At 37.4% G+C, this 144,179-nt stretch overlaps 2 protein-coding genes, 1 long non-coding RNA gene and 2 pseudogenes across 18 annotated transcripts in view; 4 read left to right on the forward strand and 1 right to left on the reverse strand.

Moving 5' to 3' along the window:
* LOC141373871 (uncharacterized) overlaps positions 1-9,831 on the forward strand; it is a 21,174-nt gene extending 11,343 nt beyond the window's left edge. The window contains exons 2-3 of the long non-coding RNA XR_012380248.1: positions 7,342-7,407; positions 9,671-9,831. This is a non-coding gene — a long non-coding RNA (uncharacterized lncRNA). The remainder of the gene's footprint in view (positions 1-7,341; positions 7,408-9,670) is intronic.
* Positions 9,832-9,882: 51 nt separating this feature from the next.
* On the forward strand, positions 9,883-31,261 carry FAM221A (family with sequence similarity 221 member A). 2 transcript variants are annotated; one of them, XM_025873030.2, is made up of 7 exons: positions 9,883-10,014; positions 12,484-12,657; positions 15,759-15,949; positions 17,484-17,690; positions 22,239-22,346; positions 26,994-27,076; positions 31,156-31,261. In XM_025873030.2, the coding sequence occupies exons 1-7, from the start codon at positions 9,950-9,952 to the stop codon at positions 31,222-31,224; spliced, it is 897 nt and encodes a 298-aa protein (XP_025728815.1). In that variant the 5' UTR covers positions 9,883-9,949; the 3' UTR covers positions 31,225-31,261. The 2 variants fall into 2 exon arrangements, with proteins under 2 accessions (XP_025728815.1, XP_073755053.1); XM_073898952.1 differs by lacking the exon at positions 9,883-10,014 and adding an exon at positions 10,105-10,640.
* A 6,302-nt stretch (positions 31,262-37,563) lies between these two features.
* On the forward strand, positions 37,564-120,779 carry STK31 (serine/threonine kinase 31). Of its 15 annotated transcripts, none has more exons than XM_073898959.1 (25): positions 37,564-39,502; positions 41,129-41,175; positions 41,262-41,314; positions 48,858-48,956; positions 53,218-53,292; positions 54,964-55,122; positions 59,558-59,916; positions 60,791-60,965; positions 67,569-67,684; positions 70,082-70,241; positions 73,833-73,955; positions 78,392-78,571; positions 80,203-80,319; positions 81,944-82,063; positions 83,589-83,720; positions 84,914-85,015; positions 87,038-87,118; positions 88,724-88,849; positions 89,825-89,950; positions 90,133-90,219; positions 91,119-91,268; positions 92,824-92,946; positions 94,457-94,579; positions 111,934-112,088; positions 120,465-120,636. In XM_073898959.1, the coding sequence occupies exons 1-25, from the start codon at positions 39,444-39,446 to the stop codon at positions 120,496-120,498; spliced, it is 3,081 nt and encodes a 1,026-aa protein (XP_073755060.1). In that variant the 5' UTR covers positions 37,564-39,443; the 3' UTR covers positions 120,499-120,636. The 15 variants fall into 15 exon arrangements, with proteins under 15 accessions (XP_073755060.1, XP_073755067.1, XP_073755059.1 ...); XM_073898953.1 differs by having other exon boundaries at positions 37,573-39,502; positions 112,020-112,088; positions 120,465-120,779; XM_073898954.1 differs by having other exon boundaries at positions 39,495-39,625; positions 112,020-112,088; positions 120,465-120,779.
* Positions 99,494-100,047, forward strand: LOC141373933 (acireductone dioxygenase pseudogene; annotated as a pseudogene).
* Positions 120,780-143,987: 23,208 nt separating the features above from the next.
* The window catches only part of LOC112825127 (large ribosomal subunit protein uL4 pseudogene), a 1,891-nt pseudogene continuing 1,699 nt past the window's right edge, over positions 143,988-144,179 (reverse strand).

Below are 144,179 nucleotides of genomic sequence, written 5' to 3' on the forward strand. Positions count from 1 at the left end.
TCTCAAAGACATGTTTCTCCACATTTGGTTTGGAAGTGATGCTGCCATGGGCCATCAGAGACTCATGACGTGTCAGGTTAAAAAGAGTGTAGTGTTGGGCGCCTGGGTGGCTCAGTCGTTAAGCGTTTCCCTTTGGCTCAGGTCATGATCCCAGGGTCCTGGGATTGAGTCCCACATTGGGCTCCCTGCTCCGCGGGAAGCCTGCTTCTCCCTCTCCCATTCCCCCTGCTTGTGTTCCCTCTCTCCCTGTCTCTCTTTCTGTCAAATAAATAAATAAAATCTTAAAAAAAAAAAAAAGACTGTAGTGTTCAGGTACCCAATAACCATGTCATTATGAAGTTCTCCAAATTGCAGGCCATAAAATGCTTAAAGTAAAGGTACTCTACAACCCAAATAACATTCCAATACGTTCATATTGATTGAAGCTTGTCTGGAAGCTGTTTTCCACTTGCCTCCTTCCAGAAAGAAGGTGAAGTTATGGGCACCCTGGAGGTATTTTTTTGTTTTGTTTTGTTTTTTTGAGTAGGCTCCACACCCAGTGTAGAGTCCAATGTGGGGCTTGAACTCACAACCCTGATATCAAGACCTGAGCTGATATCAAGAGTTGGACACTTAACCAACTAAGCCACCCAGGCACCCCCTGGAGGAGTCTTTTTTTAAGATTTTATTTATTTGAGAGAGAAAGAGAATGTCTGTGAGTGGCGGGGAGGGGCAGACAAAGAATCTCAAGCAGGTTCCATGCCAAGTGCAGAGCCCAATTGTGGGCTTGATTCCACAACCCTGAGATCATGACCTGAGCCCAAACCAAGAGTTGGACGCTCAGCCTACTGAGCCACCCAGGTGCCCCTGCAGTTCTTAATTAGTAAAGACTCCTTGCTCCAGGGAGCTGGCTCAGAAGATCAGAGGTCAGTGAGATCCAGTAACTCATGTGGACCAGTCTGAGACTTTTACTGTGGCCATAGATACAAAGCTCACCTTCTTTTGTTCTCATGAAGAACACTGGGGCTACCTGTGAGATTTTGAAGGACTTTATCCGTCATCTAGAGGGAAGAGACAAGTCACGCATACTGTTTAAGTGCTAAATTCTATAATAGAAGGTTCAGGGAAAGGACAGTCTTTGGGAGTGGGGAAATCAAAGAAAATCTCATAGAAGACTAGATGCTTGTCCTGAATTTTAAAGGTGCATAGCAGACAAGGGAGGATATTGGTGGGTGTTCCAGAAATATTGCCATCATAAGCAATAAGACCCAGAAATCTGAAATTATCTGAATATTCATGAAAAGTCTTCATAGTATTAGCTATTTCAATGTTTTTAAAGGGTCTAATACTGTATGGCTGGGAAACAGAGTTCCCTCCTTTCCAGAGCTGGGGAAATTGGAGCTGAGTTTTGGGGACAGGAGTTTGATAACTAGAAATGTCCAGGAGGAGGGCTGATGCTGTGTAAGCCATTTTGTGATAATGAAGGCCACGGATGCTGCAGAGATGTTAGCCATGACGTCATTTAGCTGCTGAACCAGCTAGATCTTAAGCCACTTAGGTTTTCTATTATTTTTAGTAAAATGTATTCCTGTCTCCAGAGAATTCAATTCCATAAGTGGGGTGCTTAAAGTAAGAGACTCTAAAACACGGACTTGGCTGAGTAGAGGGGTTAGGACGGCAGGTATTGAGGACCTAGGCTGGTGATAACAGTGGGAGGTTGGTCCAATTATTATCAGCTATGTCTCGGGACCAAGAATATGTAACAATAACAAGGAGGAGAAATGTTTGGACAAATCTCAGGTTTTTGATGTGTGTTGGCTGCTTGTTACTGTTGAAAATAAAAGGACTGAAAAGATACACCATCAACATAAAGTTGGTATAGTTTTATTAATATCAAGTAAAATACTTTAAACCAAAAACACTATAAATGGATTTGCTTCACATTGATATGTAGTTCAAAGCACCAAGAATATGTAACAGTTATAACAATTCCAATTCTAAACTTATATTGCCTAATACAGGCTTAGTATTCAAAATGTATAAAACAAAAAGTGAAGGAAGTGATTTGATGAAAGGGGAAGGGGCACATTACAGATCAGGCTGCCAACAACTGAAGCCAGTGATCAATCTTAGCCTTATGAAAAGAAACAAGCAAGCCTCATGTATATTCCAGATAGAATATCAACAACACCCAGGAGGTATTCTTGCCAAAAATTTGGACCTCAATCTGATCAAAGCTCTAGATAGCTCATAGGAAATATAGAGTACAGAGGAACAAAGCATAACCAAAGGATTATAATCAGTGAAACTTTTAAAAAAGATTTTACTTATTTGACAGAGAGCACGAGAGAACACAAGCAGGGGGAGCAGGAGAGGGAGAAGCAGGCTTCCTGCTGAGCGGGGAGCCCCGTGGGGGACTCGATCCGGGGATCCGGGGATCCTGGGATCATGATCTGAGCCGAAAGCAGCTGCTTAACCCACTGAGCCACCCAGGCGCCCCTCAGTGAAACTTAAGAAAGTGGAAACCTCTATAGGAAAATGGGCCTAGTGTCCTTATTTAAAGTGGGGGGTCGGGGGGGGGAAGGATAAACCTATACATTAAAATAGATGGAGGACACTGTCTAGCCTGGGTTCAAAGTGCAAATATTTTATGTGAGCGTGTGAATCCAGAGATACAGGAAGTAAAACAGCGAAGGAAAGAGTCCGTGTAAGGAAAGATTATGGATCAGGAAACTGCTCGCTCCTGTGGGATCCTCTGAGGAGCCATGTGAAATGCATTTCAGAAACATCCGTAGGGGAGGAGGGATATAGTTATTGGCTCACATTCCCCACTGGTCAAAGTTTGCCCCCGGGGCATTTACAAGCACTTCTGGGTTTTTGCGCATGTGTGAAGAGCAAGCAGTTTCCTGCACTGTGAACAGAGAACCCCGGGGACAGGCAGGGACAGGCATGTGAGGGCTGGCAGGTTATACTTGTGTGGACCAGGCTGAAGGTCCCACACAAATGGCCAGGGCAGCAGTGTCTAAAATAACAAGATCTGAAATGGTACACAAGAGGTATCAAAGTGTGATGTGTGGACCTTGTTTGGATTCTGATTTTAACCGATTATGAAACAATGTATTTGAGACAATTGGGGAAATTTAACACTGGATATTTGAGGGCATTAAGCATTATTATTTTTTAAAGATATTATAATGGTATAGTGGTATTTAAAAGAAGTATCGTTATTTTTTAGAGGTACATACTGGAGTATTATAAAAAACACAAATATTAAATATTAATGGGAAAAGATGGATATAACTACAAGGAGAAATTGCCAAAATCATCAGAATGAAAGATTTTAACATTCCTCTTTCAACAACTGCTGAATCAGACAATCAGTTACACAGAAGATCTGAACAAATAATAAGCTTATTTTAATGGACATATAAAAATACTTCCCAAACAACTGAAGAATATGTATTCTTTTCAAGCACATATTGAACATATCCAAAAACTGACCACGTACTAAGCTATCACGCATATCTCAACACATTTCAAACGGTAGAAATCATTCAGACCACATTCTCTGACCACAGTTCAATTAAGTCAGTAACAAAAGGTAAGTTTAAAAATATATATATTTGGAAAATTTCAAAACATCCACATAAGTCATACATCAGAACATCATAATGGAAATTACAAGTCAGAAATATATGAAAATGGAAGTAATAGATAAAAAAACTGTGAGATACAGATGAAACAATAATTATTTTTTAAACAAGCAGATGTGAGAATCCATTTGTCTTTTTTTTTTTTTAAGATTTATTTTAGCGGGGAGGGGCAGGGGGAGAGGAAGACAGAGTCTTAAGCCGACTCTGCACTGAGCACGGAGCCCAACGTAGCGCTTGGTCTCATAACACTGAGATCACAACCTGAACAGAAACCAAGAGTCAGACACTTAACTGACTGCCGCACCCAGGCACCCCCAGATGAAACAATAATTAGATGGAAACTTGTATCCTTTAGTGTATATATTGGACAAGAATCAATGCTGAAAACTATTGAGCTAAATATTCAATATAAGAGGTAAGAGAACAACAGAAAATCTCAAAGACAATAGAAGAGAAGTTCCATTTCTGGTAACATGGAATGTTATTTGGGCCAATCTTCCTACTGAAAACAACAAAGTGTTGGCTAAAATATTTTTAACAAATGAAACCGTCTTCTAACAAGCATAAAACCGCTGTCATATTGTGGGGTATTACCCTCCTAACATTATTTTCCTGCATCATATTGTGAAAAATTTCAAACATACACAAACTGTATAGTATGATGAATACTGTATACTCACAAGTTAGATTCAATGGCAGTTGAGCCATTTGAAAGTAAATTGCTTGACATTATGACAACTGACCCTAAATACTCTTCAGTATGCATCTCCTGAGAATTAGAACATTCTTCTGTATAACCACAGTACCATTATAAGACCTCAGACAATTAATAGTAATTCCTAATATTATGTGATATCAAATTCAAAGCTTTGTGGTACTTAGACTACTGTATATTAGTACTTATTTTGAAGCTGCAATAATATAGGGAGATTTTGGTAAAGTGTAGACAAGTAGACCATGGTACATGATAAGGAGTCTATAATGATATCCATACGTATTTGGACACTTGATATATCAGTAGAAAAAGGAAAGTTTTCAATCAATGGTGCTAGGACAGTTGGATATTAAAATTGAAAACACATACATTAGGTCCCTAACTTTATACCATATCCAAAAGTCAGTTCTACTAGATTAACATTCTGAACGTAAACCTTTTAGAAAATAATATACAGATTACAGAAACAAATTGCAGAAAACAAAATATATGGTATATATATTTATGACTGTTGGTAGGAAATGATTTCTGAAAGAAGACACAAAGTGCACAAACCATAAACAAAAAGATGGATACATTTGACACTAAATAATTTTTGTTAATTTATGCTGCCATCTGGAGAAGATATTTATAGCATATACAACCAAAAAAAAACCTGTTATACAAAACATGTAAAGAACTATAAATCAATGAAAGAAGCACTCAAAATGGGAGAAATTTGTGACCAGACATTTTGCAGGAGAGGGAATAGACATGCTTAATAAAAATGAAGAAGTGTTCAGTGTCATTAATTGTTAGGGAGATACAATTAAAACAACAATGTTGGGGTGCCTGGGTGGCTCAGTTGGTTGGATGTCTGCCTTTGGCTTGAGTCATGATCCCAGGGTCCTGGGATGAAGCCCCACATTGGGCTTGGTTAGGCATCTGCCGTCAGCTCAGGTCATGACCCCGGGGTCCTGGGATTGAGTCCCAAATTGGGCTCCTTGCTCAACAGGAAGCCCGCATCTCCCTCTGCCTGCCACTTCCCCTACTTGTGCTCTCTCTCTCTCTCCCCGACAAATAAAATCTTAAAAAAAAAAAATCTTAAAAATAAAACAACAATGTTGGCAAGCATGAAAAGTGGAAAATTTGAAATGTTGGTAACAATATGTTTTATACTGCTGCTGGGAGCACACTTTGGAAAATAATTTGACATATAGAAAGGAGAACACTCACATATCATATGACTGAGCAATTCTACACATCTATCCATACCATAGAAGAGTTTCCAGCCCACCAGAAGAAGAGGTATAAATCCTCTGTAGCACCCCAGACCTTCTAAATCAGAAGCTCTGAGGATGGGGCCAACAATCTGTTTTACAAGCTTTCCAGGTGACTTTAACATACATTAAATTTCAAGAACAAGTGTCCTAGAGAAACTTGTTTAAGGTCACATATATTTTTTTAAAGCTTTATTGATGTATAATTACATATCATAAAATTGTTTTAAGCATGCCCTAGAAAAACACTTGCACCAAGAGAGATGTACATTAGACATTCATAATAGCAATGTTTATAATAACAAAAAACTGGAAACCTAATGTCCATTACAGTAGAACAGATAAGTAAATTTTACATAATTGCTTGATTACCATTCAGAAATGAACAGGATATCTAATACAAACATCAACATCCATGAAGCTCAACAACAATTTTCAAAACAAATCCTATAAAGTTAAAAAGCATGTAAAATTAAACATGAGATTTAGGAACAAATTTTCTATAAGAAATAAAGGAAATATTAGCAAAAAAATTACTGGTATTGGCTCTTTTTTAAAAGATTTTATTTATTTATTAGAGAGAGAGAACACAAGCAGGTACAGGGGCAGAAGGAGAGGGAGAAACAGACACTCTGCTGAGCAGGGAGCTCAACATGGGGGGGGGTGTTGATCCCGGGACTCCGGGATCATGACCTGAGCTGAGGGCAGACAATTGACTGACTGAGCCACTCAGGCGTGCCATGGCATTGGTTATTTCTTAAGCTGAATGATGACTACGTGGATGTTCATAAAAATATTGAAAACCTAAACTGCGCATATATGTTGTATATGTGCTTTTGTATGTATAATAGAGTTCAAATAAAAAGGAGAGAAATTGATTTTGTCTAAGCAGGTGTTTGGCTCTGGTCACTCATACATACGGTTGATCAAAAGAAAGAAAAACAGGGTGCCTGCGTGGCAAGTTGGTTGAGTGTCTGATTTGGTTTCTGCTCAGGTCGTGATCTCCTGGTCATGGGATCGAGACCTCCTCTGGGCTCTGTGCGCTCAGTATAGAGTCTGAGTCTCTCTCTCCCTCTCCCTTTGCCCCTGCCCACCTGCTCTCTCTCTCTCTCTCTAAAATAAATCTTAAAAAGAAGAAAGAAAAAGAAAGAAAGAAAGAAAGAAAGAAAGAAAGAAAGAAAGAAAGAAAGAAAGAAAGAAAGAAAAGAAAGAAATTTGAAGCCTGCTAAATTTTCGAGGAAACTATATAGCCCTCAAAATCTCAAGCTTGCTTGGGAAACTCATGATTCTTCCACCTTTACCATCCCCTGGATCCTGCATTTGCACCAATGGGGAGTGGACTGTGAAAGTTGTGTATTTCCCCCAGGAAAGTCACTTTCCCCAATGCCCACGTCAGATGCTGCCATAGATGGCTTTAGAATAAGAACATCTTCCAAAGAGGTACACCGGGGGTTGGGAGGGGATTGATAAGGGAAATCCTTCCAGAGAGCAGAATGAGTCTGCCCGATCTGATGGGTCATGCAAAGAACTTTCTTCATTGTTGGAACTTGGAGTCATTACTATTCCTGCCTGGCAGGATTTGGTATTTGTGATGGACTAGTGTTTTCTGTGTATTTCCCATTCTCCCCCTTTCTGAATGAGAGTTTTTATTGTAATTATTCTATTCTACCCTTATTACTGTAATATTGGGTATTTTGGGGAAGGTGAGGGGGCAAACAGCTGTCTTGTCTTTCAGCTATCCAACTGACAAACCATTTAAGAGTGAATGGCCGAGCAGACTGCAGAGACTCCAAACTTCAAGGTGGGTGCAATAGGTGGCTGAAACTTTGGGTTGCTTTCCTTCGGGGTCTGATGAATGCATTCAGTGCAAAATACCTGCATGGGAAGAAAGGTGTGCTTGGGTATTAAGCAATTCAAGGGGTGAGTTATGACATCTTATGGTCTGACTAACCACATGTTTTTAACCTTCTCCTTGACTTCCTCTCTCATAAAGCCTGGGAAATCGAAGTACTGTACTTATTTTCCCAGACTCCTTTATATAACTAGGAGTGGCCATGTGACATAGTTCTGGACAATGACACACACGTGAAAAGGCTTTGGAAGGGCTTCTAAGAAAACTCTTTCTTACCTGATAAAAAGGAACAGCTGATGTTGGTTGCCCCCGTTTTCTTTCTTGAATTTGGATATGATTTCACAATCTCTTGCAACCATGGGGAAAACACCCTGAACCAATGCCTGCAACCGCCTACTTCATTATGTCTTTAGATTAACAACAACAACAATGACAAAAACCCCTCTGTTTACTTAAGCACTGTTAGTTGGTTTACTTTATTATTTGCAGAAAAAACATCCCTAACTTAGACATCACTGCGAAATTCCTATCTTATTTTATGAGGACTATATCTGTAAAATATCTAATACTCACCAAGGCAAGTGTCCCTATTTCACGTCCCTCTGTTCATCCTATTTCCTAGATCAATTAAGGCAACGTTTGGGAGGAAATTATAGTTCCATGATATATTTTTTTTAAAGCAGAGTCCATGAAAAACCACATATAGTATTTTAATTAGCAAAGGCGCCAATTTCATAAAAGCTTAGAATAACATTTTCTATTTTGTTCCATAGTCTTATTTGTCATGTTTCATATTTTCATTGACTTCTTTGGTCAGAGTTTACTGCTCCAGCATCTTCCTGGAAGAGTCCACAATTGCACTGAGTCTATTTTAACTATTTCCCTCTAGACTCAAGGCATTAACTTGTACTTGTCTACATAGATACTCCCCTGCCACTTTTCTATAAGCTCACATAGCCTGGCACTTTCTGCTATTTATATTTGTTAGCTTAGCTGCTGCTTAAAAGCAGGGGCAGTTGGGGTGCCTGGCTGCCTCATTTGGGAGAGCATGTGACTCTTGATTTCCAGGTTGTGAGTTCGAGCCCCACGTGGGGTAGAAAGATTACTTAAGTAAAACTTGGAAAAAAAAAAAAAAAGCAGGGGTAGGTGCTCATAAAGAGATAAAACTGGCAGCAGCAGCCCACAAGGTGTGATGGGAGAGTAGGGCTCCTTCCCCTAAAATAACCCCATTTTAGGATCACTCCTTTATCTGGCTGTTGAAAGCTCTTTGTCTCTATAAAATGCTAAAGTGTTTGGGAGACTTCAAATTTTATTGGTTAAGCTGAGTTATGAGATAACATTCTCGTGGAGAGTAATTAACAAAAAGTAGTGAGGATGTCAAAGTGGGACTGGGACCTCCCTGAGTAGGAGGACCGACTTAGAAAGGGAAAAAAAGAGCACTAAAAAGGAAGGAGTGGGGGGGCACGTAAACGATTTGCCTACATAATATCTTGTTTTTGGGACCTGAAACACAGTGTTCAGGAAAGTACTTTGAAATTAAGTATTGTAGTTCAATGAATTATTTTTCTTACTGTTTGCCCATTATTCCTCACAGACAGTTTGTAGGTGATCTGTAGGGAGCCTCAGAGTTTAGGGACTCCTTGGGTAGTGATGGATTTCCTACTCCTTTTTCGGGTTGGTAAGCCAATCCCATAGTAATTCAGCTTTAAAAAAGATTTTAGGTTGGGGCACCTGGGTGGTACAGTCGGTTAAGCCTCCATTCTTGGTTTTGGCTCAAGTCCTGATCTCAGGGTCCTGAGATCCACGCTTCAGCATGGACTCTGCTTGAGACTCTCTCTCCCTCCCTCTGCCCCTCCCCCGTACTCTCTCTCTCTCTAAAATAAATAAATCTTTAAAAAAGATTTTTGTGGAGAATATTTTCAAAGGTGTAAAAAATCTTAACTAAATTGTTTCTACTTGCTTCCTCTTAAACCCGCTGTTCACTTCCTTGGAAGAACATGGTGCTTCAGTGCCACCCAAACTGGACGCGGACACTCAGGGCTACTGATTTTACACGCAGTCTTTTAAACGCCAGTACTGAAAACACTTCTGGGGGATCTGGGGAGTCGGGCCACAAAGTCAGCGAAAAGCTCTGTACAAAGAAATAAGCCATGTTCTCTCCGTCCATGATATGCAAGGCGTTGTACTCACTTGTCACTTGTCACCTTTCAAGGAGACCTGCGAGGCCCGGGAAAGGCAAGACGCACCAAGTCTGTGCCTGCGGAAAACAGCAATCTGAGCGGCGTGAGCTGCGCTAGGAGACGCCAAGTTTTGCCGGCTCAGAGCAGGCGGCCAGGTGGAAGCGCGCGCCCTGCGCCTCCGCCGCCGTCCCCGGGCCGGCCAATCAGGAGGCGGGCGGGAGGGGGCACGGCCGGCCGGGGCGGGGCCGGTCTCGCTGCTCCGGGGTCGGGTCGCTGCCGCGCGGGGCGGGCACCTCTCGCTTCCCGCGGCCATGGAGCGGCTGACTTTGCCTTCCGGCGGCGCCGCGGCCGTGGGCGAGTACCTGGAGTATCGGAGGTGAGGCTGCGGCTCGGCTGGGCCAGGAGAAGCCAGGCGGGCCGCGCCCCCCTTGCGGGAGGAGTGCGGGGGCAGGGGGGCGGGGGGCCCGGACGGGGGCCCGGCGCCCACCCCCTGGGGGTCCCGGAATCTGTTCCCAGGCGGCTGGGAGAGGCTTACTTATCTTGATTTAAGTTTTGTCTTTTTGTAATTAAATATTGTAATGACATGTAGTTCTGATAAGTTTCTTCCGAGGCTAAGAGGTCTCCCGCTTCGACCCTTTCCAAGACGGATTATTCACTCTTAAATTTATGTAGAGGCCCAGCTGTTTTTTCTAAATGGCCATTGGAGAGTTACACTGTGAGTACTCGGGCCTTATAAGAAATAGCAGACGTCGTTTGCATGTTAGTTTAGTCGTAGGGTATGTCGTGAATTTCCAACCGTGCTCCCAACCCCGAGGTGCTGGTTTTAGGAGACAGACTGGTGTAGTTTCGGTGGTTCCGGAGAAACTCCTCTCACGTAGCTGCCCCTTTGGCTTGAGGACGCGACTCGCTGCCCTGGGCCCTGACAAAGGCTGATGCACCTGCGGAAACGTGTTATTTTTTTCCCCGTCTCCCAAGAAAGGTTTTTGGCAGTTGGGAGATTGGGTGAGTAGGAATTCCTGAGGAGGTTGTAGTAGGAGGATGTGGGGTTGAGGGCGCCAGGGGTGGCGGGGTCCGGGGGGGGGGGGGTTTGGCCGGGGGGGGGGGGGGGGGAGAGGATAATGTATGTATATACACGGGAAATGAGGCAAATCACTGCTGCCTGGGAAATCCCAGCGGCCTTGAAAACCTGAGCGAGAGTGGTTGTTCTGCTTAAAGGTGGTCGCCCCAAATCACCCAGGGTTGTTAGGGCAAACGTTTTCCTTAGCTGACCTTCACTCCTTCTGACTGTCTCGGTGGTATAGTTTTGGGGAGCACCTAGAAATGGTTGGTAATTCTGAGCCAGACAAGTAAGAATGAGGAGCTTCATGGGTCAGGCCTCATCCCCGGGTCCGGTGGGTCCAGGTAAGGCCATGAGTCCCGTGCCCAGAACAGTTTCCACCAAGCGCTCACCAGGGCTGGGCCGGCTTCTTTAGGCTCCAGGTCTCCAAGGCTTTTCCCTGGGAGCAAGTTGCTAGGCCTTGGTGTTGATTGATAACTTAGATCTTTAGATGTTTAGATATGTGGATTGTGGGCCTCCAGCTATGGTCTCTTGCCTGGTCCAGAAAATGTTAAGACTGGTGGAAAATTATTTTTGCAAATATAAATAACCAGGAATAGTTCACTGTAAAGTTAGAGCCTTGCTATTCAAAGTGTAGCAATCATGGACCAGCTGTGTAGGCATCACCTGGGAGCTTGTTAGAAATGCACACTCTCAGGCCCACTCCAGACCTATTAACCTAAATCTGCATTTGAACTAGATCCCTTGGGGATTCTGTAACTACTGTAAAGTTTGAGCTGTGCTGGTTTACCAGTCAAATATAAATGATCTCTATCTTTAAAGACCTGCATTGATCTTTTTTCCCCCAGTACCTATTGATACGCTACATGGTAGCTATTATAATGTGAAATGATCCAAAACGTTTCTCAGAATAAAATGTCCCCCCTTTTTTTAACTATTGTGTATCTAAATTATTTAATTAAGGAAGAAGGTTGTGATGGTTTCATAGCTTCTGAATTGGTTTTATTTATCTACCTCAGCTAAAGGCTTGAAAGTATGGAAAAAGGTATGGATTGCACAAAAAATTAAGTAGCATTCTACAAACAACATCTTTCATGGCTTTTAAGGGATGATGTTTTCAAGGAAAAATTTCTTCAATTTTGAACAAATTCTTTTACTTGTGCTTCCTTTTTCTCCAGGGATGCCAACTCTTAATTTCTCCAGAAATTAAGCAATAGTGGTGGCTTAATTTTTCCCATAAAACTTTGAAGTCAAAGTTTTGGAATTAAAGGATGATTACTCAATATAGATGTGGGTTTGAGCTTGTGCAGATCCAAGGGTATTTGTGGGTTTAAACTCCTCGCCAGGGTTTGGGTTCGCATTACCCATGTTGTCTTCGGCACTGATGTTTTTTTTGTACTATTGTTTTTTGGGAGGAGTACTGTTTTTAAAGGAGGAAAATATTAGTTTAGACTCTAGCTTTTAATGAAAAGAATGAGCGTGTTTGCTTCAGAATCAAAGGAGAAACTGAGATTGAATTTGTGGTAATTGTCCAGTGGTAAACCTGGATCAGTAAAGTCAGATGTCATGAGTTCATTGACTTTTATTTAATTTAGAATCCTCTTTTACTTGGGAAAGAAAAGCTTTATTCCTATTGTGTGTAATTTTGCTATTAACATAAGTCTAAAGTAAAAAATCAAATCTGAAGAAGCATTTCTTTTGACTATTCAAGTATAGTTTATTTTTAGAGTATAGTATTTTTGACCTGGAAAATAAATATTCAAGGCTTAAGAGAAGTTTTTGTTGTAGAATTGTCGGTGAGGACGATGGAGGGAAACTTTTTACTCCTGAAGAATATGAAGAATACAAAAAAAAAGTATTACCTATGCGCTTACAGAACAGATTATTTGTGAGCTGGCGATCACCAACTGGAATGGATTGTAAGCTTGTGGGTCCAGAGACACTGTGTTTTTGTGCACATAGGTAAGATATTGCTAAGTTTTCTGGTGATTAGAAAATATAAAACTGTATCAGAGTGTATCTTCCTTCTATAAATAACATTACTTGTGATAATTGAGAAATATTTAAAAGTAGGCTTTTATATAATACCCTAGAAATTGTCTAAAGTGGTTTTATTTTTTTGCTATAATTAAAAATTTCTCTTCTATCCTATTAGAACTCATTGTGGAGTCCATAACCCTAAGCATCTCTTCTCTTGCATTTGGTGCCTGCCCCTGCAGCTTTGCCAGGGGTCTACTTCTCCCACGACTGGATAAGTTAGTAAAGGGTGGGTCATCAGAATGCAAAATTGCTTTAAGAGTTGCTTGAGTTGACCCACACTGAACAGGTTACCAGTCTACAAATAGAAGCATTTCTCCTTACATTTACTCATCTCCCTTTGTTTTAAGAAACGTGTTGTGTTGATACCTTTCTTTAAACAAACAAAAATACAAGCACACAGCTTTTTATTACAAATGGTCCTTTTCCAAGTAAGGCATGTGGAGGAAAGAAAATGCAGGAGGCTCCAGTCACCGATGTGTATTGCCTGTACCTGAGGTTTGCATTTGGCTGTGTTTGTTGTGTTCTACTTTATATTTTACTGCTGTCACAGGTCACAGTTGTAAAGCTCAAAAGGACAAAGCTGCTTCTTGGAAAAATCACAGAACCTATTATGTGTTTTCAGGTAACAACTTTTTAACTTTCTGTTCCAAACAAAGCATGCAAGGAGAACCACCCTGTTCTCATAGTTTCTGGGGCTCTCTCATGAGAGACTCTTTGTATGGTTGCTATTTACATACAGACTTGCCATCTGCCAAAGGTTGTTAAGCAGTTGCTAGGATGAGTAATGTTGTATATAGATTGACTTGAAACTTATTTAGCAACCCCAACTAAAAACACTTTGGAGGAATGGAGGATGAGGATTATGTTGAGCTCTTTCAGAGTTCAAGAGGAGTTTGGTAAATTTGTGTTGGTTTTATCATTTATTCTTGTACAAATTTAGTGCCAGTCTCATATATGCATAATTATGTAGCATGGAATTAACTTTCAAAATGAACCCAAGCCAACTTCCATGGAAAAGTTCTTCAGTACTGGTCACTCAGTGAGATCTCTGTCTAAACTATTATTTTTTCCCTATTATAAATATTATAATTATTATTAAGGTAAATGAAGAATATATAGAAAAATAGAAAACTCACCACCCAAAGCTAGCTGCTGTCAATACATTTTACTATATTCATGTATTTTTTTTTAAAGATTTTATTTATTTATTTGACAGAGAGAGACAGCCAGAGAGAGAACACGGCAGGGTAAGTGGGAGAGAGAGAGGCAAGCTTCCCACAGAGCAGGGAGCCCGATGCAGGGCTCGATCCCAGGACCCTGGGATCATGACCTGAGCTGAAGGCAGATGCTTAATGACTGAGCCACCCAGGCGCCCCAATGTATTTTTTCTTTACATAGTTCATTTGGTTGTAAATGATGTGTGCGTATAAATATTGAACAAGTTTTTAATGACAGAGTCACAGAAATGTGTTTCCACATTGTTATGTGGTAATCACAAATAAGATTTTTTTTTTAGGATTTTATTTATTTATTTATTTGAGAGAGAGAGACAGAGATAGTGAGAGAGAGCACAAGCTGGGAGGAGAGGGAGAAGCAGGCTCCCAGCAGGGAGCCTGACTACACAGGGCTCATCTTAGGACCCTGAGATCATGACCTGAGCCAAAGGCAGACACTCAACTGACTGAGCCACACAGGCACCCCCACAAATAAGATTTTTAATACCTGCTCAATATTCTAGCTCGTCCAGTGGTGTTCATTGTGTGTTCCCCAGAGCTGTGAGGGAGTCTCAGTGGTACCACATGAAAGGGCAGGTTCGAGGAAGGACAGACTCTAATTCTGGCTCTTTCCCTCGCTTTAACCAATTTTGCTTTTATCTGTTTTATATATTATGGTTCTGTAAGAGATTTTATTTGCAGGAGGGGTTTCACTGCTAGGAATTTTAAAAACTGTTGTTTATTGATTTACTGATTCATTCCCTTATTAATATGTTGTGTATTGCTGTTGTAAGTACTGTTGCTTATACTGTCTTTATGCACACAACTCTTTATACACAGAATTATTTTCTTGAGGTATATTTTTGAAAAATGAACTCTGGGTTAAAGGATTTTTTTTTACTATTAAATTTGATTTTATTTTTATTGAAGTATAGTTGATATATAACATTAATTTAAGATGTGTAACAGTGATTTGACAATTATATACATTAGGAAATGCTGTATGTGAAATTATATAAACCATGGAAGGTATGGATGGATCTTTTTAAGTTTCTTAAAACATTAAATGAGAGAGGTTCTTCTATAACACGGCACTGAGGTTCTTCTTGACAGCATTGTGAATTATGTATAGTTTTAAAAAAATGTTGGTTCTCTTTGCTAAGTGAAAAATGGTATCTCATTGCTATTTTAACTTGTACTACCTAAATATTAAGAATAATAAATTTAATATTATTTTATTGTGTATCACCTTAAAAGCAGGAAGCGAGTGGCCTATTTAAGAAAATTACAGTGTTTTAACAAAGCTTTGGCTTTTAAAAATGTTGACAATTTATTTTGAAGTTAAAAGTTAAAAACTAAATCATATTAAAATAAATTACATTCATGTATGTTTATTGAATTTATTTCAGTTTTAAATAGCAAACCTATGAAAATAAATTTCAGTAATGTACTTTGATAAAAAGAATTTTTTTAAAGAACTTTTTCCACACTCTTAGGTTGTGCTTCCATATTAAAGAATCTTTAGTGGTAAGTACTTAAAGGGAATTATATTTCTTTGTATATTGCTGTGAAAATTCTTCTTAAATAACTAAATATAAAAATCTAAAAGAGTAAAGGTTTTTTCTGACCAAAGCAATTTGTGACGGAGCTGACAGAAAGAGTGTAAGGGAGTTTATTTTCGCCTTACTAACAAGAACAGCAAAATAAAAATAAAAAAGAATAATCTGCGTTTAACAGAATAGAGATTGTAATTTCCAGCAATCCCTGCATTGTTTTTGTTTCTTCCCTTTTATCTTATTCATTTTTTAGGTATAAACAACATAAAACTGACTTTGAAACGATTCCACAGCAGCGCCCCATCAGTCTCCCTTGCCGAGTGAGCGGCTGCGGGTGCAGGGCGTACCTTTACGTCCCTCTGAACGGCACCCAGCCCATTCGCTGCAGGTGCAAGCACCTTGCGGATCAGCACAGCGCTGCGCCCGGCTTTCTCTGCAATGCCTGTGAGTTACATTGTTATAAACACACCGACAGAATGTTGTCTTTCTTTAGTGGATATTTAATGCGTCTTTGTGCCAGTTTTATTCAGCTGCGTAGTCAATATTAAACAACTCAGAAAAGTTTGATGGACAACCACTCTAAAATGTTATTTTCGCGGAAAAACTCTGAGTTATTTGTATGTTTTGCACTCATAAACCCTAATCTCATGTAACTCAAATAGGTTAAATAATAGTAATAGATTTTAAAGAATACCTAGACGTGATTTGATTTAAATTTTAGTTTATTTATTTTTAAATAGGCTCCATGCCCAACAGGGGGCTTGAACTCACAACCTTGAGATTTACAGTTGTATGCTCTACTAAGTGAGCCAGCCAGGTGACCCAGATTTAAATTTTTGAATGGGAATTTTATCAACTAAATTCTTTTGACAGGTTTTTAAAAAGGATCTGATAAGTTGAAAAAAATTTTTATAATTTGCTGGCAGATTAGAATGTTATTGCCTAAAACATAGGCTGATGGGAAAAGCAAAAGGGATTGAAATATGTTATAAAACATTTTTAATGACAGTGGCAGGAATAAATGTATTTCACTGGCTAAGTATGGAAGTAGTTGGATAAAACTTTTTGTGTGCCTTTGTTCCCATACACATTTTTTAAGAAGTGTGAGTGTGTAAAATTTTGTTAGTGGTGTATTCTGGCCTCCACTTCAGTATTGTTTTTTTAAAAAGAATATATAACACTTTTATTAAGATGTAATTCCCATACCAAATAACTCATCCATTTCATGGGTACATTTTAGTGGTTTTCTAATATACTCATAGAATTGTGCAACCATCACCACAGTCAATTTTAGAACATTTTCATCACCCCCAAAAGAAACTCCATATCTATTAGTAGTCATTCCTGATTCCTTCCTCTCTCCAGCCCTAGGCAACCAATAATTACTCCCTGTCTATATGGACTTGCCCTATTCTAGACATTTCATATAAATAGAATCATAGAATATGTAGCCTTTTGTAACTGGCTGCTTTCACTTGCATAAAGTTTGTATGAGTCATTCGTGTTGTAGCATATGTGTCAGTACTTCTTTGCTCTTTATTGTTAAACAATATTCCATTGTGTCCTGGGTTGGCTTTCCTATAAGGCTTTTATGGGGCCTTTATCCACAGGGAGGCCTCCACATGATCTCTTCACCTGGTCCTACCACTGGGCCGTCCACACCTGCTTTTAACTCTGTATTTGAGGAGAGGGCCTACATTTCCTGGCTTTCCAGTGTTGGCGCAATTTCTTTCAGTGCTGGTTGGTTTTTCCGATGCTTTTTCCCCACGCTACATACCTTATCTTTCTCACTTCAGCATCTTACAGAAGAGCGGGGCTGGGAGGGAGTTTGGGGGCTGGAGGCTAGAGTTTTAGAGGCCATAGGACAGCCTATAAGGGATCCAGATCCAGGTGATTGTGGCCAAGCTGAGCATTTTTAGGGCAGACGCTTTAGTACCTATATTTAAAGACCTTTAACTCCCTTTACATCTTGATTCAGGTTCCAAGTGTTCAGGATTCCATAGTTGCTTCACTTGTGCTTGTGGTCAGCCTGCGTATGCTCATGACACAGTGGTGGAAACTAAGCAAGAAAGACTGGCTCAGGGCAAGCCAGTGGGACAGGATGTTCCTTATGCGGCAATGGGAGGCTTAACAGGTTTCAGCTCACTGGCGGAAGGCCACATGCGGTTAGATGACAGTGGGATTGGTAAGTGATGACCGATGAAACATGAGTTTGTCGTGTTGTTTTTATGTGTACTGACGATAGCGAAGCCCTGTTTGTTTCACACTTTATATTCTTTAATTTTTTTCCAGAAAACATTCTCTCATTGGATTTTTATTTTTTTATAAAGGTTTTATTGCCACGATACAATATATGGTCCTTATAGAAAACAAGAAGAAAGATCACTCCTACCCCAATACTTGTACCCAAATCCCAACGCACAACCCTGTTGTTTGTGATAGCTGAGTATTTCTTTTATTTGATACGTTGCACTTTTCCTGTTTCCCTATTGTACATAATTTTTTGCTATTATAGCCATCTCATTTTGGAAACAGGCTTATGTCCATGTGTGCATATGCCCATGCACATGTATACATGTTATCACATTTATAAGAATGTATGCACACACTGCTTGCACACATGAAAGTTTTAAGTAATATAGGGAAAAGTTCAGTTGGATATATCTTGAACTATTGAAGGTAGCTGGATTCTTCTTTTTTTTTTTTGATTCTTCTGAAGTTGAATAGGATTGGGGAGAAGAATACAGTTCCTATCTACTTTAAATACGTCTGTGTATATGCATTTTTTTGTATTCAATTTTTTTCAGTACAAAAATTACATAAATATAAATGAATATTTTCTTGTAAAAGATTCAAACAATAGAAACGAAGTATTGTAAGGCCCCCTTGAACACATTTCTCTTTACCCCAGATTCTTTCCAGAGGGTAATTTGCTGTCATCAATTAATCATTAATTTTTCTTTTTAGCTTATATTTTTATAGTTTTTAACTTGGAAAAGAGTTGAAGGCCTGTCATATGAGAACATGCAAATCTATTTAATTCTTTTAAACCCCTGCGTAATATTCCACGCTGTCAGTTTATCAGGTTTTCTAAGCTCTACTGTCAGTTTTTCTAAACCTTGTTCACGGCATTTAGATTGTTTCCATTTTTTTCTTTTTTGCCTTTACAACTAGCCCTGCCAAAAACATCCTTGAACTTGCTTCCTTTAATGCTGCATAAATCGGACCCTAAGGTAGATACAGAGAAGTAGAATTGTTGGGTTGAAGTGTGTGAAATTTTGTTAATACATCTGTCAAATTGCCTTCCAAAAATGCTATACTTGTTTATACTTCCTCTAGATTTTTTAGCTTCCCTATTTCTCCCATTTATGCTGATCATTGATATCATCAAACCCAATTTTTTGTCATTCTGATGTGTGAAAATGTTACTGTTTCAGTCTGATTTTGATTTCCCTGGTTATTAGTGAGATGAAAGTCTTCTGGTATTTATTGGCCCTTTTACTTTCTGTGACTTGTCTGTTACATACTTAGCTCACTTTTGTGTTTTTATCTTTTTTCATTTATAGGCGGTCTTATATATTCTGTATACTAATCTTTTGTTATTTCTTTTTCTTTTAATATTTTATTTACTTATTTAACAGAGATAGAGAGCACAAGTAGGCAGAGCGGCAGGCAGAGCGAGAGGGAGGAGCAGGCTTCCCACTGAGCAGGGAGCCCGAAGTGGGGCTTGATCCCGGAATCCCGGGATCATGACCTGAGCCGAAGGCAGACACTCAACCGACTGAGCCACCCAGGCGCCCCTCTTTTGTCATTTCTTTTGCAGATATTTTCTTCCAATCTGTCCTTGTTTTTTATTTTTTATACAGTTTTTAAATTTTGGAGGCAATTTTATAATTATGTTCACCTTCATTTCACCTTAATACTTAATTTTTTTTGTTTTTATGTTTAGCTTTTTCATGAATTTGGAATACATTTTTGTGAAAGTGTGGGGTATATATAACTTCAGTTTTTGCCCAAATTGGTAGCTAATTATCCAAACACCATTCTTTCCCTAATAATTTGAAACTTTACCTTTCTCATATTCTGTCATACTCACTATTTTGTGGCATTGGCCTCTTTGTCTATCTTGTACAATATTACTTATTTTTAATTATTATTTTTCGTAGTGTGTTTTGATAAACACAGGTAAATGCCTCCTGTTTGTGTTTTTTTTCCCCCCCAAGATTCCCTTGGTATATCTGTGTATTTCCTCTTCTAGGTAATTTTATGACTAGCTTGTTAAATTCCATAAATAAATCATTTTTCAATTTTCATGGGTGCATGATTGTATTAAGCTCATGGAACAGTTACAGAAAATCCAGTTCCCAATGGCAAAAAATAATAATAATGATGTTGTTGATGACAATTGCAGCTTTGACTTCCGCCGTCTTTCCAGCCTCTTTACATCTATTAACTCATTTAGTCCTCACAATAACTGAGTTAGATGCTATTATTACTCTTATTTTACAGATAAGGAAACTCAGCACAGAGAAGTACAACATCTTGTTCTTTGTTATTCAGCTAGTAAATGGTAGGGTTGGGTTCAAACCAGAAATCGTTCTGGGCTAATCGGTCGGCCTCATTGTTGTCTATTTCTGTGCACCTACCATGCTGTTTTCAATACTAAACTTTATAATAAGTTAATATTTATAAGTTCATTGCATTACTTAAGAATTTTCCTGACTTATTCTTACTAATTTTTTTCAGAACTTTGGCATTATTTTTTGACAACATTCTATTATTACAAAACATTCTATTTTTACAAGAACATTCTATTATTTAGTTGATATCATGTTGAATGTATAGGTTAATGTAGGAAGAATTGATATTTTTAAAATGTTGAGTTTCTGCATTTGTCTTCTGTGTAGCTGAGTGGAATTCTGAAGTTATCTTCATGGAAGTCCTCAGTCTATTTCTTAGTTTTCTTAATTTTATTTGTGGGTATTTCATTTTTTTATAGCTATCATATGTCGGGTTTACTCCTTCCTTTATATTTTCTAGCTGATTGTTATTTGTTTATAAAAAAACCTGATGTTTTATGCTGTTTTTGTTACTAGTCCTTTATTTCTTAATCTTAGAGTTTAAAATAAATGTTTGGTTGATGTTGTAAATTACGGTATTTTTTCCTTTTCCAGTATTTCTGGCTCTTACGCTTGACTAATTACAAAGGCTCGTTCTTGCAGAGCAGTGCTAAGTAATCGTGGGAATAGCTCGCATCTTTGCCTTTTTGTGCCTTCTAGTATTTTATCACTTAGGCATCTTTATAACAAAGAGAGAAAACCTCCCGCTTTTGGCCCCTGAAGGAAGGTGGGTGAGGAAGGTGAGAGAGAGGAGAGGAAACAAGATGTCTTTGTCTTGATTTCTGCTCGAGGGGAGCCTGGGGCGGAGGGACGTCTGTTCTATCAGCCCTGTAGAGTCCTGGACAGAGGTGACAACTTGCTGATTTGGTTCCTTTATGATGCAGAAGGGGTCCCTAATGCTCAGCTCCTAGTGGGTGGGTGGTTGGAAGGCAGCTGAGCCGTTAGGCAGCGGACCTGCCGTGACTTTTGTCCTAGCAAGGGGCTCCCGAGCAGAGCTAGAGGTGGGTCCTCGGAACTCTGGGGGATTCAGTAGAGGAAGTGGCAGGCATCAGGGGGTCCATACTTGCAGTGAGAACAAGTGTGAGGCCCTACCGAGCTGCGAGACTAAATCACCACTTACCAGCCTTGAGTATTTGAGATCAGCAGTGCATGCAGCAACCAGAGCACCCCACAAGGACCTCAGTGGCCCTGAGTGCCTTCTCTTACACCCCGTCCAGCCACACCAGAGAGGAGCTGGGGAAGGAGGGGCAGGAAACTGAAAGAATGAGCAATTGTCCCACACTGTTTAGGTTATAAGAAAGGACTCATTTTAAAAACCAAATATGATTAATTTTTTTAAAGATTTTTTATTCATGAGAGAGAGAGAGAGAGAGAGAGAGAGGCAGAGGGAAAAGCAGGCTCCCAAGGAGCAGGGAGCCCGATGCAGGACTCAATCCCAGGACTCTGGGATCATGACCTGAGCTGAAGGCAGACGCTTAACCATCTGAGCCACCCAGGCGCTCCCCAAATAGGATTAAAAGTTTATTTCCTTCCCTCTATTTGCTCTATGCGAGAGGGATGTAGGGGAGGTGGTGGTTTGTGAAGAAGATAGAGCACTTACTAATTTTCTCCATAGCTTCCTTCCTTTTGATCTAAAAGTCTATGTATTTAGCAATTGGTCTTTGTCATTTTGTGGTGTGGGGTTGTGGATATTTCCTCATTTCATTGAGTTTTTCTTTATTTTTCATACTTTGTTTTGAGATGATTTCCCAGTGAGGAACAGAGTAAAAAATACAGTTATTCTGCTCTCTTCAACTGTAGGTTCTTTGTCATGAATGTCTTGCTTTTGATAATATTTTGGTGACTATATTAAGGTTTTGTACCTCTTTGTCATAGTTACATTCATGCATAACTTTTTTTTCTGTGAAAAATATCTCTGAGAAATACAAACATACTTTTACCTAATTCCCTTTACTTTATATGGCAGATAAAAATCTAAATAAAAATTTCTTTTTTATAGAAAGGTTTTTTCTAATTATTCTGTTGAGATTCTAATTTATATTGCATTGAAATAACTTTTTTGTATCCCAACAAATGGAGGTTTAATTTTCATTCTTCATATATTTTGTTCTTAGGTGCACCTTCAATTGAATTTTTAGACTCTCCAGTTACAGCTATGGACCACCCATTTCTGAAAGCATTTCAAGCATCATCTAGTTCTTCTCCAGAAACACTGACAGATGGTAATGAAATTAAAGTGACAAATATTTTTGGATGTAGTAAATAAGAATGTAGATTGATTTATTTTCTAGGTCATTTTTTCCTCAGTATTACTACAATTTGGTTATCATTTTATTTTTATATTGGCCTTGGACTGAGAAAAAGCAGGAAGCTTTTTTTTTTTTGAAAATTGCTAAATCTGAGAATTATGAGGTTCTAATAATACAGTAATTTGAAGTTTTAAAACCTTACACGTTATTGCTTTGATGTCTGAAAAAGAGTCCTCTAGTGGCTCTCCCAAAAGCAGGATGTAACCCGGTGGTAAGTTTAGGTTAGAAAGGTTGTGTCATTTATAAATTATACATATACATATAAATTGTACATATGCATTATACACATATATGAATTTTATTCCTTTATAAGCACAAGTATTCTATTTTCTTTATTAAAACAAGAAAAAAAATTGAAGAAGTAATTTTTATGATGCATTAGGTATTTAATATTTACAAATATTTTTAAATGAGAATTTTCTTTTTATTAGCGTTTTCATGCAACCTTTTCATGTACCCTGACTTTCTCCACAAGGGACTTTAGGGCTGCTTACACAAACACCCAGCAAAGTAATGTTAAAATATAGATAGGAGAAATCAAAACCAAGAAAAAGGACACAGTTGTGTCAACTTTCAAGGTTGATGTAATTGCTGCTGTTGAGGTCCGAGGCAGACATGGTCCTTCAGAACTTTTTTTCAGAAGAAGACAGGCACACTTGTCTGCCGTGTGGTCCTGAGAATCCGTTTACCCAGGCCTCTCGTTGTGGGGTGGGGGCGGGATAGAGACAGTTCCCCATCCCAAAGGCTCAGTGTGTAGATCTTTCAAGATGGTGGAGATGAAGTCCGAGGCTTCTTCTGCCTATTTCTGTCTGGCCAGACGTTTGCTCTCTCTGGTCACTGTCCTGGCGCTGGGCTATTTCATGTAGGTTGTCTTCTGGCCTCAGAGTGTCCCTTGTCAGAGCCTTGGGCCCCTGGGCCTCTTCACTCAGGACTTGGTGGACCATATCACACCCTCCTACACAGTGGCCACTGGCTTGCCTGGCTGATTCATTTGGGAGAGTCCTCGTAGCCATGGTTTTGTGTAAGTCTAAAGGCATCATGGATGGTCAGGCTCAACTACTCTGGTTCCTACAAACTTTCCCCTTTGGGATGGCACTCTCTCCATCTTGATTGCTTGTAGACCAAAATGCCAAAGACACACTTAAAGAAGATATCCAAAAGCTTTCTCTATGTTTTTGACATTCAACTTCACTGTTTTGGGGGTGGGGGAGGGGGCTGCTGGGGGCTGCTGAGTTTACTTGATCTTTCTACTTTCGGAAACTGAAGACCCTCTAGTTATTCATTATTCTTTCATATGCTCTGGTTGAGCTTGACTAGATAATAGGGAAGGATTTAAGCTTCCCAATTCTGCAGACTCACCTGTTTGGCCGAGGGCTTCCAGCTACCTTCTTGAGGCCCTTGGCAGTGTTGGTGCTCTTTCTATCGTGTGGATTAAACTGTGTCCTAAAACTGCTTGTTGGTGTAACTTTGCTCCCACCTTCTGACTAAAACACCATACCCTTACCACCCCATCTTAGCTCTCCTTTCCCCAAATTTTTTGCACCTTTCTGAACCAAGACAGAATGACACTCCCAGGACACATCAATTCCACACACATAGGCACCAGTGAGGCAGGATCTTCTCCTCTCAGACTTCCATTTCTCACACACCAAGAAAGATAAGGAAGATAAGCAAGTGCCTGGAATGGGCCAGGCCGAGCAGTAACCTAGAGACACAGAGGACACACTGAGTACCAAGAGGAGAGGATCTGGAATGGCCTTCCCTGATCATGTCAGCCAGAAGCCGTCTTTCCCTCCACACAGCCCCGAGGACACAGTACTCCGTGGTGTGCAGGGGTCTGATGGCCACTGCTAGATGGCTCCTTCCGGTCAAGATCGCATCTTAGCTTGATTTTTTTTCAGCACTGTCCCCCTTGCCTTGTACACAGGTGTTCTATCAGTGTTTTCTGAACCATGGACAGAAACTCTGAATTAACTTTCCACTGTTCAGTATCATTCCACTTGTTCTATGAAAACTGCAGAACCCACTCAGTGTATTCTCTTCTCAAAGAAAAGCACAGGGCCACCCTTGACTGGTGGTGCCCCCTTTCTGTGGGTCCCCCAGGAAGAAACCTGTATCTTTTTCACACTTGCCTATTCTTAGTCACTTTCTCCAGACTCTGTAACGTCTCCCTTTAGCTCCATCTTACTCAAACACAGACATTCCTGAGCTAGAGATTCTAACTGAAAGCTAGTTACTACCTGTCCCATTCACCTGGTTAGACCTTTTTACTGCTGACTGGTCAGGGCCGGAGGGTCACTGACTCTGTTCCCTGACCTTGGCAGAATGACTGTTTCACCTAGGAACCATTAGAGTTCCTTTGGAAGATCATGTGCCTGTTCTCTAGGAACTAGACCTTATTTTTCTTCTTTGATGCAGTAGGGCATGTTTTCTGTTTTACGCAAACATTTATGAGCGATAACTCCTCCCCGCAGAAAGAGGCCCTAAGTAAAAGTACAACCCTGAAAGATTATGGACTATGAATTCTTTCTGGTGGAGATCACTTTCTGCAACTAAATCTCAGTTTTTCCTGTTTCTCTTGTGATGAAGGGGTTGCCTTTTAGTAAGGGAAAAGATTTTTAGTTATAGAGTTAAACATCATGGAAATCCAATCCAAATATTTTAAAAGCATGGTCCTCTCGAAGAGAAATAGTAATGACAGTACTGTTAACAGTGACTGTAACAATATGGCAGATTATTGAATGAAATGAATTAACTTGAATAAAGGCTGTGATTTTCTATTTAAAATCTTCTCTTTTTAAAAAAAACCTTTTTTTCAGCAAATGTAGCCTGTGGTTGCTTATTTCTGATAGTCACTTTGATAAAAATGGTAAAAAACCACTTTACCAGATAAATGGTAACATACCATTAAAATGCAACTCAATGAAGGTGATTCTACAAGCAGCTTAGCTCAAATGATCCAACATGATTCAGGGAAAAGACCCAGAGTTTTGAGATGAACAGATAGCACATATACTAAGCATTTTTTCGTATTTTTCTCAACAAGGTTTTTGTTAGATAGTTGACAGAGTGTGGTTATACTATGTGGTGATTGTCTGGAGTGATATAATTTTTGTGTTGCTGGTTGAGGGTGAATTTATATGCTTTAAAAACAAGAACATGTGTTCAAGTTGATATTCTGTTTTGGATATGAAGGGACCCAACCAACACATTCACCTGAAATGAAGGTGAACTTTTCCATGGAACTGGGCCCTTAGTGTACCTACAAAGAAAACTTGATTTTCTTTCCTGAAGCAATTTTAAATTCCTTTCACAACTTAAATTAGTGCTTGTTTTAGTTTTAAAAAAAGTGAATACCGTGGAAAATGACTAAAGTTAGTTTTGAAAAATTTCAAAGCAGGTAGTATCTTGGTTGCTTATACAAACTGCCATCGTCCAGTCAGGTGCTATAACAAAATACCATAGACTGAGTAGCTTATACATGACTGAAATTTATTTCTCACAGTTCTGGAGGCTGGAAGTCCAAGATCAGGGTGCCACCATGGTTGTATTCTGGTGAAGGACCTCTTCCTGATCCACAGCTGGCCCCTTCTCATTATGTCCTCATATAGTGGAAGAGTTGAGGGATCTCTGTGGCGTCCCTTTTATAAGAGCCCTAATCCCATTCATGAGGACTCCACCCTTATAACTTAAGCACCTCCCAAAGACCTCACCTCCTAATACCATCACATTGGGCATTGGGATTTCAACATATGAATTTGAGGGCAACACATTCAAGACCATGGCACAAATCTTCTGTAATTACTTTTGTGCATTATCTGTTATGGTGTTATGTGAATTTCTAGTTTTGTTATAAAATTTAAAATATAGTTGAACAAAGCTAAGTGGGCTCTTGTGTGAAATAGCTATATGTTGTTGTTTAATATGCACCAGTTGCACATTAGGAGAATGTTTGCCAATAAAAGTTACTCTGTCTTGCAATGCTCTGCTTTCTTTCTTTTTTTTTTTTTTTTAAAGATTTTATTTATTTATTTGACAAAGAGAGACACAGTGAGAGAGGGAACACAAGCAGAGGGAGTGGGAGAGGGAGAAGCAGGCTTCACGCTGAGCAGGGAGCCCGATGTGGGGCTCGATCCCAGGACCCTGGGACCATGACCTGAGCCAAAGTCAGAGGCTTAATGACTGAGCCACCCAGGCGCCCCGCAATGCTCTGCTTTCTAAAGAATTAGGTAGGGGTGCCTGGGTGGCTCAGCCGGTTAAGCGTCCGCCTCTTGATTTTGGCTCAGGTCATGATCTCAGGGTCTTGGGATCAAGGCCCGTGTCAGGCTCCGTGCTCAGAGCAGAGTCTGCTTGAGATTCTCTCTCTCCCTGTCCCTCCCCCCCTGCCCCCCGCAAAAGGAATTAGGTAGTAGGATCAATTACCATTTAGACCATTCTGGTTTGAAAAATAAAAAAAACCACTGGTAAGAGGAAAGTTATCTTTCTGTTTTTTTTTTTCAATTTCAGCAGAATTTATAATTCCATAAGTATATTACTTAGAATTTTTTTTTTCCTTATTAGTAGGTACAAGCAGTCAAGTTTCTTCCTTAAAGAGACCTGAAGAGGATGATATGGCTTTCTTTGAAAGACAATACCAAGAGAGGGTAAGTCTGTGGTGAAATCTGCTTATATTAAGCATTTAACATGTGACAAAGACACAGTAGAATTACATATTCATTGTGGATCATCATTAAAAATAATTTATAGGGGCTCCTGGGTAGCTCAGGTGTTAAGCATCTGCCTTTGGCTCAGGTCATGGTCCCAGGGTCCTGGGATCGAGCCCGAGTCGGGCTCCCTGCTCTGCGGGAAGCCTGCTTCTCCCTCTCCCACTCCCCCTGCTTGTGTTCCTTCTCTCTCTGTGTCTCTTTCTGTCAAATAAATAAATAAAATCTTTAAAAAATTATTTTATAAAGCCTTTACTTATAGCTGGTGTTAGGCCTTGAGACTTACTTACAATGATTCAGAGAGAAATAGGATGAATGAATAATATGATATATAATATAATAGTTAATTTATGAAGATCATAAAGATTGACTAAATATATAGATAAAATTATCAATAATAAACATCAACTATCAGCAGATTTGTAAATTATATGTATGTTGAATTCTTTTTTTTTAAAGATTTATTTATTTTAGAGATAGAGTGTGCGTGCACAAGTGGGGGGAGGGGCAGAGGGACAGGGAGAGAATCTCAAGCAGAGGCCCTGCTGAGCAAGGGGTCTGACGTGGGGCTAGATCTTACACCTTGAGATCATGACCACAGCCGAAATCAACTCTTGCTGGACACTCAATTGACTGAGCCACCCAGATGCCCCTGTATCTTGAATTCTTAATATGTAATATTTCTTCTTCTCAGTGCATTCAAGGTATATCTAGACTCAAGTTAAATTACCCATTAGCCTTTAAGAAACTGAACACTAAATAAAAGTGTATTTAGGCAATTCCCAGGGCTCAACAACTATGGTATTGATGTGTTCCCAGCTTCCAGTAGTGATAATTTGCATCATTCTCTACCATACTATAAACTCCTTAGGGATAAACAGTATTTTATTCTTCTTTATATTTTCCCCAGAACAACTACAGTGCCTTGTATGTAATAAGTTTTCAATAAATATTTATGGAGAATTGAAAAAGGAAACACATATTAATTGATATTCACTTTCATAACATGTCATATGGTTAGACATTTGATGTGTTTCATGGCAGTGTTCATATTGAGAGTTTTGTTTTTGTTTGTTGCCTGATGAAAGTATGTTGGTTTGATGAGGTATGGGGGATGGTATCCAGCCATATGGTACGTTCGTCAAAGTGCTTTCCTTAGGATTATTTTATAGTTGCTCTGTGGGTGTTTATTATCTCTCCAACTGGGTAATAAGTGCCAGGAAAGTAAAGACACTCTTGTTACTTTTTACTGTAGCTTGTTGAGTAGCCAAAGGTGTGGCGACCATTAAATAAATTCACCTTCCAAGAGGAAGAGAAGGGAGTAGGGGACAGAGAGCTCAGCTTGGTTTCCCTGATGAGGAATTTTGAAGTAGAGGGGGAAAGTCCTGAATATGATTTAAGGCAGAGGTAGAAATAGAACTTTTTGCAGTGATGAAAATGTTCTATACCTGTGTTGCAGCTATTCATCATGTGTGGCTAGATAAGTCTAAATTTAAATAAATTAAAACTTAAAATTATTTTCCTCAGTCACACCAGCCACATTTCAGGTGCTCAGTAGGCCACATGTGGCTAGTGGCTACTATACTGGAGAGCTCTCATCTAAGAGAAAGAGGAGATAGTAGGATCTCAGGGAGGGAGATGAAATGGCCAGGGTGAGGAAAGAGAATGCTCTTTTTATAGCATCATTAAGGCTAGACTTTTAATCACATCAGTCTCCATTCTTGGAATACACGAGTTCACAGCTGAATTAGTTTCTCCTTCTTAGGCTTATGAGGGACAGGGTTCTAGAACTCCTTCTTTCCCTCCTCCAGAAGCCTGGGTCGTGCTGACTGCCTTGAAAACATGCCAGTGGTATTTGCCTGTGGGAAGATAATGGGGGGAGGGATTGTTTTAGAGGATATACCTGGCCAATCCAGACTGCTTATTATAAATAGACCTAGAATTTGTGGGTTTACAAGAGGTTGTTTATAACTCTCCAGCTTGTGTGATTTATGGATTTATGAGACACAGCTTATAAACTTTCCAGCCTGTGTGATTAATGGCATACAAAAACTAAGAAGCTCAAACCTAAACAACTTCCTCTAAGCTGACATGTATTATATGTGTTGTTAGTGCGTGAATTTTACTCCAGAAAAAACAAGATATGCACCGTTGAGGGAAAAGGGATGATTAGGAAGCTGAATCTGATGATGGGTCACAGCCCCTTTAGAAAGCAGGGCGATGTCTGTGTCTGGTTTTGCTTGCATCCTGGTACAATGGTAACATTTAGTGTGGGGAAAAATCTACCATAAGTGTGAGTTGGCTTTGATGATTGAAGCCTTTGTGGTAACATAGTTTACTTATTACTTTTAGGTATTATTAAAGAGTTGTTTCATTGCTTCTTTTATATATTAGGTCAAGTTATTTTCTTCCATTGTGAATGACCCTTGTTCTCTTATCTCTAAGAAAGGAGAATTTTATTAAGGAAACAATTATCAAAGGTGAAGTAGGTGCAAGGTGCTATTGCTGTTAGTGCCAGGAAATTGAAAAAGAAACAAAGGAGCAGGAGGGGGTATCTTTGCTCTTCAGACACTAGATTAGATGGATGTATTGCTAAGTACTATTTCAAGTGAGGAAGCCCTGCTTTGGCTTTGTTTGGTTTGCTTTGGCTTTGTTAGCATCTTCTCTCTCTCTCTCTCTCTTTTAGATTTTATTTATTTGACAGAGAGAGGGAACACAAGCATTGGGGTGTGCGAGAGGGAGAAGCAGGCTTCCCACTGAGCAGGGAGCCCGATGCGGGGCTCGATCCCAGGACTCTGGGATCATGACCTGAGCCAAAGGCAGACGCTTAACGACTGAGCCACCCAGGTGCCCCTAGCATCTTGTCTCTTTTTTGATGTTACTATAAATCTAACACTTGGCCCTAAATGAGAGAGGAAAAGGGACTAGCGTTTGTTGATTGCTTATTAAGTACCTGGATTTTATATATATGATCTCATTTATACCTTTAAAACAACCCTGAGAAGTACTTATTACTCTGGCCTTTTTTTTTTTTTCCCCCAAATGAGAAAACTGTTGGTGAGTCCAAAGCCTATAATCTTTGCCTTGGTATAGGGTATTCCTTTGGGGGTCCTTCAGATGACCTGTTGACTAATACAGTGTAAAAGAGTGATATGAATGTAGGGTTTTTGAATGAGAGTCCCAACCAACTCAGGAGAGAGAGGGGAAAAAATGGGGATGAGACAGAGGTGAGATATATACATTTTATTATTGGGAAGTTATTATTTATAATTTAAGGAGATTGGATAGACTGGTTTTACTGGGTCCCCTCTGGTTTCTTGATATTATTCCTATCACCTTAGAAGGTAGGAGGCCCTCCACCTACCATGCCCCATACTTTCTGTCCCTTTCTCTTACAGGGATAAGGCAGTGGGTACTGCCTCTGGGAATTGTAAGAGGCAAGTGGGCTTTGTGTTCTCTAGGGTCTTTTTTCCCATAGAAAGGATTTCAGTGTTTCTAAAGGTCAGAAGACCACTACTTAGGGTATGTAAGCTGCTTCTTTGCTTCAGTTACACTGGAGGGCAACCTTCAGGGAGGTAACTGTGGAAATGTGAAAACCAGAATTATAGGAAACTATCCTTAAAGCAGTCCATGTTCCAGAGATTATCTAGCTGCATTAGGTGTGTTCTTTAGGGAATGTGCATAGACCGAATGTAAGGTTAGGTATTTAGGCTTTCATAAAACAATTTTTTTAGTGGCATTTAAGTTAACTTATCAATTTGCTCCAAAACAATATTCACTCTATGTTATTTTTATTAAAATGCTTCTGCAAAGTTGAAATCATACCATATTTTAAAAAATGCAGTTAGGTCCCTTCGACTATTAGATTTTGCTTTAGAATTTAGCAGCTTAATCACTGCTAAATAAGTGTATGAAATGGCTGTGATGAATGAGACATGAATCAAATAAGGTGTGTACAACCTTTTTTTCTTTAGAATGTTTTACAAATTATTTTATCAACAAATATTTTAACTTTACAGATAAAAATGGAAAAGGTTGCTAAGCAGAAAGGAAAAGCATCATTGCCATCAAGTACAAAAGCTTCATGAAGACTATTGGGAAAATTAAAACCATCATCCAAATAGATCTTGTTTGTGTTTATTTAAATATAATAATACAGTTTATTTTCTCTCAAATTATTTACTTCTTTTACTATGTAAAAATGTCATTTTGGTTTTTTCCTTAATTTATTTAAACAAGTGAAAATACTTTGTTACTTTTATCAAAATTCATGATTTAATATTTTGTATATACTTTTTATCTCTCCTACCAAATGAGGTTATTTTCATATTAGTCAAAACCTGAAAATACAGTAACTGTTTTTAATCTGTCATAATTTAACTTTTTGAGGGTATTTAAAAAAGTATGTTATTTTGGGGTTTGAACAAATATATAAGGAGCCCTGTTTAAAAATAGTAAGTTCAAATCCCTATTTTTTATTTTTTAAACATTGTAATCTTGATTTATGTTTTTAAATGAAAAGCTGTATTTAAAAATTATATAATCATTTTCTAGTGGTGTCTACTGATTTTTAAGTTGTTTGGTTGATTATGCACTGTATGTAACTGTATTGAACTTCTTGTGTGCCACCTCAAATCCTCTTGGCCCACATCTTACTCCAGGACTCCTGTGAAACACTTCTAGGCAGGCTTCTTCTTTTTTTTTGCAGTTTTATACCTTTATTTGACAATCCGTGATTAGTTCTCATCCACATTAACTGTCTGTAGATTTTTGAAAGTGGCGACAGGTACATAGGTAACCAGTGTGTAGAGCTTGTTTAGTGAATCTTGATCCTCGTTACATTATCTGCACAACCACACACGGATACGGTATGGAACATTCCTTATTCCTTTGGCCCAGACAGCTTTGTTGAGCCTGGTGTCAATGCATACATCTGGAGTTCCCATCTCCTTCATGGCAAATTTCCGATCTCTTTGAGTGCCCGAGGGGCACGCTTTCTTGAAACCCACTCCATGGTTGCACTTGTGAATGTTGATGGTGTATTCTCTGGTCACTACCTCGTTGATGGCAGAACAGCCCTTCTTCTTCTCGCCACCCTTCTTTGCGGGAGCCATTCTGCCAGGCCGTGGTTGGGAAGGAAGAGCACGAGGTATTGTGGGAGAGGGAAAGCCCCAGGCAGGCTTCTGACAGCTTCTTATGGAAGCCATTTGATGGCATTTCATCTTGAGAACACTTCATGATTTCCTTGCTTTTTTTCTCCAGGAATCCTCTGACAGTGTGGCTTGGGATGCCTACTGCAGCCTTTCTGCATCACAGATGTATGAAAGATGTGGGGGAGTTAATGACCTTGGGACCACCCTTGACTTATGGGTGAACGCTCTCTTTCCCATCTGCTGGGAGGACAATTCTGAGATGCCTTTCATAAGTTTCCTCAGAAAATCCCATGGGATTGAGTACCAGTCACCCATAGCAGTGGCCAACTCTGTAATACATTCTTACCATGTTAGCTTTCACTAATTTCTCCCTTTCTGATCCCTCAGGTTCTCTCAGATTACTTCTCAAATAAATACCTGTATGTGAGTATTTGTCTTAGGCTTTGCTTTTGGGTGGTGGGTAAACCCAGGCCAAGATGGGTACCAGGAATGGCCTTAGAAAGCAAACCCTCTGGATGCGATTCTGTGACTGGATCATTCACTGGACAGATGACAATAAAGACCATAGCTAGTGGTAAATGGCATAGTGATAAGTCCTGTCATGTGGATGGGTCATGGCTACTGTACTGGATTTGGGTAGAGTGCGGGAGGAAGGTGAAGTATTAGGTTATATCGTAGTTGTGGCATTGTGGTGGAATGGGACTAATGGAAATTATAAAGGTGAAAGTGTTGGTTAGTTATTGTTAACTACTTTAACAATATTTTAATTAACCTTGAAAAAAGAAAATGACATAGGTTCCTGTTAGCTATTTAAGTCAAGGCATGCTGTGAGAGCCAGAATGCCTCTATAGCACCCTTTAAGGAAAATCTCATCGTTGATGCTGGCAATATGTGCTGACAATCCAGCCCAAATAGTAAAGGTGGCAAGGGTGCAAAGGAAGTTGAAGACTCAGCCTCGATTATCTCCTCCAGCAAAGTCAGCATGCTGACAGGAAAAGATTGTAATGTTGAATCATAGAATGGGAACATTTGTGTTGGTGAGCCTCAGAATCTTGAACCCTCATGTCTCCTTGATTCTCTGAGCCACAGAAGTGGTCTCCCCTCCTCCACTTTGCTGATGGAGAGCAGCCTTCGCTTGCTTGGAGATCCTGCAAAGAATTTATCTGGGGCACTTGCTTTGTAAGATGATACTTGTCCTCCTCAAGACTCACCCCTGCTACCTCTCCTTAACTCCATACTGAAAAGTAGGATCGGGTCTCAGCATACCCTAAGTGGGGATATACAGTCCTTTCAATAGGAGGATAGGTTACAATCTGAATGAACTGTAGGTTCTGGTTAAAATATATTGGCAGGAACCCAGGAAACATGCATGGGAGTAGGTCTCAAGGGCGTTGGAGGGGGATGGAATATAAGGCCTGATAGGAGAGAGTAACATGGTAGCACTTAAACTCCTGACTTGGGTTTTAATACCTTAGATATCTAGATATTTTTCCTAACATACTGCTAGGACGGCATCTAGAAGATATGGTGGAAATGCTAGAATTTATTTGGCATGGTATTAAAGAAGGGGTCATAAAGCTCAGGGAAGTTGCAGTGTTAGAATGGATTTGTTGTTTGAAACTTGAGAAGCTACCACTTGAGTGTTTTTCCTGGAAAGGCTCAGATGACACTCATAAGTAAGGCGATCAAAAATGTAGTGGTGAGGAGTGTACTGGCAACTTTGAGAAGTGTGGCTGTGGCTGAGCTCTACAGGCAGGAATCGATGGCAGCAGATGCTGCCATGATCCTGGGCTCTTTGATATCAGTGTAGATGATGGGATACAGAAAGGTGGAAGGCCAAGTTGTGGAACCTAACTGTCACATGCCCAATGGACATAATTAATGGGTACCAAGGCATGGATCTGTGAAGGAGTTTAAGATCATGATGTGCCAAAGGGCAAGATAGAAGGACAGCTGATTAGGATGCTACTTGACTTGTATATCCACTTGTATAACTACTAGCAGCTAGTTTTCAGATCTCAGGCACTGATGGAAGGGAAAGCCCAGATTTCCTTGAGGAAGGGTCCTCAAGTATATATGATAAACATCACCTTGATCCTTCCCCAAAGGAGCAGTCATTTACCAGGGTAACTATGCAGTGGAGAAAGAAGAATACTCAGATTTTTCAACCAAGGACTTTCGGATATAAGGTCTGAGCTAATATGGATCCCAAAGGACCCAAAACACAATTGTGGTCCTCTGGTTTTATGCAAGCCCAGTGATGAATGGAGTCCTGACCAAAGTCCGTCCCAGTGGGTATAATGGGTGTGGCTCCACTCTTTATTTCTGAAGTACCTAAATATACATAATTGGGATAGATATACTTAGAAGCTGATAGAATCCTTGGACCTACATTGATAGCTCTTGCTTCATGTCCCAGATACTTCTCAGATGTTGCAGGCTTGGGTCAGAGTTAATGACCCAGGGGCCTCCCTTGACCAAAGTGTTACGTAGGCCCAAAGTCAGTGAGGCTCTAGAAGACTTGAACAACTATTAACCAACTTTATGTAATTGACATTTATAGGACACTCAATCCAATAATCGAATACCCATTCTTTTTTTTTAAATGCACAGGTAATATTTACCAAGACTGACCATATTCTAGGTCACAAAACAAGTCTCAGTACTTTTAAGATGATTCAGATCATGATGTCCTCTGACCACAATGGAATTAAATTAGGGATCAGTAACAGGTATCTGGGAAATCTTCAAAAATTGCAAAGTTATATAATACATATCTAAATAATCCATGGGTCAAAGAAAAAAAATAAAGGAATCAAAGTACTTTTAATTGAATGAAAAGACAACATAAAAATATTTGTGGGATTCAGCTAAAACAGTACATAGAGGGAAACTTACAGCACCAAATGCCTATATCAGAAAAGAAGATCATAAATAAGTGACCTCAGTTTTCACCTTAAGGAACCAGAGAAAGAAGGGCAAATAAAATAAATAGGAAAAAGGAAATAGTAAAGACCAGAGCAGAAATAGAAAACAGAAATGCAATAGAGAAAATGAATAAAACAAAACACTGGTTTTTTGAGGAGACCCGTAAATTGATAACAGCTAGACTGATCAGCAAAGGATAGAAAGAGAACACACAAATCATCAATGTTAGGAATGAGAGTGATGACATCACTACATATTCTACAGATACTAGATGGATAATAAGGGAATGTTATAAATAACTTCATGCCAATGAATTTTACAACTTAGACGGAAATAGATAAATTTTCTTGAAATACAAAAACTTAAGCTCATTCAATAATAAATAGATAACCTGATTAGCCCTTATATTGTATACTGTTATCCCATATATCAATTAAAGAAACTAATTTGTACATAACTTTCCCACAAAGAAAATTCCAGGCCCAGGGTGCCTGGGTGGCTCAGTTGGTTAAGCGACTGCCTTCGGCTCAGGTCATGATCCCGGATTTCCGGGATCAAGTCTCGCATCAGGCTTCCTGCTCAGCAGGGAGTCTGCTTCTCCCTCTGACCCTCCCCCCCATGCTCTCTCTCTCTCTCTCTCTCTCATTCTCTCTCTCAAATAAATAAATAAATAAATAAAAATCTTAAAAAAAAAATTCCAGGCCCAGATGGCTGCACTGTAAATTTTACCAAATATTTAAGGATTAAAGATTACTAATTCTAAACAACCTTTTCCAGAAAATTGAAGTTGGGAATTCTTTACAACTTACTCTATGTGGGCAGCATTACTCAGATATGAAAACCAGACGAAGACATAACAAGAAAAGAAAGTTTCAGATTAATTCCTCTCAAACATAGATGCAAACATTCTTAACAATTTTAGCAAATATAATATAAGAATATGTAAAGAGGAAATACATCATGATCGAGTGGGTGTTATCCAAGGAATAGAAGGTTGGCTTAACATTTGAAAATTAATGTAATTCATATTATTAACCAACTAAAAAGAACTACATGATCCCTTCAATAGGTGTATGAGTATTTGACAAAATTTAACACACATTCAAGATAAAAACTCTCAGCAAACTAAGAATTAAGGTAATTTCTTCAATCTGATAAAGGGTATTTACTAAAAACCCACAGTTAACATCATACCTAACGCTGAAAGCCAAATGCTTTCCTCCTAAGATTAGGAACTTGGCAAGGATGACTGCTCTCAGCACTTCTATTCAACCTACTGGAGGTTCTTGCCACTTTAATAAAGAAAGATAAAAGAGATAAAAGATACCCAGATTGGAAAGGAAAAAAGTAAAAGTCTTTATTTGCATATGACATCATATATGTAGATAATTCTATTAAATATATTAAAAAAGAAACTCACTAGAAATAATAAGTGAATTGAGCAAGGATGCAGAAAATAAGATCAATATACAAAAATTATATTTCTATATACTCGCAACAAAACAACTAGAAATTGAAATTAAGAAAATAATACCATTTACAATAGTGTAAAAATTCCTTAGGGGTAAATTAGACAAAAGATGTACAAAACTTATATTGAAAAATACAAAACATGCTCAGAGAAATAAAGGAATATCTAAGTAAATGGGGATATATGCAATGTTCATAAATCATAAGACTCAATATTGTTAAGATGTCAATTTTCAAACAGATGTATAGATTCAATGTAATTCCAATAAAAATGTCAGCAGACTTCATGTGGGTATGTAGACATTGATAAGTTAATTCCAAAATTCAAACAGAATTGCAAAGCTAAAACAACTTTGAAACAGAATAAGATTGGAAGTCTTTCAGTACCTATCTTTAAGACTTATTATAAAACTACAGAAATCAAGATGATGTGGTTAAAGAAAGATTAAAGAAAGCAAATAGATCAGTGTAATAGAATAGAGAATCCAGAAATAGTCCTACACAAATACAGTCAATTGATATTTGACACTGATGTCAAGGCAATTCAATGGAAAAATAATGGCATTTTCAACAAATGGTGCTGGAAAAACTAGCCGTCCAAATGCAAAAATATAAACTTTGATTCATGCTTTGCATCTTATACAAAAGTGAACTCAAAAAGGATTATAGATCTAAACAAAGCCTAAATTAAACATATAAAACTTCTAGAAGGAAATATAGAAAACGTTTGTGAATTGGGTTAGCTGATGATTTCTTCTTTTTTTTTTAAAGATTCTATTCACTTATTTGAGAGAGAGAGAGTGAGAAACAGCATGGGGGGGGAGAGGGTCCGAGAGAGAAGCAGGCTCCCCACTGAGCCGGGAGCCTGATGTGGGACTCAAATCCCAGGACTCCAGGATCATGACCTGAGCTCAAGGCAGTCACTTAACCAACTGAACCACCCAGGCACCCTGCTGGTGATTTCTTAAATACAACACATAAGCATGATCCATAAAAGACAAAACTTATAAATTGGACTTCATAAAAATTAAGAACTTCTCTTTGAAATATCATTTTCAGAGAATGAAAAGATAAGCTACAAACTGGGAGAAAATATATGCAAATTTGAAGGAGTTAAATCCACAGTATAACGAACTGCAAAACTCAGTAAGAAAATAGTTCATTTAAAAAATGGGAACAAGTTTGAACAGGCAATTTAAGAAGATGTACAGGTGGAAAATAAACACTAAAAGATGGTCAACATTTTTAGTTAACAGAGAAATACAAATTAAAACTACAAGGAGATTCCATTGTACATAAATGTCTGAGCTTAAAAACATTGAACATAAAAAATGATGGTGGGGATATGGAGCCACTAGAACTCTTAAACACTGCTGGTGCATATATAAAATAGTAAATCTACTTTGTAAAAACAGCCTAGCAGTGTCTTTTCTTTCTCTCTCTCTTTTTTTAAGCAGGCTCCACACCCAGCGTGGAACCCAATGTGGGATTTGAACTCACAACCCTGTCTAGCAGTTTCTTAAAAATTTAAACATAACAATATCACTCCACCATTCTACTCCTAGGTATTAACCCAGGAGAAATCAAAGCATATGCCCATACAAAGATTTGCAAATGATCGTTCACAGCAGCTTTATTTGAAACAATCCCAAACTGGAAACAATCTAAGTGTCTATCAAGGGGCACCTGGATGGCTCAGTCCCTTAATTGTCTAACGCTTGATCCCAGCTCTTGACTTCAGGGTCGTGAGTTCAAGTCTGGTTTTGGGTTCCACGATGGGCATGAAGCCTACCTAAAAAAAAAAAAAAAAAAAGTTAAAAAATGTCTCATCAAAAGGTAGATAAATTGTGTTATATTCATGTAATGGAATAGTACTCAGCAATAATGAGCAATAAACTGTTGATACACAGGACAAAATGGATGAATCTTAACGCTGATGAAAGAAATCAGAATGTACTTGCACCATGGTATCATTAACATCAAATTCTAGAAAATTCAAACTTTAGGGTGACAGAAAGCAGAACCTGTCATATGGGGTAGGTGGGGAAGCCAAGTATTTTACAGGGGCATGAAGAAACTTTGGGGGGGGTGAAGGAAATGATTGTTACCTTGTGAGGATGTGTATATATATGTTCACTTATCAAATTGTGCAATTTATTGCAGTTTATTGCATGTCAATCGTACCTTAAGCTACTAAAAAATTTTTTTTCAAGCTGCCAAAAATTAACGGAGATAATTTTCAACTGTTGTGCAAGGTTTGCCACAAAGTATAAGATCTGCATATAACTGCACAGCTAAGCTATATTACTTTTTGTCCCTTAGTGTCGTGAAAAAACTGCAACATGAGAAGGCTCTGATGCCAAGGTTAGGCTGAGAAATGCTTGTAAAGCTACTAATCTAAAAATCACATTTTTATTTACTGAACTCACTTTCCGTCTTGTAAAACGAATGTTGGGGATACTTCTAATTCGGCTCTTTTAAAATCGAAATAAGCGTGAGCAAATTAATAAAGACTATGAAATCCAAACCACTATCTTCCGTCATAATTTGAAGCCTTGTAAATTAAAGCTATCATCAAGCCAGCTAGTGTGACGCCCAGAGGCCCAGAAATCCCTGGCCTGCGCAGACTCTGTGCAAAGCTCTCCACGTGCGGGGCCCCGCCCAGCGCGCCCCACCCCTCCCCGCCGCGCCCGCGCCCCGGGCCCCAGGCTTTGTGGCCACGTGAACGAAGCAGCGGCTCCCAGCAAGCCCGGGTGATGGCGCAGCGCCGTGCGCGCAAGCGCAGCGCGGACCCTGAGCGGTCTCTGCGCGCGCGGTAAGTCTCTGCATGTGCGCGACTGGGGGCTGACGGCTAGCTGCGGTGGCAGGCGGAGGGCTGAGGGCCCAGTATGTGGGAACGAGGGCACTTTTCTAGAACTTCTGTGGCGGAAAGTGTGAGGTCAGTAGTAGTCATTTTGGTAGGTTCGATGGCGGCCGCTTCAAGTACCGTCTTTTGCCCGTGGTTGCCGTTTAGGCCTCCCAAGTATGGGGCGAGGCCCATTTCCTGGCCTTCCTCAGCCTTGGGAGCCCGCCTATTTCTGAGGGTGACTGGCACCCCAGCTTTTGAGTTGTGGTGCTGGGAGGCGAAACCGGCGTGCAGATAACTCCGGCCTGAGTGTTCTTAGTGGAGATGGGGTCTCAGGTCTGTAGTGGGGTGGAATTCTCCCCGCAAATTCTGTGCCATTTAAACTTCAAAATCCCTCATAAAATGGGTCGGGGAGCGACCTGGACTCACTCATTCCAAATTCTTGTCATGAATTGGAGTTTTGGAAGTGCCATCTGGTAATCCCGTTTTGCGGGAAGCAGGTGCAGCATTAGTTTGTTCATAATTATCGTGGGTAAAGTCTTTTTGGCCACTTTTAAAATAAGGTTTTAAGATGAAACTATAGTTTCTTGGGATTTCCAGACATTTTCAGTTTTACTAAATTTAAGGCAATGGCGTCCAGAGAAATTTAGTCTCTCCAAGCAGATTCTAACTTGGTATTACAACTTTTTGCTCAATTAAAAAAAAATTTTTTTTTTTTTTTACCATTAGTGGAGGAACGATACTTGTTTTGAAGATATTCTCATGGTGCTTAATGTATGTGAAAAAAACTTTAAGGTGTAACAAAAATCAATAAAAAAATTTTTATTTGGCTTTTGTTTTTTTCTGTGACAGTTTTTCTCTTTCCATAGTTGAAAGAGCATTTGAGACTTTGGTGTAGCACTGTTCTTAGCTTTTAAAGCTCTTAAGTATATTTTCAGTTTCCTTCAAAGAACTAACATGTAGGCATGTAAAGTGCAGTATTTTAGTGTATTAATGATAAAATCATAAACCAGTCAACATTTATTTTGAAACATTTTGGAGTTGGAAAGTATATTTATTATGTAATGAAAATTAGTTTTGATGTAATGGGCAAAAATTGATTCATGTTGCAGTCTTTGATTGCAGGGTATTTTCAAAAGTAGACACCACTGTACCTTTTAAATAAAATTGATTACCAGTCTGAAGCATTTGTTCTCTATATTTGCAGTGTTTCTTTTTGTTTGAATTGTAGAAGTCCTGCTCTCCTTTTGGGAGGGCATCAATTATTTTTAAAAATATGCACATTGTTCTGAAGTATTGATTTATGTAACTGATCACAATATGCCTGGATATCCACCACAGTGTAAATTTGTAAAAGCTTGGCTGAAGAGATACTTATAAAGATGGGTTTTATATGATGAAATTGCAGAATGTAGTATATTCAGATTTTATTTGAATTAATTATTGAAGAAGATCTCTGAGGTCATTTTTGATAGGGTTTGAAATTTGATTATTTAGGAACAAAACATACTTGTAGGAATTTGAACATTATATAGTCTTTTTTCACCGTGAATGGACAGATTATTGAACTTAATTCAAGGTATTGAATTGTTTTAGTTTTTCAGGAATTGTCCAGATGGATGAAGATATGCATTACAATAAAGGTACTGACACAAAATTATTTTTGGATGTAAGAGCTACATGATCTTGATTAATTTCTAATTTTTATTGCATTTTCATTTGGTTTTAGTTGAAGATGTGGTTGGAAGTCATGTGGAAGATGCAGTAACATTTTGGGCCCAGGTAAATAGCCTGGTTGATTTTCTCCTCCCTCCACTTCCTCCCCTTCCTCCACTAACCCAGGTCCTGCCCAACAAAAATAAAAACCCCAGAATATAGATACCTTTGTCATTCTCAGTGCCTAATTATTCTTTTTTTAAAGTTTTTAAATTAACGTGTCAATGTATTATGTTTCAGGGGTACAGGTCTGTGATTCATCAGTCTTACACAACACCCAGTGTTCACCACAACACATACCCTCCCCAATGTCCATCACCTAGCCACCCCATCCTTCCACTCCCTCCCCTCCAGCAACCCTCAGTTTGTTTCCTAAGATTAAGAGTCTCTTACGGTTTGTCTCCCTCTTTGGTTTTGTCTTGTTTTGTTTTTTCCTCTCTTCCCCTATGATCCTCTGCCTTGTTTCTTAAATTTGGCATATCAGTGAGATCATATGATAATTGTCTTTTTCTGACTGACGTATTTCACTTAGCATAGTACCCTTTAGTTCCATACATGTTGCAAATGGCAAGATTTAATTTTTTTGATGGCTGTGTAGTATTCCATTGTGTATGTGTGTGTATATATATATATATATATATATATATATATATACATACATACATACGCACCACATCTTCTTTATCCATTCATCTGTCGATGGACATCTGTGCTTTTTCCATAGTTTGGCTATTGTGGACATTGCTGCTATAAACACTGGGGTACAGGTGCCCCTTTGGATCACTACATTTGTATCTTTGGGATAAATACCCAGTTGTACAATTGCTGGGTCATAGGGTAGCTCTATTTTCAACTGTTTGAGGAACCTCCATTCTGTTTTCCAGAGTGGCTGCACCAGCTTGCATTCCCACCAACAGTGTAGGAGGGTTCCCCTTTCTCCACATCATCGCCAACATCTGTCATTTCCTGACTTGTTAATTTTAGCCATTCTGACTCATGTGAGGTGGTATCTCATTGTGGTTTTGGTTTGTATTTCCCTGATGCTGAGTGATGTTGAGCACTTTTTCATGTGTCTGTTGGCCATTTGGATGTCTTCTTTGGAGAAATGTCTGTTCATGTCTTCTGCCCATTTCTTGATTGGATTATTTGTTCTTTGGGTTGTGAGTTTGATAAGTTCTTATAGATTTTGGATACTAGCCTTTTGATAATGTCATTTGCAAATATCTTCTCCCATTCTGTCAGTTGTCTTTTGGTTTTGTTGGCTGTTTCCTTTGCTGTGCAAAAGCTTTTTATCTTGATGAAGTCCGAATAGTTCATTTTTGCCTTTGTTTCCCTCGCCTTTGGTGATGTTTCTAGGAAGACGTTGCTGTGGCCGAGGTCGAAGAGGTTGCTGCCGGTGTTCTCCTTAAGGATTTTGATGGATTCCTGTCTCACATTTAGGTCTTTCATCCGTTTTCAGTCTATTTTTGTGTATGGTGTAAGGAAATGGTCCAGTTTCATTCTTCCGCATGCGACTGTCCAATTTTCCCAACACCATTTGTTGAAGAGACTGTCTTTTTCTGTTGGATATTCTTCCCTGCTTTGTTGAAGATTAGTTGACCATAAAGTTGAGGGTCCATTTCTGGGTTCTCTATTCTGTTCCATTGATCTGTGTGTCTGTTTTTGTGCTAGTACCATACTGTCTTGATGATTACAGCTTTGTAATAGAGTTTAAAGTCCAGAATTGTGATGCCACCAGCTTTGGTTTTCTTTTTCAACATTCCTTTGGCTATTTGGGATCTTTTCTGGTTCCATATAAGAGTGCCTAATTATTCTTAGTATTATTTAACACAGGACATTATTAGAAGACAAATGGCCACAGCTGAGACTTACTACCTGAGTTACGAGTAGTGTACTCATAATACACTGACTTAAAAAAGAAAGCAAGATTATAATTGTGGATTCAGAATTACACTCAATTTAATACCAATAATCTAGGCTGCATAAATTACTGAATATGCCAAGGTACTTGTATTTATGAAGTTACAGCCCCATCTAGGGGTCTTTTATAAGATTGTTTCTTAAAAGATACTATGTTTTTAAATGTCATTTTTTTTTAATGGCTTAATTTTGAGTTTGAGATACCAAAGCTTTTTCATCATAAAATTGGAAGCACTAGTGGAACATTTACAATTTTCTACTGTCAGACTTCAAGTCAGATAACTTTGCTTAGTTTTAAATATAAAGCAAAGCACCAAAATGCCCCTGTTCTAGAATTTAAGAAGGTGAATCCCTCTAATGCATACAATTACTAATTTTTAATTTTGTGAACTACATATTATGTGGGAGGGAAGGGAATGACATTTGTCTATACTTCCTGTGGTATAAGAACTCTTTTGTGGGGGTGGAATGATTTGGCAATATGGGAAATAGAATTTGTGAGAAGAAAACTTGTAGAAGAATATGATTAACCCAGAGTTTTTACTTCTATATAGAAAACATTGTAGAAGGCTGATACTCATAGAAAACTTGTGGTAAATATGTGTCTCTGCTTATGCAGATATTTTCTAAAGGGTGCCCACATATTCTCTGCCTGTTGTCACTGTATTAATAGCATCTGTGTCCCAGGTTAGATAATCAATATATTTAAGCTCATAGCTTAAATAAGATTTTCTAGGGGCACCTGGGTGGCTCAGTCAGTTTAGCGTGAACTCTTGATTTCGGCGTTGTGAAATCTAGCCCTGCACTGGGTTCCATGCTGGGTGTGGAGCCTGCTTAAGATTCTCGAGGGGCGCCCGGGTGGCTCAGGTCATGATCCCGGAGTCCTGGGATCAAGCCCCACATCAGCCTCTCTGCTCAGTGAGGAGCCTGCTTCTCCCTCTCCCTCTGCTGCTCCCCTTGCTTGTGCGCGTGCTCGCTCTCTCTCAGATAAATAAATAAAATCTTAAAAAAAAAATTCTCTCTCTAAGGGTACCTGGGTGGCTCAGTCGGTTAAACGACTGCCTTTGGCTCACGTCAGGATCCCAGAGTCGCAGGATCGAGTCCCACATCAGGCTCCCTGCTCAGTGGGGCATCTGCTTCTCCCTCTGACCCTTCTCTCTCTCTCTCTCTCAAATAAGTAAATAAAATCTTAAAAAAAAAAATACCAAAGTTAAAAAAAAAAAAGAATCTCTAACCCTCCCCCATCTCTTACAAAAAAAATTTTTCTGGATCCTCACTGTTGAGTAGAAATACGTGAGCCACATAAGTAATTTGAAATTTAGCAGACACATAAGAAAGTAAAAAGAAATAAGTGGAATCAATTTTATTAAATATATTTTATTTAACTCAGTATATCTAAAATATTTCAAAATGCAGTCAGCACAGATATATTTACAGGTGTTTAATTTTCCTTTTTCATATTATGTTTTGAAGTCTGGTATGTATTTTAGACTTACATATCTCAAATCACATCAGCTATATTTAAAGTGGGTATTGGCTGTTGTAATTGGTCAGTGCAGCTATAAACTTTGATTTCAGTTGACTGCTATGTGAAGCTGTTGATTGAATTTGGAGCTGTTATTTAAACCAGAAGTCAGCAAACTTTTCCTGTAAAAGATTAGATAGTAAATATTTTAAGGATAGTGGGCCATATAGTCTATAGCAACTATTCAACTCTGTCAACTTTGCTGTTGTAGTGCAAAGGCATCCATGGATAGTACATAAACAAATAGATGCAGCTGTGATCCATTAAAACTTTATTTACCAAATCAAGTGACAGAGGCCAAAATTTGCCAACCTCTTATTTCAGCCATGAAGTTGAGGCCTTGTAGAAATTTAAACATTTTAAGAAATTAGGAAACATGTTATAAATGGATGAGATTAAGGGTTAAAACTACTAGTGGCATTCACATGAATTGAATGATTATTTCAAGAAGCAAATTGTAAAATTTTTTTATTTACTTGAAAGAGAGGGAGGGAGAGAGCACAGCTGGGGGAGAGCAGAGGGAGAAGCAGGCTCCCCACTGAGCAGGGAGCCCGACGGAATGGGTCTCCTTCGCAGGACCCTGGGATCATGACCTGAGCCAAAGGCAGATGCACAAATTGTAAAATTTGATTGGAGTTGTAATAGATATAAATAAAGAGTAAATAGAAATTTACTAATATGTGGAGGCAGATCAGACAAAGATCTGCTCATGTATATTCTCTGCTTTTCTGCCACTGTGGATTTCTGCCCTATAAGCCACTTATATGCGTACACTGCAGAATTTTTGGTAGGCCCAGTGGGATGAGTAGCAGCTGAAGGAATCGTGTTTGACCTTCACCTTTATTTGAAAGAAAGAGCTTCCATTTATTTTAGTCCAGATAGCTATAAGATCTGATTATGCAGAATCTTTTGGTGTATTCTGAACTTTAGAGAGTGAATTCTGGGGTTTTATTCACAAAGGCTGCTTGCAATGTGTTTTGGCTCAGGTTAAATTCAGTTCCCTTTTTTACTCTATGGTGATACTGATACTCATCACGATGTCTTTGGAATGGCTCTTTCAGAGTTTCTTTTCAGTTATCAGAGATGATCATGTTCTTTCTAGCCTTACTGACTATTTTGCTGATATATTTTTTAAGAACATATATATATTTAATTATTTTGGAATAACTTTAGACTTACAGGATGTTCGTAAAATTAGTAGTCTTTTTAAAAATTTTTTTATTTAAATTCAATTTAGTTAACTTATAGTGTATTATTAGTTTCAAAGGTAGAGTTCAGTGATTCATCAGTCTTCTATAATACCCAGTGCGTATTACTTTATGTGCCCTCCTTAATGCCCATCATCCAATTACCCCATCCCACTTCCCCCCAGCAACCCTCAGTTTGTTTCCTGTGATTAAGAACCTCTTATGGTTTGCCTCCCTCTCTGTTTTTATCTTATTTTATTTTTCCTTCTCTTCCCCTATGTTCATGTTTTTTTCTTAAATTGCACATATGAGTGAAATCATATGGTATTTATCTTTCTCTGACTGACTTCGCTTAGCATAATACCTTCTAGTTCCATTCATGTCATTGCAAATGGCAAGATTTCATTTTTTGATGCCTGAGTAATATTCCTGTGTGTGTGTGTGTGTGTGTGTGTGTGTGTGTGTGTGTGTGTGTATGTGTATGTACATACATATCTGTGGGTGTATATATATATATATATATACACACACACACACACACACACATATATATATCACTTTTATCCATTCATCTGTTGATGGACATCTGGGCTCTTTCCATACTTTGGCTTTTGTGACATTGCTGCTATAAACATTGGGGTGCATGTGCCCCTTTAAATCTGTATTTTTGTATCCTTTGGGTAAATACCTCATAGTGCAATTGCTGGATCACAGGGTAGTTCTATTTTTAACTTTTTGAGGAACCTCCATACTGTTTTCCAGAGTGGCTATACCAGTTTGCATTCCCACCAACAGTGTAAGAGGGTTCCCATTTGTCTGCATCCTTGCCAACATTTGTTGTTTCCTGAGTTGTTAATTTTTGCCACTCTGGTGTGAGGTGGTATCTCATTGTGGTTTTGATTTGTATTTCCCTGATGCCAAGTGATGTTGAGAATTTTTTCCCATGTCAGTCGTTTTGTTAGTACAGTCTTTCCGTATATTCTTCATCTAGCTTCCCTTACTGCTGACATTTTACATAACCATAATACAGTTATCAAAGCCAGGAAATTAACATTGGTATCTTGCTATTAACTTAGCCCTTATTCAGATTTCAGCAGTTTTTTCGTTGCCATTTTTCTGTTCCAGGATCCCACATTGTATTTAGTTGTCATGTATTTTCAGTCTCCTCCAGCTTTTGACAGTTCTCTTATTTATCCTTGTCTTTCATGACTGACATTTTTGATGAGTATTGGTCAGTTATTTTATAGAATATCCCTCAGTTTAGATTTGTTTGATGGTTTTTCATAAATAGATTAGCAGTAATACTACAGAAGTGATACTGTGTCCTTGTTAGTGTATCATATTTGGGATTCATGATATTGATACATCATTATTGATGATGTTGAGCTTGCTCTACTTGGTTAAGGTGCTCACTGCTGGGTTTCTTCACTTGAAAGTTACTGTTCTTTTGTAGTTAATAAATGCTTTAGAGGGAGATACATTGAGATTATCTAATCTTGTTTTCCTTCAACTTCTCATCCACACATTTTATTATTTATTACTATGGTCTTTGCCTAATGATTTTGTTTCTCTCATTCCTTCTGCATTTATTAGTTGGAATTCTTCTGTAAGGAAGAGCTGTATCTTCTCCACTCATTTATTCAATTATTTAAATTACTATAGACTCATGGCTATTTATTCCATGGGTTATAATCCAATACTACCACTATTTTGTTGTTTGAATTGTTCTAGCTTTGGGCATCAAGAGATTGTTCACATTGGCTGCTGTGTCCTTTAAACATGTCCCCATTTCATTTTTGAGCATTTCTTTACTTTCTGGCACCACCGGAAGTTCCAGGATCATCTTTTATTTCCCTGTCCTAGTCCTGAAATCTGCCACTCTCCAAGGAACTCTGATTCCTTTTCTTGGAGAATGGTGTTTTAGAAATCAAGATCTGGGCACTGAGTGTTCTTATTGGTCCTGGAGTGTCATTGCTTTTAGGCCCTCTCAGCAGACTGAGTTGGGAAATATATATGTGTAAAAACTACACATATACCCATCTCTATTTTTGTGTGTCTTCCTTTCACATATGCATATATAAGCACACAAACATGTATACACACACATACACGCATACTATGAGTTCATATGCATACCTTTCAATTCTAATCTAACGGTGTAGGCTCATAACTAGCCTTTGCCCCTTGATTGTAATTTCTTCCAGCTCTCATTATCTGTGGTATATTTACTTATTTGTTCAATCCTAGTGTACACCTAAAGGAGTTTCAAATTGTTAGCCTATATCCATGAGAAATGAATTTATTTAACTAGATTGTAGTATTTGTGTATAGAGGATGATATACATTTTGAATTTTTTTTACATGTTTCCTTTATATGATAGCAAGTATATGAGAAGACTCATGTCATTTGACTAAAATATGTGTCCATTTTGAGCAATTAGAATTTGATCTAAAGTACAATCCAGAGGTAGTTGTTTAAAGTTACCTCCTCTTATGATTTAATAGTATTTGGTATCTTAGTTTGAATTCCAAGTAATTTGAACTCACTGCAAAGTAAAAATTTTCTGTACCTGGAACCATTTCTTATAAAGAACTCATTTGGATTATGAAAAATACTGCTGTAAGAATTTGATTTAATTTCTAAAGCTTCAAAATCTTTTAAGTATTAGGCTAATAGAACTCTCAATTTGGGGGGCACCTGGGTGGCTCAGTTGGTTAAGGTACTGCCTTTGGCTCAGGTCATGATCCCAGGGTCCTGGGATTGAGCCCCGCATCAGGCTCCTTGCTTGGCAGGGAGCCTGCTTCTCCCTCTCCCTCTGCCTGCCTGCCACTCCCCCCTGCTTGTGCTCTCTCTCTCACTATCTCTCTCTCTGTGTCAAATAAATAAATAAATCTTAAAAAAAAAGAACTCTCAGTTATGTAACACTGTCAAATAATAATTTACTGAATCTTATAATGTAGCTATTCTTTCTTCTAGAGTATTAGTAGGAATAAGGACATTATGAAGATTGGTTGCTCATTGTCTGAAGTTTGTCCCCATGCCAATTCAGTTTTTGGGAATCTTGATCCAAAAAAGGTGAGCCATATTCTTGGATATCATTATTCCATCTCTCTTGATAACTTTATGTCTTAGATTTTATAATTGTTGGAATTTTTGATGTATTTGAAAAGAAGAGGCAAATTTTTAGAACTTATGTAAACTGTAGTCATAGTAAATTTATTCTTTCAGAAATACTTATGGACTATATGCTATGTACCAGGTACTGTCATAAGCACTGATAATACAGTGGTGAACAAGATAGAATCCTTGCCTTTGATACCAATTGACAAAAAAATCTGTAAAAGTAATCTTTATGGAGAAGAGTTTGATCTTTTTCTCTTTTTTTTAAATTGAGGTATAACTTAAATACAGTAATGTGTTCATGTCTTAGCTGTACAGCTTCATGAATTTTTACGTATGTATGCATCTGTATAATCACCAGTCAGATCAAGATACTGTTCCATCTTCCTGAAAAATTCTTGCAGGTCTTTTCTCAGTCAATTCTTGGACAGTAGTCCCTCTAACAAGAGTTAATTATTATTCTGACTTCTGTCACCATAGATTCACTTGCTTGTTCTTAAATCGTACAGTACTTACTCTTTTGTGTATATCTGGTTTCTTTAGTTCAACAGAATTTCTGAGATTCTTCCATATTATTGTGTGTACTTGTGTATTGGTAGTTTGTTCTTTTTTAAGCTATGCAGATTTCATTATGTAAATACACCACAATTTATTGTCCTTTGATGGGCATTTGGATTGTTTGCAGTTTTTGGCTGCTGTGAATTAAGCTACTATGAAATACTTATACAGGCTTTTGTTGAATGTATTAATTCTTTTGAGTATATATCTAGGAGTAGAATTGCTAAGTCATACAGTAGGCATGTTTTACTTGGGTAGATACTGGCCAAATAGTTTGGCAAAGTATTGAACCAGTTTTCATTCTTACCAGCAAAGTATGAGAGTGATGAGGAGGCATTTAAATTAAAATTAAAATTTAAGGAGGCACTCTGAGTGAGTGCCTCTTTTAAATTTTGTGCCATGAATGCCTTCTTTGCATTACCCAGCTCAAAGCTCTGGTTATTTATTTATTTTAAAAAGATTTATTTATTTATTTGAGAGAGAGAGAGAGGGAGGGAGAGAGAAAGAGCGTGTGAGCAAGAGCCAGGAAGGGGTAGAGGGAGAGGGAGAAGCAGATCCCCCTCTGAGCAGAGAGCCCCATGTGGGGCTATATCCCAGGACCCCAGGATCATGACCTGAGCAGAAGGCAGATGCTCAACCCACTAGGGGGGCCCCAGCTCTGGTTATTTAAATGAGAGGGCTAGGTCTTATATTTTGATATGGAATTAGGTGGTTAAAATAGTGTATGTAAGTAAGCCCATTTGTGTGAATAAAAAATAAATATATCTTAGCATATATGTAAAATTAGTGTAAATGTAAAATTATTTTCAGCAGTCCATGTTAAGTGTTGGGAAGGACGTCTTACCGTTTACCCTTTTTGATGTACTTTGATTTTCTTTTAATAATTTGCTTCTATTTTTATTTTAAAGTAATTAAAACCCCAATGGTATATATAAAAATATGTAAAAAGAAGAAATTAGAAGGGAAGAATGTAGCTGAACATAAGAATGGATAAGGGAATGTAATTTGTAAATTTTTAAGTTTTAAGTGTCTTTGTAGCCTATAACTGTGTATCGTAGTATTAACAAATTAAGACATAACCACTTTTTCTCTGTTGAATGCAAAATACTTGCTTTACAAAAAATTCATACTATTTTAAATAATGGATTTCTTATTATAAATGATTACTCAGCCACCTCTGGTTACTTATGAATGGATTATACTTTATAAATTTTTCAGTGATTGGTTCTCTTCCTCTCATCATGTAGGCAGGTCATGGGCTATAAATAGTGGAGCTGTGAGAGGAAAAGATTGGGACCAGGGACAATGGGAGTGAATATATGGTTATAACTGTGTTTAATTTATTTTTTATATTTTTTAAAGATTTTGTTTATTTCCTTGTGAGAGAGAGAGCACAGATAGAGAGGGAGAAGCAGACTCCCCGCTGAGCAGGGAGCCCCATGTGGGACTCGATCCTAGGACCCCGGGATCATGACCTGAGCCGGAGGCAGATGCTTAACTGACTGAGCCACCCAGGCGACTCTCTGACTGTGTTTTAAAGACAAATCTCTTTGGGATAGACTTGTATTGATGATGGTTGTGATTATTCACACTAACAGAGTCAAGAACTTCAGATTCTTCAACTTTGTTGAATCCCAGCTCTATTTCTGGATTTCTAAGTATCCCCACCCCTACCTAGACTGGGTTGCAGTTATACCCCAATTCTGTCACTTGTCTTTTTTTTTTTTTTAAGATTTTATTGATTTATTTGACAGAGAGAAAGCGAGAGCAGGAACACAAGCAGGGGGAGTGGGAGAGGGAGAAGCAGGCTTCCTGCCAAGCAGGGAGCCCGATGCGGGGCTCGATCCCAGGACCCTGGGATCATGATCTGAGCCAAAGGCAGATGCTTAACACTGAGCCACCCAGGCGCCCTGTCACTTGTCTTATATTGAATTGTTAAACTTAATGGCGTATTATTACAAAGTCTTAACTAAATGTAATGTGACCTTTTGCAGAGTTTGAAATTGATTAAGGCTGTTGATTATCAGCTGTTTTGCTACTAAACCTTTTTGCTTGCTGAAAAATGTAGTTAGATGGTTGGGAGAGTGTACCATGCCATTTGTGCCCACTCTTGACTGCCAGTTGGTGAGTGTTAGCTGAGGGAACCAGAGTTAAGTGCTAATTGAACACACCTATCCTTTGTAACATTTGCTTTGTTAGATATCCATTTTGTCTGAATTGATTTGTACTTTGTAGCTTTGGGGAGTTGAGAATTTTTATATTTTAATATGTATATGTCTTTTGCTTCAGAATTTCTGAATTTGTCCTACCTCAGAGTGATACATCTAAAAGTAATTTTTTATACTTCACTTAAATCAGTGTTCCTCCGCCTTTCATGATGCCCTTTTTTTTCTTTTTAAAAGATTTTATTTATTTATTTGACAGAGAGAGGGATAGCGAGAGCAGGAACACAAGCAGGGGGAGTGGGACAGGGAGAAGCAGACTTCTCAACGAGCAGGGAGCCCGATGTGGGGCTCGATCCCAGGGCCCTGGGATCATGACCTGAGCTGAAGGCAGACCCTTAACGACTGAACCCCCAGGTGCCCCTCATTATGACCTTCTAAGGCATTTTTTCCCTAATGGTTCTCCTCCCCTCAAGACATATGTACACCACTGACATACTGTATATCTGTTTATGTTGTCAGGTGTAAGTTGTCAACTTTGAAGGGATACAAACCATTGTAATACTGAAGGCACCCCCCACCCCTGAACCAGTTTTTACTCCTTGGGAATAAGAGTTACCCCATTGAGAATGTATGATTTAAAGTGGTTATCAACCTAGGGTGATTTTGTATCCCCCAGACTCACCCCCCGGTGATATTTGGCAGTGTCTGGAGACATTTTTGGTTGCCACAACTGGAGGGGGTGCTACTGGCATCTAGGTAGAGGCCAAGGGGGATGCTGCTAACTATCCTATAGTGCACAGGACAGAGAGAGCCCCTGCCCCATTTCTCTGCCAAAGAATTATCCTGTCCCAAAATGTCAATAGTGCTGAGGTTGAGAAATTGACATAAGTATGTAAATTTTCCTTTGTTTTTTAAATTAAACAATTAAAATATAAACAAATGAAAATTCAGTATTAAGGATATTATCTAGTTTTATCAATTCAATAGCACTAGAGTCTTTCTATATAAAGTAAAAAGTATAAAAATCTTTCTTGGCTGGTAGGACACATGGATCCCAATGGTTGAGAATTAGACTTAAGTGGCAATGTACTTGGCATGTTTATATTTTAAGATTAATTAATTGTACCATTTATGTCTTTAGACATTAAAACAGCATGATTTTAAGACTGATTGCTTTTTTTTGAATTTTGTTTTTATGTCTTTCCTCTTTTTTGGGGGGGCGGGGAAGCAGAATTGCATTATGGACTCTGGAGTCAGATTGCCTGACTTTGAATCCTGGTTCTGTTGCTTACTGGCTTATGACTTTGGGCATATAATGGTGAACACAATGTACCTACCTCCTATGGCTGTGAGAATAAAATAAGTTATTATATATAAAGTGCTTCTTGCCCGATAGTAAGTGCTTAATAAATGCTAACCATTATTCTGATCTACTTAGCAAGCTTTGAATCATTAAAATGCTAAATAATTTTACTTTATTTTTCTCTTTATAGATTTATGGTGGATTATTTTCTGAAGATAAATGTTGGTACAGATGCAAAGTACTGAAAATCATCAGTGATGAAAAGGCAGGAACAAGTGTTCAGTTTTTTTTTTTTTTTGCCTGAGTAATGATTATTTTGGCTCCAAAATTTGATGCTTATTTAGCCCTTCATTGCTTATACATAGTAGTAATAGATCTGGTTCAGTTGAACTTATAAATTAATTAAACATGTTTTTTTTTGCCCTAGTGAACAGAAAAGAAATGAATTGCTTAAAAAAATCCAGGTCAGATTCAGGAATATTCTTCTGAATTTAAGTTGTCATATAATCACCGAAGATTGTCCAAGAGTAGATTACATAATTTGTAGATTTTGTTTGCTGACCAGTTTGTTTTTTTTTAAAGATTTTATTTATTTATTTGACAGAGAGCAGAAGTAGGCAGAGAGGCAGGCAGAGGGAGAGGGAGAAGCCTACTCTCCACTGAGCAGGGAGCCCGACGCGGGGCTTGATCCTAGGACCCTGGGATTGTGACCTGAGCCCAAGGCAGCCGCTTAACCGACTGAGCCACCCAGGCGCCCCTACTGACCAAGGGTTCTTAATCATCATGCTTGGTTCTTGCTAAATAACTTTAAAAAAAAAGTTCATCTATTAAGATTGAGTAAGAAAAGAACATTTGATGTGTCCTTAAGAAGTTCTTTTTATCTTTTGCTTAGTTGATTTGCATATTGTTAATGACGATTGACTTGCTTTTAATGCTTTGGTTAAATGTGATGAATTTTCTTTGTGTTTAGCTATTTGAGTTTTTACATTATGAACTTGAGGGAGCTTTTAAGGGGATTTGTGGAGATGAGATTCTGAATAGCTGGTGGCAATTGCATATTGCAGGCTGTGTAAAAGCATCTCCGTAAGCTTTCCTTTACTGTTTTTTTCCTGTATCTGCTTTACTGGACTTAAAATATTTTCTCATGTGTATATATTTTATAGATATTTTTCTTAGTGTAATAAGGAGATGATAAGATGAAACAATTTGAGTAATGCTCAGAATAACTTTTTAAGAAAAATTTCATGATTTATTACTGTCCAAGGTAATGGTTTATCTTAGTGAAATAGACCTTTCTAATTAGATGTTTTCCTCACAGTTTGACAACTAGAGATGATATATTGTGTTTGCTTTTGCCTTGGCCTTAACTTTTTTAAATTCAGGGGCAAGATGGCTTTTGACCTTGTGATAAACTCCTTTTCTTTTTTACTTTCTAAATGTAGAGCTGGATGTGAGGGTGACTTTGATACATTTCCTAGGTCAAACACCTGGGATGGGTTTAATTTTACCCAAGGAAGTTTGATAATTTTGCCTTTCTTTTCATGTTTTACTGTTTCCAACTTGAATTTTGGAATGTTAATTGATTTTAACATTTGAGATAGGAGAAGCCATAAGCTTCATAGATTTATGTTTATTTAAAACTAGCTGTTTAAGAAAAAAATAACCATAATGAGAAATGGTACTGTTGGAAATAGTATAAGTAACTAATACTATTAGTTAACTAGTACCAAAGAGAGATTACTAGGATCTCATGGACCATGGATTTTCTTTATTTTGAAGATATTGTTGGAGGTCTTATTTCTAAATACATTTTATCAATTTGAGGTAAAATGCCCTGAGGTAATTACAGGTAATTAACAGAAAGCAGCAAATTGATGGTTTCTTTGGAGATGTTTAATCTAAGTTCCGTGTTAGTATTTGTCTCATTTTTTCCCAGTGTCTGGTGAGATACATTGACTATGGAAATACCGAAATTCTAAATCGATCCGATATAGTTGAGATTCCTTTGGATCTGCAATTTTCTAGTGTTGCCAAAAAATACAGACTTTGGGGACTACAGATTCCTTCTGGCCAAGAAGTTACCCAGTTTGATCAGGCAAGTCACAGATTTTAAATATTTTTGTTAATGGAAGTAAAGCTATGTATTTGACACAAAATATAAATGTAGTTAAATTCTGCTGATTTTCTTTAATATAAAAGCCTGTATAAATTGTGAAAAATACAAATTATAGAATAATTGAAAGTAATTATGTAATTTAAAATATGAATTATATAATGATTCAAAAGCAATTATTTGTACTCATCTTTGCTAGGTAAACATTCGTGATGATCAGAGTTGTATATGCTTATATATTTACATAATAAGTGTAAATAGTTTCTTCTCATGTGAAAGCTTAGAAGAGTCTTTTGTAATGGAGACTTGTTTTTGAGGCAGTATTTATTACATAAAAGTGATCTTTAACCTAGCCCTGGCCATAAATATCACAAAACTGAAATTAGTAGAGTTGTGAATTAATCAGATTTTTATCATTTTGGCAAGGGTTCATACTGTTTGGTGTACTTTTCAATGATGTTCTATCTAGATTCTAGTTTGTATCCATAGATTCTAGTTTGTATCAATTTCCATTAAAGTTTGGGTTAGTAACCTAATTCTGGCAGCCATCTGATAATTTCAGGGGTAGTCTTATGGGAATTCTACCTCCTTTTAAATCTCCTGTGCAATAATGATGTTCTTTTGGTGTGTGTTAATGCTGTTGAGATATTATTGCTAAGTAATCAGATTTGCATTTTTTTATTTAGCAGCTCATATGACTTATGTGGAATAGTAAAATTCAGAAACCTCTTTGCCTCTTTTTTTCTGTTTTGTTTTGAGAACCTTGGAGGTTGTTGGGCATAGTTTTGTCTGAAGTAGAGTTACTTATAAGAAACATTTCTGTACTTGGAACTCAGACTTTCAGAAGTACATAGATATTATTGTAAAATTACACCCCTAAATTTCTGGTTTAAAATCTGAAGTTTTTTATGTTTTCCTTTAATCTAGATGTTTTGACCAAGGTAGGGGCTTGTTTTGAATTTCTTATATGCCTAGAACCCTAGAATCTTACATTTACTGACCTTAGAATTCCTCTGCTCTCACCTTGTTATTTTATAAAGAAATTTGGTCTAGAACAATTACATGACTAATATTTAAAGTCATGAAGCTAATTGTGGCTGGGTGAGAGCTAGAACTCAAGTCTGTTGCTGTTCTCATGGTAAGGCGATAGAAAATTTATGTTGATTGAAACAAATATGAATCAAGAATAAAAGGTCATTTTTAAAAGTTAGTTTTGGAACTGAGGAGTAAACTTTAGTTATTGGGAATGTTTTGTGTGCTTCATAGATTCTTTACAGGTGGTATTATTTGTATTTGCATGCTTATGTTCGGTAAAAAGACTATTAGCAAACAATGTTTTCTGGAAGAAAATAGTTAATCTTGAATGTCTCTGCTTAGGAAGCCCATGTTTAGCCATTAATTCTCAGCTCAAGGCTCAAATATAATTTCCTATGTAAAGTCTTTGCTAATACCCACCATCCATTCCCCTGTAGCTGTTTCATTCAGTGAATAAGATATATAGAATTGCATTTTTCCTTCCCCAACAAGATAGTGAGCTTGTGAGATGAGACTGTCTTAGTAGAGATAATATTTTATTCATTTTTCTGTGCCTGATCTCCTTGATCTTGCCTGTTAGGTGTTAGACGAGCATCCACTTTATCTAGCATTTGACCAAATGAATGAATAGTAGGGATTTAGTTTAAAAGAGAGAGAGAGGAGAGACCCTTCCAGAGGGTGACCTAGGCACTAAAATACCCTCAGTACGTTTTAAAACAACACTTTCATACCCATGTTATAACACAGTTGAAATTAATACTCAGAATAGTGGTTACAAATGCTAAAGATCACATGAAGATTTATGCCCTAAATGCCTTCCTTATTTTGAAAATTTTATGTAGAATCAGGGAATGAGAGCTAGAGATTGGAATTTGGGTTTAAAAGATTAAAGGCTTTTTAGCCTGTTTTCTAATATATCCAGACAAGATTAGGTAAATTAAAATAGAAAGCAAGTGATGCTTTCTTGGTTTTGAATAAAGCTTACCAGTTTGGGAAACACAATGAGATATGTCTTAGAAAAATGACATCATCCTTTTTTAATCATTGAAAGCTCTGTTCTAAAACAATGACTAGATTTATTTAAAAGATAAATCTTATTTATGTCTTTTAAATACCTAACTATGTTTTAAAAATAAATAAATAGATCTCTCTTTCCGGCCTGCAAGATTTAATGGGAACTATAACACATTTCTCACTATAAAAATTAAATATTTGACATTTAAAAAAATATGTAGAATATATATTTTTATGGTAAAGTACAATATTAAAAAACCCATGTATCATCTACTTGGTCATTCTTTTTGTTAGAATTTAGGAGAACTTAGAATTTATTCCAAGTTTAGGGTTCTGTCTTTGTGATTATGTATAATTCAGGGAGAATTTTGTTGAACAACTAAATGTGATTGGCAACCATAACTAAATGGAATTTGACTTCAGGGAAAAGTCTAAAAATCAGATTTTTGCATAACATATTTTAAACAAGGAGTAGTATACCTTTAGAGCATTCAGCTTTAGGTAATTAGAACTCTTGTAAAAAGTAGATTATTTCCATTTAAATCCATATGTTGCCCAAAGACAGAGTTTCTTGAAATTAAGAATTTTACATATTCCAGCAATAATTTTCAGACACTGTCACTTCCATTAACATTGGTTAGGAGTAGAAAGTTGTACTTGATTTTAGATAGACTTTCAGCATAAAGGTGATGATGTGAACAAAGGCAAAAGAAAAAAAATTAAATTTCCTTAAAATTTACAGCCATTGACAAGTCCTTGAGACAGGCAGAGTGTCCTTCCTCTAGGAACTCAGCTGCCTCCATGTTAAAACTTTGCTAGTAGCAAAAGGCAACCTTAGCTTAACGTTAGCCTGACCTCCAAAATCCTGCAAGTCTCCTTTAACATGTAAAAATTCCTTTGGAAACTTCCTTTATCTCTACCCACCCCTTCCCCGCAAGATATATGTTAGCAGTCATCCTCCAAGCTTTGGCCCACTGATAGACATCTGAAGGGTCTCATGACTAAGATTTTACTAGACAGTAGCAAATGACCTTTTCCTAACAACAGCTAGCCCCTCAATGTCCTCTAAACCTTGCTTCCAAATTCCTTAGAGACTTAAGCTTTCCCTGACCTCCTCCCATTTTGAAAGTATATAATGGGCCACTCCTCATGACCCCAGTGCAGCTCTTTTTGCCCATGGATCTTGTCCCGTGCTTTGATAAAACCACCTTTTGAGAAGACATCTCAAAAATTCTTTCTTGACCGTTTGCTCCTGAACCCCAACATTGTTACATCAGTTGAAACCGAGGGTTTTTGTACGAAAGAGGTTAACCCAAAATCACATTCTGATTGATTGAAATCTTAATCTGATATATTTCTGTGAACCATATTTTGAGTTGGTTAGCTTTGTTTGCTTGATCTCATTTGTTGGTGATGCCTTCTGAACCATCTTTGCTATCTATATTGGTATTCTTGGTAAATTCAAGCCTCTCAGGATGTGTATTTAAAAATTTTATGATTTGAAAGATTTACAAAGCCCGTGTTTTTGTAAACTTAAAATACTTTGTCATTTTGGTTTGTGGATTAAAATTTTTTTTTTTGGATGGTTAATGATGAGCATTTACCGTTTACCACCTTCTGCCCTTTTGGATGCACCCTTCTAGGTCCAGGGGTTCTTAACTTGGGGTTAAAATGTATCACAGTGAAAAAATTTTCTTTGTAATTCTATGTATTTTGTTTTATTTTATTAATTAATTTATTAAAGATTTTTTATTCATTTTTTTTGAGAGAGAGTGAGCACAAGCAGGGGTTGGGGAAGGGCAGAGGGAGAGGGAGAAGCAGTCTCCCCACTGAGCAAGGAGCTGTTGCAAGGCTCCATCCCAGGACCTTGAGATCATGACCTGAGCCAAAGGCAGACACTTAACTGACTGAGCCACCCCAGTGCCCTTGTAAAACTATTTTTAAAGTTTTGTTGAATTTGAGTGCCTTTTCTAGATACCAGATTTCATTTTTATGTGCTGTACTCCTCAGGACACCATTTCATTTCATTGGGACCAAAATGGTCAACACCATCTGCTTCGTTTAAAACAATTATTCTAGGGTGTTTAATTGGTACACATTTTAAAATTTATAAATATGGCTGCCTATACAGGTATTAACTCTACTTCTGGAAGGGAAGATTTCTCCTCTAAATGTATAATTAGAATATATTCATACAAATGGAGAAGTATATTTGCATATAGCCAATAACAAGGTAAGAGTGCTTTTATAGAGTTTTCAGAATGAAGAAGTATGATTGTTTGAAAAACTGGGTAGAAACAAAATAAAGTGAAGAAAAACATGTTGGTGTAGTTGGTTTACAACTTTTTTCCTTCCCCGTCTTTCTTAGGGCAGAACCTTTTTGGGGAGCTTGATTTTTGAAAAGGAGATAAAAATGAGAATTAAAGCAACCTATCAAGATGGAACAGTTATTGCTCAGGCTGAGTATGGCAGTGTGGATATAGGGGAGGAGGTGGCTAAAAAAGGATTTGCAGAAAAATGCAAACTCACTTCCAGCACTAACACTTGTGAGGAAAAAAAATCAGATCCTGGTCAGCTTGTCCTCAGGAACCTCAAAAGCCCCATTCCCTCATGGGGGCATAGATCAAACCAGTCAGCCTTCACCCGGCCAAAGGGGCGCTTAAGTGGGAGGATGACTCTTGATCTGAAGAATGAAAATGATGCAGGAAATCATGTGACATTTCCAAAGTAAGACTGTCATGGGGTTTTTAATCTTAACTAGTTTCTAATTCATGGTAGAAGCTCTTGTCATAGTAGAAGTCAAGGCTTATGTTTTTGGAGTCTTTTATCTATGTCAGTGATTTTGAGGGATGGTACTCATTTCTATTTTTCTCAAACATGTATTTCTGTCTGCTTTTGCAGGAACATTTTTATTAAACGCCATTTTGAAAGAAAAATCATGCCTCAGTTGTTTAAAGTTCACATACTAGCTCTTCATATTAATTCTTTGGAATATGTTTATCAAAAATAAAAATATACCCCTAAATCTGAATTATTTAGGCAAAGCCAAAATTTCAGATAAACTTTGAAGTTTTCCTATGGCTTTAAGAATATTTTAATGACTTTTAGGGCATTACCTTTCCTTTTTAACAAAAGAGAAACTCTTTGTTCTTCCTGTGATAACTTGTTATGATGGAATTTGATTATTATAAAGGGAATTCACTTTTTAGACAATCTTGAATTATAAATTTGAAGCTGAAAGCCATGTTTAATGTTTCTAAGTACCAAACGATTTATAAACTTCTGTATCATGATCCAGGCCATGATTCCATGTCTTGGGTTATGTAGCTGTTTTTGGGATCTTAGAAAAAAACTGTAAAATGGAGTGGGGTTGATGGGGAGGAGAAATTGGAAGAAACTGATAAAGAATGCTTTTTACTGTATTTGCTAGAGTTGATATTGCTACAAGCTGGCATATATTTGAGTGTTGGCAGCATTGTTTTTGAAGTTAGCTTAATATATATTATGGTATAAAAAGCTCAAGATGATTTAGTTCAGCTTTATGATCTCTGTCAGCCTTAGACAGTTTGGTTTTTAAAATGAGTGAATTTGTTTTTAATAGGGAAAATTTGGCTGTTGGAGACTTTAATTTAGGGTCTAATGTCAGCCTGGCAAAAATTAAGCAGGACCAGAAGCTGATTGAAGAAAATGAAAGGCTTAAAACAGAGAAGGAGGTTCTTCTTGAAAGTTACAAAGTTCTAGAATCCAAAGTAGAACAGACTGCCCAGGAGCTGCAGGTATGATATGTTCACTGGTGTAAGGTAAAGAATGACTGGGTAATCTGTATACTCATCTGCTCTTCTTTGTTTAATTTGCTGTCACTTTTTGTTTTCTTCCCTTTCTCTCCTCCTCTCTCATTCTCTCTTTTCTTTATATTTGTTTACAGATGAAGTTTTTTCTTACACTCCAAACTAATCACCTTTGGATTTCATTGAGTGTTTGAAAAATTAATGATTCATTTATATTTCCTTTTATGTTCTTTTTTTTAAAAGATTTTATTTATTTATTTGACAGAGAGAGAGGGAGACACAGCGAGAGAGGGGACACAAGCAGAGAGAGTGGGAGAGGGAGAAGCAGGCTTCCTGCTGAGCAGGGAGCCTGATGCAGGGCTCGATCCCAGGACCTCGGGATCATGACCTGAGCCGAAGGCTTAACGACTGTGCCACCCAGGCGCCCCTCCTTTTATGTTTTTTTAAAAACTTTTAACTGTGGGAAATTTCAAACATTCCAGAAGGAGAGAGAGTTGAATAATTAACCTTATGTATTCATCACCCGGTTTTTACATTATTAGACACATGGGCAGTCTTTTCAAAAAAAGCTATACCTCCTGAGTTACTTTATTTTATTTATTTATTTATTTTTAAAGATTTTTTAAATTTATTTGAGAGAGAGTGAGAGAGAGAGAGAGCATGAGCAGGGGCATAGGGAGAGGGAGAAGCAGATTCCCCAACTGAGCAGGGAGCCTGACGCAGAGCTCGATTCCAGGACCTTGGGATCATGATCTGAGCTGAAGGCACATACTTAACCAACTCAGCCACCTAGGTGGCCCAGAGTTATTTTAAAACAAATCCCATTCATAATTCTACTGTATATGTTTTAGTGTGTGCCTCTGGTAGAGAATAACTTTGAAAAAGACAACCGTAATACTGTACATACTTAAAAATTAACAGTAATTCCTTAATATCTTTTACTATCCAGTGTTCAGATTTCCTGGGTGGTTCTATGAATGTCCCTTAGCTTCTTCCAGTTGGGATCCTAGTTTAGGCCTGTGCCTTGCATTTTGTATGATAAATCTCTTAAATTGCTTAATCTGCATCCTTGTGTTGCTTAAGAGTCTCCTTTTCTGCATGTATTTCCTTTTATGGTAGTTAGGTCTCAAGGTTTGCTCAGATTCAGGACATTTTTTTCTACCCCAAGAATATTGTGTATTTTTCAAATGTGTAAGTGTTTTCTTATACTAAATGTGCCATCCTAACACTGTCTCCAATTCACCATCACCAACTGGGTGTCCTGCCATTCATTTGTGATACTAAATACCCAGCAGTTGGCACAGACCCCACAAGTTAAGGGCTCAGTCCCATAAGACTTCTTCCACTTCAGATACCAGCCACAGTCAGGTTCCCAGGCTACCTACACTTCTGCCTGTAAATTTGAGAGTTCCTGTGATCCCTACTCCCCTGTTCAGTAATTTACAAACAACTCATAGAACTCAGAAAAGTGCTATACTTATGATTACAGTTTTATTATAAAGGATATAACTCAGGAACAACCAAATAAAAGGAAGAGATGCATAGAGGAAGTTATGATGGGGGTGAAAGGTAGAGTAGGGAAGCTGCGGGTATTTAGCCTACCACTCTACCAGTATGGGTTTGTTCACCAATTTGGAAGCTCCCTAAAACCTAATTATTTGGAGGGTTTGTTTTTTTTTTTAAATGACCGTTTCATTAGGTCTGATTGATGAATTCATTGACCATTGGTAATTGAACTCAATTTTCAACCTTTAAATCCATATGTGGCATTTTCCAGGGAGCTCTGCCTCATAAATCCATAAATCTTGGGTTCTGTCCATGATAACCTTTTATTTTTATTTTTAAAGATTTATTTATTTATTTTAGAGAGAGAGAGCACGTGCTCGAGGCTGGGGAGGGGGAGGGGCAGAGGGAGAGGGAGAGAATCCAAGAAGACTCTCTGCTGAGCACTGAGCTCTGTCTCACAAGTCTGATATTTATTAATATCATGTCCTGAGCCGAAATCAAGAGTCTGTATACTTAATCGACTGAGCCACCCAGGTGCCCCATAACTAACTTTTTATCTGGAGATATCCTATTAAGGAAGGGCATTTCAGAGATAAGGTCTCTTCTTAGAAAATAGTCTGTTTCTTTAGAGGTCTAGTTGATAGGGAGATTAGTCACCTGCCTTTTATTTTTTTTTCTCTGGGCGTGTTCCCCTGTCCTCTTCCATCAAAAAGTGTAAATGGATTACAGTACATCTACTGTACCTACTCAAGATATAAAATGTTCAGTTCCACTTCAGAAAGTTCCTTGGTGCCTCCTTACAGTCTAACCTCTCTTCCTCCCACTCAAGACAACCACTATTCTGATTTATATCACCATAGTTTATTTTTCTTGATCCTGTACTTCATAAAAATGTAATCCTCTGATATGTATTCTTTTGGATCTGGTTTCATTCACTGAACATAATGGTTGTGAGATTTATCTATGTTGTGTATATTAGAAGTTTGTTCATTTTTGGGACGCCTGGGTGGCTCAGTCGGTTAAGCGGCTGCCTTCGGCTCAGGTCATGATCCCAGGGTCCTGGGATCGAGCCCCACATTGGGCCCCTGCTCAGCGGGAAATCTGCTTCTCCCTCTCCCACTCCCCCTGCTTGTGTTCCTGCTCTTGCTATCTCACTGTCTCAAATAAATAAATAAAATCTTTAAAAAAAAAAGTTCATTTTTATTATGGAGTAGTATTCCACTGTAGCAATATACCACAGTTTGTATTTAGGGTGTTCTAGTTTTTAGTTGTTATGAATAAAGCCATTGTGAATATTTTTGTATAGGTCTTTTTGTGAACACATAGCATTCATGTATCTTGGATTACAGAGATTCTTTCCTCAGCCACATCCAGTCTACTGATAAGTGCATCAGAATTGTTCATTTCTGCTCTAGTGTTTTTGATCTCTAGTATTTCTGCTTCTTTATTAGAATTTCCATCTCTCTGCTTTCATTGCCCATCTATTCTTGCATTCTGTCTAATTAAGTACTAGAGCCCTTAGCATATTAATCATACCATGTTTAAAATATCTGGTCTTGACAGTTGAGCATCTATCCATGCCATGTCTGAGTCTGATTCTGATTCTTGCTTTGTCTCTTCCTCTGTGTTTTTTGTCTTTTAGTGTATATTCTCCCTTTCTCACTCACCCTGCTTATGTGCATGCGCCATCTCTCTCTGTCTGTCAAATAAATAAATAAAAACTTAAAAAAAAAAGTTTCCCTGAGGGCAGATCTTGTTAAGAACAGAATACTGTAGCGTAAAATGCTACCTTTCCCCCTTTCCCTTTTGGAAGCTTGAGAGGATTTTTCTCTTATATTTATACTGTGAGAACGTGGTAGAGATCCTGGGGGTAAAAGTGGAGGCATCCTGATGACTGGGTCTGCCTGGAGTTTTTAACTCTCAGTTGTTCACGCTGAGTCTTCAGCAATTGTCATTTGAAGTTGAGGTTTACCTACTCCAGCTGGTTCCCTCAGAGGTTGCTGTTCCATATAAGTTGTGAATGGTTTTTATTTTCCTGTCTGTCTCTCCAGTTTTGGGGGCAGCAGTTTGCCCTGTGACCTCATCTTTCTTAAAGATCTAAGAAGGCTTGTTGATTTTTCAGTTTGTTTAGCTTTTTACTTGTTGATAGGATGTTAGAGTGACTTCCAGGCTTTTTACATGCTGGACCAGAAACCTGAAGATCTTAATGCTTTCAAAAAGTACTGATTTCTGTATCTGTTGGTTTTTAAAATTTATTTCTTTCTTACTTAATTAATTGATTTTTTACTTTATAATTGCCTTCCTTCCTCTTTAATTTGCCCTTTTATCTTCTTTAGATGGAAATTCATATTATCGTTTTTAATCTTTTGTTCCTTATAACATTTATTTTTTTTTAATATTTATTTGAGAGAGAGAATGAGAGATAGAGAGCATGAGAGGGAAGAGGGTCAGAGGGAGAGGCAGACTCCCTGCTGAGCAGGGAGCCCAATGTGGGACTCAATCCCGGGACTGCAGGATAATGACCTGAGCCAAAGGCAGTCGCTTAACCAACTGAGCCACCCAGGTGCCCATGTTCCTTATAACATTTAAAGATACTTCCTTTTAAGTACTTCTTTATCTGTAGCCCACAGATTTTGATACTTTGTTTTTATTGATTAAACATATTTTTAGAATTCTGTGATTTTTTTTTTTGAATCATGAATTATTTAGAAGCATATTATCTAATTTTCACATATTTGGAGATTTTTTTCCCCCAGTATATATATATTTTTTAAAGATTTTATTTATTTATTTGACAGAGAGAGACACAGTGAGGGAGAGAGAGGGAACACAAGCAGGGGGAGTGGGAGAGGGAGAAGCAGGCTTCCCGCTGAGCAGGGAGCCTGATGTGGGGCTTGATCCCAGGACCCCGGGATCACAACCTGAGCCAAAGGCAGATGGCTAATGACTGAGCCACCCAGGCGCCCCTCCCCCAGTATATTTTTGTTACTGAGTTTTAGTTAATCTCCTGATATTAGCATACTTTCTGTGGTTTCAGTTCTTTTATTGTGATTTGCTTTATTACTCAGCATATGATTTGTTTTTGGAAGTGTTCCCTGTACTTTAAAAAATTATGCATATTCTACAGTTGTGTGGTGGAATATTCTCTAAATCAAATCAAATTAGCTGATAGTGTTGTTGAAGTCTTTTGTATCCAGACTGATTTTTCTGTCTACTTGTTCTATCAGTACCCAGAGAAGAGTGTTGAAATCTCCAGATATTTTTGTGGTTTTGTCTGTTTCTTCCTTTTTTTCTGTTAAGTTTTACTTTGTGAGTTTGAAACTTTGTTATTAGTTGCATGCACATTTAGAATAGTGTCTTCCTGATGAATCATCTTTATGTAATATCCCTTTTTATTGCTGGGAATGCTCCCTGTATTGAAGTCCACATTGCCTGATATTAACATAGCCATGTTTGCATAGTATATCTTTTCCATCCATTAATTTTTATCTGTCTCTTTTTATCTAATAAGTGTGTCTGAAGAGCAACATATAGTTGAACCTGAGCTTTTTCATCCAGATTTATAATCTCCTATCTTTTAATTGGAGTGTTAAGCTAATTTTCATTTACTGTAATTATTGATGTGGTTGGGTTTGAATTTGCCATCTTTTCTGTTTGTCTTATTTGTTCTTTGTCTTAAAAACCATACTCATTGTTTTCATCTGATTTCCAGGGTTGGTGTTTTTTTTATACAAATGGACTAATAATAAGCTCAAGATATTTGAGAACCAGCTTAATTTCACAATTCTTTTAGATCTAAATGATTCTTTTCCTCAGTATTTTATAGTTCTCTTTCACATACAGTTCATTAGTAATTTGTATTAAAGATTTGTTTAATGTCTTTGTGAAACATTAAGTACATTTTCAAAGATTTAACAACTTTTTATTTTCCCACTCTTAGATTTATGTATTTTCTTCTTAGATTTATTTAATTTCTTAGATTTATTTAATTTTGGAGTAATTATAATAACAATTCCAGTGGCTATAAACAGAATTGAGAACAAACATAACTGATTCTTCATGGTCATCCTACTCAACAAAAGGGAGAAGAAGGGCATGAACATACCTGAGTGTAGCATACTAGTAATAAGCATAAGCATTCAGTATATTCTGGTTCTCTCTTTTTATTTAACTGAAGAATTGGAGAGAATGTGAGGACTAAGGAGCATGTTGTTCAAATACTGGGTAAAATTTCTATGTTTATGTAATATCTGGTTTGGAGTATAATTAGACTAAAACTGCTAGGTCTTTATTCATATTACTGCTCTGTACATTATTTTAGATAATCATGGTAGACTCGTATTTAAGATACCACTCAGAATCAGGGAGCTTAATCTAGCTTGGGTCAAAGAAGTGATGTTTTTGATTATTTTGTAATGTAAAATGACACAGGACTTTTTAAAAAAATAGTCATTGATAATCTTTTGGTGTCTCTAGGGATCTTTTATCTTTTTAAAATTTAAGTATTAAGACATAAAATATGTGGAATTTGTTTCTCTTTGGCTTTTTATTAGAATGAAAGATGAGTCTGTAATCTGTGTGAAGGCAGAAGACTGGAATAGATTATCTTTTTCAGATCCCAATCAGTAGGGAAATCAGTTGTCCTGTGGTTTAAACATTTAAAAAAAAAAACTTTTTTAAAGGATTTATTTATTTATTTATTTTAAAGCAGGAGTGAGAGAGCATGAGTCGGGTGGGGGAGAGAAAGAATCTCAAACAGACTTCACACTGAGCATGGAGTCCAGTGTGGAGCTCGATCTCATGACCCTGAGATCATTACCTGAGCCAAAACCAAGAGTCGGACACTTAACTGACTGAACCACCTAGACGCCCCCCAGTTTTTTTAAAGTAATCTCTGTGCCCAACATCGGGCTCAAACCCATGACCCTGAGATCAAGATTGCATGTTTCACCAACTGAGCCAGCCAGGTACCCCAATATTTTTTAACCTTTAAAATTTTGGTTATGCCTTAAAACCATTTAAGTGACAGTAGAAATATAGTTTCTGGTTTGAGATTCACTAGGATGTGCTTGATTTTTGTTGCAGCAAGAGAAAGCGACTACCATGGATTTGACTAAACATTTAGAAAGCACTCTGAAGACTCATGTAGGTACCAGAATGGAAAATCTGGCAGCTAAGGTTGAAATATTGAAAGAAATTAGGTAGGTAAAAGCATATTTTTGAGAAGGATAATTTTAATTTGTATTTATTTTTAAAATTTATTTATTGAGAGAGAGAGTAGAGGGAGGGGCAGAGGGAAAGGGGAGAGAGAGAGAGAATCTCAAGCAGACTCCGTGCTGAACACAGAGCCTGACTTGGGGCTCGATCTCAACCCTGAGATCATGACCTGAGCTGAAATCAAGAGTCGGATGCTTAACTGACTGAGCTGCTTGGGTACCTTGAGAAGGATAATTTAAAATAATTGTTAATTAGTTAATGCTTTGTTTAAATTATATGTCCACCATTTTTCCTTTGACACTTAATCTTTATTTTTTTTATTTTTTAAAGATTTTATTTATTTATTTGACAGAGAGAGAAAGCAGGAACACAAGCAGGGGAGGGTAGGGAGGGAGGAGAGGGAGAAGCAGGCTTCCTGCCAAGCAGGGAGCCAGATGTGGGGCTCGATCCCAGGACCCCAGGATCATGACCTGAGCCGAAGGCAAACGCTTAATGACTGAGCCACGCAGGCACCCTGATACTAAAGAGAGAAACTAAAAATACTACCGAGATAAGTTTTATAGTGTTTGTGTCAGCATTCCTTTGTCACTACATGGAGTTATTTTGTTCTAAAGTCATCGATGAGAGTGAAATTAAAAAACACAAGTTCTAAGTGGTTTTATGGGAAACTACTATGTCCATTGTATTGCTTAGTATTATTTTTAGGCTTATACCAAAACTAAAGATTTGAAAGAAAAAAGTGGTTTTCGTACAGTCAGAAGAAAAGTGGTCTTCATGGAATCAGAAGAGAAGAAATTGTTTAGCAAGTCTTGTGCAGAGTTTATTCAGCATTTGTCAGACTCTGTATATGATTTATTTAGGTATTATATTAATAGATGATGGCCTTATTGTTGGTTAGGGATAATTTGTCACTCTTTCCTGGAATGTGGGAAAAAAAACAGTTCTCAAGACAACCTAGTTCCCTTTTCATGCTACACAAAGAACTTAAATCAGTAATTCATTTTCTCACATACTTTGAAACAATAAGAAGATGGTCATCTGAATTAAAACTGTGTGTTGGTGTTTTGTCCAGTGGAAATTTATATTCTCTAGTATAAATCCATCAATTGTCATCTGGTTTATAAGCCTCTAGATAGTTTGAGTAATTTTGTCCCTCTAGAGCCTGATCAGCTTTTCATGCACTACCAAAAATTAAGTGGCTGCACTGCCACAGCTATGAGACAAACTTAGGACCAAAATAATCCAATATATTTTAGTACAGTTTTGAGGAAATAATGTGCTATTAGAATGGTGGCAGTCTAGTTAGAAACTAGAGAAAAGAATATGGATGGACCTTGTTGGTTTTGCCAGCTGGCCTGCTTCTCCAATTGCTTTTTTTTCTTTTTTCAACCCACAAATGCTAGTCTGCTTAATAGGGTATAAGGACTAATGTGCCTGCAGTCTTAGTAAGCAAGATTGGCTAAGTCTAACGTTTTTAAAGAATTATTCAGAAATCTAACTATACCAGCATTGAAGGTGTATCTGATATCATTTAAAGTTCTGCAGACTTTTGAAGTTGTCCTTTATGTAAAAGTTTTTTTCTTTTTTAAGATTTTATTTTTATTTATTTGACAGAGAGAGAGCACAGGCTGGGGAAGTGGGAGAAGTAGGCTCCCCACTGAGCAGGGAGCCTGATGTGGGGCTTGATCCCAGGGTCCTGGGATCATGACTTGAGCCGAAGGCAGATGCCCAACTGACTGAGCCACCCAGGCGCTCCTATGTAAAACTTTTTGATAAAAGTTTTATTTGATTTTTTTTCTCAAATGTATATATATTTTTAAGATTTATTTATTTATTTGAGAGAGAGTGTGTGTAAGCACGAGCAGGGGGGCAGAGGGAGAGGGAGAATGAAAATCTCAAGCAGACTCCATCCCATGACCCTGAGATCATGGCCTGAGCTAAACCAAGAGTCGGATACTTGGGCGCCTGGGTGGCTAAGTTGAATAAGCGACTGCCTTCTGCTCAGGTCATGATCCCAGAGTCCTGGGATCGAGTCCCGTATCGGGCTCCCTGCTCAGCAGGGAGTCTGCTTCTTCCTCTGACCGTACTTCCTCTTGTGCTCTCTCTTCCTCTCTTTAAAATAAATAAATAAAATAAAATCTTAAAAAAAAAAAAAAGATGCTTGACCAACTGAGCCACCCAGGTGCCCCATGAATCAAATATATTTTTAATTACAAGTTATGCCAGTTAATTTATGATTTTATATAAGGTTTTAGCAAGTACCTCTTCATAGCCAATGTTGTATGTTTTAACTTTAGACCATTATTATTTAAGTGCAACTTTTTCTCACATCAACTTACAAATTTCTTGATCTTTTCCTTTTTGCTTATGTTTTTAAACAGACGTGTCAACATCAGTGTTCGTTTTGGAAATGATCTTTCAGATGCTATGCAAGTGTTAGATGAAGAGTGCTTTACTACCCCAGCTTCTTTGCCTGAATTAGAGAGAATTTGGGCAGAATACAGTCTTGCTCAAGAGAACATACAAACTTGTGAAAATGTGGTGGGTCAAGAATTTTTCTCTATTATGGTTTTATTTGTTGATCATAAGGGGCTATCATTTGAGAAAGAAGGATTGTAGGTATTATAGTGATACTTTGTATGAAATATTTAATTTTTACAGCATCTGCATATTAATAATTTGATTCCTAATTTTATTGCCTTGTTAAAAAAAGATAGGATAGATAAATGGTGATTGTGGATAAAGTGTTAACAAAATCTTTTCCCCTTTTGCATGAACATTCGACCATTGGTCAATTCCTTCTCTTTTCCCTTGGTAATTTGGTAAAATGGTATTTCAGTCATGTTACTAGGCAGCGTTGGCTAGATAAATCTCCCTAGTTGGTAATTTATATCTGGACTTGAGGAACTTTAAACTACAAATACTTGGTGGTGGGGGCTCTTGCAACTGGGCATACCATCCTTGAGGAACTTTGGAAGCTATGCCTATAAAAGATGGTGGCTTTTGAGGGGGGTGAAGCTTATAAGCTAGGGTGGCTGTGATACCTGCTAATGTATCTTGTTTTTGGGTCTGAATGGTGTGTTTTATGCTGCAGTATTGGACTCTGCCTTACTATTAAATGCTATTTAAGCCACCCATTATTGAGAGGTGGTTATTAACGGGTAGGGGAGGGTATGAAGAACATATTATTTCCTATGACATCTTTATTAGCAAAGGTGCAAGTGTATTTCCTCTCACAATTTTTAGTTTATATTGAGCTGAACAGAACTCCTTGTTTTTCATATAAAGATACTTACCACAATCATAGCTTTCCATAGTACGTATGAGTTCTGTACTTGTGTTTGGAGTTGCCCCATTGAATTATTGGTGGTTTCTACCTCTGGGGATTGTACCCCAAAAGCCTTATTCATACCTAGGTTGCTCAGTTGGCAACCTAGCTGACTCTAAGTGAGGAGTGAACAGAATAACTAGGCCTTTGGAAATGCCAGGAGTGTTAAATTTGGAGAAGGGATTATATTTGTGTCATTTTACATGTTAGACCCTAACTGATTACTTCTGATTATGTAAGAAAAAAGTGACAGAAGCCGTAAGTTTTGAATCTATATGAGACACAGGTAATGTTATTAGGTACTTTATAAACTTTTTCTTATACTTTTAAAATGGACAGTTTTGCTTTTATTTTATAAATGAGGAAATTGAGTCCTACAGGGTTTAAGGAAATTGCTGAAAATTACATAGTGCTAAATGTTAATACGGTATTTGAACCTAGGTATGTCTGACTGCGAAGTGTATTCTCTTTCCATTTAAACCGTATTGTAAATATTAAAGTAATTCATGATGTATTTTCATGTAATAAGATGAAAAAGAACTGCATTTTAATTTTTGTTTTGTTGTTTTTATGGTTTGAGCATAGGGAAGTGACTCAGGACAGAGAGGGAGAGGGCTTAACATAGCTCCAAGGCTTGGTATTCTAGTAAATTTTTTTCATCATTGGCCATCAGGGAAATTCAAATCAAAACCACATTGAGATACCACCTTACCCCAGTTAGAATGGCAAAAGCTGACAAGGCAAGAAACAACAAATGTTGGAGAGGTTGTGGAGAAAGGGGAACACTCTTACACTGTTGGTGGGAATGCAAGTTGGTACAGCCACTTTGGAAAACAGTGTGGAGGTTCCTCAAAAAATTAAAAACAGAGCTACCCTATGATCCAGCAGTTGCACTACTCGGTATTTACCCCAAAGACACAGATGTAGTGAAAAGAAGGGCCATATGCACCCTAGTGTTCATAGCAGCAATGTCCGCAATAGCCAAACTGTGGAAAGAGCTGAGATGCCCTTCAACAGATGAATGGATAAAGAAGTTGTGGTTCATATATATAGTGGACTATTACTCAGCCATCAGAAAGGATGAATACCCAGTTTTCACATCAACATGAATGGGACTGGAGGAGATTATGCTAAGTGAAATAAGTCAAGCAGAGAAAGTAAATTATCGTATGGTTTCACATATTTATGGAACATAAAGAATAGCATGGAGAACATTAGGAGAAGGAAGGGAAAAATGAAGGGGGGGAAATCGGAGGGGGAGATGAACCATGAGAGACTATGGACTCTGAGAAACAAACTGAGGATTTTAAAGGGGAGGTGGGTGGGGGGATGGGTTAGCCCGGTGATGGGTATTAAGGAGGCCATGTGTTGCGTGGAGCACTGGGTGTTAAACGCAAACAATGAATCATGGAACACTACTTCAAAAAAATATTTTTTAAACAGATTTTATTTATTTGACAGAGAGCATAAGCAGGCAGAGTGGCAGGCAGAGGGAGAGGGAGAGGTAGGCTTCCCGCTGAGCAGAGAGCCTGATGTGGGGCTTGATCCCAGGACTCTGGGATCATGACCTAAGCTGAAGGCAGACCCTTAACCAACTGAGCCACCCAGGATCCCCTCTAGTAGATTTAAAAAAAAAAAAAAATCATTTAATCTCTACACTTAATGTGGAGCTTGAACTCATGACCCGGAGATCAAGAGTCATATGTTGTCCAGATTGAGCCAGCCAGGTGCCCCTGTGATTTTTTTTTTTTTTAAGCGGTATTTGTTTCTGCTGACTGCTAACGTTTCAGGACTTAATTTTAGGCTTCATTGCCCTAAAGTTCATTTGATAGACTGAAGAGTGGATAATTGAATAACAGCAGTTATAACTGCTGCTCAGAGTTGCCTTTTTTTTTTAACGGGTGAGGAGGGGCAGAGGGAGAGGGAGAGAGAACCTTAAGCAGGCGCCATGCCTAGTGCAGAGCCTGATCTCACAACCCTGAGATCATGACCTGAGCTTAAATCAAGAGGTGGACACTTAACTGACTGAGCTACCCAGGTGCCCCACCATTTTATTTCCCTTATTGAACTTAATTTAGGTGTTAGTATTATTATTTTCATTTATGTATTTTGCACAGTACCTTAACTTGATTGCCATGTATATTTTTGGTGAAGAGATTCTTTTCTTTTTCCTATATAGTTACAGAATGGTCTGGTTGAGCTTACACAACAAAGAATATTCTAAAATTCAAAGTTTTAAGTGTATGTGGCAGATCTGTTATAGGTAGCAGAGACACAAATTTAAGACATGATCCTCTCTCTTGGGTATGGGATATACATATAAATAGTTTCAATATAGCTGATAAGTACTGTAATAGAGATAATGCATAGAGTTCTTGGATCTCTCTCATATGGCTATTTCCAACATAGCCTCTTAGACAAATTGGAGGTTTTACCATGGTGGAGATTAACTGAATCTTGAAGGATAAGTAGATGAAGGAATTGAGGGTGGAACGGGAGTAGGAGGGAGTTAGTGTGTAATTAATAATAGGAACTTGTATAATTTTCTTAAGAGAAACAAAAATTTCAGTGTTGTACATATAATAGGAAAAATTAGAGCAGGATTATTAAATGTCTTATTTGTGAGTTGGGTGATTTCAGGAGAGGGATATTTGTCTTAAAAACGACTGTGTTTGGAGAATGTAATGTTAAATTTTACTCACTTTAAGACATCAATATTTTTTTTGACATAGGTCAATGTGTAAAAAAAAAAAAAAAAAACCCACCTGGTGTATTAATGATGGTTATTTGTTTTCTTTCTCCAGAGTGAAGGAAATATTTTGATTGCCAAAAGAAATGAAGTGCAACAGAAACTGAACATGGCAGTAGAAGTTTTTATTCTGGAAGTAGATGAGTTACCTCTTAATAAACGCTTGAAAACATTGCAGGTTAGAATTTAAAAAGATATATGTACATTAAAATACGTTTATCAAAAAAATATGTTTATCATTTGAGAGGTGAAATTCGCATTTACCTTGAGACTTCAGATAGTACTGATGGCTGCAAAAATTTTTCTTCTCTTCGATGAACTGTAATTTCTTTTTAATAGAATTGAAGTGTTACTTCAGTCTATTAAATATGTTTATGTATATATGTGTATCCTGCAAATAAGGTAAAATGGTTGGACACATCAGGCTTGCTAGAGCAACATTCACTGGGAAAACTCAATGGAGGCAGACGCAGTAGCGGGCATGTGAGTCCCTGTTGTCTGTTGCATTCTAGCAGAAAATCTGGTAGGGTCACATGTCAAGAGTTTAGGAGAGGAGTCCTGATCTAGGATCAGGGGCTAGAGTACAATAGCAATAGGATGTTATGGAACCTTGTCTTCAGCCTTATCCCGTTATCTCAGCAATGACTTTAATTTGGAGTGAATGGGCATATGTGGCAGTGTTATGAAACATTCCACCTATTAACGTAATTTTTCTCTTCACTTATTCAGATCTTTTTTTTAATGTCCTTTAATTATGTTTAAAGTTTTTCTCTAAAAGCCCTCTGGCATTTCTTTATTTAACTCCAAGCTATGTATATGTTTGGTTGCTTTTGTGGATATTATCTTACTTTCCATTTCTTAGTTATTTTTGGTGGTGTAGCGGAATACTGTTGATTTTTATTTATTTATTATTTTTTTTACTGTTGATTTTTATATATTGATGTCTCTGGCAACTCTCCTGAACTCTTTTAGTTCTCATTTCTCTATTAATGTTCTTTGAACTTTCTTTATGGTCATATCAGTTGAAAACAGTAACCCTCTTCTCCATCTACTTTTATATATATTTGAACTTTTACTGCTTTGGTCAGCATCTTTAGAACAAGTTAAGTCGTGGCTGTGCTAGTTGGCATCCTTGACTTATTTTGGACTGCAGGGAATGTGTTTGCTAGAGAGTTGGAGAAAAGGATATTCAGGGACATCTGGGCACTCTTTCTGTCTGCCTGGAGGACGATGTAGTTTAGATGATACCATGTATAGTATAAGTTCTTCCAGAATAGTGAAGTAACCTGTGCATACAAAAGGGGAGTGGTGTGGTAAGAATGTACCTGTCTACAGTGCAATTTCTACTTTAACCTGTAAAGGCTTATTTCTTCTCATGAACTGTTAGTAAACATAGGGTTGCAACCAAGATTTTTTTTTTTTTAAGATTTTATTTATTTATTTGACAGAGAGAGAGAGACAGCGAGAGAGGGAACACAAGCAGGGGGAGTGGGAGAGGGAGAAGCAGGCTCCCCACTGAGCCAGGAGCCCAATGTGGGGCTCGATCCCAGGACCCTGGGACCATGACCTGAGCTGAAGGCAGACACCCAACGACTGAGCCACACAGGTGCCCCTGCAACCGAGATTGTTTGAAAAACTCTTTTCTTCTTAAAGTTTAATCTTAAGAGACTTTTTGCTGTATCTGGTTTGTTTCCCTTTCTACTGTTCCCCTCGGTCACCAGAATATTCTTTGAACTTCTATTTTGGTGAAGTAGTTTGATATTTACTTATATTCTTCAAGTACTTAAGAAATAAAACTTTAACAATAATAGAGGTCAAAGAAATTAAAGTTCATGATTTCTGATTTCCTCAACAGTTATTGAGACTTCTTTTGTGGCCTAAAGTATATGGTTGATTGTTCATGACTGTTCTTATAAGTTAAAAAAGAAAGTACATTCTGGGTGTTCTTGGTGTACAGTTCCTGATTTATAGCTATTATTTTAACCCTTAATCTTCTGTATCTTTGCTTAGTTTTTGGTCTAATCAGTTTATCAGTTTTGAGGTATTTTTGTTATATATTCTAGTTCTTTAAGTTGTTAAAAAAATTTCAGTGCTGTATTGTTGGGTGTTAATGTATTTATTGGTTGTTATGTATTTTAAACTGTATTCTTTTTAACCCTTATTTAACCTTATTTTTCCTTTATGGTGTTAAAATATTGTTTCCTTTAAAAATTCCTTTTCTACCTGTTTTTTTTTTGATTATTATTTGCTTTATCTTTTTTCCCCTCTATTTATTTTTAATTTTTATTTTTTTAAGGTGTTATTTATATATTTGACAGAGAGCACGCACAAGCAGGGGGAGAGGGGGAGCAGCAGAGGGAGAGGGAGGAAACAGGCTCCCTCCTGAGCAAGGAGCCCAATGTGGGGCTTGATCCCAGGACCCTGAGATCATGACTGAGCTGAAGGCAAATACTTAACCAGCTGAGCCACCCAGGCATCCCTGTCTCAGGATATCTTATTTAAACATTTAAACAATTGCTTGCATTTAAGCACTTTAAACATTTGTTTCATTTGCTATAAAATATTAGGTCCAAAGTCCATTTTTCTTTCAAACTTTTGACAATAATAACCCATTGTCTTTTTATTCCCATAGTTGTTCTCAATCTGATTTTTGTTCTTCTGTGACCTTTTCTCTCCACTGGAAACTTTAGTATTTTCTCTTGACTTTGTTCCTAAGTTGCACTAAAGTTTAGATTTAATCTGAGTCAATTCAGTCTGAGATTTTATATCTTTCTTGAACTCTAGGGAATATTTGATACTTACTTCTTAAGATATTATCCCTTCTCCCCCTGCCCCTTTACTTTTTCTCTTATCCTGGGACTTCTGTTAGATGGACATTTAAATTTCTTCTATCCTCTACATATTTTAATTGTTCATCCATTTTTTTTGCTATCTTATCCTTTTCTGTGTCTTTTTTGGGGGGATCTGAGGAATCCTGACTTAACCATCTAGCTCACTAAATGGTTCTCTAGCTGTATCCTTTTTGCAATAGTGAATGCTTTGTGTTCTTTATTTCAAAGATTATTTCTTTTATACCTAATAACTTCAGTTGGTTATTGTTTATAAGTACTTGGTTTTGCTTTGTGTTTTCAGTATTCTTTCTTTTTGTTGAGAGTATTTGTTATGCTTGTTTCGAGTTCTTGATTTTTGCTTCCTTTTTTATAAGGTGGCTTCGTTTGTTACATTCCATTCAGAGTTCTGTTGGTCACACATTTCATCCTCCTCTGTACCTCCCCTCCAAGATCTCATATTGCCTTGGAGAACTATAAGCTGTCTTAGTTCTACACTGTTGTGTAGGTATGGGATAGGGTGGTAAAGGGGTCCTAGGGAGGGATGAAAGCTTGGGATGTAACTTCAAAGACTTCAGGTGGGTTTAGGGAATAGGATGAGGTTGTTTCTCAGAGCTTCTAGGGTTACATTTTGGGCTCAACTACTTCCTGTAGACTTTTCTTCTAGATGATCTTACTCTTCAGTGGACCTCCCAGTCCCTCTGCCTCAGCCACTACTCTTTTTCAGGGGCTACTACCCTTGGGTGTAAATGCTACCTGGTATTCAGGGGGAAAAGGGAAGAAAAGAAATGCTTAGGGGATAGCCAACTTTTCTGTGCCAGTTTTCAGTTTTTGCCTCATCTAGGTTCCTGTACTGTACTTGTATAAACCATTGCCTCTTGCTTTGTGCTACTGCTTTACAGTGTGAGAGAGAAGGGCATATGAAGAAGGTTCTCTTTTCCCACATGCTGTTTTCTGCTGTGGTACAAGGCTTCTTCAGCTTTGCAGTGACTTCCTCATTGCTGAGCACCAACTAGCTTCTGTCTTTCTAAAGGTATCTTAAAGTTTTGTGATAAAAATTTCTGGGATTTTTTTAAGCTTTCCTCTTGTCTCAGTGACATTTCTGGAGTTTTATTCCTAGAGAGAGCTATAGGCTGTCTTATCTCTTCTAGTCCTTTCTAAAATGCTTTTTAAGTTCATAAATATGTTCAATGTCTTCCTTAATTGGAATTATTTGTCTAACTTTTACTATTATAGTCCAAATAAATCACCTTCTAGGTAGTTTTATATTTTCATATCTAATGTTTCTAAGTTTTATTTATAAGATTGTTAAGGATAGAGATTCAACATACTACTTTTTAAAAAAATTTTATTTATTCATTTGACAGAGAGAGCACAGTAGGCAGAGCGAGAGGGAGAAGCAGGCTCCCTGCTGAGCAGGGAGCCTGATGGGGGGCTCCATCCCAGGACCTGAGCCGAAGGCAGATGCTTAACTGACTGAGCCCTCAGGCACCCCTCAACATACTACTTTTCTGTCTCATAGATTTAAAATTTTTTTAAATTTTTTTTTTTTAAAGATTTCATTTATTTGACAGAGAGAGACACAGAGAGAGAGGGAACACAAACAGGGGGAGTGGGAGAGGAAGAAGCAGGCTTCCCGCGGAGCAGGGAGCCCGATGTGGGGCTCGATCCCAGGACCCTGGGATCATGACCTGAGCCAAAGGCAGACGCTTAACGACTGAGCCACCCAGGCGCCCCCTGCTTGAATCCGAATATGAAGTTAATAAACAGAAATATGTTTCTATAGGATTTGTCAACCTCTTTAGAGGCAGTATATGGACAGGCCAAAGAAGGGACAAACTCTGAAGAAACACTTAAGAAATTTTATGACTGGAAGTGTGATAAAAGAGAGGAGTTCACCAATGTTAGAAGTGAAACAGAGGTTTCTCTACAACGTCTTGTAGCATGGTTCCAGAACACTGTAAAGGTAATAAGAGCTCTTACCCAGTGGTGGTATTGGTGTTGTAGTGTAAACCAGGGAATATGGGTTTTTTAATAATTTTCCAAGTATAATTTACTTCTTTTCTGAGGAGAAGAAAGGAAGAGGAAGAGAGGGATTGAGGGGAAGAGGGCTGGGATGGAGGAGTGAAGGATTTACATATTTGTATTCTCTAGGAACATATATGAAAAATAGCTTCATAAACCATTGTAGGTATAAGATAGTATCACTGGAATTTATTATAAGTCTAGTGTATTTTCTATAGCTGTAGTGCAGAGATAAGGGTCTTATTGTATATACATGTGCTTTAGATGGTAGTAGAGCTTTCTTTGTTTAGTTTCTTTTTTAGCAAGACATGTGTTTTAATGTTAGTTGGCTAACGACTCATGCTGAAAATATGTTAATTGACAGTGTTTAAGTCTTTTAAGTTTTAGATATCTTAAATATCTTAAAGATATCTAACGTGACTGGAGAATACTAGTCTCAGTTGATACTAGATACTAGAAATGATTTTTTGTGTATTATTCTTTTTAGTTCTTATTTATTCTTATTTATTATTTTAAAAACACCATGTAATTTTTCAAAAGCTGTGGGGGCATGTAGTGTTGTGTTAATATACTTGGAACCCTAATTAAATTTCAGCCTCATTTTGTTACTGATTCTCTGTTTTCTGTGTTCTTCTCTCTGTTTTACAACCTTCTCAGCAAGGGCAAGGGACACCAGGGTGTCATTTATCTGTGTGAATGACTTACATATATGCATTTCTAGCTTTGTTTTGGGGAAAAAAAGTCTTTAATCTCCCAGCTACCTCCAGAACTCTTCATTTTGGTACTTTTTAATGGATATATTAACTAAGTTATTTTTTTGTTGTCTTTTATTATTGATCAGAATGTTTTTCTGCTTAGGTTAACTATCATGTATCCTTTTCTTTCATTTCCATAGCTGTTTCCCAAATCCAGATTTCCATAATCACATATCTAATGTCTGAAATCAAAGTGACTGCTTATGACTTTTATGTTCTATATTATAATTTGGGCCCATGATTTTATTCTATTTAACACTTTATTATAAAGTCTGTATCCTGGTAGAAAATACCTTTGTTTTCCTGAAGAGATGGACGTCATCTGGGTTTAATCTTTAATTTTTAATCTCCAGATTCCTAAATACTTAGTAGGTCATCACTAAATACCAGGTATAATTATATACCTGGTATTTTTTATTAAAGAACTGACATTGTCTGCCTACTACCTATCAGATTTAAACTTTTCACCTAAGCATTTAAGGTTCTTACCAGCTTTTACTCAGACCGCTTCTTTTACTGTCCTCACAAAGTCTTGGTCTTGTTTCTGTTTTGTTGGTTTTTTTTCATACTTTTCCTCTTATGTCTCTTAACCACAGATTATGTTAAAAAATTGGTGTTTTATGTGTGTGATCTGTGTGTGCTTTTTCTTTTTTGATGTGTAAGTTTTGGGAGGGCAGTACTTTATCTTTCTTGTGTATCCTTACTTCCCCCACATTGCCCAGTGCATAGGCTAATGCTTTGCTCTAGGTATAAGGACATAATACTAATTGAAATAATTAAATGAGATACTTTCATGTTTTAATTTTTTGCAAATGAGGCTTTTGATCTCTCTGTGGAAGAATCACGAACTTCTGAAGACACAATCAGTAGTCTTGATGAAATCCTAGAGAAGACTGAGTCAAGCGTCTGCAAAGAGCTGGAGATATCTCTGGTTGTGAGTATTGATATTCTTTGTTATTGCTTCCTTTGAAATAGTATGGTTTTTCTTGCTAATTAGCAAGTATGAAGAATGATCTTAGTTTTCCTCTTATAGACCTATTTGAAATAGTAACGTTGTCAAGTTCTAACCCAAACACAATGCAAATTTTTATTCTTCCACAGTGATAATTTCATTTTTTTTAAGTTTTTATTTTAATGCCAGTTAGTTAACATACAGGGTTATATTAGTTTCGGGTGTACACTACAGTTAATTCAGCACTACTGTACATCATCCTGTGCTCATCTTGACAAGTGCACTCCTTAATCCCCATCACCTATTTAATCCACCCTCCCACCCCCTTCCCTTCTGGTAACCATCATTTTGTTAAATGATGTGTACTTTGTTTTTTTTTCTCTTCCAAATTTTTATTCAAATTCTAGTTAGTTAGCATATAGTGTAATGTTGCTTACAGGAGTAGAATTTAGTGATTCATTACTTACATATAACACCCAGTGCTCATCATAACAAGTGCCCTCCTTAATACCCATCTCCTGATATTTTCATTTTAATAGGACATTTCACATTAAAAAAGTAAAATCTAATGTTTAATTCTAGGAAAACTCCTCTTAATCTGAGTGTGTCAGCTTTCTGTGTCATTTGATTCTTGAGTCCATCATACCCAATGACTAAGAAAAGACTTTAGAATTTGTAAAAAATTAAAATAAAATCTGGGAGAGCTCTGGAAGTGTATATACAAGAATGATTAGTAGCTCCCTTTCTGTTCCGTGTATGTTCCCTATCGTCATGCCAAGTTAAAAATTAGTGTAGCTCTTCAAAAGAGCATTTTGTAATGTTATTATTGCTCACTGGGACTCTTTCCCAGTGTTTCAGGCTGTTTACCAAAGTCTCATTGGTTATGTTGTTCCTTTTACTTGTTTCTTTTTCCCTTTTGCTGTTTTTTCAGGTTGGCATTGAAAAATACATATACGTTTCTGTATTTCCTTATTTTTAAAGTCTTTTTTTAATAGTATTTAGATGGTTTAGTCAGACTTCATTATTTTATTTTATTGCTGAAGTATGATTAACATACAGCGTTACATTAATTTCAGGTGTATAACATAGTAATTTGACATTTCTATACATCACTCAGTGTTCACCAGGATAATCTTAGTCACTGTCAGTCACCTTGTAAGACTGTTTATTACAATGTTATTGACTATGTTCTCTATGCTGTACTTTTCATCTCCATGACTTATTTATTCTATAAATGGAAGTTTGTACCTCTTTGTCAGACTTGATTTTAGAAGTGGTTGTTAATAGATGATTTCTAAAAATAAAGTGTTGAAATTCTATGTGTTGTTAGTTCTTAAATTTAGTGTAGTGGTATCCTTGATTTCCTTTAACACTAATCTAGAAAGCTGTAGGAATAATAATGTGATGGGAGCAAAATTTTCTACATGAACATCTTTGATATAGTCTCTCTTCTGTCTCGAAAAAGATACGTATTTAAGAAATATTTTGAAAAAAAAAAGAATTTTTAAAGGCATTATTTTAAAGTCTATTCATTGTTATTGGAGGTTTAAATTATTTTGGATACTCTTTTGTGAATAATTCTGTGTGTATGATTTATTTCACTTAGGAGCAAGGTGATGCAGACAAGGAGATCATTTTAAATACATATAGTCAAGTACTACAAAAGATCCGTTCAGAGGAAAGGCTTATTGCTGCAATACAATCCAAGTACGAGGACAGTATTGAGGTTGGATTATGCTTTATTTTTTTGGTCTTCTATATTGATCCTTCGAATTTTTTAATACTTAAATTTTTCTCAAGTAGTTTAATATCCAGTGTATAGGTAACTAATTATTATTGCTAGAAAAACAGTATAGTTAGCTGGTGTGTAATTAAATTCACCCTACAGTGAAAATAGTGGTTTAATTGATAAAAATATATTGAAGTTTTGGATTGTCTTAAATCTTTGATTTCCTTGTGTTCTTCAAAACCTAACCTTTACTGGAGCACCTGGGTGGCGCAGTCAGTTGAGTGTCTGACTCTTGGTTTCGACTTGGGTCATGATTTCGGAGTCATAGCATGGGAACCCCCCCCCCCACATTGGGCTCTGCTCTCAGCGCAGAGTCTGCTTGGGATTCTCTCTCCCTCTCCCTTTGCCCCTTCTGCTCATGCTCTCTCTTTCTCTAAAATAAATAAATAGATCTTAAAAAAAAAAAATAAAACCTAATCTCTACCATCATTATCTTTATGCCTGTACAGGTTTACAGTAGAAAATTTGCTAAATACAGGAAGATAAGAAATAATAACATTGATTATAATCCCCTTAGCCTAAGAGATAGATACTCAGGGCTAGTTTCAGAGTATTTTCTTTTTGTATGGTGACTTATATATATGTACATATATCATGTGCATTGCATTGTTTTGTAAACTGTTTCGAAAATGTTTCTTCATTTAATGGTATATTATGAATACTGCCCCATGTAATTAATGATTCTTCTGTACTGTCATTTTGAGCAACTAAAGCATCATCACTTGCATAGATGTACAAAATTATTTAACATTCATCTGTGTTAGATGTTAAGGTTACTTCTATTTATTATTAGCCATAAACAACACTGTACATAATCTTTGTGCATTCTTTTGTATGTTCCTCAGATTCCTAAAAATTGTTAATTACTAAGTCAAAAGGAATCAACATTCTTAAAAATTGATAACGTATTGGGGTACCTGGGTGGCTCAGTCGGTTAAGCGTCTGCCTTCGGCTCAGGTCATGATCCCAGGGTCCTGGGATCGAGCCCCACATCGGGCTCCCTGCTCAGCGGGGAGCCTGCTTCTCCCTCTGCCTCTGCCTGCCTGCCTGCCTACTTGTGCTCTCTCTCTCTCTGTCAAATAAATAAATAAAATCTTAAAAAAAAAAATTGATAACGTATTGTCACACTACTTTGGGGAAGGTAATTTTAGTTTATATCCTCACTAGAAATTCTGTTTGCATCATATCTAGCAAAGATGTCTCACTGTAGCTCTCAGCTTGAAATATTTCTCTTACCTTTGCTACTCTGATTGCTGGGACTCATATTCTCCTGGATAGAAATGTGGATAACTAAGAAATCAGTTAGTAGATTGTCTTTTTGAAAATTGTGGAATTTCTTATTTCAGTCTGAACTTAGTAAATACTAGTTGAATCTTAGTAGAGAAATAAGAAATGGTCAGTAAGTGACTTCAATAAATATTGTCTATGCTTTGAAAATATAATAACTTTTTTTCTTACTTAGTTTAAGAAGCAGATTATCGAATGTTTAAATAAGAACCCCAATGTGGATCACTTGCTGTCCATTAAAAAGACATTGAAAAACTTAAAAGCTCGACTGAGATGGAAATTGGTTGAAAAGAATAATTTGGAAGAAGTAAGGAAACACTTGGTTCTTATGAAATTCCACGTGTGCCTCATTTTACTCTGATTCCTGAAAATAATGCGTAAATACATTCTTTACAATAGGAAAACTATTATTTACATTTTGTTTTATATTTTATCTTTTTTTCTGTGTATGTAAGATTATTACATTAATAGTGTAAACATTTTACCATGTCTTTAAATGTTCTTTGAAAACATTTTACATGGCTACTTTGGTTTTTAGTAACAAATATTTTAGAACAATTTAAAAATTCTTTTGGTTTAGACTGTTATAATACCTAAAACAATACAAATCTACTACATGCAAGGTATTCCCCTAAAGGTAGAATTTTGTCATAATGTATTTTTAAGATCATGATGTTCTTTGTTAGCTCTCTTTTTAATGGCTGGACTTACTATTCCGCCTAAATATTCTAAGTTGTTTTCATACAATAATAGAACTGGAAGAATTCAGACACTCTAATCTGGACTAACCTCCTTCTTTCAGTTTGAAACTGAATTAACTGGTAATTCTTTGTGTTCCCTTGAGGATTGATTAATGAACAAAAGGAATCTACATTATGTCTTAATCCAACTTGAGTTGGCTCTTCCTCTTTGGAGCACTTAATTGGACTTGGAGTGAAACTAATTTAATGGTTTAAGATTTTTCCAGTTTTTCATTCTATTCTGGACTCTGGGGGATGGGGTCTTTTTTAGTTTAATTTTTGGAGAAATATAACATAGAAAACATATATACTTTTTAAGGTGGCTTATTATCGTTGGAGTTTTAAGGACTCTTTTTGAGGCCTGCATTGTCTGTCCTCTAATAGACACACCATACATTACTTTTTTTTTTTTTAACCAAATCTCATGTAGAAAACAGTTCCAGGGAATTTAATTGTATTTTGGTTATTTTTGACATTTACTTTATGTTGGTAGGTGGTCATCTTCTTAGAGAAAATCTATAGCAAATTAAGAGACAAGAAAAATCTGTGTTGATTTTATGTCTTTATTTTCTATTCCTTTTTGTAGGTTTGGGAAAAGTCTGTTAGAATAAAGTGTTATGAGGGTCTGTTTTCTGCTAGATACAGAAGGACACATAGAAATCAGAGTGATTTGTTATAGAAGTTGCATTCTTACTAGGAAGACTTGTTTTCGGTCTACTTTAATAAGCTTGTAAGGTCACTTTTTTCTTTCTGATTAAAGTCTGATGACTATGATGGATCTGAAATTGAGAAAATAAAACAAGAAATAGCTCAGTTGCGCAATAGTGTCTTTCAGGAAATTTATCGCGAGCAGGAGGAATATGTAAGTATTTAATTCTTTGAAGTTTTGAATTAGTTTTTACTGTAGAAATTGAATTCGTATATCCATTTTATGAAGTGCACTATAATGACAAGATGAGATTATATCAGCATAGTTATGTTTGCATAGGAATGTTTATGTGAATTTAGAAATTAATTTCTGATGATAATTAATATCCATTGTACCAAATGTGGAAATTACAGAAAATTATAAAGAAGAAAAAATACCACCTGTAACTTTTCCATTCAGTTATAACAGTAGTAGTCCCTGTTAACTTTTCACTTAACTTTCTTTTTAGTCTTTTTTTCTGAGATTATAGCACAAACATACTTTTACATACTGCTTGATTTCTGTTTCACATGGAGCTAAAGATTTTTTCCTTTAATAAAATCTAAATCAACACCCTTTTAACCTAATGCTGCAATGAAAACATTAATCGGGCAGCATAGTTTAGTTGAAGAATATAACAAAATGCAACTACCTGAATTTTGGGGGGAAGTTACATCTTTAAGGCTCCACTTTTATGCTAATATTTTGTGACCTTGGGAGAGTCCCATCAGTGTATTTTCTCTTTAAAAGGTAAAGAATATGAGGTGCCTGGGTTGCTCAGTCTGTTGAACATTAGACTTATGATTTTGGCTCAGGTCATGATCTCAGGGTTGTGAGATCAAGCCCTTGTCAGGCTTTGCACTGGGTGTGGAGCCAGCTTGGGATTCTTTTCTCCCCCTGCCCTTCCCCTCCTGCTCCGCATGCAGCCTCTCTTTATCTCACAAATAAATAAATGGAAGTGATACATTTTATGTTTCAGGGATGTTATGGGGGAACAAGTAAGGTGGACCCTGCTTTGAACAATAAAAATACAATGAAAATAATAGGCAGTCAGAGAGGGAGACAAACCATAGGAGACTCTTAACTATAGGAAACAAACTGAGGGTTGCTAGAGGAAGGGGGGGGTTCAGGGGATGAAGTAAGTGGGTGATGGACATTAAGGAGGGCACTTGTTGTAATGAGCACTGGGTGTTATATGCAACTGATGAATCACTGAATTCTACCTCTGAAACTAATAATATGCTATATGTTAATTGACTTTAAATAAAATAAAACACAAGAAAATAATACATTCTAAGTGTTATGTTTTATTTAGCAAATTCATCTGACTGTGTGTGCTTAGTTACTCACCTTATGAACCTTGGGTAAAATAGCTATCTCCCAGTGAGTTGACAAGCGTCTAGAAGTTTTACTTAATAAATGTGACAAATGACTTTTCTAAGGATCCTCAGTTTTCACATTTACTTCAAAGTGGGTTTTGTAGAGCTGCATATTTGCTTCTTCTTTCAAGGCTTTTATGATTTTTTTCCCCTCCTAAATGAAATAGCTATTATTTTAAAATGTCAGTGTATTCTTAATATTCTGAGAAATGACAATTTTATGATGCAAATTGATGTTATCAACATACATTTTCATTTTAGCTCGGAAGTGAGTGTCTACTTTGATCTTAGGCAAGATATTGTGCCTATATATATATATACATATATATATACACACACACACACCAGTATAAAATTGATAATTAAGTTTTTCTTCTGGTAGTAAGATGGTGACTTTGACCCAGGATGACTCTTGGTTTTCATTTGATATCTCTTTATTTATTTACTTATTTATTTGACAGAGAGACACAAAGCGAGAGAAGGAACACAAGCAGGGGGAGTGGGAGAGGGAGAAGCAGGCTTCCCGCTGAGCAGGGAGCCCCATGTGGGGCTCGATCCCAGGACCCTGGGATCAAGACCTGAGCCGAAGGCATACGCTTAACCCACTGAGCCACCCAGGCACCCCTCATTTGATATCTCTTGTAGTAGAAGGCAAAATCAGTGATTATATATCTTATTAGATTATACATCTTATTAGATTGTGTATCTTGTTAGATTTATAGTAAGGGAGATACTGGTATGTTATTTTTTCCTGAAGAGCAACATGTCACAATTGAATGTATGTTGATTTATAATAAAAAATATTTTTTAAATTTAGGAGAAGCTGAATAGCTTGGTACAGAAATGGTTCCCTGAGCTGCCTTTGCTTTATCCTGAAATAGGGTTACTTAAGTACATGGTAAGCTTTGTTGCCCTGAGAATTACTACTCCATAGAGGGTTGAAAAGTGATATTAAATTGTGTGTCAGTGTTAAATTTATGCTGTCCTTACTATGAAGATTTCCTGATGAATAGTTTCTGGGTATTGTTAGAACTTTTCCTCAAGACTATCTTTAGTATTGGTATATTGTATTCTAATGTTTATATTAATTTGCATGTTTTTCTCTTTCCCTCATATCTATTCAGTACATTGCATGACACTTGTTTGAATTACAGATATTTATTTTTTGAAATGATAAAGCAATTTTAGCTGTTGTTTCAAGAGTTAGAATAAAAGCAGGATACTGCCAGTCATGAGGAATTTAAGCAGAATGTATCTTTTAGGTTAAAGCAGGCTGGGAATTCTAGAGAATTGGTTAAGTAGAGATGTGGACATGGGCATAGTTTTCTAGGCAGGCAGCATTCAAAGCCTGGGAAATCAATGTATTGGACAGAAGGCCTGTATGGAGCAGGATTAGTAAACTCGGGCTCTCAGGGCAGAATCTGTTAGCTCTGTGTTTTATATTGCCTGCTAAGGATGAGGGACTAGATGAAAGATCTATTCTTTAAGATTGTCATTAAATTCATGATAATAGCTTAAAGATAGTACAGAAATGGCTGTATTTATAGAGTTATGAACTCATGAATATGTAAGATTAAGGTCCCCTTAAATTGTTAATTACTGTAAAATTTTTCCAGACTAGACTTTAAAATAATGTGGGATTTTCTTCACAGTTCTTTAACTTTAGCTTAGACACTCATGTAGGATGGATGAATGAGTATGTGGTGCTGTGTAGGACTTGAAAATTAGTTTTTAGAAGTGTGCTCATCTCTTTATTGTGAAAGATTATAAAACGTTTTAATCATAGCTAATGGACTCCTTTAATGATTTTAAGATGTTTGACTGTGATGTATGCCCAGGAAACCTCTGTAGGTTGATTATATTTTGTGGTTTACTTAAATAATATTGACAACACATAAAAATAAAAACCAGAAAATAATTTCACAGCCCCTGTTACTAAAATTACACCACAATAAAATTTACCTTGATCTAAAATGTTGATAGGTTTTATCCAAAAAATGTATTCCTTTTAAAAAGTAGCAGAAATATCTAATAGGATTAAAATATTTGAAAACCATTTTCACTTTCAGGGATTCCACTTCAAACAGAGGCAGAGGTGTTAGAATTACTTCATAGTAGTCATAATTTTTATACTTTTCATTCCCATTCTACAGCCTTCTTTTTATCTGTCATCATTTTAATATTTTTAGGAAACACATGAAATCTTCCAAGTAAACATCAGGGTTTTTTGGATACATATCTGGTTGGTTAATACCAATCATATTCGGATTTTGTTCTACAACTGTAGCAGCTGTTAAATGTATGTTGATTACGCTTTGGGTGAGAGGACTTCAAGAGCCAGGAACTGGAAAAATCAGGAAGCTTTCAGTATTTTTATTTTACTGGTTTCTCCAGTAGGGTTGATGATGTCCAAATCATCTCATAGCATGTAACTAGTTATGTTGATGATTTAAAAGTACTGGGATGGTTTGGATTCTTTAACTGTACCAAAATTTGTGCCTAGAACTCTGGTGGTCTTCTTACTATGAGTTTGGAACGGGATCTTCTTGATGCTGAGCCCATGAAGGAACTTAGCAGCAAGCGCCCTTTAGTTTGTTCTGAGGTTAATGGGCAGATAATTCTTTTAAAGGTAAGTTTAAGTTCTGACCTGTGGAAGACTCAGAAGTATAAACAGGAGTGGTGGTATTATTTTCAGGAAAGTAAAAATCCACTGCTTGTTTTCTAAATTGTATGAGTTGAGGGGCACCTGGGTGGCTCAGTCGGTTAAGCATCTGACTTTTGATTTCGGCTCAGGTCATGATCTCAGGGTCCTGGGCATGGAGGCTGCTTGAGACTCTCTCTCTCCCTCTTCCTCTACCCCTCCTCCCCTCCACACCTCTCTCTCCTTCCCCCCTTAAAAAAAATTATATGAGTTAACTGGCATGATGCTTATGTTTCCTACTTGGCTGCCAGAACTAATTTTGAATTCAGTTTCCCTCATTTTCCTAAATAATATATATCTTTAATAGGATATACTTGGCTTTTCTTTTTTGGGTGAACTTACTACATTCTATCCAATAGCCTTTTAAAATTCTTGCTTTACTTACACTGTTCTTTGAAATTTCAACTGTTTTGCCAATACAATTTTCTATTCTTTGATTTCTTTTTTGAGCTGGGAAACTGTTAATCATAATAGGATAATTAATTTGGCCCTAGTAGCAATGCATTATAGAATGTATATTAAGGTATAGGTAGACAATATGAGGGTTTTAGAGGGGAGGGAGATGGGGGGATGGGTTAGCCCGGTGATGGGTATTAAGGAGGGCATGTACTGAATGGAGCACTGGGTGTTATACGCAAACAATGAATCATGGAACACTACATCAAAAACTAATGATGTAATGTATGATGACTAACATAACATAATAAAATAAAAAGGTATAGGTAGAATTGTTCTTTCTAAATTATAGCATTCAAGGCAGATAGAAAAGGTTCTTATACAATTAAAAAATAAAATTAGATATAATTTAAATTATAAAAATAACTATGTTTAAGTTGAAATAATGTATAATTAGAGTAAGATTTTTAATGTTGGAATTACCATTGTATCTCTTTTTGGTACCAGGGCTATTCTGTAGATGTGGACACAGAAGCTAGGGTGATTCAGAGAGCAGCCGCCTATCACAGAGCTTGGAGAAAAGCTAAAGAAGAGTCTGGGTTACTACCATTGATATTCCTATTTTTGTGTAAGGTAAAGTTCTTATGCTAATCTCTTGCAGAAAACATTTTATTTATAATAAGTTTTAGCTCCAAGCTTTAGAGAGGTAGTCCATTCCTTTTAACATAAAGGAAAAGTTATCTTATATAATTGATGTATACTAAAAATACATTGAAGAATTTTTCACTTTGAGTTTCATTCTGTTTTGCTTTTAGTCTGATCCTATGGCTTATCTGATGGTCCCATACTATCCTAGGGCAAACCTGAGTGCTGTTCAAGCCAGTGTGCCTTTAACTTCAGAAGTAAGTAAAAAACACTATTTCCATGGATATATTAAATGAGAAAATAATCCCTAATGTTAGAGGGCATAGTATATGCTTTATATACTATGTAAAATTTTTACTGATATTATGCTATGTAATTGTCACATCAATCCTGTGATGTGAGTTATCCTGTTATATACAGATGAGAAAAATGAGGCTCACAGAGATTAAGTGACTTGCACAGGGTCCTCCATAAGAGGCAGAGATGGGAACTGAAATTAAGTCTTTTGGTACCAAAGCCCATGCTTATAACCATTAAGCTGTGCTGTATATAAATTGTGTAGTATAGCACTTGATATTATAAGTGCTTAAGTGACAGCTTTTTTTTTTTTTAATTTTTTTTTTAAAATTTATTCATGAGAGACAGAGACAGAGAGGGAGAGAGAGAGAGAGAGAGGGAGAGAGGGAGAGAGGGAGGGAGAAGCAGACTCCCTGCTGAGCAGGGAGCCCGATGCGGGACTCGATCCCAGGACCCTGGGATCATGACCTGAGCCGAAGGCAGACGCTTAACCATCTGAGCCACCCAGGCGCCCCTAAGTGACAGCTTTAATTTACATTGTAAACTTGAATTAGTAATAAAAATAGAGGAATGGCTTGATTCTTCTTACCTGGTAACACTATTTAGTCTCTTTTCTAGATGCTATATATGCTCATTTGTAATCTAAGTCTTGTTAGAGACTCAGTGTTTTAAGTTATATGTGTATGATATTACATAATCAGGGCTTCTGGTCTTCTATTTTTTCTCTATGCTGTATTCTTATTACAGGTTCATTTGGAAGAAGCTTTACTCCTGGAAAAGTCTTTTAATTAAAGAAAAGGTTCAGATATTAAAATTATTTGCTGACTTCCTGACATCTTTTGTGTGTACTTGTCTGTAGGAAGCTTTAAAGGTCATGAAAGGTGTTGCCCAGGGCCTGCATACATTGCACAAGGCTGACATAATTCATGGATCACTTCATCAGAACAATGTATTTGCTTTAAATCGTGAACAAGGAATTGTTGGAGATTTTGACTTCACCAAATCTGTGGTAAAGTATTGTGGTTTTACAAATAGGTTCTAGACCTCATTAATATTATTAGACATTAGTTCAGCCTTTTACATGATATGGTAATTTATTATAAGACCTCTGTCTTAGTTAAGGTATGTAGTGTTATGTAGTGTAAGCAACTAACTGTTACCAGCTAGGTGCTAGAACAAGAGTTTCTAAATTTGTGCCTTATACATACATATATATATATATATATATTTTTTAAGATTTTATTTGTTTGAGAGAGAGAGACACAGTGAGAGAGGGAACACAAGCAGGGGGAGTGGGAGAGGGAGAAGCAGGCCTCCTGCTGAGCAGGGAGCTCGATGTGGGGCTTGGTCCCAGGACCCTGAGATCATGACCCGAGCCTAAGGCAGACGCTTAACGACTGAGCCACCCAGGCGCCCCTGTGCATTATATTTTTTAACTCTAAGTATTAGGAGCAACCTAACATTACAGTCAATGGCACTGACAGCACTAATGATTATTTTATCATCATCAAGAAATATTTAATTCCTTGTAAATACACAAGGAAAACTAGTTGGCCATCTCCCGTTCTGCTGGTGCCCTCTCCCACCAGTAGATTAAATATGGATATACATATTTTGCTAATTTTGATTAATGGGATATTTTTAGAAACTTGGGAACCTTGGACTTTTCCATTTAGTTTAAGTGATGGTTCAACTATGTTAGCTGCTAATTTGGTGTCATAATTTTAGTGCCTCAGAACAGGCAATTAGTAAAGATAGGAGTTTTTTTTTTTAAGTTTATTTTTATTGTTTATTTATTTGAGAGAGAGAGACAGAGAGTGGGGAAGAGAGGGAGAAGCAGGCTCCCTGCTGAGCAAGGAGCCTCATGTGGGATCATGACCTGAGTCAAAGGCAGATGCTTAACTGACTGAGCCACCCAGCACCCCTAAAGAGAGGAGATTTTAGACAATGGAAGAGCATACTGTGATTTTTTTTTTCGTAGAATGGGCAAGCAGTTTTCTTTTTTAAAATAACAGCTTTATTGAGATGTAATTCACATGTGTACAGTTCAGTACTAGTTTTTAGTATATTCACAAAGTTGTGTATTGATCACCACTATCTAATTCCGGAACAACTTTAACACCCCCCCCAAAAGAAACCCCATACAAATTTGCAGTCATTCCCCATTTCCTCCTTTACTCAGCCCCTTGGAAACCACTAATCCACTTTGTGTCCCTGTGATTTACTATTCTGGGCCTTTCCTATAAATGGAATCATATAGTATGTGCCCTTTGGTGATTGACTTATTTCATTTAGTGTAACATTTTCAAGGTTCAGGTGTCTTGTAGCATGTATCTGAACTTCATTCCTTTTTAAAAATGCCCAAATATTTTGTTGTATGGATATACCATATTTTGTTTTTACATTCATCAGTTGGTAGACAGCTGGGTTGTTTCTACTTTCTGATTATTATGAATAATGCTGCTGTGAACATTAGTATACAAGTTTTTGTGTGGACATGTTTTCATTTCTCTTGGGAGTGGAATTGTTTTGCTCTATGGTAACTCTGTGTTTCACTTTTTGAGGAACCAGACTATTTTCCAAAGTGGCTCCATCTTTTTACGTTTTCATCAGCAGTGTATGAGGATTTCAGTTTCTCTACATTCTTGCTAACATTTTATTGTCTGAGCAGTTCCTTTTTGACTAGTGTAAGTCTTAATGCTTTATACTTTGGTCATTTGCAAGTCATAGGGTAATGCCATCGGTGTATATGTAGTCTTAATGGTTTCCATATGGTAGTCAAAAAGAGGAGAAAATGAAAATGTAGAACTATAATGAAATGCTGGATTAAGAAAGATTTATACAAAGTAGACATATTGAAATATTTTTTATCATTAATTTATCTGAAAATTAAAGTACTATCCTAAGAAAAATGACTGAATTAGGAGTTTAAAAAAGTTCTCAACTCTTAGAGATCCTAGTTAACCTTTTGAGCATGCCATTTGCACAACTATGTATACGCATGACTACTCCAAGAATTATTTTTCCTCTTTTATACTGATTTGTCAACTGTTATTATCTCCCAAAACATCGTTGTTTTTTTTTTTTTAAGATTTTATTTATTTATTTGACAGAGAGACACAGCGAGAGAGGGAACACAAGCAAGGGGAGTGGGAGAGGGAGAAGCAGGCTTCCCACTGAGCAGGGAGCCAGATGTGGTGATCGACCTGAGCCAAAGGCAGACGCTTAATGATTGAGCCACCCAGGCGCCCCTCCCAAAACATCGTTTTAATCTTCATTTAAAATTACTTACTCTGAAATACTTATTAAACTCACCTTTGCTCCACTCTTTTCTTACTGCTCTCAGATTGAAGTATTAATCAGGAAGAAAAATTTGAAAGATAGTCTGTTGTCAAGATCATTGCTTTTCAGACTTTACAGTGCATGTGAATCACCTGGGATCTTGTTAATACGCAAATTCCTGGGCGAGAGTCTGCATTTCAAAAAGGTCTCAGGTGATGCCTTAGCTACAGGACTTTTGACTACACTGTAAGAAGCAAGGATAAAAGGTAGTGGGAGGAGAAGAGATAATTAACTCTTAGTGATATGTACTAGGTAATTATTGTGCTAATTACCTTTATCTTTACAGTAAATCTGTAAGATAGATGTTATTTTCATATTACAGTTATTTTAGGCTCAAAGAGGTTAAAGCCCAAGGTCACACAGCAAGTAAATGGGAGAGTGGGAATTGCTGCCAAGGTCTGAGTCCAGGGTTCACGTTCTTATCACTGAACATCTTTTGACACATAAGAAATGGTATACTTAGAAAATAATCAATAAGGAAGGAAAGTACTTTGTAGACTTCCAGTTTTTAAAAAAACTATTTAGAATTTTCAAAATTAGAAAATAGCACTCCTTCTTGCCCTTATGAACTTTATTTTTAAAAGAGGTTCCTAATGTTTAAGTAATCAGTGTTTCTTGGTTTTGAATCTACTTGAGGCTGTAATGTGAAATGTAACCAAAGTCTCACTGTTAATTTTATGAGACTGATTTTAAGAGCAATTTGTAATAGCAGATATTGGGTAAAAATATTTGAAAGCAAGAGAGAACAAAATATTTCACATGAATTTGTTTTTTGTGTTGATTAAATGGAGAGGACTTCACAGAAGCTACCTCATCTGTGTTGCCTCTAAAATATTTAACTTACTGTTTTTGTAGAGTCAGCGAGCCTCAGTGAATATGGTAATCGGTGACTTGAGTTTGATATCACCTGAACTGAAAATGGGAAAGCCTGCTTCTCCAAGTTCTGACTTGTATGCTTATGGCTGCCTTTTATTATGGGTATGTTATTTTTTTGTTGAAATAGATTAGTCATATATATAAAAATATATAAATATGTGTAAATATATTTATATATATTTAAGTATATAAAGCGATGATTTTATAGTGGTTTTACTGAATATACTGCTCTGGATAAAGAACAGTGGTAGCTTTTTAGTAAAAAAAACTTAGTAGAAAATTGCTTTTTTTCTTCCCTTTTTAAAAAAAGTTTTATAAGCTATATACTTCCTATCATCTATTGTATACTTACTACGAGTTGGCTTGATATATATTTTATATATCATGCTATTGTGTTTTATTAAAGTCAAGATTAACAGTAAAGATGATTTTGTCCTATATTAATCTATAAATGGTTCATGCATGTGGAAAAGAAATGTTAAATGAGCCTTGAGTAAGTGTTCCTGCTTTTACTATAAATCAAGTAGCTGCTTTTTTATCCATGGCTTAAATTTATTCTTCCTACAAATGATGAGGGATTAAGTATTAACAAGGAGGGGATGTCTGTTTTTACTTCTTTTGCTTAACATTGTACTGGAGATTCTAGCCCAGGGGTCAGCAGAGTTTTTTATAAAGGGCCAAATGGTAAATATTTTAGGCCTTGGGAGCCATATGGTCTCTGCTGCTGTGGAAAGTAGCCATAAATACACATAAATGAATGAATGGCTGTGTTCCAATGAAGCTTTATTTATGGACATTGAAATTTGAATTTCATATAATTTTCATGTGCCATGAAGTAGTATTCTTTAATTTTCTCTTAAACACTTAAAAATGTGAAAACTATTCTTGGCTTATAGGCTATACACAAATAAGCAGTGACATAGATTTGGCATGCAGGCCGTAGTTTGCTCATCCTGGTTTTAGCCAGTATGATGTCAACAAAAAGAAATAAAATGCATACAGTTTAAAAATGAAGAAGTAAAGCTGTTTTTATTCAAAGATGACATGATTAATTATGTGCAAACTTTAGGAATGTACTTAAGAGCTACTAGAATTAAGAAGTTTAGCAAGGTTGCAGGATGCCAAATCAGTATAATAATTAACTGTTTCTATATACTAGCAACAAACAATAGGAAATTGAAATTAAAAAGTCATTTACATGGGTATCAAAAATTTGGAATTTTTAGGGCTAAATATGACAAAAAATGTGCAAGACCTATACCCTGAAAACTATGATATATTGTTGAAAGAAATTAAAGAAGACATAAATAAATGGAGAGCTGCATCATGGTCATGGACTGGAAGACTGAATGTTGTATGGATGTGAATTCTTTTTTTTTTTTTTTTAAGATTTTATTTTTGAGAGAGAGCAAGAGCACGAGCCGGGGAGGGGCAGAGGGAGAGGGAGAAGCAAACTCCCCAATGAGCAGGGAGTCAGACTGACGTGGGGCTCCATCCCAGGACCCTGGGATCATGACCTGAGCCGAAGGCAAGATGCTTAACCGACTGAGCCACCCAGGCGCCCCTGGATGTGAATTCTTAAATAGGTCTATGGATTCAATACAATTTCAACAAAAATATTTCTAGGCCCTTTTATTTTTTCAACAGTAATTGACAGGTATAATTTATATGAAAATACATAGGAACTCAGGTAGCTAAAACAGTTTTGAAAAGTTAAACTACCTGATTTTAAGACTTAATAAAATTATAATGAATCAAACATTGTGATGTTGGTGTAAAGTCAGACATACAGCTCAGTGTAAAGGCAGTAGAAATAGATGAAATAGTAGAAATATATAATCAGTTATTTTTGACAAAGATTTCAAGGCAATTCTGTGAGGAAAAGGATCGTCTTCAACAAATGGTGCTGTAACAGTTGGATATCTATATATAAAATATAAACTGATTTAATCCTTGCATAATTTATAAAAATTAACTCTAAGTGTATATTAGATTTAAAGGTAAAACTGAAGTCTTTTATTTTATTTAAAATCAATTAACATAGTATATTATTAGTTTCAGACGTAGAGTTCAGTGATCCATTGGTTATAACCCAGTGCTCATTACATCAAGTGCACTCCTTAATGCCCATCACCCGCTTACTCCATCTCCCCACCTGCCTCCCCTTCAGCAACCTCCAGTTTCCAGTTTGTTTCCTATAGTTAAGAGTCTCTTATGATTTGTCTCCCTCTCTGATTTCATCTTATTTTTCCCTCCCTTCCCCTATGTTCATCTGTTTTGCTTCTTAAATTCCACATATGCATGAAATCATATATTTGTCTTTCTCTGATTGACTTACTTTGTTTAGCATAATACCCTCTAGTTCCATCCATGTCATTGCAAATGGTAAGATTTCATTTTTTTGATAGCTGAGTAATAATATATACCACACCTTCTTTATCTGTTCATCAGTGGATGGACATCTGGGCTCTTTTCCATATTTTGGCTATTGTGGACATTACTGCTGTAAACATTGGGGTGCATATGCCCCTTAGAATCACTATTAAAACCTAAGTCTTTAAAACTGTAATAAAACATAGGAGATAATTTTATTGATTTTGAGTTTGGCAAAGATTTCTTGTAATAGGATATTAAAAAACATCAAGTATAAAAGAAAAAAATCAGTAATTCAGATTTGATCAAAATTTAAAACTTTGCTTTTCAAAAGAGACAAAAATGAAGGGCAAGACGTATGGACTGGGAGAAAGTATTTGCAAAAGTCTTGTATCTCATTTACAAAGAGCTCTTAAAACTCAAAAATAAGACAACTCAGTTTAAAAGTGGGCAGAATTGTTTAAATAGACATTTTATGAAATAAGATATCTATATGTAAATAAACATGTATCTTTAGTTATTAGGCAAAAGCAAATTAAAACTGAAATGATATACTACTACACCTCCACAAGGATGCCTGAAATTAAAAAGAGTGACCATACCAAGTGTTGACTAAGATGTGTAGCAGCTGCATCTCTCATATATTGCTGAGAGGAATGTAAGTGGAGCAACCACTCTGGAAAACAAAATTTGGCAGTTTGTTAAAAGGTTAAACATATACCTGCCATGTGACCCAGCCATTTTTACTCCTAGGTAGTTAGCCAAGAGAAATGAAAGCATATGTCCACACAGAGCTGTATGCAAATATTCAAAGACATTTTATTTGTAATAGCCCAAAACTAGGAACAGCTGAAATATCCATCAACTAAGTGAATGGATAAACAGTTTGCTGTATATCCATTGGAATACTACTAGCAGTAAAAAGGAAAGAACTATTAATACACTCAATAATATGGAAGAATCTTAAAATAATCCTGCCAAACTAAAGAAGCCATATAAACTTCTGAACAATGTACGCTTACTTATAGTGACATAAAGGAGATCATTAATGCTCTGGGGTCTGAGGGCAGACGGGAAGGGGGAGGGATGGATTACAAAGTGGCATGACGGAATTTTTTGGCATGATCACTGTGTTCCATTAGCTTGATTGTGGTGATTTTGTAGGTATATATGTATATCAAAACTAATCATATTACTTTAAATATATGTAGTTTGTTGAACATCAGTTATATCTCAAAGCTGTTACCAAAATCATTGGGAATCTCCCCATTTAATTATTTACAAGTTTTAGCCTTTTGCTGGCTTAGGTATTTAGAGCTCAGTTTCATAGAACCATCATAGTCATAGAAATAATTAAACTGGCATCATTTTAATCATTGCTTCAGTAATGTTTCTTCTTTACATCAGAGGGATGAAAGTAAATGTGTTGTATATTTTTATGTTCCTCAGAGCTGTCATAAAATATCATTTATGTATGGTAATAGTCTTTATTTCATCTCTTTTCTTTCTTCATCAAATGGTAGTAAAGAGCTCTATATGAGTCCGTATACTATTGTACTGAATTTCTGCTCTTATTTAACGTTAAGGTCTTTTAAAAATTAATTTAATTTAATTTTTTAAAGTAATCTCTGTGCCCAATGTGGGGCTTGAACTCATAACGCTGAAATCAAGAGTTGCATGCTTTACCAACTGAGCCAGCCAGGCACCCCTAAAACTTTATTTTCTAACTAACATGTAGTACAGTTGACTATTTTTGGCATACAGTCCTTTGAAGATTTTCTCTTGTTATTTCCCTCTAAAAGCTTTATAGTTACATGCTTTACATTTAGATCTAGGATCAATTTTAATGTAATTTTTGTTTAAGGAGTGAGGTTTATGTCAATGTCTGTGTTCTTTGCATATGGATGTCCAATTGTTCCAACACCATTTGTTAAAAAGACTTTTTTTTAAACAAAAATACAAGAGAACAAATCTACACCTTTATTTATTTACTTTTCATTAAATTTAAATCCTTGAGGGTTACAGCATCACACGGATTCTGTGGCCACTGGCTTTAGCAGGAAGGTTGCTTCAGAATTTGGCACGAACCATCCCACCGTTTCCATGAGCACGAGTTACTTTTCCCCAGATTACTCTGGTTTTGTTTGGTTTGCCACCAGGAGTCACTGTATTGTTCTTTGCTTTGTACACATAAGCACATCTCTTGCCTAGATAGAATTATGTTTCATCTCAAGCATAAACACCTCCAATTTTAAGAAGAGCTGTGTGCTCCCTCTGGTTCTGGAGACCCTGCTTATAGCCAGCAAAAATGGCCTTGGACCACAGCCTTCCAGACATTATTTGGCATTATAGGAGTCCTGTTCCCAGCAGGCCTCCACAGACTCCAGGATGGCCAAAAAGACTTATTTTCTACTGACTTTCCTTGGCATCTTTGTAAAGCATTAGTTGGTCATGTTTGTGTAAGTCTGTTTCTGGACTCTTTATTCTGTTCCATTGATCTATATATCTGTTTACTAATACCACACTGTTTTGATTATTGTATCTTTATGGTAAGTCTTAAGAATTGGGTAGTAGGTACAGGGTCAGTGGGCTGGGGCTGGGCCATTGTGCAGGTGCGGGTGCTTGTGGCAGCCTGGCCCAGCCATGGTGCAGGCCTGGTACATGGATGAGTCCACCAGCCACCAGAGGAGGCCCCACCACACTGTGCCCGGCCATCTGGTCAGCTTGGAGAAGCTGTGCTGGCTCAAAGTTCTTTACTGGAGGCTGGCTGCTGACAAATATGAGAATGATCAAGAATTAGAGAAGATCTGAAGAGAGATAAACTACTCCTGGATGGATATAATAACCATATGTGAGTGAGGATAAACTACCAAATTACGAAGAAAAGATTAAGATGTTCTATGAGGAGCATTTGCACCTGGATGATGAATAGATCTGCTACATCTTGGATGGCAGTGGGTATTTTGATGTGAGAGAGAAAGAGGACCAGTGGATCCTCATTTTCATGGAAGAAGGAAACATGATAACTCTGCAGGGATTTATCACCACTTCACACTGGGGGAAAGGAGCTACATGAAGGCCATGGGGCTATTGTGGGAGAACTGGTGTGCATGGTGTACAATTGGCCGGCTGACCATTTCGAGGGCAGTACATGGAAGTTTTGGGGCAGACAGTGTAGAGGTGCTTCAAGGGCCTAGCTCACCCTTTGCCCTTGTGAATGTCCTGAACATGATCACAACAGAGAACCAGTCCTTTTCCTTCGCTTTTATATTGTAGACTTGGGGCTAGGTGAGCTTTCCTTTGCAAGATTATTTGATTAGAATATGTGTTAATGAAAGGAACTTTATTATAAAAGTGATTTTTACATGGGAGAAACAGAATGTGGACAAATCTCATTCATCTTACCTAATTCAAGATCAGTGGTCAGCAACCCTGTGTCAGCACATGTGTTTGCGTTTAACCTGAATGAGAGACATCTCCCCAAATGTAAGTGCCACGCTGCTCCATCTGGACCTGGTTTTTTGTAAGCAGATGTTGGTTGATGCCATGCCTACTTTGTAAGAAGGTGTCATAGTTGATGATGGTACTTGCCAGGTAGAAACTTCTCCCCCAGAACTGCATGGGGAGTGCTGTTGGGGGCAAACTCTCATATTAGTGGGAGGATACTTGGAGTTGCTTTTGCCACTTTCTTGTTCAAAATAAAGTAGCTGTCTTAATTTTATCCTCTTGGCTTGGAGTCCTTATATTTAGGTATCATTGTTCATTAAATCACCCCATTTAGAAAAAAAAAAGAATTGGGTAGTATAATTAGTGTGAATTTCTTCGTCAAATTGTTTTAGCTCTTTGGATATCTTTGCCTTTCTATATACATTTTCAGAAACAGCTTATCTATATGTACCAAAAACCCTGCTGTGATTTTAATTGGAATTGTATTAAATCTGTAGGTCAATATGGGGAGAATTGACATCTTTACCAGGTTGATCCATGAACTCCATTTATTTAGGTTTTCTTTGATTTATTTTTTATTTTATTTTTTAAAGATTTTATTTATTGAGAGAGAGAAAAAGAGAGAGCACATGGGAGGGGGTAGGGTCAGAGGGAGAAGCAGACTCCCTGCTGAGCAGGGAGCCCGATGCGGGACTCAATCCAGGGACTCTAGGATCATGACCTGAGCTGAAGGCAGTTGCTTAACCAACTAAGCCACCCAGGTGCCCTGATTTTTTTTTTTTTTAAATCAGCTTTTGGTATTTTGAGCTTAGAGATCCCTTATGTTTGTTATTGGATTTATACCTAAGTATTTCATTTTTTGGAGCTATTGTGATATTTTTAAAAAGTTTTGGGTTTTTTTTTTAGTTCAAGTTCATTTTATTTCAAAATAATTATTTTATTGATAGGAAAGTTAGTTTAGTACTAAAGATTATGTATACTTTGATCTTCCTTCTCAAAGAATTAGGCAAGTTATAGCAAAAACATACAGTGCAAAATTTATAAAATGACAGAAAGTCAAGACCTAGGGGCTGTGTTTGAAAAGGCATTATTCAGAGTTAAACTGGAACCATTCATTATCAAAAGATCGTATTTCCAGGGCCATGAATGGATGACTATCATTTTATGGCTTTTAAAAGTTTTAGAATTAGCAAAAATAAAAAAAACAGCTTATTTGATATTAAAACTCTAAAATAGACTAGATATTTTGGTCACATCATAAGATATTTTGGTTTTGAGTTATTTTTTGTTATGATACCAGATTAAATGATGGAAATATTCCGAAGACTGCTTTCAACTACAGAAAACTAGTGTTTGAGTGTTCACAACCCTTCTACCTCCAGTAAACCATAACTTTTCACTGGTACATTTGAAAGGTTGTTTTGTCTTAAAGTCATTTGTATTAAGATTCTTCAATTCTTGGGACGCCTGAGTGGCTCAGATGGTTAAGCATCTACCTTCAGCTCAGGTCGTGATCCCAGGGTCTTGGGATTGAGTTCCACATTGGACTCCTTGCTCAGCAGGGACCCTCCTTCTCACTCTGCTTCCTGCTTCCTCTGGTTGTGCTTTCTCTCTCTCTCTCTCTCTACCTGACAAATAAATAAAATCTTTTTTTGTTGTTTTGTTTTTTTAAGATTTTATTTATTTATTTGAAAGAGAAAGAGCACAGAGGGAGAGGGATAGGGACAAACAGACTCGCTACTGAGTACAGAGCCTGATGACCCTGGGATCATGACCTGAACTGAAGGCAGATGCTTAACCGACTGAGCCACCCAGGTGCCCCATAAATAAAATCTTTAAAAAAAAAAAAAGATTAAAAAAAAAGATTCTTCAATTCTTTTTAGGTTACAATGAAATTCTTTTTTTGAAAGATTTTATTTTAGAGAGTGCGCGTGTGTGGGCATGCGAGTAGGGGAGGGGCAGAAAAGGAGAGGGAGGGAGAGGGAGAGAATCTCAGGCAGACTTGGAGTGAGCATGGAGCCCACTACTGGTTCCATCTCATGACCCTGAGATCATGACCCTGAGATCATGGCTTTAGCCGAAACCAAGAGTCAGATGCTTAACTGACTGAGCCTCCCATGGGCCCCGGTTATAATGAAATCCTTAAAGGCTTTGTTGGAAGCCAGTTGTAAAAATTAGAGCAATTCTGACATTGTTATATTGAAAAAACATTTTCAAAACACAAAAATTGTGTTTGTGTGTGGGTTCTGTGATGAAGCTGAATAATTTAAGAGAAGTAAATGGTGCATTTCTTTTATTCAAATGACACTTTTTCAGCCTACTCTTATCTAAAATGCAACCCTTTTCCCTGCTTTAGTTTTCTCTCAACATACTATATATTTCTTTTATTTATGTTTATTATTGTCTGCTTCTGCCAATAGAATGTGAGCTTCTTGGGGGCAGCTTGTGTGTCTTATTTGTTGCTATATCTGCAATGTGCTGGGTGCAGAAGAGGCACTCACATATTAATTGACTGAATGCATGTCTTTATGGTATCAGAATGAATGTTTAAGTTTTAGCCACAATTATGTACTGAAGTAGTAGGTTTTTTTTTTTTTTTAAGTGTACCATGTTTTCTTGGTGAGTTCATCTACTCATTTATGCCACCTTGTATATTTCTTTGGAGCTTGTTTGAAGATTTTTTAAAAACTCCAACTCATAATGTATTTCTAGGAGATGTTAGTAATCATACTGATCCATTGAACAACTAACCTTGGGTTTTCTGGACCTTCTTAACAACTCGAGATGCATACCTTCTTGCAATTTCAGTTACCTTCTAAAAACCACGATTTTGTGATCCTCTATAATTTTTCTTTTACAGAAGTAGAATCCAATCCAGTGCATTTTTATCTTGACAGGATTCCCTAATCTCTTATTTTACTATAACTGCTCTTAAATCTCCAATATGTTTTGTGCACTTTATTTTCTCCTCGTGTATCAGCAACCTCCTAGCTTCTCTTCTTTCCTTCATCAACCTTGAACCCCATCATAGAACATCCAGACTGTGTTCTCTTTTACTCCTTTTTTTCTCTTATATAATCTGCTTTTTGAGGCATGTCTAACCTTATCTTCTGTGAGCTGTTTGGTGAGAAATCCTCTTCTTAGCCTTGCATGGACATGTTTTAACACTTCTTTTTAGAATTTAGGTGTACTTTTCACACATTATGCTTTGTTTTGGTGCTTAATCCAAAAGTAAGAGACAGTGGGAAAAATAATATTCCATATCCTGTCATTTCTTTAGATCTAGTTTATGTGGCCTGTGATGTGTGCATGTCAGGAACATTCCAATAAGGAAGAAATCTTAGGAGAAGGAAAAGGGGTGGTGGCAGTCCCCTAAAATCTGGAAGTGATTCTAACATTATAAGCAGATTGAGTGGACTTGATCTCATTGTTGCAGATTGGGTGCTGGAGACTTAAGGATTCCAGACTGAATGGACCCACTAATATTTCTAGTGTTCTCCTCTGTACAGAAATTTCCTGTGTTTCTGGACCTCCTTTAAGACCCAGTCAAGAACCTGAAACTCATCATTCCTTTTTTATTGGTTCCAAGTGCAGAGAGCTTGGAGGAGTTCACCTCCCAAAGTGTGTTATTTTTGAGGATAGTTTATTCTGTTTAACTATATTTTTACTTTTTATTGTTTTTTTCATCCCTGATGTTTCAGTATTTCTTCTTTTGTCATTTCCTTTGTTTTAAGAACTTTTCACCACTTGTTTAAGATAAGTTGGCCAATGACGGATTCTTAGTTTTCCTTCGTCTGAGAGCATCTTGATTTCACCTTCATTTCTGAAGAATACTTTTTGCTGTGTATGGAATTCTAGGTTTATATTTCTTTTTGCACTTGAAAAATGTTGTGCCACCTTCTTTGAGGCTTCATGGTTTCTCATGAAAAATCCACTGTCATTTAAATCATTTGTTTCTTGGTAATGTGATGTTTTTCTTTAGTACTTTTACAATTTTTCCTTGTCTTTAGTTTTCTGCAGTTTGATTTTGATGGGTCTTGGCATATATTTTTTGGGTTTACTCTCTTTGAGCCTTGCTCATCTTGAATTTGTAGGTTTATGGTTTTCACCAAATTTGTAAAATTTGGTTCAGCAATTATTTCTTCACGTATTTTGTTGGCCTTACACTCTTCTTTTTTTCTGAAACTCTGATGACATAAATTTTGGATCTTTTTATTACTGTTTCACAGGTTCCTGAGGTTCTGTCCATTTTTTGGTTGCTGTTCAAATTGGGTACTTTCTATTTTTCTTTAATTTCACTGGTATTTTCCTCTGTCATACTCCTCATGCCATTGAGCCAATCCAATGAGTTAAAAAAAAATTCTGTTCTTTTTCAGTTCTAACATTTCCTTTTGGTTTTTACTATATCTTTTGTTTTTTTCTTTGCCAAGGTTATTTTGTTTGTTCCATGAGTGTTTGTGATTGATCTCTAAGCATTGTTATGGTGGCTCCTTTAAAATCTTTGTCAGATAATCCCTACATCTGTGTCATCTTGGTATCTGTTGGTTGTCTTTTTCTTATTCAGGTTGGGATTTTTCTGGTTCTGAGTTTGACATGTGATTTTGACCATATCCTGAACATTTGGGTATTATGTTCTGAGACTCTGCATCCTATTTAACCTTCATTTTTTGCAGACAGGCCCCCAGTTAGGTGTAGTGTACAGTTTCAGATATGGTTAGATCTTCATCTCCTCTCTGGGCTCTGCTGACCCCCCCCAGCAAAAACAGAATGCCAACTTGCAGTGAGTGCCTTGCCTCATCTCATTGCTGCTGGGTGGTGGTGGAAATTCATCTCTCCATTGAGTCCTGTTGACACTGGGGAGCAGGAGCCATACTTAAATTACTGCTTTACCACCACCACCTTGTTTTACTTCCTTGTGCCTTGGTGCTACCTGGTAAGCATGGAAGTTCTCTTTTCCACTGGGTCCTGCTGACACTTGGGGAGGGGAGAAGGGAAAATAGAGTCTCACTAACACTGCTTCACATTGCTTTGTTCCACTTTGTTGCTTCTGAGTAGGATTGGAAGTTAGCTTCCCTGCTAACTGACAGCACCAGTTGGGTAGAGTGCCAGCTAATGCCATCTCACACTGCCTTGTTCTGCCTCTTTGTTGATGATGGGGGTGGAAGTCCAGCTTCCCACTCAGCCCCGCTGACAGTGGATGGGATGGGGGAGTTTTTCATTTGGTATTTGGCTGGAGTAGGGAATATTACCAAAAAGTTTTTCTGCTGCTGGACCACTCTCTCCACTCTCTTCCCAGTTCTTTGGCTAGAGGGAGCAGGCTTTTCTAGGGGCCTTTTTTGGATCCGTGGCTCTTGGTGTTTCTGAATTGCAGGCTTCTCTAGCATTTCCTTTGGGATATAGGAGGATCAAAGGGAAAACTCAGGAAATTCACCATTGTGTCATTCTTCAAGTCCCAAGGTGTCCCTAGCTACTTCACCTTCTTCTTTCCACTTTTCAGAGTCTTCTTATGTTTGTGTTTTTTATTATATCCAGATTTTCTTTTTCAGGACTGATGCTGAATGGGACTACTTAATTTGGCTGGAATCCCTTGAATGCCTTTATACCTTGGAAGTTGAATGCTTTTGCACAATGTCACCACCACATCAGTTTCATTTCTTTTGGGTCCTCAGTGCTTTCTTGTCCTTTTACTTGCCCACAGCCAGCTCATTCTCATACTTCCCTCAAAGATTACTTTAAAACTTTTACTGCTTTCCTCAAGCACCTATTGAAATCATACCCTCATTCTTTTCAGTAGACCTTGCCTCTTCTTTTCTTTTTTTTTTTAAAGGTTTTATTTATTTGACAGAGACACATCGAGAGAGGGAATAGAAGCAGGGGGAGTGGGAGAGGGAGAAACAGGCCTCCTGCGGAGTGGGGAGCCAGATGTGGGGCTCATTCCCAGGACCCTGAGATCATGACATGAGCTGAAGGCAGACGCTTAACAACTGAGCCACCCAGGCACCCCATTCTTCAAAAAAAAAAAAAGATTATATATGCTTTCTCTCAAATTTCATTTCTTCTGTTTACAAACTAATCATTTCTTTATCCTGTCTTCTGTCTTCTAGTCCAATTTCAGAGAAAGTATTCCTTCAGTGCAAACCATCCACATGTGGCCTTGACCCCATTTTCTCATCTTCTATTCTAGAACATCACTTTTACTCTACTTTTATCTTGCTTGTATCTTCAATGTATTTCTTTTTATTCTGCATCTTTCCTTTAGCCTAAAAATAGGGTTATTAAGTCTGGTATATCAAAAAACAAACAAAAAATCCACAGTAATTCCTTTACCCATTGATTTCTGTGACACATCTTAGTTTTTTTGACCCTTGTGATTGGGCTTTTTTCTTTTTTAAACTCTTCTTTACTTCCTGTTAACTGTTAGTGTCCCCAAGGATTTTGCTCACATTCTACTAAAATTTTCACTGTGTACCCTTTCCTTGGGTGTTCTTACTTACTTTTATAGTGTCTAGTACCATTTATTTGTTAGTAGCTCCCACATTTATGGCAGTAATCTGATGCTCTTGCCAGAGTTTCCAATTGTGTACATATGCTTTCCTGCTGGCTAACTTTACCTTAATTTACTAGATACTTTATCTTGTTCCAGAAAGGATACAAGGCAATCAGTTCACAGAAGTGCTTTAAAACAGAGCAAGACATGATAAATTGAAAGTAGATAAGAAAGAAAAAAAAGCGGAGGGGCGCCTGGGTGGCTCAGTCTTTAAGCGTCTGCCTTTGGCTCAGGTCATGATCCCAGGGTTCTGGGATCAAGGCCGGCGTCGGGCTCCCTGCTTGGCGGGAAGCCTCCTTCTCCCTCTCCCATTCCCCCTGCTTGTGTTCCCTCTCTCGCTGTGTCTCTGTCAAATAAATAAAATCTTTAAAAAAAAGGTGTGGGGGGATCCTGGGTGGCTCAGCTGGTTAAGCATCTGCTTTTGGCTCAGGTCATGATCTCAGGGTTCTGGGATCAAACTCCACATCAGGCTGTCCACTCAAAGGCGAGTCTGCTTCTCCCTCTCCCTCTGTGATCTCTCACATTTTCGCTCTCTCTCAAATAAATAAATGAAAATCTTAGAAAGATAAAAGGGGGTGTGAACATAGAGTTGAACCATGAATGAGAGTACTACAGAATGCACACCACAGGATTCCTGGGTGGCTCCATCAGTTAAGCGTCTCCCTCTTGGTTTCCGCTCAGGTCATGATCTCTGGGTCGAGCCCCGCGTTGGGCTCTGCGCTCAGTGTGGAGTCTGCTTAAGATTCTCTCTCTCCTTCTCTCTCTCTCTGCCCCTCCCCCTGTTCTTTATATAAATAAATAAAATCTAAAAACAACAGAACAACAAAATGCATGCCACAGAAACCTGTTGAGAGCTGCTAATACACAGTTCACGTGCTGCTGTTCCTTTCTTGTAGCAGACACTGCCAAGTGAGAGTGCTCATGTTCACTGAGCTTGGGTATGACCTCAAAATAGCATCCGTGAGGGATAGTATTGAGTGAAAAACAAGCCTATTTCCCATCCTTGATGAATATATTTTCTATGGATAAATGACTAGGATTGCTCTAATCTTTCTTCTAGCAATTATAAGAAAGGAAATCTAGTCTGTCATACCAACCATTATATCTAAGATAAAAGGCCAATTAGGACAAGTAAAGCTGTTGTCTTAGTTTTTGTTTTGTTGTGGAAGGTTTTACACAAAAACAAAGAATAAATAACGAAATCCTTTATACTCTTCAGCCAGATTCAGCTGTTGTCAATGTTTAATTACCACGCTACTCTTAGTGATAAAACTAGGGGCTCTCATAAAGACAGCATTTCACATTGCTAACACAGATGTCCCAAGTTACCTGAAATTTAAAAAACAAAAATAGGTAACACTTATTGAGTGCTTACTGTGTATCAGTTACTTTGCAAGTATTTATCCAACTTAATTCTTGCAATGGCCTTATGAGTGAGGAAACTGAGGCAAAGAGAAATTAGGTGATTTGTCCAGATCCAGTGACTGCTAAGAGATGGAACCAAGATTGAAATCTAGCCAATCTGTCTCCAGAAGGTGCACTCTTTACCACTATCCCATTTCTCCCAGCCTTCCCCAAACAGTCTCTTCTAGTCATCTAAGCTGACAACTTTTAGTCTTCTTTGACTCTTCCATCTCCTTCATCCCGCCCTTCTAGTTAATCATGCTTTGGCATTTTTACTATCTTATGACTTCTCAAATTTCTCTTCTATCTCTTAAACTAGTTCAGTATCTTGTTAGTAAGAGGCTTGTTAGAAGATAAGATTTTGTTAAATAACTAAAAGTCAACTGAGTGAATTTTAAAGATCTAATTAGCTTTATTAATCAGTTCACTAGTTGGTCAGCATCCCGTCGAGTAAGTGGAAGAGAGCTCCAAAATGTTATAGAACAGAAAAGCCTTTTAAAGGTGAAGAGGGAGCGGAAAAAGTTATTTGCAAAGATTCCATTGTTTTAGGCAAGATCATCCTCCTATAGGGAATGGAGAGGATCTGTCAGTAAATTTCTTTGTGCTGACCAGGAAATTCCCTTGTGGCTTAGTTAGAGGTTACATTCCTGGGGGAGTGAATGAAAATGCAGTTACAGTAGGTAGTAAGTCGTGGTTTACTGACATGGGACCTTAACCTGAGTGACTCCATTTTTTGAGCCTGTGATTTTTCTTTTTAATGCCTTCTAATTTATAAACTGCAGTTTGCTTTGCTTTGATGCAGGATAGGACATAGTTGTGAGGACTCTTAGGGTTCAGTCAGGAAAACAGAAGACACACTTTACATATTTCAGTTATAAAGGGTTTTAATACAGGAATTTAAAGCTTTCATGTACATTGGAAGATGTAGGATAATAGAGATAAGGGAAATAGTAATCTATTTCAGCACGTAAAGCTGTTTTGTTTGTTTTGTTTTTTAGATTCCACATATAAGTGAAATCATATGGTATTTGTCTTTCTCTGACTTATTTCTTCATACTTTCTAGGTCCATCCATTTTGTTGCAACACTTAAGGTGATTATTGATATGTTGGGGGTAAACCTACCATTTTATTATTTGTTTTGTTCTGTTTCTTATTCATTGATTTTTCTTGCCTTTCTTTGGGTTACTTGAACATTTTTTAAGAGTTGATCTTGATTTATTTATGGTGTTTTGATATTGCCTTCTATAGTTTTCTGAGTGGTTGGTATGGATATCACGATATATGTATGTATCTTATCGCATTCTACTGGTATCAGTGTTTCAACACTTTGAAGTGTTGAAGCCTTTTGTTTAGGTTCCTTCACTCTATGCACTTTTAACTATCATTGTCTTAAGCATCAGATAGTATAATGTAATAACTTTTGTTTCAGTCATTGTATATGATTTAAGAAACTTATGTTGAGAAGGATAATCTTTGACATTCCCTCATATTTTTATTCTTTCCATTGTTATTCCTTCTTGATGCTCCAATACTCTTTTTAAAATTCATTTCCTTTTTTTTAAAAAAAATTTTTATTTATTAGAGAGGGCATGAGTGGGGGGAGGGGCAGAGAGAGAGTAAGAAGGAGAAGTAGACTCCCCACTGAGTGGGGAGCCTGCTGTGGGGCTCAATCCTAAGACCCTGAAATCATGACTGAAGGCAGACATTCAACCAACTGAGCCACCCAGGTGCCCCCAAAATTCATTTTTTTGGGTGAAGTACTTCCTTTAGCCAGTCTTTAAGAATGTATCTTCTCTTGACATATTCTTTTAGTTCTCCTTCATCAGTGAACATTTTGATTTTACCTTTTTTCCTGATGGATAATTTCACTAGATACAGAATTTGTGGTTGAAAGTTCTTTTCTCTTAGCAGTTGAAAAATGTTGTGCCACTTCCTTCTGGTTTCCATGGTTTCACATAAGAAATCTTTTGTTATTCAAATTGATATTTCTCTGTAGGTAATGTTTTTCTTGGTTTGCTTTCAAGTTTTGTTCTTAGTTTTCAGAAGTTTCATCAATTAGAGTTTATCCTAGTTGAGTCATTTTTTTGTTGTTTTGGATGTGGGGATCATAAGACACTCCAGTCCTGGGGTCTTTAACCAGTTTGTCTTCCTCTTTACTCTTTCAGAGACCTCCTTTGGTTGTGTTCTGTTACTTCCAACATAGTTTTACTTAGTGGTGAGGAGCAGGAAGAAACCATAAGTCCTTTTGCTCATTTTTAAATTACAACGTATGGAATTTATTTGGGTCTGGATTTAAGTAAACTATATAAAAGTAAAATAATTTCTGATACTTATGGGATGATTAAAAATTTGAAAACTGGGGGTGCCTGGCTGGCTCTTGATCTTGGGGTTGTAAGTTCGAGTCCCATGTTGGGTGTAGAGATTACTCAGAAATAAAATCTTAAAAAAATTTTTGAAAACTAGATATTTTATACAGGCATATCTTGTTTCATTGTGCTTCACTTTATTGCATTTTGCAGATACTGCATTTTTTTAACAAATTGAAGGTACAGAATTCTGTGTCAGGCAAGTTTATTGATGCCATTTTTCTAACAGCATTAGCTTACATAGTGTCTCTGGGTCATATTTTGGTAATTCTTACAATTTTTCAGACTTCTTGATTATTAGTATACTTATTGTGATCTGTGATCAGTGATTATGACTCACTGAAGGTTAGATAATGGTTAGCATTTTTTAGCAATAAGATATTTTTTTTAGGCATAATGTTACTGCACACTTAATCAACTGCAGTATGATATAAACACAACTTTTACATGCACTGGGAAACCAAAAGATTTATTTAACTTGCTTTATTGTAATATTTGTTTTACTGTGGTAGTCTAAAACCGAATCTACAGTATCTCTAAGGTATGCCTGTATTAAAGAATTACTAAAAAAAAAAATTACTGAATTTTTAGTGTGATGATACTGTGTCAAAATCAAAGACTTTAACTTTTAGAAATACGTACTAAGGGGCACCTGGGTGGCTCAGTCGTTAAGCGTCTGCCTTCAGCTCAGGTCATGATCCCAGGGTCCTGGGATTGAGCCCCGCCATTGGGTTCCCTGCTCTGTGGGAAGCCTGCTTCTCCCTCTCCCATTACCCCTGCTTGTGTTTCCTCTCTCGCTGTGTCTCTCTCTGTCAAATAAATAAATCAAATCTTTAAAAAAAAAAATAAATACGTACTAAAATATTTACAGATGAAATTATGAGATGGATAGGATTTACCTCAAAAATAATTTATACAGGTTTATGCATAAGGTTGATGGTTGTTGGGGCTGGGTGATGAATACATAGGATTCAGAATATTTTGTGTATGTAAGAAATCTCCATACTTAATAGTTTAAAAGTTTAATGTGTTTTTCTTGAACATAGGTTAAGTATTAGGGAGGAAAGAAACATGCTTGTTTATTTTCCTTGTACTTAATATATGAAATGAACATTGTATAAGCTACTAAGTTTTGATATATTTGCTTGAAAGGTGAGGAAGTATTGAAATTGCTTATAGTGTATTCATCAACTCTGACTGATATTGGGGGAGCCCCAAGAACTGTTTAGTTACCTGTGAATAAGTAGTTATTAACATGAAAGTGTTTTTATCCTGTAAGAGCTAATGTGTGTTGAATGAACTCTTCTCTTTTCTCCAGAATATGAAGAGTTCCAGATTTGACTGTGCTGTAGGATTGGTATTTTGTTACATTGGGAATTTATCCATTCTCATTTTCTTTAACAGCTTTCTGTTCAAAATCAGAAATTTGAAACAAATGAAGATGGAATCCCAAAAGTGGATCAGTTTCATTTGGTATGTGACCTTTTTGTCATTTACTGGTTGGAAACATATGGTGTAGTTGTAGCAGTAATGTAAACATAAATATTTGACTGAAGATATTCTCTACTTTCTGTAAGAATGCAAAATAGCATTCACAATAAAGAAATATTGAAAAATATTCAAATGCCTTAGACCACTGCCAGAGAATTACTGCTAGAGAATATAGCTGGATTGTACATTTGTCACACAAATTATATAATATTGTAAGTAATAATTAAAGAAAAATAGTCTTTGCTTTATCTTCCAAGATAATATATTAAAATTAATGTTTTACTAATTTTTATAAGTATCTAACTGTGTCTTTTCTTTGTCATCTGTCATTCATATTGCTTTGCCATTTATTTATGTATTCAGCAAACATATTTTAAGTATCTATTCCACACTATGAATTGAACTAGATGATGGATTACCAGGATTGTAGCATTGAAAAAATGAATAATTTAGAAATCTGAACAGGTAAACAACCAAGATCTCTAAGTAGGGTATTAAGAAAGTACTTTGGAGGAAGCTAATTTTTAATTCTGCAGAGATAGGTGGAGAGAAGAGAGGTAGGCAGAAAATGCCACCAAGTAGTTTGAGGTGAATCTTCAAGATTGAATTAAGAGTTTACAAGAGATAGAATGAAGGTGGTATTCCAGGTAAAGACAATAAATAATCTGCACTAAGACATGAAAATATTAAATTCTTTTGAATGGAATAGTCCCATATGACTAGATATTAAGAGGTTATAAATATGGCAGTAAATGAGTTTATGGAAGTATAATAACCAAGCTCTAAAAGTTCTCATGCCATTTTTTAAGAAAGAAAATATTTATTTAAAAATATCTTATAATTTTTTTATGACTTTATTTTTTTAAGAGCAGTTTTAGCACAGCAAAATTAAGAGGAAGGTACAGAGATTACCCATATACCTCCTTCTCCCACATATGCATAGTCTGTCCATTAACATCCCCCACCAGAATGGTCCATCTGTTACAGTTGATAACCTGTATCGATACATCATTATCACCTAAAGTCTATAGTTTAGATTACAGTTCCCTCTGGCATTGTGCATTCCTGTGAGTTTGGACAAATGTATAATTGCACGTATTCACCACTATAGAATCATACAGAGTATTTACACTGCCCTAAAAATCCTCTGTGCTTTGCCTGTTCATCTCTTTCTTCCGAAACCCCTGGTTACCATTGATCTTTTTACTATCTTCATAGTTTTGCCTTTTCCAGAATGTCATGTAGTTGGACTCATACGGTATGTAGCCTTTTCAGATTGACTTTATTCCACTTAGTAATATGCATTTAAAGTTCCTCTAGATCTTTTCATGGCCTAATAGCTCATTTCTTTTCAGTGCTGAATAATATTCCATTTTCTGAATGTACCAAGGTTTTTTTTTTTTAACCTATTCATCTACTGAAGGTCTTCTAGGTTGCTTATGGGTTTTAAGGCAGTTATGAATAAACATCCATGTGCAGGTTTTTGTGTGGACATAAATTTTTATTTCATTGCATCAATGCCAAGGAGCACAGTTGCTGGCTTGTATGGTAAGAGTATGTTTAGTTTTGTTAGGAAGTGCCAAACTGTCTTCCAAAGTGGCTATGACATTTTGCATTACCATTCCTGTTGCTCCACATTCTTGCTAGCATTTGATATTGTCAGTATTCTAGATGTATAGTGGTATCTTGTTTTAATTTACATTTCTGTGAGACATGATATGTGGAGCATTTTTTCATATGCTGATTTGCCATCTATGTCTCTTCTTTGGTGAGGTGTCTGGCAAGGTCTTTGGTCCATTTTTAAATCATGTTGTTTTCTTATTGTTGAGTCTTAAGAATTCTTTGTATATTTTGAAGAACAATCCTTTATCAGAAATATCTTTTGCAAATATTGTCTAACAATCTGTGGCTTGTCTTTTAATTTTCTTGACAGTGTGTTTTGCAGAGCAGAAATTTTTTATTTTAATTTTAGTGAAGTCTAATTTATCAGTTTTTTCTTTCATGGCATTTGATGTTATATCTAGAAAGTCATTACCAGACCCAACTTTGTCTAGGTTTTCTCCTATGTCATCTTTTTTAAAGATTTTTATTTATTTATTTGACAGAGAGAGACACAGTGAGAGAGGAAACACAAGCAGGGGGGAGTGGGAGAGGGAGAAGCAGGCTTCCTGCTGAGCAGGGAGCCCAATGCGGGGCTTGATCCCAGGACCCTGGGATCATGACCTGAGCTGAAGGCAGACACTTAACAACTGAGCCACCCAGGCGCCCCATAGGTTTTCTCCTGTGTTATCTTTTATGAATTTTATAGTTTTGCATTTCACATTTACATCTGTGATCCATTTTGTGTTTATTTTTGTGAACAGTGTAAGGTCTCTGTGTAGATTGATTTTTTGCATGTGGATGTCCAGTCGTTCCACTGCTATTTGTTGAAAAGGCTATCTTTGGGGTGCCTGGGTGGCTCAGTCAGTTAAGTGTCTGCTTTTGGCTCAGGTCATAATCTCAGGGTCCTGGGATCAAGCCCCACATCAGGCTCTCTTCTCAGCAAGGAGTCTGCTTCTCCCTCTCACTTTCCATAGGTGCTCTTTCTCTCTCTCAAATAAATAAATAAAATATTAAAAAGACTATCTTCACTGTATCCCCTTTCCCTTTTGTCAAATATTAGTTGATTATATTTTATGGGTCTATTTTGTGCCATTAACCTATTGGTTTATTTTTTAATATCACACAGTCTTGATTACTATAGTTTTATACTAAGTCTTGAAGTTGGTTAGTATCAGTTCTACAACTTGGTTCTTGAAGATTGTGTTGATTATTCTGAGTCTTACTGCCTCTCCATGTAAACTTTAGAATCAGTTTGTTCATATCCACAAAATAACTTGCTGGAAGTTTGGTTGGGATTGTACTGGATCTATAGATCAAGTTGGGGAGAATTGATCCTTGACAATATTGAATCATCTTATCCATAAATATGGAATATCTCTCCATTTATTTAGTTCTTTAATATCTTTCATCAGAGATTTGTAGTTTTCCTCATGTAGATCTTATACCTATTTTGTTAGATTTATACCTAAGTATTTTGTTTTTTGGTGTGCTAATGTAAATGGTATTGTGTTTTTAAATTCAAATTCCACTTGTTAATTGCTGTGTATAGGAAAGTGATGGACTTTTGTATATTAGCTTTATATGTGGCAACCTTGCTATAATCAGTTACTAGTTCCAGGAGTTTCTTTTCTGATACTTTCAGATTTTCTACATAGACAATCATGTCATCTGTCTATGAACAAAAACAGTTTTATTTCTTCTTTCCAGATTAACATGGTCTCATGCCATTTTGATTATTTGGACTGTAATGAAGGAACATATACAGTTTTATTTAACTCTGTAGTCCTTTAACTTATTTGACCACAGAAATACTGTGTTTTATAACATCTAATATCCCATGAAATTAGCTTTTAAAAAACACACATTAGAAATGATTAGTAAGGAGCTTTGCCATACTTCTTGGATAAGAGTAAAAAACATTGGAGACAACTTTTGGGAGACTATGAAATTGTTTATTACACTTAATGGCTATAGTGTAGAATGGGATAACAAAGAAGGTGATAGATAATACTTTATACTTCTGAAACACAGGATACAGATTTCTTGTCATTAGAAAAATACCAGTACTCCTGCCTTAGAGGTTGTAGCTTCATCCAAAGTGAACACTTGAAACTCCTGCTCTTTTAGACTTGATATAAAAATTACATTGTAATAAATTATCCTGAAATTTAGCGACTTAACACACATTTACTGTCTTACAGTTTGTGAGTCAGGAATCTGGGCATAGCTTATTTGGGTTCTCGGCTTCAGGGTACAGAGAAGGCTGCAATCAAGTTGTTGATCGGGCTGTCTTAATGCTTGACTAAGGAAGATCTGCTTTCAAGCTCACATGATTGTTGGTAGAATTCATTTCCCCTCTAGATCACCAGAAGTTGCCCTCAATTCTTTGCTTTATTTCCATCATGATAGCTTGTTTCATCAAAGTGTAGAAGCAGAGAAAGGAGTAGAAAGTCTGTTAGCTAGACTGAAGTCATAGTTTTTTCATAACCAAATCACTAGGTCAATCATACACTCAAGAGGAAGGGATTATGTAAGGATGTGAATACCAGGAAGTAGGGATCAATGGGCAACATCTTAGAAGTTGCCTACCACAGTTATATTCTGTTAGCTGTGTGCTAGGCCCTCTGCTAGGTGAATGTATAAAGAAGGTGAATAAATATAAGAAGTTCTTACTTATTGTGGGTAGTTGCTTATTGAGATCACATTAGAAGGATATTTGGCTTGTGTAGTATTTGTGTGATCTGAGGCAGCTGTTATTGCTGGGAATGGGGTTTTCTTTGTGTGTATTTTGTAATCACATGTAGTTAACAAACAAATGGAACTGTAATTTAGACATTACAGGGGCCATATGAAAAGTGGAGAGAAATAATAGAATTATGTAACTGACAGATATTAGAGGATAATTAATTCACTAATTCCCAGCCCCCAGAAGAATTTCTTTAGTCATAGGTCCAACAGATGGCCTTTAGCCTTTGCTTAAGTGCTTTTAAGTTCAGATAAATTCATTCTCTATTGTACAACCCTTATGTTTATTTGAAGGTAGTTCCTTCAAATAGATGTTCCTTCATATAACATGTGTGTGATATAATACTCAAAAGTTACAAAAAGAAGCACATCCCTATTGATATGTTCCCCAGCTACCCAAGTCTCTTCTCCCAGTGGTATTGCTAGTTTCTTATGAATCTTTGCAGAAAGTTATATGTGGAATCTAAAACAAAGATACAGAGACCAAATTAGAAGTTGCCAGATCATAGATACATACATAGAAGGGTCTGTGTATGTATGTGTCCTTTTAAAAAACGGATTATTATTTTATTAAGTTTAAAAAAAAATTCTGTTTGCCCTGTACCCTCAGTAAGGGCAGGAGCTTTGTGTTATGCATCATTGTATCCCCAGTGTCAATAGTTGATACATAGTAAGACCTAAATAAATATTTTTTTAATGAATGAATGAACCTTTACTATATTTTTTTCTGGTAAATATTCTTCATCTACCATTTTTTGAACTTGCCTTTTTTTTCTATTTCCCCCCCTATATTTTCAACCTATCAGGAATTCATTTTTGTATATATGAAGTAAGGTTCAAAAAAATTTTTTTATATGTGGACAGATAGTTGACCCAGCACCATTTATTCAGTAGTCTATCCCTGCTGATTAATAATGCCACTCTATGCTGTGCCAGGTTTTCATGTACTCAGGGATCTGTTTGGGGCTCTATTCTGTTCTTTGGCTTGTTTATTGATCCCTATGCCAACATTATGGGGTTCCATGGTTTAAAATACTGTATCTTTATAGAGAGAGGGCTTTGACTTTCCTTCCTTATGTTTTTCTTCCACATTGTCTTGGTTATTCTTGCCATTTTATTTTTCCTTATGAATTTTGGCACCAACTTGTTAAGTCCTCTGAAAAACATTGTTACTTTGTAAGCATTTTGAATTAATAGGTTAATTTGAAGGAGAATTGCTGTCTTAATGATAAACTGTTTTTGTAGTTGGGAAAATAATACCTCTCCATTTTTAAGGACATTATTATTATTTTACTCTTTATTGTATTGCATTGATTATAAGATATTTTATTTAAAAACAATTTCATAAGTGGTTTAATTATATTCAAAAGTACATATATCATGTAGCAAAACTTGATTATTTTTCCATTTCTTAAATTGAGGTGTAATTGACACATAACATTAGTTTGACACATATTTAGTTTCATAATGATTTGATATTTGTATAGATTGGAAAATAATTACCACAATAACATCTAGTTAATATCCATCAGCATACATTGTTCTAAACATTTTTTTCCCTTGGTATGAGAACTTCCAAGATTTACTCTCTTAGCAACTTTCAGATAGGCAGTACAGTATTATTAAGTAGTGACCATGCTGCTGTAATTATATTCTCATGACTTATTTATTTTGTAACTGGTAGTTTGTACTTTTTTGACCCGTTTCACCAGTTTTGCCTACCCACCCCCTTGCCTCTGGCAACCTCCAGTCTGGTCTATCTATGACCTTGGTTTTCATTTTTGTTTTGTTTTAGATTCCACATATAAGTGAGATCATGTGGCATTTGTCTTTCTCTTAGTTCACTTAGTATATTATGCTCAAGATCCATCCATGTTGTCACAAATTGTAAGATTTCATTCTTTTTTATGGCTGAATAATGCTCCCATTGTGTGTGTGTGTGTGTATGTATGTATGTATGTGTATGCACACACCATTTTTTTTTTTGCCATAGGATAGCACTTTTTTTTTTTAAATTCCAGTATAGTTAACATACAGTGTTATATTAGTTTCAGGTGTACAATATAGTGATTCAGCAATTCCATACATCACCCAGTGCTCATCATGACAAGTGAACTCCATGATCCCCATCACCTGTTTCACCCATTCCGCTACCCACATTGACCTTCTGGTAACCATCAGTTTATTCTCTACAGTTAAGAGTCTATTTCTTGGTTTGTCTCTCTCTTTTTTCTTTCTTTTGCTCATTTGTTTTGTTTCTTAATTCCATATGAGTGAAATCATATGGTATTTGTCTTTCTCTGACTATACTCTGTAGGTCCATCCATGTCATTGCAAATAGTGAGATTTCATTTTTTTTTTTTTATGGTTGAATAATATTCCTCTGTGTGTGTGTGTGTGTGTGTGTGTGTGTATGTGCGTGTATACCACATCCTCTGTATCTATTCATCTATGGGTGGACACCTGGGCTTTTTCTATAATTTACACCATATTTTCTTTACCCGTTTATCTGTTGATGGACACTTAGGTTGTTTCCATATCCTAGCTATCATAAATAATACTTCAGTAAACATGGGGTGCATGTATCTTTTTGGGTTAGTGTCTTTGTTTTCTTCAGATAAATACCCAGATGTGGAATTGCTGGATCATATGGTAGTTCTATTTTAAATTTTTTTGTGGACCCTCCATACTATTTTCCACAGTGGCTGTACCAGCTTACCTTCCCAGCAATAATTTTTCTTTTTTTAGAGGGAGAGAGAGCGCACAAGCGAGCACGGGGTTAGAGGGGCAAAGGGAAAGGGTGAGAGAGAATCTCAAGTAGGCTCCATGCCTAGTGTGGAGCCTGATGTAGGACTCGTTTTCACAATCCTGAGATCATGACCTGAGCCAAAATCAAGAGTTATATGCTTTTTCTTTTTTTAAAGATTTTATTTATTTATTTGACAGAGAGCACAAGCAGGGGGAGTGGCAGGCTGAGGGAGAAGCAGGCTCCCTGCTGAGTGAGGAGCCCAGTGCGGGACTTGATCCTAAGACCCTGGGATCATGACCTGAGCCGAACGCAGACGTTTAACCAACTGAGCCACCTGGGTGTCCCCAAGAGTTGTATGTTTATCCGACTGAGCCACCCAGGTGCCCCTAGATTTTGTAATTTTTAGTTATACCTGCTGAAGGTGCTGTCTTTAAATATGTTTAGAAACATATTCTGTAGAGTGCAGTGTGGGCATTGGCATTCATTCATTTATCAAGTATTTATTGAATATCTTCTGTATCCCTGCCGCTGTGCTAGTTGTTGGGGATGAAGTGATAAATTAAAATTTCTAATCTTAAGGATCTTAGAGTCTAATGAGGACACTAGCAATAAAGGTGATTTTTATTCAGTGTGAAGTGTGTTTTGTTTGGAGTCATCATAGAGGGACCAAAAAAAAGGCATACCCAGGTGCTCTGTCAGGTGGAAATAATGAAAGAGCAGTATTATAGTGTTGTTTACATGTGGTAATACAAACAACTTTGAAATAGTTCCTTGAAATAGTGGTACCTAATAAATTCTAGCTCCCCATAATGATGATGATAATGGTAGTGGTGATAGAGGAGTTCCTGGAGATCACTTCAAAACTGAAACTATAGGCAGTTGACCAGTAAAGAAGGTTACCCTTCCAAAGAAGCTTCACTGTAAAATTTTCAGTGTCAAACTCTGATCAGTGCCATAAAAAAGAGGAAAAAGGGTAGTCTTAAATTTTTTTTTTGAATTTCACTTGTTTTTGAGACATTTCAACTGTGATTATCTTTCCTAGTACAGTTTTTCCCTGTGATTTAAGTCCATTGTTTTATTATTGGAGTAATAATTCCAATAAAAAGTAGTTGAATTTTGTAGAAATCTTATAAAATCTAAATAGGAAAAATTGATGTTAGCTCTGTATTATTGATTAAAAGTGTTTTTGGAATGGATCCTCCTTCCTTATTTCAGGTTTGTCCTTTTGATTTTACTTTTGTAACCTGTCTTTTTCCTTGCAGGATCATAATGTCAAATCCCTCCTCTATAGCTTGATCTATTGTAGAAGTTCAATGACTGCTGAGCAAGTATTGAATGCTGAGTGTTTCTTGGTGCCAAAGGGGAAATCAACTCCAAACCCAGAAAAAGATACTGAATATACCCAATATAAAGAAAAAGAAGAATTAAAGATGGAGAACTTGGATAAATATAAGGAAAAGACAAGAAATGATGAAGCCAACTCTGATTGATAGATTAGTATTTTTTTTGTTGTTACAGATGTTCCTTTTAAAACTTTGTTTAGTTTGGTTAAATAAACAGAAAAAAATCTGGAAGTGTTCCGGAGCTAGTTGGGTTGTGTCTTTGGTATTCCAGTTGTGAAAAATAAAAGATGTTTGGCTATGCAAAAAATTGTACAGTTTGAAATTTCATTTAACTGGAGTTGTTAAGGAAGGATTTTCTGTCTATAGTACTTTTTTTAAAAAAAGGAATTGATAAGATTTTGGTTGAAAAAGGGAAAAAGAAAAATTCAAAAAAAAGTTAAAAAAATTAACTTTGAAAAACTAATGAATCATGGTAAAAAAGCCATGAATTCTATGTGCGGTATTCCCCTAGCGCTGGAGTTCTCCTGTTCTCCCTTATCGGTAAACTTGGTATTGGCTTGCTGGCTGTTCGTGCTGATCTTCTGGGGGGAGGGGCCTGTTGCCGTGGTTCCCAAATGTCTTTGCCCGAGGCTGAATTGCCCCATCCTTGTCTGTCTGGGCTAAGCAATCTGCTCGGGTTTGCTCTCAGGAGCTTTTGTTCCCTGCAAGCTCTCAGTACAGCTCTGGAGGATCAGAGTGAAAATGGTGGCCTCCCAGTCTCCGCCCAGAGGAGCTGAGAACTTGGGTCCTGCTCCTCAGTGCGCCCCCAGAGAAAAGCAGTCACTCCCATCTCCCCGGTCTCCGGCTGCTCTCCGTGCTCCCCTGGCCTGTGACCGAGTGTTTCTATCTCTGGCACCCGACCCCGTGTGGAGTCTCCAAACCCAGCAGATCCCTGTGGTGCGTTCCCGCGCCGCTCCTCCCGGGGGAGAAAGATTCTCCCCAGCTCTGCCGCTTGTTGGGTCCCAGCTGGAGGAGCAGTGGCCCGACTGGGCCGCGGATCACAGTTTATGGCAACCCCGAGCTGAGAGCCTGCGCCTCGGCTCCGTCTCTGCAGCCGGCTTCCCCGCTCCGATACCTGGGAGCTCTGCCGCACTCAGGCACCCCCGGTCTTTCTGTGACCCCGAGGGTCCTGAGACCACACTGTCCCACGAGGGTTGCACCCCCAGCTTAGCCACTGGAGCGGCATCCCTCAGCGGAGCCGACTTCTAAAAGTTCGGATTTTGTGCTCCGCGGCTCTATCACTTGCCAGAAGCAGCCGACAGAGGCCCCCTCCCCCGCCGTCTATCCTCCCGAATCGCCTTGGATTCACTTCTCCGCACGTCCTACCTTCCAGAAAATGGTTGCTTTTCTGTTCAGAGTTGTTGCTATTCTTTTCTTCGATCTCCTGTTGAGTTTGTAGGTGTTCAGAATGGTTTGATCCCTATCCAGCTGAATTCCTGAGACCAGACGAAATCCAGGTCTCCTACTCCTCCGCCATCTTGCTCCACCCTCTGTCTATAGTACTTTTTGAAATTCCGTAGACTATGATACTTGTAATAGAAAAGGTTATTAGCTATTGGACAAATCCTATACAGATTTTCAGTTATATGAATCACTGATGGTGATACGTTCAACAAATAATTGGCCTTGTAGCCAATTCTGGGGATATAAAGGTAATTAAAACATTGTCCTAATACTTACAAAGCACACAATGTATTGAGAAAGAGATATAAGCAAATCTTCATAATACAGTATGGAATAATCAGTGATAGCTTTGTATGGAGCATTATAGGAGCACAGGAGAGTACTCATACTGTGGAAGAGGGATGTCATGGAAGGCTTTCTGGAAGATATAGTACGTTAATTACATTTTATAGAATGAGTAATAAAGTGGAAAGAGCAAGAGTATCTTAATTGGCAGAGAAAGCATGATAAAAGCACTGAAGGGAGAAACTTTTTGTTGTGTTTAAAAGTATAAAATAGAAGGGAATAGTCATATAGTACGTGGGTGAAGACTTTGTACAAAATAATAAAACGCTCAGACCTACCTAATCATTTTATAGAAAATGTGGAATTGAAGAATTTTAAACAGCTTTAGCTCCTTCAAAATCCACCTACCTACTACCAGGATAGGAGGTAGGGAGACTGTTTAGGAGGCTAATATAATAAAGTAGATGAGAAATAATGAAAACAGGGTCTAGGGGAGTAGAGATAGTGATGAAACATATGTGATAAATTTTATGAAATAATTAGAAGGCAGACCAGTTGAACTTGGTGATTGAAGTGTATGTAGACTAAAGTAGTATGGTAGATTCTCTAGTTGCCTATTTAAAACCCAGCCTTCCTTTTTTCCTTGGTAATAGATTCCGGTTTCATTTGAGATGGCAGTGTACTTGGCTAAAAGACTATATTTACCATTTCCTACATTAGCTGAGGCCTTTTGAATAAGTTCCTACAGATAAGGCTCCCAAAGGAGCTGACTTACCTGGGAGATGTGCCCTTTTGCCTTTATCCTCTTTTTATTGCCTAGAAGTGAATATGGTGGTTAGAATTTAAGCAGCCTCCTTGTATCATGAAGTGACTTTGAGGATGAAACCCATGACTGGAGTGACAGAGCAGCAAGTTAAAAGGAGCTAATATCCTTAATCATTCTGGAGCCTCTGTACTAGCCGCAGGTTTTTATATTAGTTGAGAGTATAAAGCCTTACATCATATGGTTCCTGTACCAGCAGCCTCAACAGCACCTGGGAACTTAATAGAAATGCAAATTCTTGGCTCCTTTCCAGATTTACTACATGAGAATCCAGGAGTAGAGTCTGAAAATCTGTGTTTTAACAAGCACTTTAAGTCATTCTAATGCATACTAAAGAGAACCATTGCCATATATTCCAGCCATTGCTACTTTTCGGGTTTCCTGTTTTATAGTAGACCTTAATTTTAGCTGATTCAGTTGTAAAGACACAGTAGTTAGGTTTAAAGTAAAGTTGGATAATTAAAGACAACAAAGAATAGATCACTTTATTTATACCAATGTGTTTAAAATAAAGAATTAGACCAGCATTTTCCAAATGTGTTTTGCTGAACACTAGTCCCTTGGGATGTTCACAAAAAGTTCTGTGATTAGTTGTTTGGAAAATAATGGTAAATTTGAGATTATGCATATTAGATGGGAAGTTTCTAGAAAGTTGTCTAGAAAAGAAACCTGCTTAGTTATTTCTTTTTTAAAGATTTTATTAGAGCACGAACAGGGGGAGCAGCAGAGGGAGAGAGAGGAAGCAGGCTCCCCGCTGAGTGGGATCAAGCCCAGTGTGGGACTTGATCCCAGGACCCTGGGATCATGACCTGAGCCAAAGGCAGACATTTAACTGAGGGAGCCACCTAGGCACCCCTGAAACCTGTTTAGTTTTATTTAGTGTTTGCCGAAATTGATGAGCTGTTTAGTTTTATTTAGTGTTTGCCAGAATTGATGAGCTCCCTTTTTTCACAAATACCTAGCAACTTATCTCTTGTGAAATGGGTGAGAATCAGATTTTTTGGCATACGAAGCTAGCATTTTTATTTATTGTTTTAAAATGGCAAATGATGTGTGATGGAAAGAGACAAATTTTTCAGTATCTCTTCAATGCCACAAGTGTTTCTTGAAATATGTGTATATATATGTGTAAAGGCAATGCAAAGGCCAAGAAGATATGTTCACTGCCCTATGGGCAGTTTGAGAATGATGCAGTATATAATAAGCTGTAAGAAAAGAAATAATGTATGTCACTACAAGAAAGGAAGGCAAGAGAAGAATGATGAGGTTGAGGAATAGACATTTGAAACATTTTAGAGGAGCAGTAGGATTTTATTTGTTTGGAATTGGGCCAAGGGAATTAAGAGAGCTCAAAGGGTAGAGTTAGGAAAAGGCAAGATTTTGGCTGGAGTATAGGACATTAATGGTGGAGCTGAGAAATAGGCTTGGAAAAGTATTTTGGGGACAGATCATAGAAGTTGTGAGTTGCTATATAAGAGATGAGACTATTCTAAACTTATGAGCAGCTGCATCACACAGTCCTATACTTTTGAGTAAAATGGCTAACCAGAGAGTATGATTTGGGTAGGGAAATAAAGGACGTGAGGAAGGAGTTAAGAATGGCACATTTCACTAAAGTAAATGAGGCAAAGAAAATGTCCTGTTTTAGATCAAGGTACTGAAAAGGAGAGAATTAGGAATATAAACTTCTTCTCAAAATAAATTTATCGGTGGGGCACCTGGGTGGCTCAGTTGGTTAACTGTATACCTCTGGCCCAGGTCGTGATACCAGGGTCCTGGGATTGAGCCCCTCATCAGGTTCCCTGCTCAGTGGGGATTCTCCTTCTCCCTCTCCATCTCCCTCTGTCCCTCTCCCCACTCGTACTCACTTCTCTCTGTCAAATATATAAATAGTTAAATAAAATCTTAAAACAAATTTATGGGAAGCTTCTCGTCCATTTCATAGTGTCAGTGCTAAGTCATTTCAGGGTGTATTTAAATGTCAACATTTGTTAAATTCTCCTTAGCATCTCTCTTTTAACTCAGCAAATGACATGCTTTATTGTTTCTTAGTTTTTGGTATAACTGTATCTTCTGCCATTAAAACTACATGTGGAAGCAGTTCTGGATTGGCCATAGTAAAGACTTCTGAAAATCTCCTCCATAAAAGCAACAAGAACACTGGCAGAATGTTGTCAAAATCAACTTTTTCAGAACTCTGGGAATTAATCAAGGACTTGGAACAATTTGAAGAACATATTTAAGGAAAGATGCCTGAATCTTGGTAAGAATTACAAATTTTGTCATGTTTAACTTGCCCTATTCCCATCTCCCTGTCCCAAGCTCTGCAGTAGCCTTGTAAACCAGCAGCCTCACAATCATGTTAGCTGTGAAAACCAGTGGCTTAACAGCCAATGGAAGTGGCAGAATGTTTCAAACTCCTCAAAAAGCACGATTGCCAGAGAACTGTCACTATTTGACCAGTTTGGCAGCTCTCTGGGAAGGCCCCTTGCATAGGGTTTGTCCTTATTTGATTTGACTCAGAGTTTTTTCAATGGAAAAACTCTTTTCCCAGGGCATTTGTTGAAAAAATTATGGCAGTTGTTTAACATCACAGCTGTCTGAGGTGGCAACACCTGTTGAGGGAAAACAATTTAATAGGAAAATCGGGGAATGATGTTCATAGGCTGCATTGAAAAGCTCTAATGAATTCCTGGGGTTCTAAAAGGCTGTAGACATGTTCAAGGCTATCAGCATGTCCTGCAAAGGCCCTGATCTTTCATCTCTAGTTGAACTTGAGGTTCTGGAAAATAGGATGTGAAGGCTAAGGCAGGGTGGTAAACTGCCAGGGTGTTGAAGGTATGCTCCAAAATATAGCCTCTCAGCAAAGGTTGGGAAACTTACTGCGTTCAGGCATTTTAAGGAAATGTCTGTCCAAATATTAGCTGACCACTAAGCTAAGCTGAACATGGAAAGAATACAGATTTCATAGAATTAGTCCAGGAAAGTCATTAAGTAATCATCATCATTATTTTCAATAAAACTCACAGTAATAATAAACTAAATCCAAATAATAAACTAAAATAATAAAGGGTTGAGAGGGGGAAGTCTGATTTCCAAAGTTGGAAACTGTTATATTTAAAATGTCCACTTTTGAGAAGAAGAAAAAGATGTGTGAAGAAACAGGAAAGTATGGTCCATGTGCAAGAAAAAATAAGCAAACAATAAAAACTGTCTAAGAGCAAGCCTGGATGTTGGACTTATCTAAATTATTAAAGGAGGGGTGCCTGGGTGGCCAGGCTGGTTAAGCAATATATCATCTGCTCTGCCCTGGTTGCTTCAGCCTTACCAGTGCAGGTCATGTCTAAAGGTCATCATACTGAGTAAGTTCCTGCTTCCTTTGGTGGTTGAAGATAAAGTTGAAGGCTACAAGAAGACCAAGGAAGGGGTGCCAGGGTGGCTCAATTGGTTGAGCATCTGACTCTTGATTTTAGCTCAGGTCATGATCTCAGGGTTGTGAGATCAAACCCCATGCCATGCTCCATGCTGGGCATGGAGACTGTTTAAGATTCTATCCCTCTCCTCCTCCCCCTTCCCTCTCTGGGAAAAAAATTAAAGGAAAGTATAAGAACAATATATCTCATCAAATAAAGAATATCAATAAAGAGAAATTATAAGAAATAATCAAATAGATATTAGGGAGCTGAAAAGTACAATAACTGGAATGAAAAATTCATTAGGCTCAAGAGCAGATTTGGATTGACAAAAGTCAGTGAATTTAAAGATGAGTCAATTGAGATTATCTTGAATGAGGAACAGAAAGAAAAAAGAATGAAGAAAACCAAAAAGACTAAGAGGCTTGTGGGGATACCTTCAAGGATACCAACAGCCTAGTGGGAGTCTAGAAGGAGAGGTGAGAAAGGGGTAGAAAGAATATTTGAAGAAATAATGGCTGAAAAATTTCCAAATTTGATGAAAAACATGAGTCTGCATATTTAAGAAGTTTAGGAAACTCCAAGTAAGATAAACTTGAAGAGATTTACAACCAAAGATGCCATAATCACACTATTAAAAGTTAGAGCTAATGAGGGAATCTTGAAAGTAGCAAGACTGATGACTCATTGAGTACAAGGTATCTTCAATAAGAGTAACAGCTGATTTTTCATTAGAAATAATAAGGGCTAAAATTCAGTTTGATGACATATTCAGAGTGCTGAAAGAAAAAAACCCCTTTCCAACCAAAAATTTTATATCTAGCAAAAATGAGGTGATATTAAGGCATTAAGGCATAATGATATAAGTAACATTAGGACATTCTTAAATATGCAAAAATTGAGGGAATTTGTTGCTAGAATACCTGCCCTACAAAAAACAATACAGGCTGAAATGAAAGCATACTAGATATTAACTTCAATCCACACACAAAAATGAAGACACTGGTAAAGGTAACTCTATAGGTAAATATAGATGACAGTATAAGTATATTTTTGTTTGTAACTCTTCTATCAGAGTTAAAAGAAAGCTGCATAAAGCATTGATTAATTATAAAACTGTATTAAGGGGCTTACAATGTGTGAAGATACAATTTGTATGACAATTATAGCACAAAGGAGGGGGAGCAAATGGAGGTATATTGCAGCAAAGTTTTTGTTTGCTACTGAACATTGAAATTGTGGGTATTGAAATTAAGTTGGTATTAACCCAAACTAGATTGCTTTAAGTAAGGTTTTAATTGTAATTACCAGGGAAACTATTAAGAAAATAAAAAATGTGATAAAGGGGAAACAAGGGAATGGTATATTAGAAATATCTAACACTAAAGAAGACAGTAGTGGGGATACAGAGAGACAGGAAAGATATAAGACATAACTGAAAATAGAAAGCAAAATGAAAGATGTAAAATGCACCATAGCTAATATATTAAATACAAATGTATTAAGCTTTCTAAGCAAAAGATAGAAACTGGACGAGTATATTTAAAAATACTAAATTATGTACTGTCTATAAGAGACACAATTTAGAATTACTACCACGTGGTGCTGACACCTTCAGATCAGCATGAGGAAATGCCTTTCTGTTAACATTGGCAAACCTGGCATTCAGATTGGGAGCACTTCCTGAGAACACTGTTGCCTGGAATGTGGAATACAGCCAGGTGACATCATTTTTGACAATAGAAAGGATCAGTTGGAAAATATTAAAATGGAGAATATGAATGCCTTTTGATACCTTCTTTTGTGAGGCAAGAGCTGGGACATGTGTGCCCAGAGAACTCCTCCCAGACCTAGACCAACTGCTATAGATGGGATTCTTGCAGGGAACTACTATTCCCTCTTCTACCCAGTGCATCTTCTTAGCATAAAGGAAGATGCTGCAAGCAAACATGCCTGAGTTCACAACTCTGTGGCATCAGAGATTGTCAATCTGGAAATAGAGAGGACCAAAAGCTGGCAGAACACTGCAGTGAACTTAAGGGATTTTTAATTTTCTGAAGCTTTGGAAGGAGGTATTGAGTCAAGATTTATATCTCTCTTAATGGTGTGGCTTTTTTTTTTTTTTTTTAAGTAGGCTCCATGCCCAGTGTGGAGCTCAATGTGGGGCTTGAATTCACGACCCTGAGATCAAGATCTGAGCTAAGATCAAGAGTTGGACGCTTAAGGAGAAAAAAAAAATGGCCTATCAAAAAAAACCAAACAAACCCAAAAAGTAAGTCTTTCCAAAGAGGCAGACAATGAGGTGAATAAAAGACCAAAAAAAAAAAGTCAGACACTTAACTAACTGAGCCACCCAGGCATACCCCAATGGTGTGGCTTTTGATAGAATATAGCAGGAAGATTAAACTGGAGTTCTCTGTATATCCAGCCCTAAGGATCTCCACTGCTGTAGAGCCTTACAACTCTATCCTTACCATCCATGACCATCTGTGACATGTGGCATCATATACTTGGTGTAAAACACCCCTCTTATTCCCGCATAAATAGGCTGATAGGTCTTCCATTATTATTTCCCTTGGTTTGAAGGGCCCTTGAATGTAGACCTAATAATTGAGTTCCAGACCAACACTGTACCTAATCTGAGAATACCATTTCCCCATGACAACCTTTGCCCTCATCGTCTCTGCTGACAAAACCTACTGTGAGTAGCTCTCTGTCAGATATACCACTACATTCTTTAAGTTCTCTAACCAGCTAGTCAAGTGTGATTTTCAACTTGGCAATTATATGGCCTGCTGCTTACTGTACAGAGGGAATGTGGTCCCTAAGGATTTGAATGCTGGAATTGCAGCAATAAAGTCAAGGATTTTTGTTCAGTTTGTAGGTTGGTTTCCAGCTAGTTTCAGCAACATTCAGCCATGATGCCAGGAGGCAATGTGGCCAGAATCCAGTGGGCTATCTGCTTGCTGAGCAACACCATGGCAATTGTGGAGACCTGAGACCTACTGGACCACAATTTACTTAAAAAGGAAGATGTCAGTCAATAATCTAACCTAACTTAACCTTAGTTTCTATCTAGTTAAGAAGCTAGAAAGAGATGAGCGAAGTAAAGCCAAAACAAGCAGAAGGAAGGAAATAATGAAGATGTGAACAGAAATAAAGAATAGAAAATCAATAAAGAAAATCCATGAGACCAAAAGTCGGTTCTATGTAAACTTCAATAAAATTGAGAAAACTTCAGCTAGATTGACCAAGAAAAAGAACACTCCAGTTAAAATCAGAAATGAATAAACTTCACTACAGACCTTACAGAATTAAAAAGGATTATAAGGGAATACTATTAATAACTGTATGCCAACAATTAGATAACCTAGCTGAAATGGACAAATTCCTAGAAAGACACAAACCTGTGACATTGACACGAGAAGAAGCAGAAAATCCCAGTAGATCAATAATGAGGAAACTGATCAAACCTGGAGGAAGAGAACAAAAGAAGAAAGGAACAGGTTTGATGGCTTTCTTTAGTGTTATGCTTGGCTTTTTACTCTTTATTTTTTATTTATGTATTACAAGTTTTGATTTGTGGTTACCATGAAGTTCATATATAACATCCTAATTAAACAGCAGTCTGTATTAAGCTGATGGTTGCTTAAATTCAAAACATTCTAAAAGCAGTACATTTTTAATTTCCCTTCCACATTATATATATATATAGTCATGCTTTACAGCTTTTTATTTTGTGAATCCATTAACTAATATTTTAGATATAATTGATTTAATACTTCTGTCTTTTAACCTTCATATTAGCTTTATAATAGTGATTGATCTACTACCTTTACCATGTTTGCTTTTACCCTTTACATTTTTTTCTTTTATAATTTTCTTCTAGTTATGCCCTTTTCTTTTTCACTTAAAGAATTCTTTTTAGCCCCAGTATATCAGTTGGACTTGAGGGGTAAACATTAGTAGTTTTCCTGCTTCATGGATTAAATGTTTGGTTGCCTGCTCCACTGCTGAGATATCTCATGGAAGGTCCAGGGGAAACAAAACATGGAACAAATAAATATCAGATCCTTCTCTGTGCTCCTGGATAGAAGGTATTGTAAAGAAAGCTTCAGGGTGCAAGCCAACAAAACATCAAATAAGTCTCCTGTGTTCTGCAGTGTGCCTCATGACATGAGGAAAAATGTGACATATGGTACTTAACCTTATATGTTCTAGGTGACAGCATGGGAAGGAGTTATTGTGACTTTAAACATAATGTGGAGAAGGACCACAGTGTAAAGGAGGGAGGTTATCTGCTTCTGGGTGTGCTCCCTGGAAGAAGAAGAGCTTATGAATAATTTCTATCTGAAAACTATAGATGTTAAGCTGGATTTCTAATATATTCATTTAAAAAAATTGTTTTCCAAGTATGCAAAAACCCCCAAAACAATGATCGTGTGTATACTTACCTCTCAACTGAAAAAAATAAAGTATTATCAGTACAAGCAAAAAAAAAAAAAAAAAAAAAAGAATTCTATTTAACATTTTTATAAAGCCGATTTAGTGGTGATGAATTCCTTTAATACATGTTTGTTTGGGAAACTCTTTATCTTTCCTTCTAATTTGAATGGTAATCTTGCTGGGTAGAGTATTCTTGGTGGTAGGTTTTTTCCTTTCCGCACTTTGAATATATCATGCCACTCTCTGCTGGCCTGTAATATGGTTTCCCTTATATGTGAGTAGTTGCTTTTTTTCTTTCTTTTTTTAAAAAAGATTTTATTTATTTATTTATTAGAGAGTGAGCAAGGGAGAAACAGCATGAGAGGGAAGAGGGCCAGAGGGAGAAGCAGGCTCCCCACTGAGCTGGGAGCCCGATGTGGGACTCGATCCCAGGACTCTGGGATCATGACCTGAGCTGAAGGCAGTCGCTTAAACCAACTGAGCCACCAGGTGCCCTTGTTGCTTTTTTCTTGATGCTTTTACAGTTCCCTCTTTATCTTTAATCTTTGGCATTTTAATTATTATGTGTCTTGATGTGGACTTTGGGCTCATCTTATTTGGGGTTCTTTTTGATTCCTGGACCTGGATGGCTGGTTTTGGGTTTTTTTTCATTTTTTATTGTTATGTTAATCACCATCTATTACATCATTAGTTTCTGATGTAATGTTCCATGATTCATTGTTTGTGCATAACACCCAGTGCTCCACGCAGAATGTGCCCTCTTTAATACCCATCACCAGGCTAACCCATCCCCCCACCCCCCTCCCCTCTAGAACCCTCAGTTTGTTTTTCAGAGTCCATCGTCTCTCATGGTTCGTCTCCCCCTCCGACTTACTCCCCTTCATTCTTCCCCTCCTGCTATCTTCTTCTTTTTTTTTTCTTAACATATATTGCATTATTTGTTTCAGAAGTACAGATCTGTGATTCAACAGTCTTGCACAATTCACAGCGCTCACCATAGCACATACCCTCCCCAATGTCTATCACCCAGCCACCCCATCCCTCCCACCCCCCACCACTCCAGCAACCCTCAGTTTGTTTCCTGAGATTGAGAATTCCTCATATCAGTGAGGTCATATGATACATGTCTTTCTCTGATTGACTTATTTCACTCAGCATAACACCCTCCAGTTCCATCCACGGTCGTTGCAAATGGCAAGATCTCATTCCTTTTGATGGCTGCATAATGTTCCATTGTGTATATAATACCACATCTTCTTTATCCATTCATCCGTCAATGGACATCTTGGCTCTTTCCACAGTTTGGTTATTGTGGACATTGCTGCTATAAACATTGGGGTGCACGTACCCTTTCGGATCCCTACATTTGTATCTTTGGAGTAAATACCCAGTAGTGCAATTGCTGGATCATATGGTAGCTCTATTTTCAACTGTTTGAGGAACCTCCATACTGTTTTCCAGAGTGGTTGCACCAGCTTGCATTCCCACCAACAGTGTAGGAGGGTTCCCCTTTCTCCGCATCCCCGCCAACATCTGTCGTTTCCTGACTTGTTAATTTTAGCCATTCTGACTGGTGTGAGGTGGTATCTCATTGAGGTTTTGATTTCGATTTCCCCGATGCTGAGTGATGTTGAGCACTTTTTCATGTGTCTGTTGGCCATTTGGATGTCTTCTTTGGAAAAATGTCTGTTCACGTCTTCTGCCCATTTCTTGATTGGATTATTTGTTCTTTGGGTGTTGAGTTTGATAAGTTCTTTATCGATTTTGGATACTAGCCCTTTATCTGATATGTCATTTGCAAATCTTTTCTCCCATTCTGTCGGTTGTCTTTTGGTTTTGTGGACTGTTTCTTTTGCTGTGCAAAAGCTTTTTATCTTGATGAAATCCCAATAGTTCATTTTTGCCCTTGCTTCCCTTGCCTTTGGCAATGTTTCTAGGAAGAAGTTGCTGCGGCTGTGGTCGAAGAGGTTGCTGCCTGTGTTCTCCTTTAGGATGTTGATGGACTCCTGTCTCACGTTTAGGTCTTTCAACCATTTGTAGTCTATTTTGTGTGTGGTGTAAGGAAATGGTCCAGTTTCATTCTTCTGCATGTGGCTGTCCAATTTTCCCAGCATCATTTGTGGAAGAGACTGTCTTTTTTCCATTGGACATTCTTTCCTGCTTTGTCAAAGATTAGTTGACCATAGAGTTGAGGGTCCATTTCTGGGCTCTCGATTCTGTTCCATTGATCTATGTGTCTGTTTTTGTGCCAGTACTATACTGTCTTGATGATGACAGCTTTGTAATGAAGCTGGAAGTCCGGAATTGTGATGCCACCAGCTTTGCTTTTCTTTTTCAATATTCCTCTGGCTATTCGGGGTCTCTTCTTGTCCCATACAAATTTTAGGATTATTTGTTCCATTTCTTTGAAAAAAATGGGTGGTATTTTGACGGGGATTGCTTTGAATGTGTAGATTGCTCTAGGTAGCATTGACATCTTCACAAGGTTTGTTCTTCCAATCCATGAGCATGGAACGTTTTTCCATTTCTTTCTGTCTTCCTCAATTTCTTTCATGAGTATTTTATAGTTTTCTGAGTACAGATCCTTTGACTCTTTGGTTAAATTTATTCCTAGGTATCTTACGGTTTTGGGTGCAATTGTAAATGGGATCAACTCCTTAATTTCTCTTTCTTCTGTCTTGTTGTTGGTGTATAGGAATGCCACTGATTTCTGTGCATTGATTTTATATCTTGCTACTTTACTGAATTCCTGTATGAGTTCTAGCAGTTTTGGGGTGGAGTCTTTTGGGTTTTCCACATAAAGTATCATATCATCTGCAAAGAGTGAGAGTTTGACTTCCTCTTTGCCGATTTGGATGCCTTTGATATCTTTTTGTTGTCTGATTGCTGTGGCTAGGACTTCTAATACTATGTTGAATAGCAGTGGTGAGAGTGGACATCCCTGCCGCATTCCTGACCTTAGGGGAAAAGCTCTCAGCTTTTCCCCATTGAGAATGATATTCGCTGTAGGTTTTTCATAGATGGCTTTTATGATATTGAGGTATGTACCCTCTATCCCTATACTCTGAAGAGTTTTGATCAAGAAAGGATGCTGTACTCTGTCAAATGCTTTTTCTGCATCTTTTGAGAGGATCATATGATTCTTGTTCTTTCCTTTGTTAATATATTGTATCACGTTGATTGATTTGCGGATGTTGAACCAACTTTGCAACCCAGGGATAAATCCCACTTGGTCATGATGAATAATCCTTTTAATGTACTGTTGGATCCTATTGGCTAGTATTTTGGTGAGAATTTTTGCATCCATGTTCATCAGGGGTATTGGTCTGTAAAAAACCAGATCTTTGTCTGGTTTTGGATCAAGGTAATGGTGGCCTCATAAAACGAGTTTGGAAGTTTTCCTTCCATTTCTATTTTTTAGAACAGTTTCAGGAGAATAGGTATTAATTTTCTTTAAATGTTTGGTAGAATTCGCCTGGGAAGCCATCTGGTCCTGGGCTTTTGTTTGTTGGGAGATTTTTGATGACTGCTTCAATTTCCTTAGTGGTTATAGGTCTGTTCAGGTTTTCTATTTCTTCCTGGTTCAGTTTTGGTAGTTGATACATGTCTAGGAATGCATCCATTTCTTCCAGGTTATCTAATTTGCTGGCATAGAGTTGCTCATAATATATTCTTATAATTGTTTGTATTTCTTTGGTGTTGGTTGTGATCTCTCCTCTTTCATTCACGATTCTGTTGATTTGGGTCATTTCTCTTTTCTTTTTGATAAGTCTGGCCAGGGGTTTATCAATCTTGTTAATTCTTTCAAAGAACCAGCTCCTAGTTTCATTGATCTGTTCTACTGTTCTTTTGGTTTCTGATTCATTGATTTCTGCTCTGATCTTTATTATTTCTCTTCTCCTGCAGGGTTTAGGCTTTATTTGCTGTTCTTTCTCTAGCTCCTTTAGGTGTAGGGTTAGGTTTTGTATTTGAGACCTTTCTTGTGTCTTGAGAAAGGCTTGTATTGCTATATACTTTCCTCTCAGGACTGCCTTTGCTGTATCCCAAAGATTTTGAACAGTTGTGTTTTTATTTTCATTGGTTTTCATGAATTTTTTTAATTCTTCTTTAATTTCCTGGTTGACCCATTCATTCTTTAGTAGGATGCTCTTTAGCCTCCATGTATTTGAGTTCTTTCCTACTTTCTTCTTGTGATTCAGTTCTAGTTTCAAAGCATTGTGGTCTGAAAATATGCAGGGAATGATCCCAATCTTTTGGTACCGGTTGAGACCTGATTTGTGACCTAGGATGTGATCAATTCTGGAGAATGTTCCATGGGTACTAGAGAAGAATGTGTATTCCGTTGCTTTGGGATGGAATGTTCTGAATATGTTTGGTCCAGTGTTTCATTTAAAGTCTTTATTTCCTTGTTGATTTTTTGCTTAGACGATCTGTCCATTTCAGTCAGGGGGGTGTTAAAGTCCCCCACTATTATTGTATTGTTGTCAATGTGTTTCTTCGCTTTTGTTATTAATTGGCTTATATAATTGGCTGCTCCCATGTTAGGGGCATAGATATTTACAATTGTTAGATCTTCTTGTTGGATAGACCCTTTAAGTAGGATATAGTGTCCTTCCTCATCTCTTATTACAGTCTTTGGTTTAAAATCTAATTTGTCTGATATAAGGATTGCCACCCCAGCTTTCTTTTGGTGTCCATTAGCATGGTAAATGGTTTTCTACCCCCTCACTTTCAATGTGGGGTTGTCTTTGGGTCTAAAATGAGTCTCTTGCAGACAGCATATCAATGGGTCTTGTTTTTTAATCCAATCTGATAGCCTGTGTCTTTTGATTGGGGCATTTAACCCATTTACATTCAGGGGAACTATTGAAAGATATGAATTTAGTGCCATTGTATTGCCTGTAAGGTGACTGTTACTGTATATTGTCTGTGTTCCTTTCTGATCTATGCTGCTTTTAGGCTCTCTCTTTGCTTAGAGGACCCCTTTCAATATTTCTTGTAGGGCTGGTTGTGTTTGAAAATTCCTTTAGTTTTTGTTTGTCCTGGAAGCTTTTTATCTCTCCTTCAATTTTCAATGAGAGCCTAGCTGGGTATAGTATTCTTGGCTTCATATTTTTCTCGTTTAGTGCTCTGAAGATATCATGCCAGTCCTTTCTGGCCTGCCAGGTCTCTGTGGATAGGTCTGTCGCCAATCTAATGTTTCTACCATTGTAGGTTACATATCTCTTCTCCCGAGCTGCTTTCAGGATTTTCTCTTTGTCTCTGAGACTCGTCAGTTTTACTATTAGATGTAGGGGTGTTGACCTATTTTTATTGATTTTGAGAGGGGTTCTCTGTGCCTTCCTGGATTTTGATGCCTGCTTCCTTCCCCAAATTAAGGAAGTTCTCTGCTATTATTTGCTCCAATATACCTTCTGCCCCCCTCTCTCTTTCTTCTTCTTCTGGGATCCCAAGGATTCTAATGTTGTTTCATCTTATCGTATTGCTTATCTCTCGAATTCTGCCCTCGTGATCCTGTAGTTGTTTATCTCTCTTTTTCTCAGCTTCTTTATTTTCCATCATTTGGTCTTCTATATCGCTGATTCTCTCTTCTGCCTCATTTATCCTAGCAGTTAGTGCCCCCATTTTTTATTGCATCTCATTAATAGCCTTTTTGATTTCAACTTGGTTAGATTTTAATTCTTTTATTTCTCCAGAAAGGGCGTCTCTAATAATTTCCACGCCTTTTTCAAGCCCAGCTAGTATCTTTAACGTCATGATTCTGAACTCTAGGTCTGACATCGTACTAATGTCTGTATTGAGTAGGTCCCAGCAGACGGTACTACCTCTTGTTCTTTTTGCTGAGGTGATTTTTTTCATCTTGTCATTTTGTCCAGAGGAGAATAGATGAATGGGAGAACAAAATGCTAACAGGTTAACAATGTCCCCAACAAATATACTCTATACAAATCAGAAAAAACCTGAACCAGGGGAAAAGAAAGAGGAAAAAAAGAAAAGAAAAAGAAAAAGATAAAAACAAACAAAAACAGAACAAAACAAAACAAAAAGAATATGATCAAATATGATCAGACTAGTGTATAGATCAGTGCCACACACTAGATTTTGGGCGTATTTTGGTCTTTTGGAAGAAAGTGCCTCCTAATATTTTAAAAGAAGAAAGACTCATATATGTACAAAATAAGGGTTGATACAATGAAGGGATGGAAGATGACTGTAAAGATGAAAATTTTAAAAGATTTTATAAAAGGAATTGATACAATAAGAAGTTGTTTGAAAAAAGAAAGAAGAAGATTAAAAAACAAAGAAGAAAAGAAAAAAAGAAAAGGGAGAGAATGTGATCAGGCAGGAGACTAGAACAAATCCATACACTAGTGATTTAGGGTATATTTTGATCTTTTAGAAGAAACTGTATCTCAAAATTTTAAAGACAGAACAACTTATATATATACATGCCAAAAATAAGGGTAACTACTATGAAGGGATAAAATATGACTCTAAAAATTGAAAAATAAATTTTTTTCAAAAAGGGATTGATAAGATGTTGGTTGAAAAAGGGAAAAAGAAAAATTCAAAAAAAGAAAAAAGCAGTTAAAAAAATCAACTTTGAAAAACTAATGAATCATGGTAAAAAAGCCATGAATTCTATGTGCGGTATTCCCCTAGCGCTGGAGTTCTCCCATTCTCCTTGATTGGTAAACTTGGTCTTGGGTTGCTGGCTGTTCGTGCTGATCTTCTGGGGGAGGGTCCTGTTGCCGTGGTTCCCAAATGTCTTTGCCGGAGGCGGAGTTGTCCCGCCCTTGTCGGTCCAGGCTAAGCAATCTGCTCGGGTTTGCTCTCCGGTGCTTTTGTTCCCTCCAAGCTCTCGGTACAGGTTTGGAGGACCAGAGTGAAAATGGTGGCCTCCCAATCTCCTCCCAGAGGAGCTGAGAACTCGGGGCCCCGCTCTTCAGTGCGCCCCCAGAGAAAAGCAGTCACTCTCGTGTCCCCAGTCTCTGGCTGCACTCCATGCTCCCCCGGCCTGTGACCGAGTGTTTTTATCTCTGGCACCCGACCCCGTGTGGAGTCTCCAAACCCTGAAGATCCCTGCGGTGCGCTCCCATGCCGCTCCTCCTGGGGAAGGAAGGAGAGTCTCCCCGGCTCTGCTGCTTGTTGGGTCCCTGCTGGAGGAGCAGTGGCCCGACTGGGCCGAGGATCACAGTTTATGGCAACCCCGAGCTGAGAGCCTGCACCTCGGCTCCGTCTCTGCAGCTGGCTTCCCCGCTCTGGTACCTGGGAGCTCTGCTGCACCCAGCCACCCCCAGTCTTTCTGTGACCCTGAGGGTCCTGAGACCACACTGTCCCGCGAGGGTTCCACCTCCCGCTTAGCACTGGAGTGACGTCCCTTAGCGGAGCCAACTTCTAAAAGTTCCGATTTTGTGCTCCGCTGCTCTATCACTTGCCAGAAGCAGCCGACGGAGGCCCCCTCCCCCGCCGTCTCTCCTCCCGAATAGCGCCTCGGATTCACTTCTCTGCACATCCTACCTTCCAGTAAGTGGTCGCTTTTCTGTTCAGAGAGTTGTTGCTATTCTTCTCTTCGATCTCTTGTTGAGTTCGTAGGTGTTCAGAATGGTTTGATCCCTATTCAGCTGAATTCCTGAGACCAAACGAAACCCAGGTCTCCTACTCCTCCGCTATCTTGCTCCACCCCTCTGGATGTCTGTTTTTTACCCCAGATTAGGGAAGTCTTCAGCTATTATTTCTTCAAATAAATTGTCTTCCCCTTCTCTTTTCCTTCTGGGATCCCTATAATGTGAATGTTATTATTCTTGATGATGCCACAGATTTCCCTCAATCCATTCTCATGTTTTATTATTTTTCTTTTTGTTGCTCAGCCTTGTTGCTTTCCATTTTCCTGTCTACCACATTGCTGATCCATTCTGCCTCCTCTACTCTACTTTTGAGTTCCTCTAGTTTATTTTTTCTTTGCAGTTATTGAATTCTTCAGCTCTCACTGATTCTTTTTTTTTAAAATATTTTTTCTCTCTCTGTTGAAGTTCTCATTGAGTTCATCCACTCTTTTCTAAAATCCAGTGAGTATCTTTATGACCATTACCTTGAATTTTTTTGTCAGGCATATTTCTTATCTCCATTTCATTTAGCTCTTTTACTGTTGATTTTGTCTTGTTCTTTAATTTGGGACATAATCCTTTGTCTCCTCATTTTGTCTAACTCTCTGTGTTTTTTTTTTTTTTCTTTAACGATTTTATTTATTCGACAGAGAGATAGCAACATCAGGAACACAAGCAGGGGGAGTGGGAAAGGGAGAAGCAGGCTTCCCGCTGAGCAGGGAGCCTGATGCGGGGCTCGATCCCAGGACCCTGGGATCATGACCTGAGCCGAAGGCAGATGCTTAACGACTGAGCCACCCAGGCACTCCTCTCTGTGTTTGTTTTATGTATTAGATAGGTCAGCTACATTTCCTGGTCTTGAAAGTAGTGTCCTTGTGTAGAAGAGGTCTTGTGGTACCCTATTGTGCAATCCCCCCAAGCCACCAGAATCAGGCACTCCAGCGTGTCCCCTGTGTGGGCTCCATGTGCTCTCCTGTTGTATCTAAGCCATGATTGTTTTTAGCCCAGCTGGCTTCAATGGCCTGCTTTGTCAGCTATAGGTACACTGAGCATATTTTGCTCCCTGTACTGTTGAATGGATTGGCTGAAGCTGCTGCAGGTTCATTGGTAGGTAAGGCCAGCAGGCAGCATAGCCATCTGTAGTTAGCCTTTCTGCCATAGCTGCAGGCCCACAGAAGGATAGGGATTGCTCCCTGCACAGCCAGCTAAGAGGCCTGGCTGCAGGAACAGGGTACGCTGATGTGTGTAGTTAGCGTTTCTGCCTCCCCAGGGGAAGAGTCACTTTGGAGTGGCACTGGTCCTGGCTGAGGCTTCCTGCTGCGTGTGGTAGAGTAGGAGCCACTTTGGAGAGATGCTTGCTGAGGTGGGTGGGTTGGGGTGAGGCTACAAGGAAACAGTGGGGGAGGGTATGAGGCACTGGTAAGGTAGATGGAGAGTGTTGGCCCTGGCTCCTGCAAATATCTGGCTATTTAGGTTTGGAAAGAGGAGGAGAAATGGTGTCCACTAGCACTTTCATTCCTGTAGAAATCTGCAGGTGTTTGCCCCTCTGGCACACATTCTGATATTAGTAAATTTCCTTTACGTATACTCCCTGTGCTGCTTTGGTGCTGTATCTTGGGCTTATTTAGTATGCTGGCTATTAAAGGCAGGAACTTGGTTTCCTATTGCCCTCCTGGAGTCCTGGAGTCAAGCCCATTGATTTTTAAATCTCACGGAGTTAAGCCCTGCTAGTTTTCAAAGCCACACATTATGGGGACTCATCTTCCCAATGCAGTTCTCCAATGCTGGGGATACCTAGTGTGGGGTCTGATCCTCTTCTCTCTGCTTGTGTTGTCCCTTCCATTTGTGGTTGGTCACTCTGGGGGTCTGGTTCCCAACAACATCTCTGCCCCTCCTACCTTTTTAATGTGGCATTTTCTCTGTGACTAGCTATGGAAGGTCTGTTCTGCCAGTTTTCAAGTCATTTTCAGAGTTAGTTGCCTAAAGGTAGCTGTTACCTTCGTGTGTCTTTTGGGACAGGGTAAGCTCAGGATTCTTCTCCTTTGCCATTTTCTCTCCTTCTAAATCTAGAAACATTTAAAAAGGATTATTTATACCCATGAAAAACTGGGATTTATCTCAAGAACACAAGGCAGGTTTAATGTTTGAAAATTGATCAATATAATATACTGCATTGACAAAATAAAGGCAAAACTCAATGATGATGTTAATAAATACAGAAAAAGCATTTGACAAAATCCAGCAACCTTTCATGATAAAAACACTCTACAAACTAAGAATAGTAAGGAATATCCTCAACTTGATAAATAATATTTATAAATAATCCACAGTTAACATTATACTTTAATGGTAAAACACTATGGATGCTTTCCAGTAACAAGACAGAGATGTCCATTCCTGCTACTTCTATTTAACATTGGACTATTTTGTTCTAGCCAGGGCAGTTAGACAAGAAAAAGACATAAAAGGCATACAGATTGAAAAGGAAGATGTAAAACTGTCCCTATTTGCAGATGACTTGATCTTGTACATAGATAATCTTAAAAATATACTTAGATTTATCTTTTAAAAATCTTAAAAATGAAAATCTAAGTCCATTAAAAAACTTTTAGAACTAATAAGTTCAGCATGGTTACAGATACAAGATCATTACACAAAAATAAATTGCATTTCTATACTCTAGAAATTTCTATAACTGAAAGTGAAATTAAGAAAACAATTCCAGGGGCACCTGGGTGGCTCAGTCGGGTAAGTGTCTGCCTTTGGGGGCGCCTGGGTGGCTCAGTTGGTTAAGCGACTGCCTTCGGCTAAGGTCATGATCCTGGAGTCCTGGGCTCGAGTCCCACATCGGGCTCCCTGCTCAGCAGGGAGTCTGCTTCTCCCTCTGACCTTCCCTCTCATCCTCTCTCTCTAACATTCTCTTTCTCTCTCTCAATAAGTAAATAAAAATCTTAAAAAAAAAAAAAGTATCTGCCTTTGGTTCGGGTCATGATCACAGGATCCTGGGACTGGGCCCCGTGTCTGGGTTTCTGCTCAGCAGGGAGTCTGCTTCTCCTTCACCCTCTCCCTCTGTGCTCTCCCTTTCTCTCTCTCTCTCTCAAATAAATAAATAAAATCTAAAAAAATAAAAATAAAAAAAATTCCATTTACAATAACATCAGAAAGAATGAAATAATTAGGAAAAATTTAACAAAAGAAACATAAAACTTGTACACTAAAACTACAAAACATTGGTGAAAGAAAGTAGAGAAGACCAAAATAAAGTCAAAGTAATGTTAATAGATTAGAAGACAATATTGGCAAGTTGGAAATACTCCCCAATCATCTAAAGATTCAACACAATCTCTATCAAAATCTGTGCATCTATATTTACAGAAATTGACAAGCTGATCCTAAAATTCATATGGAAATGAAATGGACCCAGAATAACCAAAACAAATAAAAAAATCTAATTTTTCTAGGAATACACTCCTAATTTCAAAACTTATTCTAAAGCAATAGTAATCAAAATGGTGTGGGTGCTGGCATAAGGATAGAATATAGATCCATGGAATAGGATTGAGAGTTTCTATTATAAATTTCATAATGGTCAGCTGATTTTTAACAAGTGTATTAGGACAATTCACTAAGGAAAGAAGTCTTTTCAACAAATGATGCTGAGACAACTGGATATGTAAAAGAATGAAGTTGCGCCCCTATCTCATACTACATGCAAAAATGAACTCAAAATGGTTCACAGACCTAATGTAAAGCAATAAAACTTTAAAACTATAAAACTCTTGGAAGAAGACATAGGTGTAAATCTCTGTGATCTTGGGTTAGACAAAGTTTTCTGAAATAGGATGCCAAAAGCACAAGAGAAGAAAAATTAGATATATTGGAATTTATTAAATTACAAATTTTTGTGCTTCAAAGGACACAAGAAAGTAAAAAGACAACCTACAGAATGGGAGTAGTTTCAATTCCTATATTTTCTAGAGGACTTGTATTTAGTATAAAGAACTCATAACTCAATAATAAAAAAACAAACCAATGTAAAAATGGGTAAAGGGTCTGAATTGACATTTCTCCAAAGAAGATATGCAAATGGCCAATAAGCATATGAGAAAATAGTCAATGTCATTAATCATTAGAGAAATGCAAATCAAACTATAATGAGATACTACTTCATACCCACTAGGATGGCTAGAATTGAAAAGTCAGATGACAACTGTTGAGGAGGACTGGTAGAAACTGGTAATGCCGGTGGAAATGTATAATGGCACAGTTACTTTGAGAAACAGTTTGACAATTCCTCTAAATGTCATACGTGGAGTTACCTTACGGCCTGGTGAGTAAACTCTAGCTAATTACCCAATAGTCATGAAAAGTTATGTTCACCCAAAAACCTTATACATGAACATTCATGGCAGCATATTTATAATAGCCAAAAAGTTGAAACAATCCAAGTATCCATCTACTGATGAAAAAATAAACATAATGTTGTGTATCCATACGATGGAATGTTACTTAGCAATACAGAGGAATGAAATACTAAAACATGCCACAACATGGATGAACCTTAAAAACATTAAGGTGTAATGTCAGAAGTCAGTCACAAAAGACTGCATACTGTATGATTTCATTTATCTGAACATTTCATTTCTGGGCATTATGGAATGTCCAGAATAGGTAAATTTATCAAGATAGAAAGTAGATTAGGGATTGCCTGGGGATGGGGAGTAGTAGGGAGAGGGTATGACTGCTGATGGGTATGGGTGTCCTTTTTGGTGTGATGGAAATGTTCTCTAGATAGTGGTGATGGTTTCACAACTCTGGATATATGAAAACCACTGAATTATTCACTTTTTTAAAAGGTTGAATTTTGTTGTGTGTGAATTATACCTCAAAAAACTATCCTATAAGAAAAAAAATGCATGTATGTGTTCATGCAGATTGTATTTGAGTGTCTCCTGATTTTCAGGCATTTTAATAATCCCATGTGCATGACTCACCAAAATCTTGCTCCTGGTTTGTAATTTCGATCCTAAATCTGCATGAGAATCATCTGGTTATCTTTTTAAAAAATGAAAGTTTCCCAGGGTCTGTACTCAGAGATTCTGCTTCAGTGTATCAGAGATAGGACTGAAGAATCTATGTTTATAACAAGTTCCCTTAAGTATCTCTGATGCGTCTACGGGGGAAGACCACATTTAAAACCAGTGCTCTGGGAGAATGAAGTCTCAGTTTTACCAGCCACATTTTTATTTATTTCCTTCTCATCTTCTTAAAGGGAGTTTTACTTTCTGAATTGAATGTGTATGGATTAAAATGATTTTATTTTAATCTATTTTAAAATGATTTATTAATTTTTTTCATGTTTCTCTCTGCCTTTGATCAAAATTAGCTGCCCATAATGATTTGACATTCATGGAGTAAACAAAGTTTATGCAGCAGGCTTCTTTTCTTCTGTGATGTTTCCCTCCCCCCCCCCCCCCCCCCCCGCAGGCTTCTTCTCAGCTGCTGGTTTCTTGGTAGCTGCAGCCTTTTTTCTCACCAAACATTTCTTTGGCTTCTGAACACAAACAACCTTCTTTCCTTTCTTCGCTCCCACAGCTTCTTGCCTGGATCCCCCTTC

The sequence above is a fragment of the Callorhinus ursinus genome, unplaced genomic scaffold, assembly GCF_003265705.2.
Source record: "Callorhinus ursinus isolate GAN/ISIS: 27379988/994484 unplaced genomic scaffold, GSC_fseal_2.0 scaffold12, whole genome shotgun sequence".
In the NCBI taxonomy this organism is placed as follows: Eukaryota; Metazoa; Chordata; class Mammalia; order Carnivora; family Otariidae; genus Callorhinus; species Callorhinus ursinus.

Excerpts from the sequence above, each read along its gene's own strand:
- FAM221A (XM_025873030.2), top strand. The coding sequence starts at position 9,950 with ATGGAGCGGCTGACTTTGCCTTCCGGCGGCGCCGCGGCCGTGGGCGAG. Across the intron at positions 12,658-15,758 it reads CTGTGTTTTTGTGCACATAG|GTATAAACAACATAAAACTG; the intron begins GTAAGATATTGC and ends TTCATTTTTTAG. Across the intron at positions 22,347-26,993 it reads TCCAGAAACACTGACAGATG|TAGGTACAAGCAGTCAAGTT; the intron begins GTAATGAAATTA and ends TTTCCTTATTAG.
- STK31 (XM_073898953.1), top strand. The coding sequence starts at position 39,444 with ATGGCGCAGCGCCGTGCGCGCAAGCGCAGCGCGGACCCTGAGCGGTCT. Across the intron at positions 60,966-67,568 it reads AGACTGCCCAGGAGCTGCAG|CAAGAGAAAGCGACTACCAT; the intron begins GTATGATATGTT and ends TTTTTGTTGCAG. Across the intron at positions 91,269-92,823 it reads TTGACTTCACCAAATCTGTG|GAACCAGACTATTTTCCAAA; the intron begins GTAAAGTATTGT and ends TCACTTTTTGAG.